This window comes from Plectropomus leopardus, chromosome 10 (genome assembly GCF_008729295.1).
Source record: "Plectropomus leopardus isolate mb chromosome 10, YSFRI_Pleo_2.0, whole genome shotgun sequence".
Taxonomy (NCBI): Eukaryota; Metazoa; Chordata; class Actinopteri; order Perciformes; family Serranidae; genus Plectropomus; species Plectropomus leopardus.
The window spans coordinates 23,036,674-23,158,569 of NC_056472.1; the positions used below are offsets into that span (position 1 = coordinate 23,036,674).

Genomic DNA, 121,896 nt, shown 5'->3' on the forward strand with positions numbered 1-121,896 from the left:
AGGTACTCTTTTATATCTGTAATCATTCGCAGGAGTAGATCAAGTGTAGTCACACAAAAGTGTTACCAAAAAAGATTCTTATTTTTTTAATTCTAATTCTTCAGTCAGTATCCTCATGTAGCTACAGACACATACTGGAGAACAGAAGAGGAACATGTTCAATGTGAGAAAATATAAAGCATGAGCCGAGCTGGCAATGAATGCCAAGTATGGTGAGTGCAGTGCAGTCCTGGAGCCAGTAGCATGGATACAGGGTGGCACATTTGGTTACATTGATAAACATTCGAACTCTACAGGATATCAGAGGTCTCCCCTATTGCATTAATGCTCCCCTTGTTGCCTTTTAGAAATATTACAGGAAGTATTGTACCAGATTATTACTAATCACTACTACTAATGACTGGGCCTGCGGACTGGAGACAGAAACGATCTGAAAAGTGACAGAAGACACAAATTCAAAAGGGAAGAGAAATCATGTAGAGGAATGATGGAAATCAGGAGAAAAAGGCAAAAGAGTGATTCTGGTCACTTTGTGAAGTCACTGTATGAAAGAGCAATGATTCAAACCTCAAGAGAGGAATTTAAATTATCTTTAAAAAACAAAAGTTAACTCAGGAACATGCTTATTTTTTTAAAAATAAACAAACAAAATAAAGCAATGGCCAGAAATTTTACAGGTAAGGTCCCTCAGAGGTTTGCATCCTCTTTGAAGTGTTAAATGTCTGTCTTCCTGCGTGGATTAAGAGCAATGGTGTAACCTACAATGTGCGTGGTAGTAAATGACCATTATACATGACATCAGAAGGACAGCTCGACCCCCAACAAGGCCTCAGGCGTTCTGTTAGCAGCAGATGTGGTCACTGCACAAGTTAGCGTACCCAAGAGACAGAGGCTTATTGTGCACTGTGCTGTACATGAAGGATGTAGCTGGGTATTTGCTGACACAGTGCTCGCCGTCTTGCTCGGTTGCGGAGCTAGAAAGAGTTTCACCTGACCGCCACTGGAGGGCGACAGATCAAACTGGATGTAGTACAGACGCCACAGCGAGAGGGTCCAGAGCTAAGGCTTGAGTTAAGACAGTTAGGGGGTGGCATTAGTATAATGCGTGTATGAAGAGAGCGTGTTTGTGTGTGTGAAATCCAGTGTAGGTGTGAGGATGTGTGAATCACAGCAGCGCTTTCACCAGGTACAGCTTCTCTCCATGTTCGCTTGTGAAGATGGGGGCTTTCTTGTAGTGCTCAACTAATTCATCGATGGATGTGAACTTGCGCTGGCCGATGCAGTACACTCCTTCTAACTGCTGCACTTTAAAGTGCTTGTTCTTACCGGCCGCCTTCAGAGACACAGAGAAATCATTGGGCTGAAAGTAAAAAGGGAGACAGTTATTGATGTGATCAGAAATTGAGAGGAAGACAGAAAAACACATGCAACAGAAATTACAGACAGACTGCTTTGCTCCAGCAGGTGGCAGTATTCTCACATTTAAAGATCTGGACCGAACATTTATTAAACTGCAGCATGTGATATTTTGGGCTTGGAAGATAAAAGCTTAAAATCCTTTATTACTTCTGTTCCAAAACTTTAAAATTACAGCAGCTTATAGACACATGTCTAACTTAAAAATACTAAATTTGGAGAGCTCAAGCTCCAGATTCTCATAAAGGTTCCCTTTTGAGTCTAAGATCTTATAGCAGGTTTTCTACGGGCAGATCCCCGTTTTGTTAATCACATGATGTACATGTGGATGACGCAAAGTCCAACCAGTGGCTTCACAGTATTCAACTGGTCAACAGGTGCCAGCAACATATGCAGCGATTTTTGTCTCCACTAGGGTTTAGAAATAAGATGGTATAAACTGTGCGACGTTAGAAATGTGCCCGCCAGTAGAGATTTGGCAATATTGTTTCTACTGTAGAAGCTTTTTTGGGCAGGGTGTGTAAAAACTTAGGGCTAGATTCTTGTATGATTGCATGATTACATGATTGCATGAGTTCATGATTGTGTGATTTTTGCATGATCTTGTGACTCCAGCAGCCTCAAGAGATAATATTATTTGGAAAGACATGGAGGAGAGTTGCAAATATAGAAACCTAAATCACTTAGAAATGATTTTTTTTGGGAAACTTGAAGCTTTCATTTTTAAATAACTTTAGTTCTGTTGTTTCATTTTTTTTAACTTGTGTTGTCTACAGTTTATATATATTTTCATTATATTGCTGTTTTGCAAATTAATAACTGAAGAAAAATGAAAGCCAGACATGTTTTGGTAGAACAGAATCACAAAGAAAATGTAAGGATTTTTTAAAGAGTGGTCTGTAAGGCAGATGTAGATTTAATTCTTGAGTCTGATTGGTTCTTTCTGCTCTGGACATATATGCAAATACTAAAAATATAATCACTTAAAAGCTGCTTTAAAAGGTTACTGTCACACTCTGTTGTACAATGAGTCGCATGATAATGTGTCAAACCTTCGACTTTCAGTAAAAAACATTTTTACTATAAGTTATTATTAACTACATTTTCAAATGCAGATCTCTCAGCTTCTACAATAATAAATTAACCCTCCTCTTCTGACTCATTTGAGTTTCTCTCAGCTTTCCGCATGCATATCTACCTTGACATCACCCCACAGACTCACCGATGACTCGCTGTCTCGTACCAGGAAGTCACCCTCCTCTCCTCTTTCATTAAGTATACACTCAGCCTGGTGTCTGGTGATGTTGCCGTAGTACCAATCCCTCCCAGCGAACTTCCCAGAGCGTGCCGGTGCCAAGAAGCGGTTCTGCGGGGAGCTCGACATAGAGGAGGGCAGGCCGGGCCGCTCATCCAGCACCACCACATAGTTTTTAGGCACAAGGCCTACCATGCCACGTGAGTTCTTACACCTCCACCACTCCGGGTCGTTCTCAGGCTTCTCCACCACTTCCATGACCTCTCCCTTCTCAAAGTTCAGCTCCTCCTCTGTAACAGAGCTGAAGGGGTAGAGCGTTTGAACCAAGTGAAGCACTGCGCCACGGCCACCTGCACGCCCGTTGGCCAACAAAGTCCCTTGAGATCCTCCGTGGTAGCCCTGTGAGGAATCTCCATCCTCTCTGTCATCGGCCCCACTGAGCTCCTCCAGGACGTAATTGGAAGGAAACCAGCCCACGCGGCCCGCCTGACTGCCCCTCCACCAGCCGTCACTGCACTTCTCCATCACGACGACCCTTGAGCCCTTGACCAGGGTCAGCTCGTCATCCCTCTCTGCTGTGTAGGCAAACTTGACCACGGCGGGGATGTTGAGGTCATAGATCCTTTCAGCAGCTCCTCCTCCGCCCCCGCTGCCATTGGAGGGGTACTCTGTGTCTGAGCTTGGCGTTGGGGAAGCATCACGAGCACTTGTCTTCCTCTTAGTTTTTCCCAAACCTGTAGCATTAACAGAAACATTTTTTTCTTCTCATCTGCTTTAAGTTTACTTTAAAGCTGCATTCATTGATTTATAAACAAAACGTTGACATATCATCACCATGTAACTTGATACAGCAAAAGTGTTTGTTAACAGCTGCTTATTTACATGTTCAACAGACTAGGAGCAACATTTGCATTCATTTGGGATCATGTTTGTGAATGTTAAGTCCAACACTCTCTCTCTTTAGGTCTGTTTTGCTCTCCTAAATGCTTCACTATGACCACCAGCTGGACACTAACATTGTCTGCCCTTTGGTGCTAGAAGCATAGTAGTAAACAGTAGGATTATCAAAGATTTTGAAAACAGCTGCCTGATGAAAATGTAGAGTGAAACAACAATGTTGCAGGCCCTTAAAGTATAGTTCTGTTTTTTCTGAAGGGGGCTGTGTGAGGTATTAATCCATTGTCAGTGTACTTCCTACAGTAGATGGCGGTCAGCATGCCTCCAGTTTGGAAGAGCAGGTTATGGATGAGTACCCCATACATTCAGTCTGAACTATCCCTTTAAACTTTAAACGTACGATCCAAACACATTAAGGCAGTGGTGAGAGGCTGTGAAGACTGAAAGCAGGGAGAGGCCGGAGCTCCGCGGGGAGAGGAGGCAGTTGAGGTCAGCAGGAAACTAATTGAGGCTGCAAGTTGCACTCATGGGCCCTAAGAAGCACGAAAACTACTTTAGAAATAGAGGATACAGGATATCCTATGAGAAGCCTCAGCGGTGAAGGACAGATCAATACTCCTGATAATAGAATTAACACAAAGGTGCAAACACTCACTCGCACTGAGCGCCCCGTGTCCTTTTTCTCGTACACAATGAAAATGAAAGCTTGTTATCTAGTTGGTATTCTGTCGACACCATCTTCACGCAGTATACACATCTATACTAATCAAAAGGCTGAAAATAGGTGGTGTAGACAGGGAATGAAAAGTGGAGCAGGCACCATGGGCTTGATAATGACAAGCATATCCAGGATCAAAGTCTGCTCCTGTCTTACCTGTCTCTGACTTTCTCATCCGTGTACTTTCAAAGACGTCTTTAAACACGTGTTTGCACACTTCAATAAGACCTTAAGTTTCTAAAGTCTCTCAGCTGAACATAACCAAGGAGGTCTCCTCTTCAAATTCAAGTTGAAATCATAATGATTCACTATGTGCTCAACAACATTTAAACCATTCACTTCACAGCTGAGGCTCATGTGTGGCGCTAATAACTGGAGTGAGTTTCTTGACAGCTAATCACCCAGTTCCCCCCACCGAGCCTGCTGAAATGCCATAGAAATGTCATTGCCGAATACAACATTTACATTGTTTGGGAAAACTGCAAGGTTCACACAGAGTAGCATGAAACTTGTTGGCAGAGGGGGAGAGGGAGAGGAGGAGAGCTGTGAAGAAAGACGAGGAGTCCCTTGGCAGCTGTTTCTCACACAAACAGTAGACCGAGCACATCAGAGGCCACAGCTGACAAAAACGCAAAGAAGAAGGATGAGGCAGGAATATCAAGCAGATCATGTTTATGGATAGTGTGTATCCTACATATCCGATAGCTGTGTGTATATATGTGCGAGTGATTCTCTATCTCCTGCCTGTGCATCAAAGACAAAGGTTGACTTTTGGGCCTACTTCAGGTGTTCCCTTGGGAAAAGTAAAACAGAGTGTCGCTGCCACGGGGAAAAGAAAAGAGACACACAAGAAGGCAGCAAACTCACACTCACTCAAGCAAAGCGAAAACACTTTAACACGCACACACACACGCACACCTTTCTTCTTCTTCACTCATTTCCACTTCAAGGCACTGGCCTGCTGGTTAGAGCAGCAGCAGGCTATATTCCCTCCTCCCACACATTCACTCCCAACCTGCACCTACCACTTCATCTTGTGGAGGGAGACTGGATTTTCAAGCCCGGAGGACTTCAACTCAGAGGGAAGTGAGTTGATGAAAGCCTCGATGACTGCATGTTGCAGCATATTGCTTCACTACGTCGCTTACAGTGGAGGGGAGTTGTGTAAGTTATTGTAATAAATGAGTCCATATGATACCAAACCACCCATCAGGCGCATTTAAGTGTGTAGAGTAATGAAAAAGCACAACCATGCCTCTAAATGAAGAGTCAGCACTGTGTCAGCGAGTGCTGTGACTGTGCTTTGAGTGAATTAGAGAGAGCTGTGTGACCCGTTGAATAACTCCGGCAGTGTTGCTCTGATCTCAATATTCCACAAGTGCCACAGGGTGATAATCTAATGTGCAAAACCGGTAAAACTGGCCAAAAGGCTTGAGGAAACAAATAACATTAAACTGGAACTAGAGACCATGCTGTGATAAGTCAACACAACCATAATAGAGCAGTGTGCAACTTGAAATGAATGTGGGCCTGTGGGGGGGGGGGGCTAACAGGGATGTATTAAGAGAACTAGACACATTGTTGAGTGCGATGTGGGTGATCTGATGATGAAGCCGGGTGAAAGGTGACCAAAGATATGTGAACCAGATTTAATGGCTATGAGCGCAGAGTCAAAGAGAATGAAATCAGAACAACACCTTCTGGGTTGTCAAAAAAAGCTCCTGTGCAGCTTAAAGTAAGATTTCTCTCAGTAGGGTTACGATAATTTTAATCTGTATATATGACAATATATCAAGCCTTGGACGGTTAATTAGACTGATAAAAGAGCTGTTTTGAAATAACGAATGCTAGTCATTACAATTTGGATTCATAGGTATTAACATTTTTTTTCCATAGAGTCCACATGTATAAAGGCACTGATGTAAGTACTCTAGGACAACTTGTTTAATGTTACTAATGTTTCCCTTTGCTGATGATCACAACGTAAATTGAGCTCTTCAGCCAAAGTGCCTACTAACTCCACGTTACCATTAATCTCCGATGGTTCTATTTTCTTCCTGCTAAGATAAAATTAGTAAAGGTAATACTGTCATAACCACGGTTTAATTAAAACTAAAAATACCGCCATGCACAAGTCAAGCTGCACTTACAGTTAACATCCATGTCTGTGAAAACATGGATGCTTCACTCACATCTCCCCGGCAGCACAGAAGGTCTATACAATCAGCACAGTTTCACTGTGGACACCCAAGATTAGTGTCACCAGTTCAGTATCTGACCAAATGTCTCCCCTTCTGTTCCTGACTTATGACGCTGAGTAATGGCCAACAAAGTGTTTTTGGCAGAATATAATGGTGTCAGAGTTGGATATAAAATGTCAGAACTTCATCATGTTATCCTATAAGACATTTGTGTAAAATTTTAGCATATGAATTCTTGAGTTTATGACCAAAAACATGTTAACATTAACCTTTGACCTTCGACCACAAGATTACAATCAGTTCGTTCTTGAGTCCAAGTGGACGTTTGTGCCAAATTTAAGACAATTCCCCCTGAGGCTGTATTCAGATATTGTGTTCACGAAAATGAAACGAAAGCAAGATCACAGTAACTTTGACCTTTAAATACCAACTTCTAATCAGATCATCCTTGAGTCCACTCAAAAGTTTGTACCAAATTTGAAAATAAATCCCTGAAGCTGTTCTTGGGATATTGCTTTCGTAAGAATAAGACTGGATTTGTTTTGGAAAATGAGACTGGTTATATAGCAATATCATTGTGACAAAATTTGGTAGGTAAATGCAAGATGGGTGCAGCGTTTGTGATATTTGACTTAACTTTAACCCCAGCATGTGACTTAAATGTTAGTTATTTATTTATTTTAAATCTATTTTGGTCAATTCCTTGAGGGAATTAATTACAGATGCCCAGCCCTACTCATGTATGAATATCAACAATGAAACCCTAAAACCTGCCAGGGCCTCAGCTCTGTAGAGACCATGTATAGTGAGAGGATTTAAAGGCTCCAACAGAAATCTGAGCTCTTGTTGAGAGCTTTCTGACTGAGCTACTGTAGACCACATATTGTGCTTTACACAGCTGTGCAGTATTGCCTCCTTCGCAGCTTGTTTGAGCAGGAAATGGTGCTATTTCACTCTACACTTGCAATAACTATACTCATTAGAAAGCACTGAGTAAAATGGACTGCAGCGATATAATGCTTTCTGACCTGAGGACAGGACAAAGTGCTTTCAAGCGCCTCACACTCACCCACGCACACTCACACTGCGACTGCATGTAAAAACTCGAGTGGACAGAAATCTAACTTGCCAGTTTGTTGTACTGATAAGTACTGGCCCAGATTCAGCAATACGTGGGACCTTTGCTGAATTTTTTCACCCATTACTGTCTTTATTTCCTGTGAGAGGAAACTGGGGCACAAAGCAGCATGGAACCATTTACGATTCAACTCTGCCTGGGTGAATGTCGATAACACAACCACATTAAAACAGTGTAAATAAGGAGGAAAAGCTGGAGACAAAAGAGTATCAGACTAACCAGTTTTTGCCCTTATTTCAAAAAAGACAACATTGCTACTAAGCTGTTAACAATTCTAATAAAAGTGAATATACTACTAACACAAGAACACCTGGAGTCGCCTGTCATGTTGCTTCTTTGCATGAAAACACGATTTTTTTTGGTTTCCAACCAGTGGCAGACTTGTTGGACTCCCTCTTTCCTTCCTTCAAATTCCTGAAAAGGTCAGCGCTATATTTGCGCATATCTCAAAACCCATTAATATCATAAAAGCTAAGTTTAAGGGTAGATGTGTTTCTCCTTCTGACCAGAAATGTGTAATTTTCTTTAGCATGCTTCTGTGCCACACCTTTGCAAAGTCTTAAGTATAGTAACACTCAGTGCAACGCTCAGTGCAGACCATAAACAGAGGAGGAGCCATGCGACTTGGCTATATACATGCCAAAATAATGCTCCTAAAACCGGAGTAATACCAGCATATCATAAATGTCTTAGTCAGAAAATGCTAAACTCCGAACAAAGCCTGATTGGAAATATTTTAATGGAATATGCTTTTTATATGATCCACATTGCATTCTGAATATTGTCATAGTCTGAATAATGAGAATAATACTGGTGTGCATTTAACCGTAGCCATTGTGGACTTAGTGAAGAGGAAAAAGAGCCAGAGACTGTAGACGGGATGAAGTAATCATGCTCTCAGCCAATCAGATTCTCTATTCAAGTGTGTGAGTACTTCCATTAGCCCCTGACCTCACCTATTGCTCATCAGCTCATCATGAAAATGTTCTCGCCTATTGGATTTGATCAGGCTTTTAACACTGAAGAGCTACTGGCTGGAAGCACACTACTTAGACTCAAATGGAACTAGGCCATAATGTTGAAGTCGATATATAACAATGTCATGGGCACAGAGGTAATCCATCTTTTCAGCACGACCATTAAGCTGCTGATTTCTCCACTAATCAATCTACTGATCATAGAAAAGCAGAGACCTGCAGTGACACAGAATAGGGCTGATGGGAACAGCGTGGCAAGTGAGGGGGAGATGCATGTTGTCTTTGCACACAATGAGCCCTGGTGAGGCTGACAGTGGCAGGCTGTGCCACGCTGGCCCACATAAAGCCGCAGAGTTTCCCCGAGGGCTGGTGTCCACAGAGAGAGGAATCAGACCCCCCTCATCTTTCTCTACTCTCTCCTCCCCCCTGACTCTAAATGAGTCGCCTTTCAGGGCCACACTGTTACTATTTTTACTACAATTGAACTTCTTGATCATTCTGTCTCGTTACAATTTCTACCACGTGTTTCTATTTTCTTCCCCATCTCCGTCTCTCTCTTTTACTCCCTCTTCTACCAGCCTGATGAAAAAGTCAAAACTGATGCTAGAAATGTCAAAACATGCATTTCTGTGCGCCGCTCCATCCTGCTCTTTTCCTCTTACAAGAAAGTAGAACAAGCTGTTCATTTTTGCCTGATTACTTTACTTGAGCTATAGGCCAACACTTAGCAATTTTACTCAATCTATAGTCCCCTTTATACTGCCTGTTCAAGGTAAGTATCGTTGTTATGCCACCTCGTCGTTTTGTATAAAAAGTACAAGCACAAAACTGGGGGACAGAGTTGTTTCTAGGGATGCACGATAATATCAGCACGTCATCAGTATCAGCAAATATTGGCTTTAAAATTCAATATTGGAATCAGCCAACATGCTGTGTAAAAAGGGATTAAAAGTAACGCTATCTCACTCTGTCAAGGCTGCCTTTTGGGCGTCACATCTGTAGCATCTGTATTCTCGAGGTGATAATTTTGTGCCCCTACCTCCAAATTCAAAATCATTGAAATGAACAAGATCATATGCTGTTGGAGAGCCTTATGAGATAATTTGTCTCACTATCAGTCAGAGTAAATTAAACCAATTTCTTGATGCCTGAGTGACATAAACAGAGATGTTTTGAAGTTGCGGCTGAATGCTCAGAGGCGACAGCTGCACCAGAAAGCTCACCGGTAAACATCAAAATAACAACACACGGGATAATTGTGTTGGGAAACAGTTAACGGCACAGCATATTGGCATGTGAGGGAGCTATGTGCACCACACACACACACACACACAGTATGTACAGCTGATTTATTTTAACACACACTATGCTGTAATGCTTAAGTGTGTGTACATATTCTTATCACACTGGAATGAAATGTTTGTATTAATAAACAGATAATGTTAGTAAATTCTTAAACAAAGAAAAACCAGTCGATTCTTTTTTCAATTAATTGATTGCTTGGATTGTCTGACCCAACACAAATCAATTCAACTACTACAACTACAAACAGAAAAAAAGGAGCTCATCATCATGTTTTCGAAGTGTTCAGACTGATCATGTATAGTAAAAAAACAAACAAAAAAAAAAACTGTGTTATTTTGACTGATCATACAGTCAAAATAAAAAAAAAACAACAGAAAACATCTGATCAACAATGAGGAATGCTAGACTTTTAATTTTACCAAACATCTGAATCATAGTTACAATGCTTGTTTCCATGTTTTGTTTTTTTGAAGAGTTTTTGATACTTGATGCCATGTATACAGTTCTGACATCACTCAAAATTAAGTGTCTTAATTTGACAAACTGCATAATTATCTAATCTTTATTGTTTTTTTAATTATTATTTTGTAACAAGGCAACCTATTTTTAAACATGTGTATTCTGTGTTTCTCTGAAATTACATGCTGGTCCTGTTTTACCGGCCTTTGTGACAGGGAAAAAAAAAAGCTTGGACACAAAGTCAGGTTTGCTGCAACGTGAAGAGGAGACCTTTACAAATGTCACTGGGTGCATATGACATCCTTCTCTTCTATGTAATTTCTTTCTAAAATTTCCTTTGATCCTAAATATTTTTAAGCTGGCTATTAAGTGAAAGGCCCCTTTATTGTTTTAGTATCTTATAATAGCCTCTTTAACTTTTCCTGCCTAATTCCATAAAAGTTAAAATAATCTTCAAACTATATACATTCATACTATATGCACTGAGAGCCCCTCTCGTAAATTGGCAGCTATGACTACATACACAGTCTAATGTATTCAAGTCATGACTGGGCAATGAGACAGTGTGCTGACAGCTAAGAGCAATGGCCAACTCAACAGGATCCCTGGAGTGCACAGTGACAGCTCCCTGCAGAGACACAGTGAGGGAATCATTTTACTTCTGAGAAGATTCACACATGCATGCACACAATCTTACTGCTGTTTACGACCACATCTCCTCGACCAGGAAGAGCAGAGGCTGTAGTGGTTCGTGTAGTACATGTACCCGAAATGTTGTGGTGCAAGGGTCACGGTCCACTGCAAGCAGCCACACGCGGTATACACGTGTTTAGATTGAGGCGGGCAATGTGGAACCAAGTTCACAAGCGTGAACGTTTCCGCCTTCAAACTTTTAACTTTACGACGCTGGCGACATGTTCTGAAATTGGCCGAACAAGCTGATTGGCGTCAGTCACACACGCACCTTTCTTTGTGGGTTTTATGGTGATGGAGAAGGTTGGATGTTGTTGTGGTGATGTCTTTGATTTTTGTGCTGCATGGTGCTGTTCTCTATGTACTACCGTCACTGACATCATAATCCTTAAACCCAATTTTTATTATTTTTGGACTAGCCCCCTCCATGACAGCTGCTTTGCGCATTGGCCTTTGGTCTGCCGTGTCCGAGTTGGTTTCCCAGTTTACGTGCATTGCACTAGCAATCACCCAATCATGTGCCAAGAACAAAACTTTTCATTAACCAAAAAAATGCAAATAATAGATTTAAAAAAGCCATGTTCTTCAAGTCATCTGTCTAAAGTCTAAGTCAAGTCTCAAGTAATTAATACCAAGTCAGAGTCAAGTTGAATCTTTTATCATTTTTAATTAATTCAAGTCTCCAAGTCTTAAAATTTGTGACATGAGTCAAGTCTTGTAATTTAAGTCCCCCAACTTTGGTGAGCACAAACAAAATGCTGGAGCTGGAAGACCCGCCTGCAGGTCCTCAGTCAGCTACATTTACTGAAAGAGACTTATGTATAAGACGAGGAAGGTGTATCTGACTGTTGTAGGATATATAAATGAAACACGTCCACCGAACTAAAGCACATTTAACAGAATCACCCAGATGTGTCGATCCCGCGGATGATAAATGTTTGGGAACTGTGAATGCTTAAATATAGCCCAGGTAGAACTATTTGTAACACCTCTTCTAATGTACAAGTTTTATTTTTTATTAATTTATGTATTTTTGTATTCTAAACTGAAAAACATAACAGATGATTATCAATTTAATGGCCTGTTGTGACCTGTTGCCTTTTGGGAGTGTTTATTCGGTGTTCATACAGTGTACAACAGAGGACTTTAACATCTTACTATAGACTTACTAAATATTTTATTTTAATGATGAAATTGCCATTGGGCAGTATGTTATTAGTAAACAGCAAAAGGATTTTGTCCGTCTTTTGCATTTCTGTCTGTCTGTTCAGAATTACGGTTACACCCCTACTACTGACAGTAAACTCAAACACACAGGGGACCTTTTAACCTCTAAGCAGAGAGAAAATCAAAATTCGTCTTACCCAGTGTGTCTTTGATGTTCTTCACCAGTGAGCCTTTCTTCAGGCTGTTTTTGCGCTCCACATAGTTCGATGGCACATACCCTGTTTGGTTGGCAGTGTTGCGGACACGCCACCAAGTCTTTGAGTCGTCCAGGAGGAAGAGACGCTCGTTTTTACGGATGTCAAGTTCCTGGTCCTGCTGGGCCGTGTAGTCCCACTTGGCTACAACAATCACCTCCTCTGTCATCTTTCATGGAGTCCTCCTGTAGAGACAAGGAGAACTGGGGTGAGCCAAGAAGTTACATACTTTACAAACCGCCACATAAAAGTATACAGCAGCTTTAGAGTGATTATTAGCAATGGAACAACTTATCACAAGGTAAAGATTAAACTAGTATGACCTCCTCACAGTGTACCTTCACCTTCATTTGTGCCAAATTTAAAGAAATTCCCTCAACATGTTCTTAAGATATCCCATTCACGAGTATGAGACAGATGCAACTCCAACGTGACCTTGACTCCAGACCACCAAAATCTAATCCATTAATTGTTAAATCCAAGTGAAAGATTGAGCCAGATTTGAAAAAATGACCTTTAGCTGTTGTTGAGATATCGCTTTCACAAGCATGAGATGAATGCAAGATCACTGTGACCTTGACCTTTGACCACCAAAATCTAATCAATTCATCCTTGAGTCTACTTGAACGTTTGTGCCAAATTCGCATAAATTTCCTCAAGGGGTCCTTCAAATATTGTGATCATAACAATGAGATGTACAGATGTACGGACGACCCAAAAACATAATGCCTCAAACCTCTGCTATTACTTGTGCAGAGGCATAAATACAAGTTACTGATCCTAATACACAAAGAGCCTTTTAAACATTGTCACATCCTCATAATATCCACTAGGGGGCAGGTATGTTGCTATTAGGTACTTGAATGAATTAATGATTAATTCATTAAGAAACACTGTGTGTGAATGAGTTACTGAGTGGAAGTTACACTGGTCCATCCTGGATTATATTAGTGCATAAACAACTCTTAAAATCAGAGGGTGACGGGAAATGCCTAATTTTAGAAATAAACTCTGTTGGAAGAAGCAGGATATGACAGCCAGGCTCTTAGCATGTGGTTTGATGTGGGTGGAAAGGTGACTGAGATTCTAGGCAATAACAGCGGCATGGTGTAAAGGGCCAAAAAGAGGGATCAATGTCGTTTTCTCTTTTAACTGTAGAAAATTATGAGCCCATCAGTCTTATTTCTAATGTGCAGGGTAATTTCAAGGTGTGTGTGCAAGGCTCAGTTTTGCTGTGACAAGTGACAAGTCATTACAAATTAATCCATAGCCATCCGTGCACACAATTTTTAAACCGCTTATCCCAGCTCACATTGAGCATTAGACAAGTCGCCAGTCTATCACAAGGCTAAATTACATAACCTAGACCTAAATATGAGTTAAAAGTTCAGGATAATATGCAGTGCCCCTAAACTGGCACTAAAATGGATAAATCCTCACATCAAGATTATGTCAAAATCTCACATTGCTGCACACATGATCATCCCTTTGTGCAACGAATATAAAAAAAAAGGAAGGAGTCACACAGCGCAAAAGAAAACCAAGAAAAACCAACTGTTGCAAACATGATAAGGCCGTCAGGTTTTAGGACAGAAACAGTCACTCTAAAATTCAACATTCAGGCCAAAAAAAGTCCTTCTGAAAAGGTTTCTTTGGTCAGGAGCAGCACAAACACACAAAATCAATTTATGTGCTCATTCAGCATGCTCTCTCTCTCTCTCACACACACACACACACACACACACACACACACACACACACACACACACACACACACACACAAACACACATTCGGAAAGCCTCGCCTATTAGTTTTTGAGACAGACAGTGAGCGATTACATGCTCTATTTCACCGGGCCTTAGGTGAGGTGATTTGACATGGGTTTGTTGGACCACCTCAGCTGCCGAAGAATTACACATAATCTGTTCACAGGACAGCCATACGGAAAAATGGTCTATTTGGGAACATGCATGAAGGGACGGGGAAAGTTTGATGCAATTTTAGTTTCTGTGAAAAACCTTGTCTGTGATAAAAGGTGTCTCATGGTATGAGAACTATCCGAGCAATCCGGTTTATATTTAGCTCACCGCCGAGTTAACTGTCTGCAGCTGGAAACAAGATCACTGGAATAAATAAAGAAACGATGCAGATGAAAAGAGGCTTTCTCTGAAGATAAGGGAAAATTTAGAAATACAGAATGAATAGTCATGTTTTAAAGCCTTTGCGTCTGCAATTGCTCAGCCTGAATGATCAAATAAAACAGTCCATTTCATATCTAATCTCGTGTGAGGATATCAGTAGCTATTGTGGGATGCTGTGATTTATGGCAACACCCTTCAGGAGTCTGACAGTTAAACATCCCCTGCAACACAATTACATGTTACACATACCTTTTATAGAGCTGTTTAATAACGTGCCAGGTTAGGACAAGGGATGCACAATGAGGCCGTTTTTTAGCCTATACCAGCAATTCATAATAAGATGACTGATAATTTCACTTTTTTTATAGTAAAATTAAGTTTGTAGCATGTAGTTTATGCACACCTGTGGCCAAGAAAGGCTCAAATGTAGTGAGAAAATATGGATGATTTAATATTTCATTGCTCTGGCCTAACCAAGTCTAACTGGCAACACCATTGTTAACTCAATAAAAAGAAAAAACTGCTCTCACTCTTCAAATGTTCTTTTTTTTTGCAAAATACATCAAAAACTTCACAAACATACTATGGCTTATATAAAATTGTTTGCATAAGATTTTAAATGAAATGCTTTGACCATCTGTCAAATCAGAATTAATAATTTATGTAAAGTAATTTAAGTAAAAAATTAAAGTGAAGAAGTAAAGTAGAAAAAAACATGTTTCCCATTCATGTATGTGTATTTATTTCTGATGGCCTGCGACAATATCAACACAAACCTGACAATTTCTTTCTTTTCCAATTCTTTTTCACTATTTAAAATGGGTATACTCTTTATTGTAGACCTGCACGCAGTGTATCGATCCGCTCATCACCTCCTTGTTCTGCTCGCACTCCCTCTCTGTTTATCATGAAACAGTAACATGCCCCGCAGTCCGCCTGAAAACACACACACACACAGTAAAAGGACTAACTGTTAGGATCATGCGGTGAACGTTGCTGTTATTAATGTGTTCAACAACAGAGTCGAGCCTTTTTGTTGTTCGTGTGGTTTGTTGGGACCGTTTAACAGCTCAGTGTTGGATGTTGGATGCCGCTGTGTTAGCTAGAGGCTTACTGGGCAGATTTTGAACTGACTATTCGTGAGGAAGGCAGCAGCTCCAGCTACGGGCTCCCTGCGCTGCATCTAAACAGTGAAATGGCTGCAAAAGAAAGGGATCAGACCCCCGTCACGACTAAGTTGTCTTCCTCTAAAACGGTTTGGCTCTCTAGTAAGCAGGCGTCTTCTTTTTTCTCCATGTTTATTGAAGATCTAGATGTTTTATCAGATGAGTCCATCGTAGCCACTTTGGCTTTGCATTATAGGCTCTATTTATCAGAATAATAAATAACATAAATTTCCAATAATCTATCAGTCCAATATATATTGTGCATCCCTAGTAATGACATTTATAACAAATATTAAGTTTCTGCAGCAAACATTGTTGAATGAAAAAAAGCAATACTTATGGTGGTCTAAAAAAAAGCAGGTGGGCGAGTCTATTCTTATTCTGTATATGTGCCCACAAATAGAGATTTTTCCACAGGCTAGACACAATAAAAAAAAACACATTTACGATGCATGGGGATTGTATATTCCCTTACTCATGTTGTCATTTCCATTTTATTCTTTAATGAGAGGGCAGAGCACAGATAAAGCATAACCACAGAAGAGAATAATGACTCATGAGAAGTGTAGCTGCACAAATTAGACCATATAAAAAGATTCCATTACTGGTGGAAAGATTGATATCTTCTGTGTAGGCTACATTTTATGAAATGCAAATGGGAGCACTCTGAAGCGCTGCCTGTTTTTTCAACCCAAGATATTCAATCCCACTTCAATTAGGCCACAACCACAGAGACAGCGCAGCCATCACTGAATACATTCTTACAGTTACAGTCACAACCAAAAGCAGGGTTGTGTGTCACTGCATGAGAGTGTCTAATAACTGCTTTCTATATCTATGACAAGCGGTAAAAAATTCAAGTGCAATAGCTTGCATAGCACAACGCTGCACTTGTGAATATGCCTCTGCTTGCCGTCACTAAAGCTGTCAAACTGGATTTCTTTACAGGCCGGGACAGGGACAGCAGAGGAGGCCGGGGAGGAGGGAGTTGTGCAACGCCACCACAGAGAGAGTTTATGTCAAGTTCACTGTAAGTTTCTTAACTTTCTATTTTGTGGCAACTTTTACTGCAGCAACTAAGGCAGCAGAGTGAAGATGGTGGTAGGGTCAGTTCAACATGCAGGACAAGACAAGAAACAAAGCAGCTGTGATTCTTTGGAGAGCACCGAAAATAAAAGTGGAAGGGCAGATTTATGACAAGAAGAGGGACGGTGACGTCAACTCTTCCAGGAGACAGGAGGTATGTGAACGTGCTGCAGCCTCTATCCGCCTCAGGCTACAGCTGCTGGATTAGACCAGGCTATTACTTTCCTTCCCCTTTATTGCATTTATTCCTCCTGGTGAGGATGGATGGATGAGCAAACCTGATGATGTCTGTTAGGAAAATGTGCCGTGTTATTTAACTGTCACTACATTGAAATACAATGCAGAGCAGAATTGTCAGTGGCATTCAGTCCTGGCTTTGTTTGGTTTTCTTGTTGTGTTTTGGGGTCTTTTAGTGATTTAAAAGATTCCTCCAGTATAAGGTCACTTTCACACCTGCAGTTCAATTCATTTGTTCCAGACCAAGTTAGAAAAAAAAGCATTTTTGCCTCTTTAGATCTGATCTGGTTTGTGATCACACTGGCTTTTAATAAATGAATGAAAGCTGCAAACATGATGTCATACAGCATATGAAGTCATCTGACAGGTAGATTATTTAGTGGCCGGTTTTGATGACGTCATCCTTTATCATCAGTGCTACATTCATACCCCATATTGAGACAATTCTGATGACTAACAGCAAGCCATGCTGAACTTAAAGCCACAATTGGTAACTTTATAAAAATAACTTCAGCACATCAGCCAAGCATGTCAGGGATTTGTAGCAAATATCCAAAGCAAAAACAGAGAGGCAGGAGAGAAACCAAACTCCAAACCAGAGATTCAGTTAGAAGCCACTAAAGTATTAAAAACTGAACACACAAAGACTTTACATTGCCTTTTTCTCGAGTTTACCAACACACATGCTGGTCTCAGGAGGAGAAGGGGGGTCATCGGAGGTTGGCTGCAGTCAGGGTCAGCTGCCGTTGGCAAGACCTCACCACTACCTGCTTGGCGTGTCTTAACTGATAATGGAAAGATTAATCAGCGCAGCATGACTTGATTCTGCACGGTCAAAAGTGATGATGGAAAAAGGGTACAAGACCTTAGATCCTAGTACTATTGTTTATACCAGCATAATGAAGCCGACAAAACAGGCGAACTTACTGGAGTTAGTTAAACCAAACAGGTTTGGTGTGAAATCACCCTATTAAGTGATCACAAAGCACAATAAAGGCTTCCACAATTATTCTAGTTTAATGTAATTCCTCTCCACTTGTGACTTAATGTAAATTGGCAGAATAACACATGATATTCCCCCATCCTAGCATGGGTACTTTGCCTCCCTACGCCCATAATCAGATTTCTCTGTCTCCTTGACAACCTTGCTCATTAGGCAGCAATGTGAACGCCACTCCAAATCAAGACCATCCTCCTCTATGGATAATCATATATGTCAAAGTGGCAGCTATACCATTTCTCATTCTGATGCCAGGCAACATGCCATGCCAATGAAATCCACAAGCGACAGAAATCAAACCGAAAGTCTCTTATTATACCATATGTGCTTCACTTAACTGTGGGTGAAAACTGGATCCACTAATGAGAGCATTTTATGACATTCCTCATTTAATCAGAGCCACTAACTCAGTTTCCTTGATACAGTTAACAAACAGGTGGTTCAACAAGAAAACGCTTTTCCTGTGGGAGAGCACACAAACACACGCAAAGGAAAACAAACAGATTTGAGGCCGACAGGGTTTAAAAAAAGAGAAAAGCCTGAGAGCTCATGCTCCTCGTGACCCCCCATTCCTTTGCTGAGAGAGTTAAAAGAGGAAAGATGAGCGACAGACTGCTGAGCTGGGCTTCACCAGCACTTCACAACACCCTTCACTGAGGGGGGAACGCTCACAGGCTCTTTCAACACCACACAAAGAGAGAGGGAAAGTAAAAGAGGATTATAAAAAAGAGGCGATGTTTAAAGAAAAAAAAACGTCTGGCAGAGCTTTCTGTGTTTGGCATTCAGGTCAAAGACGGACACAATTCAGCCAATGGGGGGACATTTCCACCACCTCCCCCCTTCCACTTCAGGCTGTTTGCAGCAGTTGCTTCTCACAGGAAGGAGGACTGCTTTACTCCCTACTGGCAATCAGTCTGAAGCATTTGGAGTGGACTGAACAGCCTGAAACACGAGGAAGCCAGGCTCACTCTGTTGCAGCCACTGTGGACACATCTTTGTGATTTAAAGAGGACTAATTGTCTTCTTCATTGATTTGTCTCCATCAACAAGAAAACAGTGCATAATTATATGCTTCTCACATGCAGTCAATGTTAACGATGTTTTCAACATGTTCGGCTGCTGCCGCTAAATGATCCTTGTAATAAACAAAGCCAAAAAACATGGAGTGGCATCTATACTGTGAAAAACTCACCGCAACACACTCTCAATCTGTCACTCACACACATATGGTACATCTGCTGCCTCCGTCACACTATCACAGGCCCTAAACTGAGGGTGTGGTATATGACATAAGCTTTCTCTGTGATGAGGTTGGTGGTTGCTCTTCTTCAGCTCCAGGGGAGTAAATGGGTGTCATATAAGTGGGCGTCATAAAAAAAGCCCAAAAACCACCTCAAATACTACAGGGTTTCTCGCTGTCAGTTCAAAATAGGTCTGAAAAGAAGGCAGACCACACAGATCGAGCCGGGGTTGCTATCTCCACCACAGCATGACTGCAAACACAAGAGGCTTCTTTATCAACTATTCCAAAAACGTGGTAAGAAGCACAATCTGAACCAGAGAGCAAACACAACCTCGAAAAGGAAATGAAATACATAAGAAGTCCAGTTCCGTATCGATTAAAGAAATCTGATCATCAGATATTTACAGATATTTATATGAGTATGCTTACCCGCGTTTTTTAAACATGGTAAACCCTGCTGAAACAGGAGAGAGATTTATTTCCCATTGTCTTTAGACCAGACCTCTGCAAAAGACAAATTTGGCTTTCTGCATGTTTTTTTGTACTGGTGTGCTACTTTCGCCGCCACAGATGGGCTGGAGAACAGGTTTGTAAACAAAGAAAGCAGCATGAAGGCTTTTGAAAATGTTACTTCACATCTCTTACTTATTCAATCTCACTTCATTGGTGCTGACTACATTTCAAACAATATGAAGGCCACTCTTGGGTGGAGAACAATGGTATTTTGTGGCAGTTCATTATTGCATTGCTCCGACAAAGAAATTATCACATCCACCCGGGGTTGTATTTCCACCAGTGCTGACAGAAGCCGATCAGAGCTGGAGCCAATAAATACAAGAGTCGTTGATTATAACATTTTCCATTTAAAAAAAAAGCCAGATGTTAGTTGGTGTTTTTTGTACAGTGGTTAAGGAGCTATATTGCCAAAAACTGACAAAATATTTTTATTGCACATTTACATTTGAAGAAACAGAGCAGTGCTTTCACTTCCATGCTGTGTTACATTCCTGCTAATGTCTAAATATGTGCATTAAAATAAGACTGGTCCTCATTCCTAAATACAAAATATAAATACATTTCTAAAAACTGTTTACCCAAATTTAGATCAACAAAGCACTACTTTAACTTCATGCTGTGCTACATTCCTGCTAATCAAGAAATCTTTTGAAGACTCCCATAAGACTTAAAATAAGGTTCTTGTCCAACTGAATTCAGTACATCTCCTAAAAGCAGAGTACAATCTGCAGTGTTAATTGGATCTCGGGGTAAAAAGATTGCCTTCGTTGCACCGCAGTTTGTGGTGTTTTTTCAAGTGGTTGAACAAGTTAGTTGTGTTTCATTTCGGCACAAAGTCTCGAGCATTCTTTGTTTTCTCTTAACATCACTTGCCCTAAATCCAAAACACTTCCAAACAACAGATGATGATCTGTTTTAAGGGACTAGATCCTCACCATCTGTGCCAGACATTTAATTTTCGTTTTGCCTGTCTGCTCCCGGTTGTATATAACTCTACCCTGGATTGCAGCCGCAAGATTCAAGAAAGTCATCCACAGGCTGCCGCTGCAGGGTGCGAAACACAGCAGCACCACAGTTTCCGTGGCTTAAGTTTAGTAAACATGTGCTTTGATATGCAGCAGAGTTTTCTAAGAGTGGAGCGTACATTTCAGATGTCAACATCACAATCTGTATGTTCATTTAACTGTAGGAAACCAGTGATCACGATTAATAGTCAATTCATTACGCAGCCCTACTTTAACCTGAAATTACTAAATGCGAATTATGTTGTGCACACGAGTTATTATGCTGTGCAAATTAAACTGGTGTTGTATCCGATTTCACATTTAAGTTTCACTCAGTCATCTAAAAACAGAGAGCGTTTAGTCAAAGTTATATTTTCGCCTCAGTTAAATTCTTGCTTCTCTGGCACAAAAACACCTGATTGTTCTCATGAGTCTCATGAGCTGAGCCGGATCCCGACGCTCAGCACACAGATGGCACTGACTTCACGAAAGAATAGCAATACTTTAAAGCACCAAACAATATCCAGCATGTTTACACATAATTTAAGCTTACAATGTGGGTATTAGTAAGTATACTGATCACTAAAATTATTACAGTTATCTATTTTCTAGAATTGCTATGTTATAAAAGTGGTGGGTTGGGACACTAATACTTTTAAGGTCTTTAAAGACAGAAATGTGACCATCTCACTCAAAATCTAAATCTGTAAAGTTCTGAAAGCTTGCATTAAATGCCTGGTCAGATTTAAATCTTGTTTTCTTATTCTGTGATCACGTAAATATAATTTATTTTAGTGAATTATTAGTACAGCTGCTTGTATTTGAATAACATTTTACAGTTGAAAACTCTGGCTTCTCTTTTGTAGAAAAACATGTTTGTATTTTGAAAAGCACTGGGGGAAAAAGTGTCATTTGGTGCCACAAGTCTGTATTGGCAAAAAATCTTGGACACTACAAGGCTTTAGTGTTAAGCAGCCAACCCAAACTTGTGCTTGCTTTTGAAAAAAAAAAAAAATGATAATAGACAAAGTGTTCAAGTCATTTCTCACAACACACCTCTCCTCCAACGTCTGAATAGTGAGGATCTGTAGCTTTTCTTTGTGATACTAAATTGAATAATTTGGGGGGTTGGATCGTTTTTCTAACAAAACAAGCAATTTGAGGACGTCAGTGCTCCAAAATGGTGTCCATTATTTTCTAACATTTAATACATCAAAATTTAATAAAAATTGAAAAGCAATTAAATCAAAAAGAAAAAATGATTGTTAGTTGCAGCCCTATTGTACTGTATGTGTTTTTCCCCATTTAATACAAATATATAAAAGAATCTAGACAGATCAGGTAGCAGTTTTACTAGTTGTTGCTATGTTGCACTTTGACACACTTCCAGAGACAAATGCCCTAAATCTTAACCTGCCTAAATGGATGATGACAGAAACGTGGAATTTCCGTCTTTCTTTAACCGGCCCTTCCTTCCCCCAACTGCTCTTTACAAGCAATTTTTCACATGTCACTTTCATTTTCGGTCATTGCTTCAGCCCTCCTCTCCTGAGGAAAGCCAACATTGTTGAGTGAGTCTCCATGACAACAGTCACTGGGTGGTCCCATTTTCTCTGACAGGGGCGTTCCCAAAAGAATCTGACTTTATCCCTTCACTCTTCGATTTTCGATATTTCTTTACAAAGGATCAACTTTCATTCTCCAAAAAAGATATATGTAGGCTCTGCACCGACAAGGTGGTGGTTCCACAAAGGTTTTCTTTCCACTATTAAAGCCAACAAATAAAAGAGGGAACAACATCGACAGGGGTGTCCCGAAAACTGACCCATAATAATGGATATCATTTTTTAAAAAGTGTTACCAACGTATTTTGTGGTATTTAAGTGACTGTTATACCATGCACATTTTGTCATCTATGGTATTGAAATCAACTGTATAAGGCTCCAACTATTATTTTCATTGTCGATTAATGTGACATTTTTTCTCAATTAATAGATTAGTTGTTTGGTCTATAACATGTCAGAAAATGTTGAAAAATGTTAATCAGTGTTTCCAAAAGCCCAAAATGATGTCCTCAAATGTCTTGTTTTTTACACAACCCGGAGAAAAGAGACAGAGAAATATGCACATTTAAGACGCTGGAGTCAGAGAATTTTGACTTGTGTTTTTAAATTTCTATAAACAATTAATTGATTGTCAATTTAGTTGGCAATTAATGTTACGGTTGATGGACAATTGAATAACCGATCAATCACTGCAGCTCTACAATCACATTAGTGTGATTAGAAAAACATATTTTAAAGTATTTATCAAGTTTCATGAGAAACAAGGTTTGTCCAAACAAACAAAAATTGACAACCCCTGTCTGTTTCCATTGCTTTAAGGCTCATTTTAATGACAGATAATAATTGTGTAAAAATTTCATACCCTTGCAACCCTAACTGCATGTTAAAATTACACAGTAATATGCATTTAACAGCCTATTCTAATAGCAGCACTACAGTGGGATATGACTGTGCATCACCACTGTTATTTAATCCCTGCATCACACATTATCTGTGCAGGCAGATGGTAGGTATTGATGTTTTTTTTCTAACAAAGCATCAACCTCCACTCCGTAATCTGTCAGAGATCACATTATGTGAGTTGCTGTTTTAATTAGTATCTGCTTCGTTCAGGCACAGAGTAGTGCATCATGTTAATTTGATATTATTATTCCATCTTAATGATTGCACTGAAAGATGATAAACAACGCTGAATCTCTACTGCACTGCACTGCAGCTCTTTCTATATTCCTCTCCTTCTGCACAGCCATATATAGCTGACTTGAAACTTGTTGGTTGTTTTCTCTACTCCTTGATGGCCACTTTACCTCGTTCCACAACAGTACGGTGCTTGTTCGCTCTGCACACCTCCCTGCACTCTAAACACACGATGAGACGTCTCTTTGGGCAGCTTGTACTCTGTAAGGTCTATAAACACAATCCTCTCTATACAACCTCTCTCTGCTGCAAGGCATCATCTATTAACATACTTTTCCTCTTGCCCTTTTCATCCCTTTTTTAAGCATTGGTTCATGAGTAAAGAGGGAAGGACTCTATTTTTAACTCTGTATGTGACAGTCTGGTATCCATGTCTCCTGGCACAACAACAAAAGGCAAGCACTGTAAAGCACAGCGGGGCAAATGTAGTGAACACAGCTTTGATGTACAACGCTGCTTGTTTCCCTCGACTGGAGGAAAAAAAAGAAAAACCCGGGGTGATGCTGTGTTTGTGTCTGAGACACACACACACATACACACACACACACACACACACACACAGAAAGGAGGAGTTCAGAGAGAAATAAAGTATGTGTGCGAAAAACGGGTCACTTCCAGGTCAAACAACAAAGACGAAGCAGTGGCTAAAAGCTACACTTTACTTTTCAAATCAACTGTGCTACAGTCTGTAAATATGTATTTATTTTTCTATCCTGTCATCATAAAGCACAGGACCTTCTCTTTGTGTGTGTTCAGATTCAACTGACTAAACTTAATGTTTTCTCTCTCGCCAAGCTTCGCAAATCTGTGTCCTGTCAAAATATGGACAGAGACGTGACAGTAAGCTGGTAGTTTTCCTGAACGCTCACCTGAAGCGGGGGTGAATTCAACAAGACCTTCCAAAAAAAAAGTGCTACAGGCTGCGCAGAGAACAAGAGATGCTCTGTTCCATATCGAGCATTTTGGGACTGGAGGCAACAAACTGCAGTGTCTTATTGGCTCGGAAACTTTACTTTGTTGAATATGAGCAGCTTGTGGAATCAAATAAAACAAAATGCCCTCAGCAAAAGAAGCCCTTGTATCATCTTTTCTTACAACCCCCATATAATCAATAAAGTCAATTAGGCAACCCACAGGCAATGTAACAGGAGCACTCAGCAGTAAGAAGAAGATACACTTTCTATGAATGCACAGAGTGATCAGATATTATATCCGGAGTAAAAAGATGCTGTACGCTCTTCATGAATGAATGAATAACCATGAGAGTCAGGCAAGTGAGGAGGAGCAAGACTATAGTCATTTTGCATCTGCAAGCAGCTTTATAAAGAGAAATACAGAAATATCGTGACCAACCGGGTGCATCTCTACAGCTGTCCAAAACACTTCTTGATGAATCTGACAGTAATCATGGATTTTTAATATGGAAATGAGTTAATTAATGTCAACATAATTTCTTCCTCATTTTCTTTGTTTCTCCAAAAGAAGATGGGATTCTGAAGTGGTCACATGAAATTAGGAGCAGATAATAAGTCACAATATAAACAAACAATGTGGTAATTATGCATGTTCTCTGTGAGAACCATGTTGCTCCCTCTGGTACACCACAAATGCTGGTTTAAGAGGGGCTAGGTATTACACTGTATTTTATCACAGCAAAGTTAATGTCCGGCTCCTTTTCATGTTAAGACTAAATTAAGCACATCCATTTGAGAAGAATTTCTTATTTTATCTAAGGAAGACTCAGCCCCCAAAATGACAATTGGTGTATCAATTATTCACCCTGTTACATTAAATTTACAGTGACAACTTTGTTTTTCTCATATGCATTCAGTAAACAAAAGAATCCAAAAATTGAGAAAAATTCTTGATGTGTTGAAGTTATCGGGATCCCGGATCAAAAACAGCACAATTATTACAAAACATTTGTTTACAAACTCTCACACAATTTATACACTGTAATCCAAGTCTCATTTATCCATCGTATACTCAGTAGTTCCCAGAAAGACAACCCTTTCCTACAGGACTGAACTGAGAGTGAAACTTAACCCATGCTCTCTTCAAAGCCAGGGTCCATTGACAAAAAGTGACTTTACCTCACTGAACACGGGAGCTGCTCGTCTACCACTGCCTTGATTCATAGTTTGTTTGTTAGTATTATTATGTGTCTAAGGGCTATTTCAGAGCCAGCAAAGTCACACAATAGTAAGAAACTACTGATCGGGGCAGCAATAGACCACCAGCTCCTGTGTTCAGCAAGTTAAAATTACTGTTTTTATCTATGGAGTCTGGCTTTGGAGAGAGCATAGAAAAGTTTCACTTTTAGTTCATTTCCCTGGCAGAAAGGGGAGGCACCAAGCAACATCACTTGGTAAATAAGACTTGGGAGTACACTGCATGTGTTGTGTAAAAATTTCTGAGCAGATATCATTATCCTGTTAAACCACTGCTATGATTTTTTTTCCCCATTTAAAGAGTCTATGTTCAATACAGGAATGGAAGAAAAATAGTTTTCTTCCCAATAAAAGAAGCCAAACTTCTCAAATGCACGTGTTTATTTTTTCATAACATTAAGGAGCCATTTAAGCAGGAAAAAGGGATTTGAAATGGTAGCAATGTATCCTATTGGTTAAGTCACCGTGGCATACCATCTCAATAGTGATGAAAAAAGATTTTCACACCTGGTGGCACGTGCTATATGGGAACTCTGAACCCTAACCACAGCATCACCTTGGCTGGGTCGAAACATTTCCTGTTTAGTCAGTTTGAGACCTATAAGGGTGCAGATTGTCTTTGTCTTTTCTTGTACATAAACTGTTGTCTTGCACCTTTCTTAAGATTTGTACTCCATTCACGTTGCCAATCCATCAAATGCCACCATGTCTGACCAAATCAGAGAGTAAAGTGTTTCTGCACTCTCATGTAACAAACTCACAAACACTGCAAAAATAGAGGAACACTATTAAATCACTTCACCTTCAACTCAACAGGATGTTGCCTCATTATAAGGAAATAAAGATAAAGAATGTGGTTTCTTATTATGCAACCCAAAATATCAGTGGAAAAAGTTTGCAGAACTATTTTGCTATTAACAAAGGAAGTCAATGATAAGATACTTCTTACACTCCTATATGTTACGCTGAAAATATCTGATGAGTATTTCCCTGTTACCTACAGCTTCCTCTCCTGCAAACACTTAGCCTCCAATCCACTGCAGAATACACCATTAACCCTGTGCTTTCGTAAAGAGTGCGCCTGTCAAATCGGAGTTTGAAAAAGGGGTGCAACGCTTCAATGAAGGAGTACATAACTTTTTGTCATTTCACTCTGCAAGGAAGCAATCTAGGCTACTACAATCACATTCTTCAACACACAAAAACACAAGGGTTTCACTGTGAGCCAGTTAATGCTGTTTGCTTGTGTTCATGAAATGGTGCTTTGTTTACAACTCTCATCAACAGATGCAGAACCGGCAGCATCGGTGTGTGTTTTTACTTATAAATTGTCTTGTAGTCCTACAAGCCTCCCATTACTCTCTTTCTCTCTCTATACAGCCCTGACAGCTCCTTTCCAAACTGATGGATCCTGCATTTTTCGTGGAAAGTAAATACACAGACAGTGCATAAACCGTAAAAACAAAGTCACCCTAATTATATTTAAGGGTCAGTTCACTAAAACCATAAAAAACATATTTCCCCAACTACGCCTTGTGAAACCCATCCACTCATAAAGTTTGGGTTCAACTTGTTCATGTTTTAAAATATCTGCCACCACCACAACACAGTGGAGGTAATGGAGTAAAATGTAGTTTGTGGTGCTCACAGCAGCGAAAAATTACCCTAAAAAAACTCAACAGCGATGTCTCTTTCCAGAAACGATGCCCCAATTACTTTGGATAATCCACAGACCTCAGTTTGGGTCCTTTTTTGGAATATTCATGGATTAAAAAGAGGACTGAAATAGGAAAAACAAAGCATTAGTGCAGAAAAAAAAACTTTCCTTAAGGAACAGACTAAGGGGGGGTTCTCTCAAACATCTAACTCCACACTCCCATGAAGGTTATCATATACATCACTATGCATCTGTGAGGATCCCTGCAAGCAATAAATGCCAGAAGGAGATATTTTCTCTTAATGAGGTAACTTGGGAGGGAAACTAAACAAGCTGTCTACGGTGTGCAATTGTGTTGTGTGCACAATTTGCATATTTGAGTTAATGCTTCATTTGTGATGAGTATGCAGGCAGCATCACCACTGATGACCCTGCACTGTATGAGGAAATACTTGCTGCCAACTTCATTTTAAAACTACCTGCTCTTGGGATAAGTTGCGAAAGAATATGTTGCAAAATGAGGTTAGCTCATGCAGCAACTCAGTTACAGGAATAGTCCTCTGAAACTCTCTTACCCCCTTTCTTCTTCTCTGTATAACACAAACCACTGTTGACTCTATACCAGCTTGAGCTTTACCTTTTCTTTGTACCTTCTGCTCCATCGGTCCTCTCTCTACTCCTCCCTTGGCTATGGACCTGAATTATTCTCTTTGATCAGGTGAGGCTCCCAAGAGAGAGCAGACTGATGTAGCATGAGCAATGCAGAAAGACTGGTGCAGAGCAATGCAGACCTGTTGAACACCTCTAACTGCCATCACTCAAACAGAGAATCAGATGATTTAGAGTCAGTGGATAGTCACAGTGATTAATTCAATAGTCTGTGTCACAAGCAAGAAAAAATGCTTAAAGTGGATTATACAAACTGAATCGTGTAAATCATTTCCTACCAAGGGGTCCAGATATGCAACAGTTGCACGTCTTAATCCTGACTCGAAGGGCAGTCATTCATTTTATTCTTTTTCTCGGTTCAGTTTTTACTCATACCTATGAAGGGCTTACATAAAAACAGTCAGACAAAAAGTCCAAAGTCTCAAACCATTAGCTCCTTTTACACTGCCTGTGCAGGCCAGGAATGTCTCACCATTCTGTGCAGAAGGTACTAACGTGGAATCAGGGGACAGAGCTGCCTGGCCTTTAATCCGCAACAGGAGGTAGTAACAGCCCCAAAACAATGTCTGTGTAAAAGGAAGAGTCAGCAGGATGGGAGAATGGGCAGGATGGGTGACGTTTAAATGATGTGTTTTGCGTGCAACCCACCGCAGGAGATTTAAAAAGCAGCTGGTAGCAGTTAGCAACTAACTCAAAGAAGACATACAACCGCCATAGAGGTCCGCCAATTGGGAAAACAATTTTATCTGGGAGCTCTTTACCCTCCAAGCAGAGGATGAGATCCGCCACAGGAGAAGGTAAATTCTTGTTATTGCCATGTTATGCCGTTGTTGTTTAGAAAGGGCTGCCGACATGTGTCATATATGTCACACTAGAGGCTGATGTTATTGTGTTAAATGTCTTTTTTTCCACAATGTCAGCATGCTATCTAAAATCCCACACTGGAGCGGCATGATGCCACCATTGTTTGGCTCTGCGTCAAAATGCAAAGGCGACACAAAAAAAAAATTAGTAGCAGCCATAAAGAGCGATTTCTGTGTAATGAGGGCTAATAACGAAAGTTGCATTAAGTGACTTAAAGGTGCAGTGTGTGATCTATTGGCAGAAATGGAATATAATAGTCAGAACTATGTTTTCGTTAGTTTATAGTCACCTGAATATAATAATCATTGTGTTTTTGTTGCCTTAGAGTGAGCCGTTAAATCTATATACAGAGCTGGTCCCCCCACATGCAGTCTACCATGTTGTTCTACAGTAGACAGGGTCATTCACATTTTTGTGTTGGCTACCGCAATTCTCCTACAAGCTTCCTCACCATAAGATGCCACTAAATCCTATACACTGGACCCTTAAAGTGGAAATAGACAAGCATTTTGCTTAAATCTATCATCATAAGGCAAGTGTTGATTGCAGAATTTAATGGCATAATGACACTATCAGCATTTAAATTGGTTCTTGGTTCATCTACAACAGACTACAATCTCCCAGGAAAATAAAGGCTTGATTAGCAGTACAACGGAAGCAAAACAGCAAAGGAAGAGTGTATTGCACAACCAAAACGGGAAGAGGATCACTTTTGTTTGTCCCATTAGCTATCATTAGCTATCTCCAGTTACCAAAGAGTATTATTGTAAATTCTTTGCAGTTACTATCCCCAGTAGCAGAAATGGCTGACAGTGGAACAACCAAAGTAACTGTGGAAAACAAAATACAGTTTGATCCTGTGTTGTTGGTTGATGCTTGGCTCTGAAGAAAACAGAAAGTGATCTGGTTTTCTTTGCCACAGTAGCATCAACAATATCACTTGAAAATGGTAGTGATGGGGGAAATGTTTGTGAATAGAAAAAAGGGAAAATGCCCAGTTTATTCCCAAGAAGCAAACACACCATAATCAAATTACTGTTTTTTCTGTTAAAAGTCAGGAACCAAGAGATATTTTGTTTATAAAATCATGACAAAGAGAGGCATCATTTGTTGTTATATGATGCAGATGTCTAAATATGTGTCAATCAGTGTGACAAAACACCAGTAAACCAAACTTGACTTGTTTTTAACTGTCACGGGGAGATTACAGAGGCTTGTTTTCAGCAAATGGAAAAGATGAGAATTATTCAAATATTTTCACAGAAGAAAAACATTTTTGGGGACAATTTCACCATGCTATTTATTTTCAATGAGTGACTGTTATTTTCCACAACTAACTGAAAACACAGACTAAATTTATCCAAGTTTTCCAAGACATGTGGGAACTCTCTCCAAGAAGCAGGGAGTTTTTACTGGTATCCTGTTTGGTGTTCCTCATGTTTGTTTGTCTCCGTTACATAACTTTGTGTCGATGTCAGAGCCAAAAAAAGAGAGACCCAAATTGTATGTTGGAAGCAGAAATGGAATACATGTCTTTTTCATGTACGCATGGACCACATACATGTCAGGTCTTGTGAGACATGTTTCAATATCAGCAAAACAAAACACTGCATAAGATGCTTCTTTCACATAATAAGAATTCGCTTTGTGTTGAAGAAGAAATTCACCACTGGCGGGTGAAAAAAGATATGGATTGAGTATAGGAAATAACCAATAAAAGAATGAGGGCAAGTTTATTCTTACTTGCTGTCTTTACTTTCTTTACTTTTCTTCAAATAGAAAATGACATATGGTGAATGCACAAGTTAATATAGGTGATCTATTTAGGTGATATATCACTCTGTTATTTTTAACGTGTCAGCTGCACATTTTGCAGCTCTGTAACTTTAAACTTGATGTAGCAGATTTAAATATTATAATCAAGAACTATATTTAGGTCCGACAATGAACGTGAATGTCCTGTAATGAAGGAGACGTATAAATCACTTCAGTTTTTAGACAAATCAAAGTCAAATTAATTTTATGGATTGAATAATATTTGTGGTAAAAATTAACAGACTGATCTACCTGCTGTAATGTAACAGCAGTGTTAAAACAGATTTCAGCAAATCAGAACTAACGTATGAACATAAGCGGTAATGGTATGGTATGATTTGAAGGAATTAAATCACATTTACTGTGAAATAAACATTATCCTGATTAAAAAATGTATAGTGAACTGTTAATGTATAATGTGATCTGTGGTTATAAAGAAACCAATGTGGAGCCAATGTGGACAAATTGAACAGCAAACACCAAGAGACATTCAATAACCAAAAAAACATATGAATAGGGTAAAAAATATTCTGCATCACTGATAAACTGCAGCCTCCCGTAGGGAAAAATAAAGCTTTGCAATGCATATAGCTATACTCTAAATGCCCAACGTTGTTAGCGGACATTTACGTAACATTACTCAACAAGTCGTAAGAAATGTATTATTAACATTTTCGGTTCATATGCTGACACTGATTATCGAGTGACGCTTCTCAAAGAAGCTGTAAAAGACGCTTTTCAGCTGATTTCAAGCTGAAAGTCAGAACAGAACCTGCTCCCGACCTGTTTAAGTTTGACACCTAAATTACCACGGTGATCCAGCCAGGTCAAAAGAGAGTCACCTTCATAGTACAGGAAACCCTGGCTTTATACTCCACAGACCTCGCTAAGGCATTAATCTCACTTTGTTAATTAATTAATTAATTAGTTAATTAATCTCATTAATCTCACCCCCCAGCTAATCACTAAGAAAAGGCCATGTTTGGTGTTGGTCTGATGTACAGAACTGCAGATTCAGTTAATAATCCTAAAAATTCAAAACAAAAAATTATCACATTGCTTTCACATCATTTGATAAACAGAGTTGATTATAGCAGTTTTTCAGTCCCACTTGTAAACATGTTTTAAGGTCGTGTTTTGATTTCACCTTTAAAATGCTGAATATCTGTTTTTTCAATTTAGCTTCTGGCGTTAACTGCCAAAATTCCAACAGCAAGTCCAACACGAGGAATGTAACACCTGGCTAAATGCTCTCTGTCAACATGAACATCTTTCTGAAACCTTTAAATCATATCAACAACTTATGTTTTGCCCTTCAGCTGAGGGCCAAAAAAATGTTGCAGATGATGTTATCTCTGTGCCATCGTGGTTATCTGTGGTCAGTAGGATTTCCTCGCTTGACATTTTAAGATACACTTAAATGCCTCTACAGTGATTTAGCGTGACCTGAGCATAGGATGGCATTTCTGCTTCTCTGACATGCAGATGATATCACTTCACTTCCACTGAACTGCCGCCACATAAAACACCAAAGCACCACATTAAGCATCTGCCCGCAGCTCTCCCTGCGCTGCCGAGGACGACCGAGGTCGCACTCAAATAACTGTAGTTCTGCCAAGCCAAAACAGCCGATAAGGTAAATAGATGTCCTGCAGCAAGTGTGTATGATTGTGTGTGTGAGAGAGCAAGAGAGAAGAGACTCCACAGGCCAAATACTGTTTGTGTGCAGTCTTGAATTCTCTGGAGAACCCTGTGGCACTCAGAGCTATACATCTCATAAATAAAGCAGGATTTCCTTCAGCTGCAGCCATGTGTGTGCGAGTGTGTGTGTGTGTGTGTGTGTGTGTGTGTGTGTGTGTGTGTGTGTGTGTGTTAGTGTGTGAGGGGGGGGGAGAGAGAATAAGAGAAAGTGTACAGAAGGATTAGAGAGGACCTATCATATTGCTCCATTCAGCGACTGAATCAGCTACCAAGCACGCAGCAGCACATTTCAGAACAAATAAATGAAGACATAATATCTTCATAGCCTACATGCTCAAAAATACATGAACTGGTGATAATCTGTTTTAAAATATTAAAGATATTTGGAGCAGAAATATCAAAAATTGAGCTGTTGTTTCCAGAACATTAATGTGTCCTCATACAGATTTCATGAGCACTGAATTACCAGCCACGACTAACCAGATTCGTGTCATTCAGAGAGGCTGTCACATGACTTTTGCTTATTTTTGAAAAAACCTCTATATGCACAGTTACTGGGGTTCTCTCAGAAGCCACACTAAGACATGATATGAGCTAAGATATGAGCTGGACTTTTACATTTAAGACAACAAAACTAAGAGCGGCAGCTGTAACCTAAATATTTTAAATATTTTAAAATTCCTTTCTTTCTCTACTAGAAGCGTGTGATCACCAGAAAAAAGGTTGACAATGGCCATTTCTGCAAACCACAGATACATTACATTTGCACATTTTTAAGTAGTCGATAAGTAAAAACTTCACATTTCAGCTGGTTAGCATTTAGTCAAATTTAGGCAGAAAAAAACACTCGGTTATGGTTAGGAAAGGATCATTTTGGCTTAAAATACCCAGTTTTAGGGGCACGATCTGGGCAGGGAAAGCTGCAATGTCTTTGTAAAAAAAAAAACAAAAAAAAAAAAAAACACTTTTCAGGCTACAATTCTGGCAGGAAAAGTGGTGATGACTGTAAAAAAAATAATCTTTTGGTGGCACTATCGCCGCAAACCAGTTTCTACAAATCCCCCACTACTGAACCCTAAAAAGCTAACAGAAGCACAGCAATGACTTGCTAAAGCACAACCGGTTTTGTTGTTTGTTGGTCTCAAAAAGTGGCCTGTGGTTTAGCAGCCGTCTCTCCTAGATGACACGCCATCTACCATCCCCTCTACCTTCCAATGAAAACTACACTCACATATCACTTCACTTCAAAAACATTGTTATGATCCGTATATCAAGTGCAAATGTAACATGTTTATCGTTTGCAGGAACGTACAGTACCAACATTTTCTCCTGGTAACTGGGCTGATAGAAAAGCCATATGCTCAAACAATTTGATGCTATCTAGGCACATTGAATATCGTCAAATACATCACGCTTGACTTCCCTAAACCACAGACTGTATGGGTTTTAGGTGCTGCAATAATGAACTACAAGCAATATCACTTAAACAGCCTTTTTTCTAAATCTGGGTATACGAATGCAAGTATTGTTTGGCTGGGGAAGTTTCATTACTTCTTGGTACTGACTTATTAAATATTATGTTACAAGCAAATTGAGAATCATAACATGACAGCAAGACAGCAGATAATCAGAAAAAAAGATAAAAAGCATAATTCCAATAAAAGTACTGTTTCATTCTGAGGATCCAGAATGTGGGACACGTCAGGTGAGAGACTCATCAAAATTTTAAAAGCAATTCATCTGGGGACTTCTTTGTAAAGGCACTACAGCTGCAGATTAAAGACAAAAACACTACTCCTCCTTTACTGAGCATTCAGACAGAAAAAAGCCCTGTGTTTAAAAGATGAAAGGGGCGTTGGTGGAGAGTGCGTTACTTTAGGTACTGCTGAGAAGACAATGAAATGTGACCTGGGGGGCCAAGTTTTAGTAATATACCCATGAGTGTGAACGCTTATCAGACAGTGACATCTCATTTTATGACCTTATGAGACAGATTTGACAAGTCCAGAAGTTATCACTGGAAAAAATATCGTATCTTTTGTCAATGCAGCCGCATGGTAAATTGTACATATATGAAGTTCACGTTACAAAACAACATAGCAGGAATGTGTGCTTATATATGTGTTAAGCGGGGTTAAACCTTTGCAGGATGACCCTGCGTGAACACAATGGAGGGGCCTCGTTAAAATCAATGACAGGGTTTTTTCAAACAGAGATAATGTTGGTCTGAAAGCTGTCAGTCCTGCATGGAAATAGATCAAATATTACCAGCTATTCATCAGATATGTAGATCACTTTGCTGTTCTGTGTTGTGTCTCGTCTTGCTCATTGTGCAATTCTAACAACACAGTTTAGCTCCTGCATTGTAGCAGCAGCAGAGCTGATGGCAGGTTTTCACTAGAGTTAAATTCCATCCATTTAATCCCTCCCATAGTGCATGTCCCAGCAAACACACACACACACACACACACACACTCACACACATATTGATGCGCCCTCTGAAGCTCTCACTTTCTTATTCTCTGTGTGTATTTGTGGGCTCGTCCCTTAATCACACACATTTCTCAATTATCTTGTGGTTATTTAGAAAAGCATTCCTGATTCCCTCCGAAGGTTTAAGTCGCATGAGTCATCGATGTCGTTATGAGGAAAATTCTATACTTTTAATTGAAAATAAGCAACCGGCTATTCGGTGCATGCTTATAGATCCTGTAACCCAGAGGTTTCCACACTCTGTGGCACAGAGAGCTGAGAGTGTGCATTATTTTAAATCCAACAAATTGCAAAACAAGCTTATTTCACGGATCCATGTCTGGTTGAAGATGTGTTAACTGGGAAATCAGAGGCTGAAAATCAGGAGCGTTCTCACCAACAACAATGGCACGGACACAACTCCAGTCTCAAGTCACTAGTAATCGTCAAAATGTTTCTTCAGTTTCATACTTCAAAGCTGAAGATTTTTTAAATTGCTTAATTGTTCAAAATGTCACTAAAATATACTGCTCTGTTGAACACATAGCACAACGTTATCTGGTACTACACGTACACAGACGCTTTGTAACATTACAAGGACCCACCTTTATTTGTTTATTTGAAAAGGATTTTTTTTGCAAGCTTGTGAAGAATTGGGATTCAATAGTAATTTTGAGTTTTGGCCTGTGGCTAAAATCTGAAAATGTAATGGGAGTCAGAAGATGAAATATGTGACTGACAAATTGAAATAACAAGTGCAGCCTGAAGTTGATGTAATGCAAATACTAAGATTGTTTCGACTGAGACGACTCATCACACCATTGGTCTTGTTGGACGGCAAAAACAGACACCAACATAAAGCACCCCGAAAACATTTAAAATTTTGATCAAATGAACATTAAAGGGGACCTGTTATGCTAATTTTCAGGTACATATTTGAATTTTGGGTTTCTACGTGTTTCTTTCGTGCATCTAAACCCCCTTCTGAAAAAGCCCAGTCTGCTCTGATTGGTCAGGTCAAGCACACTCAGCCACCGATTCACTGTGTCTGACGTATTTTTGTAGGCCGACCAGGAAGTTGGCATCGCACTGGTTTCCTCATCAATAACCTTATGAGATTTTTAAATGGGATTTTGGGACACATTTTGTTCAGCATGATAATCTTCACAGATGAACGCCACTTTTGTGTGTTTTGGAGCTTAAATTAAATTGCCAGAAGCAAAAAGCTATTGTTAGGCTATACACAAACTACATCGCGGTCGCACGACTTAAATGTCACAACTACAAACACTGTAAAAACAAGTTAAAACACAACTGAAAAATATTATAAACAGATAAATCAACAAGTTCGACTCTGTTAAGCTGTAAAGGAGGACAAGTGGGTTTAATGAGTTTCTGTGTCCGGTGTGATGACGTCTAACGTCCCCGAAAAACAATGTAGTCTGATTTAGCCACTTGTTAACAACCACCTTTTTTAAGACGTTATGTTGCAGAACAAAATGGCTAAATATCTTTAGCCTGTGTTAACCACAGACTCTATTTAAGGCATTTTACCAAAAACCCATTCAAAAAATCCATAGACTTTAAGACTAGGGAACCAGATGTGCTAAAAGGCTAACGGACCGTGTTTTAGGACTTCACCACTCTATTGCAGTTGGTGTAATGACTGTAAGAGAGTATAGCAGCTCTTTCTACTGTGAAAAATCACCTAATGAAAGGTTCTAAACCAAAATCTTCCTAATGGGACATGTTCCAGCAGAAATGCAATCCAAAAATCAAGGAGAAATTAACAAAACTGGCAACCAATACTAGGCCTCCATGGTTCCCTAATGTTAGCACATAGCTACATGTAGCAGGGTAGGCTACATAATGAAGTCACTTGCATTGTTTCTGGGGAAAATGGTCATAAAAAGACATTAATGCAAGTGTTCAGAATGGTCAAACCTGGGGTTTTTGCTCAGAGAAATTACTTTTATACAAGTTTACCTCAATATTTGAAACTTTGGCCACATTTAACATTAACATCCAACAATGTCACATTATATATATGCCAATAAAACGAGGAAATGCTCAATAGGTTCCCTTTAAGATAGAGCTGATATAACTTGCTGTCAGAAATGTTGCTGGATGATTAGGGCACCTGCATACTGAGAATGGAACTAGGAGAAACTCGTACGTACTACTTTTTTTAATGAAGTTCATCGCTGGCAGGTGAAAAGAACAGCTGCAAACACGAGTCATGGAGGAGGCACAAGTCTATGTGCAGCCGTCCTCAGGCCAACATTAAAGTTAACATGGCATGGGTAATTGGGCACTCCAAATTTGGAGTAAACAGGGAATATAAAAAACATTTTTTTCCAAAAGATTTCTTAGGCTCTAGAACAGCAGAATTATCTCATTTTTGCAGGGACACATGGTTTGTTTAAAATGAAATTATTATTCAAATGATCAAAACTGAAGTGACAACCTTGTAGAAATCAAGAAAACCAGCATATATGTGTCAGTCCATCACAAAATGTGAGCAGCGCGTGAAACGATTCATCGCTGGATAGGGACAACGCTTAACAAATGTGTATCACAGTGTTTACTAGAGCGTCGGCGCCTTTTGAAGAGTCCACAGGAATGGTGAGAGATTGTTAATGAGGCTGAACCTCAGAGGGATGTATGTAACGTGGGCTGTGATGCTCTTCGGGGAACTTGGAACGTGGATCATTCTGTGAAATGCAGATAAGCAAAGCTTGTGCTCTGGGTGAGATAACTCAATGTTTGTCTGCATACTGCCGGTTTGTGCATCTGCACAGCCAAAGGGGAAAACGTCCACTTAATTAAATCAATTAGAGCATGAAGGGCCTGCTGAAGCCTTCGCTGAAAACAACACGATGGAACAAATTCAAACAATAGATTAACTCATTTCATGAATCACAGAAACTCCAATGATGGATGAGCTACTGCCTTCTCTTCATTTCACAACTTCTATCATTATTAGACAATGCACGTCATCTCAGTAAGTGAATGCTCTGGTAAGTTTTTGTTAATAAAACAAAAACTTGATAAGCGAGCACTGAGGGGCGCAGGATATGTTTTCGTCTGTTCCTACTTGTACTTCTGAGGAAAGCAACTAATGATTATTTATGATTCATCTGCAAGTCATTTTCTAGGGATGTACCCATACTGGTCTTATTAAAATAGGCCAGGTTCATTTGATAAGTTTCCTTTTTACCACTTTCATCTACAGTTAGGGCTTCAGCTAACAACTGTTTTCATCGTAGATTAATCTGTAGATTATTTTCCTGATTTATCGATTAGTTGTTTGGTTTGTAAAATGTCAGAAAATTGTAAAAAATTTTGATCGGTGTTTTCCCATTTGATGTCCTTAAATATCCTTTATTGTCCACATCCCATAGATGTTTAGTTCACTGTTACAGGGGGATAAAGAAAATAGAGACATTCACTTTTAAGATGCGGGAATCAGAGAAATTAATTTTTTTCTTTAAAAAATAAATAAATACGCCAACCGATTATCAAATTGTCTTGTTGAAACTTGATTAATAGTTGCAGCTCTATTTACAGTGCAGAAGTTATCGACACTTTCTTCCTGCCTGAGTTTCAAAATAGGTCCAGTTTAGTGTGAAAGCCTAGGTCTTTTCTGCAACCAGAGGTGTTGACAATGACTCTTACAGTTACCTAACACTACCTAGGATTTTTTACTGTAGGTTTTTAACTGAAGTTTTAGACATGTTCTGCATCTATTGTCTGGATATCATGTTGAAACTTTGCATGAACAGAATCCATTTTATTACAAGTTTAACAAATCTTTTTAAATGAGAGCAACTTAGTAAAACAAGGTCTGATGTTGCATCTCATCAACTACAAAGTTTAGTCAACTGGAGTGAAAAACACAGCTGAAGGAGCTGTGTTGTTAAGCAAGTTGGTTTTGGTTTAAACACGGTGCCATGCAAAGTGTGGACTGGTTAAAAGATGTAGTAACACGTAATCAACATGAATAATTGAATGAGTGCAGCAATGGCTCTTATCATTTGAATAACAATATCCTGGAGCATAATTTGTCAAATTCAAATTATTTGCAAATTTTTGCTTTTTGAAAGCTGGAACTGGTCAACTTTTACTTGGCAAATTAATTAATAGTCAAATTGTTTTTGATTCATTTCCAATTAATTTTCTGTTTTAATCATTTCAACTTTTGCATTTTTGTTTAGTGACAGTTAAGATCCTACACTCGTGTCCAAAGTTTGCATTCTCCAGCTGAGAAGTGTTGGGGTTTGCCCCCTTACTCCGTCTCTCTTCATGGCCCAAAGTACCAATTTTCTGCCATGTAATACAAACCCCGGACACATACATTGCAGGAAAGTGTGGGGGAGCTGGTGACCCTTGATTATAATATAACGAGCAGTTCTCTGCCTGTTTATGAATTTATGATCAGATTTCTCTGTTGAGGGAGTAGGAATCATTTAAAATCCCAAAGTAATCTCCCTGAAGACTGTCCCCCGCCGGCTCCCTAAATCTCATTTCTTTTGTATCGTCCTATCAATAAAGAAACACTGCCAGCATTAAAGACCATGCCTCACATTTCTTTGCTGGTATCTGCTGCAATGGGTTTTTTTTAAATATAAAATATTCCCAAATTCTTATGTTTCCATCAACATCACACCATCACAGGCCTTTACATCATCATGCACCATCCACAGATTACAAAGTCTGTACTACAACCAGCTTCACTCGCTTCTTCTCTCATTCACGCTCTTTCCCTTCCCTTCATTGTCGCCCCCTCGGTGTCCCAGAGTAGGATTAGGCCCAGTGCCCAGTGGTGACACAAGGACACTGGAGCCAGCAGCCTGTTAGTTCAGTTGTTGGGCATGAATTAGGAACTCAAGCCGGGTGGCAGAGGAGAGAGGTGATGACAGATACGAAGGGCGAGGAGGAGAGAGTGGGCAAACTGAAGGAACAAAAGACAACACTCAGGAGAGACAACTGAAACCCGAAACTACTGATAAGAAGCAGTAATAAAGTCACGGAAAATATGGTGTGAATTAGGGGCAACGAAGACAGATACTCATGTTCGGAAAATACTGACTTTTAAAAAGATTTTAACAAGTCTACAGCTCACTAGATTTTCTGATAACACTGTGGTGCTTTGAGCTAAATGCTTACAGCTGCATTTTCACAATGAAAATGTGTGCATACTGATGCAAAGCAGGTGATGTTTGCGATGCCCACAATCTTACATGAGTATGCGGTTTAGCTAAGTATCGGCTAAAATGTAGACCTGTTGATGACACTAGATCTAATTTCAGAGGATCACATAACCATCCATGCTGAAAGGAACATGATTAGCCGTGTCACCATAAACTTATTTTCATGCAGATTTGGAGAATTACATTAGAAAAGCTGTATGGACACGACACAATTCAATAAAATTGCACAAAAAAACATTATTAGGCTCACTTGAAACGGGATTTGCCTTTGACAAAAAAAGATGATGCTGTATATGGGGCTTGGAAACACATTTGCAAAATAAATTCTGACGTAGCAAACGTTTAACTTACATGACATTTAACTCACACCTGTTTTCTCTGTCAGCGTCTCCCGACACATTTAAATCATACTAATAATTTGTCTAGTCTCCAAACGCCATGCAACATGGCAAATATAAGGTGACAAGAAAGAACATTTAAGCCATGTGTAAAACCGTAGCCTGTGCTGCAAACTTCTGACGAAAGTACACTTTGTAGAACCTAGTTCATTCACCCCAAATCTTTTGATGGATATGCGCCTGATTTGGTTTACTTAAAACTACCTGACAATGACATCAACACATGGCTATAGTCTGCATCAAATTTCATGACAAAAATGAGATATTTCACTCAAAACCACCAATGTCAACCTGATGATGATACAGAAAAGCCAAAGAATCTCGAAAGTCACTTGAATACATCATGTGGAAACCATGAATGTCAGTTCAAAATGATGTAAAAATTCATCACATAGATGTTGAGGTATTTCACAGAACTCGTGAAACCTTCAATATGCAGAAAAGGGGAATCCCTATTAACATCACAATTCACCCTCACCATAAATATCTGTTCCAAATGTAATGACAATTCATGCAGAAAACAAAATGTCAACCTTATAGTGGTGCTATATAAAAAATCAAGGGATCACAGAGTCATTGAGATTCATCCACTGAGGACTTTGAATGTCATTATAAACTTTCACAGCAATCAACCTCAGTGCCCAGTCTGGACCAGTACTGCTAAAAATCATGACAACTAAGTTATTCTTCATTGGGCTGCAACAACAGGGTGTGAAGGAAAATATCAATATTACCAGAAAGACATTTGTCAATTCTGACAACAAACGCTCAAAAAAAGAATTATTTCTCTAAAAAGGACACACATAGATCACTGTGTCCCTTTCTGCTTAACAGTAGCACAAATCCTCTTTCTCTTGCTGGATCAAGGGGTCATGGAAACGGGGTCCATTGTCATGACTGCATGTACTGTCAGTTTAATGACTACCCATTCCCCAGATTACAAATGATTACAATGACAATAGAGTGACCTTTATCTCGCTATCAACATGACGCTCTGCATGTGTCTCCTGACCGCCCATCTGTGCCTGCACTTATTAATTCCTTCTCCTCTCCTACAAAGATTAGGATTTCCTGAGGGAGGCAAACATCACACTCTCCACAAAGCCAAAATACCAATTTTGACAATGATCTCTATTCCCTGCATGGTTTCCTCTGCTGCACTGTAGCTTCCTGAAGGACTACTGGAAGTGTAGGGTTAACTACAAAACAAAACAATGGAGCTGAAAACTATGCTTTCAAAAACACAGAGAGACCGCTTGCCATAGTCTTCAAATGTAAAAAGGTATGTTATCTTGTCTGGGATATCCAGACAAAAATGGAAAATATGCAGCTGAGGGTACAAACATGATGAAGTCAGAAGTCTCGGGATATATATGAAAAAAAGGCAATGTAATTATGTGAATCTATTTTGACTTCACTTTCTATTTAGTGTGGATAATAAAATGTAATAGGATGATGCAATTAACTTTAAACCCCCTTCCTCACAGCATGCACATTAAAATAAAAGGAAGGATATTTCACCTGGTCTTGAAATTACTATCTTAAATTATTTATCTACCAATTACATGATTAAAGTATGAATTTTTCATTGTTAAGTTATCATAGACTAATAAATTTATAATTATTATACTTCATGTGCAGCACATAAGCTAGATTCATAGTGCCTTTCACATACAGTAATAAGTCCATTTACATTTTACAAAAATGAGTTCACATTACACAAAGTTAAGCCACAAAAATAAAAAAGTAAAATATTTCCTCTTAATAACAGTCATTTTCCACCAACTCATACTCAAAAAAATAAATGAACAGAACACTGTGTGACATCTAATCACTTACTGCACGTGAGGACATTTTAGGCCCATTAAGCATCATATGAGAGAGACGGCCAGAGTAATTGCTCTCAGCTCATAACTGTGCAATCACATCTAAAAAATAAAGAGGATTTGGCTTATCATCTCATTTGTAAAAATGTGGCTCAAATGACAAATTAACAGTAGAGCTTCTTAAAACTACAAAAAAAATTGTGCTATCTGGTGAAGGGCATGAACAAATTACAAAAAAACAGGAAGGAACCAAGGCACTCATCTTGAGAAAGAAAGTTAAAATGCCTTTATTTCACTAGCAGGTTCTAAAAGAACATGATTACAAAACAACTGATTCTTCAACGTGTTTCGGCATCCAGCCTTCTTAAGGAATTTACAAACACAAATTGATACACAAACGGTAAATCCATCAAACAGGTTTAAGCTTTCAGAAATCAGACATCAATACTATTTCAGACCGGTGGCCTCTTATTTCTGATGGATTTACCCTTTGTGTTAAGTTATCGGACCCAGGGAACAAAATAGCAGTATCGATAAACCGAAAAAAAAAAAATTTCCAGGGTTTTGGAAAAAGTGGAACTAGGCCCTCAATAGAGCGGTGAAGAAATGAGTCCTAAAACGCGGAAGTCCGTTTGCCTTTTAGCACTTGCGGTTCCCTCGTCTAGTCTATAGGTTTTTTGAATGATTTTAGGTAAAATGCCTTTAATACGGTCTCTGGTTAACACAGGCTAAAGATATTGAGACATTTTGTTCTGCAACTTAAACTACGTCCGCTTACACCCAATTAATCAACTTTTACAGTTTAACTCGTCTTAAAAAAGGCAGTTGATACCAAATGGCTAAATGGGACTACCGTGTTTGTTGGGGATGTCAGACATCATCACAGCAGACACAGAAACTCATTAAAACCACTTGTCCAACTTTAAAGCTTTACAGAGTCGCATTCTAACTTGTAGATTTATCCAAAATTTTCGATTGTGTTTTAACGTGTTTTTACAGTGTTTGTAGTTGTGACGTTTAAATCGTGCGATCGCGATGTAGTTCATGTATAGCCTAACAATAGCTTTTTACTTCTGGCGATTTCATTTACGCTTCAAAACACACAAAAGTGGTGTTCATCTGTGGAGATTATCATGCTGAACAAAACCTGTAAGTCTCATAAATTTGTGTTCGCCAGAGAGCTTATTTTTGGCGACAATCGCAAATCCCATTCATAAATCCCATAAGGTTTTTGACGAGGGAACCAGTACGATGCCAATTTCCTGGTTGGCCTACAAAAGTACATCATCCCTTCACCACTCTATAGAACCGCGTTTCAATCCCCATCCCTAATCCCGCATTGATTATGTAGTGATGCAAAAGACGCATCAGGGCGCATTTAAGCTTACACTACAATAGATATGAGGTCAAATGCATCCCTGACCACCTCGGCAAGTGGGTGATCATGGTGCATCATGGTGGTCGTTTACATTTGTATTTATCTTTGTCTACTAGTGATCAGATCACCCAGGGCGCATGTTAATACCAGCTATGAACAGGCTCTATTTGTGGCAATGAAAATGGCACTGCAAGGTGTAACAATAAAAGTCAAGCATTAACGCCTCTGTTTGTTCTTTTTATCAGCCTGGATATGATGTTAATCATTACATGTAGGTGGCAACAATTAGATGCATTACTGCAGAGATTGCAGGCAACAATTTAGGAACAAATAATCTTTCATTTTAATTTTTAAACATCAAACTGAAGAGTTTTTAAGTAAGCTGTACTTTGAGGAGTAAATGTAACTGAACCGACATGCAGCAGCAAGGACATTTCAAAGAGAAGCGCTTTTGTCCTATTCAAAAAATGTTGCCTCCATGAATGGGAATGTGTTCAAAACCTCTTTTCTTCTTTGATCTGATTTCAAGAACCAGGAAAAGATTCATGCTTTCACCTGTACTTGACTCCCGGGATTCTCAGTTTTTACAAGCAGTAACTGGTTAATGTTTGACAGCTCAGCTCACTCTGTGAGAGTAGAAGGCCCATGTGCTGAGTCTTGACCTCAAATATGTTATGGCCAAACCTTACTGTGAGGCCAAATAAATGCAACAGAACAGGGTAGGGCTACAAGTAACAGATATTTTTTATTTTATTTTTATTAATTTACTGGCTACTTCTTTTGGTTAATCTGGTAATTGAGTGTTGGTCAGACAATATGAATATTACAGCTTCGGCTTTAGAAACTATTTTTTCAGCTATATTTTTCTAAATTCCAAAACCAAAGTATTGCAATTATTCCACTTATTATTATAGAAGGAGCACACATGAATTGCCGACCTGCTTGGCAGGGGCCAGCACAAAAGCCCCACATGGGTAAGATGTACGCAAGGGATTTTCTAAAAATTAAGGACTTTTTTTTAATATAAAGGCTTGATTTTTATCCTTTTTTATTGCACTCTTGCACTGTATTTATTTCGATAGTACAAAAAAATCCATGTGTGAATCAGTGCATATTCACTATGAATTAAAAAATAGTTTTGGGGCCACCTGGCACCCTATCAGGGGTCAGATTTGGCTATTGCTATCACAGAGGATTAAGAAAACCAGCAAATAATCCATTTTGGGGACCAGATAACTATGTTTGCTTAAGATTATCTAAACTATTATAAACAATCACTGCAGCTTAATTTTCTGCCAACGAATCAGAGTTTAAGTGACTCGGTCTCATCATTAAATCTACTTTATCAGTCAGTGGTGGAGGAAGCGCTCGTGCATTTCAGTTAAAGCTAGAGTTGGTAACTTTAATGAAAATGGCATTGTGTCCTATTTGCTGAAGAAATCACCATATTCTGAAAGAATGTGAGACAATCTGTGAAAAAATTGTTTCCCTCCACCTCTTCCTACTGTTTCTAACAGCATTTTCTAGAATCTACTGCAGTGCATCAAAAGCAACCGATGTAAAATAAGTAACACACTGCCATGTTGTAGTACCGCCCACTAGCAAGACCAAACTTTCTCAGTTTACAGCCAAACAGTGCACTAAAATATGATTCTTTAAAAAAAATAAGGTGAGAAATAGGCAATGCAGTAACAGAAACTGGATTCATATTTGATCAGATCTTCCTAGTTTGACAGTTTGACCACAGTTCACACGCAGTGATGGACCTGACTGACATCTGCGATAGAGATTTTCTGACTCGGATTGGTTGTTTTCTTTCATGCCCTGTAAGTATGGAGAGGAGAATGATTTTTTTCCCCCAGATTATCGGTCTCATTTACTACACCTGTGTGAATATAGTGACAGTTTACGCAAATAACGTTACTTTTTTAAAATAAAAGTTACTAACCAAAACTTAAAGTAAAAGAAGAAAATTCACTCTGTAAAAGTGCTCTTCCAAATTCCAAATTGTTCTTAAAATGTAAACTCAAAATTTGCAAACTAACTACTAACTTAAGCTTTCAGATAAATGCAGCGGAGTGAAAAGTACAGCTAAAAAACTACAAACTAAAAGCAGCTCTAGATTTTACTCAACTACAGTAATTAAGTAAACATACTTAGTCATGTTCCACAACTGATGCCAAATACTTCAGCTCAGTGTTCCTTCTACTAGGGTTACTACTCACTCAGTAGTGAGTAGTGAATAGTAACCGTTATTGTGTTTTGTTTTAGCCTTTTAATTAGCATTATGACATGCCCGACCACACTGCTTGACACTACCTGTATTTTATTTTGTTTGTTCGATGCTATTTTGGTGTTATGATTTTGTCATGATATTGTATGCTCTTTTTAATTTTCATTACTCTCTTCTGTTTATGGCTCTTTTTTAATTGATCATTTCCTGTGTTTTTATTTGATCCTGCCTGACAAGCAAGTCAAAGTCAAAGTTTGTTGTTTTCAAACATGCTCTTTACATAAATGTGACTTGACTAGTTTTAGTGTGGTTTTTAAATTGCTGAAAAAGTTAAATTTGAAAAGTATTCACATTTTCTCTGCTTCAAGATTTCTTACCTTGAGATGTCAGACAGGAAGTTTCTGTAATACAGGCTGAGCAGTCTATTATTGCACTTGCCTTCCACATACCTGTCATTGCTGAGCAAACCTTGTCCCACTCTCTGCCTTAACATGGTGTCTTTAACAGAAGGTGTGTCTGCAGAATAGGTGTGCCATGAAAGTATCTGCACCCATATCTGCTACTTGTAATTTGAAATATCCTGAATAATCATATTGAAAACACATTACACAAGGGGAAAAAAACATTCATCATTTAAAGAAAAAAAAACACCAATTTATAAATTAATGACAAACTACTCTAGGCAAGCAAGAAAGACAGTGCACTCCATCATCCATGGGGACTGATGCAAGGATACATGGTGTAGTTACCCCGAAGAGCCACTAGAAACACTGACAAGCTCGGCATGTGGCAACAGTCGCCAATCTATGGTGTTATGGCAAATGTGGTTCATTGTGTAAGCTACAGCGTTTCCCACAATCAGCACTGACACACAGCGTGCACGCTGATGATGAAAAAAAATGACTAGACGTGTTTTTAAAATAAGTAAATAAACAAGAAAAATATAGAAAATAAGTCAAACAAAACAGATGTATTGGACAACAGAGATGACTAAAGACCTGCTGTAGTCGCCTGCGCTTACAGGCCTTTTTAAGAAGTGCCCTCGTCCAAATACTGCAAAAAGGATAAAATGACAAATATACACTACCTTATTTAGTTCTAAGAATTAAAAAATAAGTTATCCAAAGTGTCTCATTTAATTGTAACAAACGCAAATGCAAAGCAAACCGCGGCACAATGTCTAGTTAAAGCAGCTCTGAGTGGACAAAGACCCCGCGTCAAATGTAGAAAGTGAGACGCGTAAGCTACCATTTTCAGCCCAAACTTTTACAACTGTTTGTGACTTAAATTTCCGTGGTGGGTTAAAACACAAAAGACGTTTTAAAAAGCGCGTAAGTGGGCAAAGTAGCCCGTCCAACTTGCACAGTTCATTTGCGGTTGCTGGCTTACCTTAGTGCTCACTCCAGTGAGAATGGGCAAACACACTCCGCCGAAATGAGAACCAAACAATAAGTAACTAAGCCCGCGTGAAAGCCACACAAATAACGTTTAAATCCACATATCCTCGGGTTTCACTCTTTCTTTTTCTTTTAAAACATAGACTGACTGTGTACTGCTCGACCTATCCTCGTTTGTTTTTCTGTCGCAGGCTGGCTGCCTCCACCTCAAACACTCGCATCAAGCTAGCCCGGATGTACAATCCACTTCAGTTTTAGAGTTTCAAAATAAAACAATTTAAAAAAAAAAATCTGAGCTCTAACGAGTGCTTATACTCCACCAAGCAGAAATACCACTGTGTTAAAATACTCGTCTTTAAATTCAAAATGTTACTTGAGTAAAAGTTCAGAGGTATTGAATGTTGTATTAAAAGTGTACTCATTATGCAGAATGGCGCCTTTCAAAGTGTTATATTATTATTACAATAAGACTGATTAACTTCTGAGCACATTGACTAACTTCACTTTTACCATTTTTCTCTGCTGCAAACCAATAGGTTTGTTAAATAACAATGACATAAAAGAAAAAAACAAGAGTACAAATTAGTCTAAGAATTATCGTAGCCAAGTTTCTAATAAATAAATGTGCTTTCTCCGGCAAAAAGACCTTTTTCGGTTTTCTGTAAAACCTTAAACTAGAACTTTACTGTAATTGAGTGTGCTGCTCAATGTCTTTATATGTTATCTATTATTTTTGTTTTCTTCTTAGCATTCATACCTTGGTACACCTTGGTATTCAACTGTTAAGGAGAAAAAGCAACTATTATTTTGAAGGAGCATCACTTGATTTCCGGCGCTGTCTTTGTTCAGCTTGATTGCCGGTTCCGTTGGTGACGTCACCAACGCCGGGACTGGCACAGGACAACGAAAGAGGAAAAGGGCCAAACTCCGGGGTACTATGTCGCCCCTTGGTGATGAGAATGGGAAGTTTGCCTTACATTTCACTTTTCCTCATGTTCATATTATCTGACATTTTAAATCATCTCATATTCATACTATTTCATAAAATGTATTAATTCAGACACTAAACGGACCCCAGATGTTGCTGTTTCGTGGGCTGAGAATGACCTTTAAACCTCAGAAAAATTGAGGCCTGTGCTATTTCCAAAACTTTGAAACAGCTTGACGTACTGTATGACCAAGCCACAACTTCAGCCTACACAAAACAGTCAACTAGATACACCAGCGCACATAAAGGCCTACAATTATGAGACTATGTTTGTTTAAGATGAGAATGATGAGCTCACCTTTATTGTGCCCACACAGAAAAAAATCCAAGTGTCACGGCCGCAAAAAGTTTATTGCAACCTACGTGAAGGAAGTAAGACTAAAATACCATATAAGCTCATCCGCTGAAACCACAAGCATTGACCATAAATGGAGAATAAACCAAAAGTTTTTATACATCATACATTACGTGGAAGTCGTATCTATAAACCAGTACAGTTATATAAAGCAAATGCTATACCTTTTTACAAGAAAATGGGATTTTTCTCCAGATAGCAGTGTTAAGAGGTATTAAAAAGGATGTGATTCATGTGATGCTTGTTCACTATATAGGCTATGATTGGCCACTTGAGTGAATAATATTCTAACCTTGAAATGTTCAAATAAAATGTATACAGTGTGTTTCAATAGTAGCTCCTGTTGAGCAGTGAAGACATGTTAAATGAGCAGATCTGACATTTAACAATACTGAAGATCTATCATCAAAGTGAACAGGGGTGTCAAACTAATTTTAGATCATAGGTTACTGACAGCCCAATTTCATCTCAAGTGGGCTGGACCAGTAAAACCTTTGTATAATATCCTTAATAACAACACCTCCAGTTTTCCATCTCTTTTCATGCGAAGAACTACATCCCTAAAATGCATTTTCATAAGAGATGATAACCAGCCTGAGATGTTGTGAGAAAAATAACTGCAATTTTAACAATATGTCTCAGTTTATCTGAATTCAGTCACTCTACTGCTCACTGTCATTACATGTACATATGGATGGATTACTCAACAGGCCTGCAAGGCACAGGCCCAGGGGCCCAAAGTGTCAGCGCCTAATCCAGAGTGAGTGTGTGTGTGGGTGTTTCCAGTTCTGTGCTGGGGCCTTTACATGTCTGTGTTCAGGGGCCCATTTTCTCATAATCCGCCCATGCGTTTGCATTTTTCCATACATTTCCACTCCTGTGTGTTAATGTTGGCATCACTACACCAAACTAAAGTGGAAACTATTGACAAAGCAGATACAGTTCTCCCCTCTCTTACAAACCATCTACAAATGTAAAGTTTTGCCAGTACATTAGCAGTAGGGTTCCTCCAATACTGTTTAAAGATAGAAGTCTGATTCAGATTCTTTTGTACTGAAACTGCTGATTGACCATTTTTGGCACTTTCAATATCTTAAATATGATTACAGTCATTGTTTTTTTTTCAGTTAACTTCATTCTGGTCAGGCTGGAAAAGCCTCTGAAGCAGCATTTTACACGAAGTAGGCTACTCGCTGTTTAACTTGCGCCTGAAACATGGCACCTCACAAGTGAATTAGTACCAGGTGGGCAAAGTCATCCAGTGGGCTGGTTCTGGTCCATGGGCCGTATGTTTGACACCCCTGTTGTCAAATACAGTGTTATCATTTATTAGCTCTGCATGTATCCTGGAAACACAAGTGCTGAATGAGTAAACTTTGAGCTTGTAGATAGTGATTGACAAAATGAGTCAGTGCTATTTTGATATCACAGGAAGGATGACATTTTCTGATAAGATCGAGCTTCATCGTACGGATAAATTATACTGAATCATAAAATAATGTTGGCTGACTGCTGACTCAGAAGGGGAATCCCTGTAACTATTATCCAGATGTGCCAGTTTTGGTTTTTTTTTGCTACAGCTTATATAATACTTTTAATTCTTATATTTTTTTTACATAATGTAAAATAAAATAAAATCTTAAATATAAGTCCTTTATAAACCCAAATGCTAAAAACTCAACACACAACACATTAGTGAAAAATGATCAGAGTTAAGACAATGTAGCTAGTGTAAGGTTTTGGCCGTGTTTTATGTCTAAGTGTGTGTATTTTATTTTATTTTTAATTTAACTGTTTCTTTTTATCAGTTTTTTGTTTGTTTGTTTTTGTCCAGTCATCATGGTGTTTTATCCAAATCAAGTACACAAGTGTCCAAATCAATGGAGCAAATAAAAGTGTTTGCTTTTCATATAATCCTTAGACTTAACAGAATCAACTCAAGTGACCTAAAAAAAACATCACAATGGGTGAGGTCATGTTTTTTTTTTTTATACAATCCAGCACAGTTTTAAAACTGCTATTTACTACCACCTAAATATTGTAGCTGAACTTGTGCTGAATACAAAAAAAAAGTCACAGGACTCTGAAATACTCTTTACATATGTTCAGATTTAAAATGATCATAGCACTCTGAGACCCCTTAGTGCCCAGAGGGTTAAAGATGACAAAAAGGTGGAGGGGGGGTACTCAAAAACGTTAAGTTATTATTGTCTCATTTTCCACAGTGACGTAAAAGTTAACGTGAAATAAGACTGAGTATACATCTAAACATAAACAGTAAATCACTGGTTTACGTCACTTCCTGACCTACAGTGCACAGAATATGTCGGCTTCACCACTGACTGCACCGCCTGAACAGTGAGTCAAAACAACTGGATTTGTCCCAAAACAAACAGCAACCACAGCCAAAACCTCCCTTTTCACTAATCTCTCTCATCATGTCCAATAAACTGATCACTATAACAGTTGAGACAGATACACTGATTCATTTGCTCCTTGTCCCACAGCGCCTCCACGTGTCTAATCTGCTTTACTGCACTGAAAGGGGAGTAAATCTTTGCTACTCATCCGAGATTTTGATGTGAAACTTAAGAAAACGACAGACCTGAAGAAAAAAAAACAATAGTTTTATTTCTGATATAAAATAATATGAGCAAAATCATATCAAACAAAAGCAAAAAAGTGTCTGACACAGATTTGGCTCTCCTATCACAAGGGGGCAGGACATCCCTGACAGAAAAGCTCCCTCATCATCATCTGTGTTCGTCACACATACCGACCTTTACCAGGTCATCACTGTTAGTGCCAGGATATTAAAATAACCAAACCCTTAGTGAATGGTTCATACAACTCCCCAGTCTCGTTCAGCACTGACAATGGTTTTCATACCGAAACAAATCAATCTGATCAGGAAGCAATTAGCAGGATAAGTAAAAGCATGTGTTTATTACTTAAGTTAAGCTTCTTTTTAACACAGCTGACTTGAGGATAACTGGAAAGAGCTGAGGTGCATGTTTGCATAACTAGACGGAGTGCATTAGATTTCACGATTTAAAGGGGAGCCACACCCAAATTCATACGTTCTTCCTATATGGTCTGAGATAATCCAAAAATATCAGCAAACAAGAACAACAAATCCAAAAACTAGACTACTAAAACTGAATCCTGTGATTTCAACAAGTTTTAAGTCTGTAGCTGCTCAATGGACAATAAATAATGAAAAATTAGCACCCAGGGTAATGTTCTGAGTGTATTTGTACATTTACTGATTTTGTTAAGCTCCTATCCATCATCCATGGACCAGTTCCACACTTATAGTTGATTAAATCACCAAATGGGTCCCAATTTAATATTGTGATTTAAAATGTGTTGCAATCTGCAGTATTGCAATAACAGATATAGCAATATGTTGCAATAACTCAACTTTTTTTTTAAAGTGAAAATTATGTCTCAAAAGGAAAAACTTTGTCAACATCTGTTTGATCTCATTAAGTTTTTAGTCTGTCTCACTTCGATTATTTTAATACCAGCAAACTGTATCTGGTGGACTGAACAAGTGATTGAGTTTACTATTCTAGAAAGCCACCAAATAATATTGTGTATTTGTATATTAATATTTATGATTAAAAAAAAAAAAAACACTGACACTTGGTGTCCATGTAGTGATACAATATTGACAGTTGCACACAGTCCTGTCCAGCGTCTATCCGTGGACACGTTGCTACAGTGTTTGTATGTGTAAAGCACAGTGTAATGCAGTGTTATTAACTAATTTTGCTACAGCGACTAACCTGGCTGAAACTGGTAATGCAAAAACATTTTGGTTTTCCAACTTGTACTTGAATGTGGTCAACTCGGGAGTGACGTGACTCCCAGATCCGACTTCTGACTTACAAGGTGACTCAGGTTGGAATACAGCATTACTTCTCTGGTTTCTGATTTTATTTTAACGAAAAAGTAGCTCATGTTCACAAATATTGATTTAACTGTCCTCAGCTAAGGAAATAACTTATTGGAATAATTAATTAGGTGGTTTTCCCCTTTGACATACAATTATTAGACATCTGGTGGTCTTTGACTGCTGTAAAAGTGCAACATTTTTGGAATGGTCTGCCTTTCATGCCCCTCCTCTCTTAAGCCCCAGGAGAGCTCGACTTATTAATCGAGGCTGAGTAACACTTGTCAACACTTTATGTGCTACTGCTATAAGCAGGATGTCTTCCATTTTAGATCCACGCCCCTCATATTCTCACCAAGTCATCTCACTGAGTGACGGCTGAGAGCCCTGCAGCTCAGCACAGCTACAGTTACAACGCTGATGAAACTACTTGTTTACTTTGGCAGAAAGGCGTCCATGTTTAGGGCCACCTGACTTGAAGTGATGAAGTACGTGATGAACCAGTGGCTCCCGTGCTATGTTTGCTATTCTGTGGCCTCCAGGCTGAGCGAAATATGAATCATATAAAATGTATACCATGAAGTTTGTGGTTATGTGTGTTTTTTGTTCTGGCTGTGTTAGCATGCATGAAATCTCCATATCACTATGTAAAAAATGTATTTCAGAGGACGCAACACTGCAATGTGCCAATGAAACGTTATCATCGGGACATGTCTACCATAATACAGAGATATGATTCAGTTAACTGATTGAATGTGGTAATTTAGTTGTGTGTTAACATCCACTGTTTCCAGGTGTATTATACATCAAGGTGAGACTAATGCAATGTAATAAAACAGGCCTGCAATAAATGTTGTGTAGGTAAAATGTTAGAAACACCTCTAAGTTTAAAAGCAGGTAGGTATTTTACACATTATAAACATACACACACACGCACACACACACACGCACGCAGACACACACACACAGAGGCCCAAAATAAGCACACATGCACAAACAAAACCTATACATATGCATTAACGTAGAGATGTCAGAGTGAGGAGGCTGTCCATACCCACTATAATATCATATTAAGATCTTCTGAATTTTCAATATGTCAATGATGCAACATCTGATCAAATATTCACTGATTTGCAAACATCTCTAAAACAGAAATCTGAACACTGAATCACATCGGAAGCCAGGTTCAAAGTTTTTGTATGATTTTGTCATGATAGATAACAAGGGAATTCTGGATATCTCGTTTTATCTGTAAATCAGAAAATACAGTAAACAGCCATAAAAAAAGATATGAGCAACCTTCAAGTACACTGCAGTCAACTTCCCCACACTACAGATTGTATAGGTTGTGGCTGCTGCTGCTGCGGGAGTGTGAGCTCCGCACGGGGGACAGTTGGTGAGAGTCCACCCAGCAGCACACACACAGTGACAGGGCTAACTGTAAATACTTAACTTTGTCTGTGTTAGTTTGTTGAGACCGTCTCTTGGATTTTAGTTGTTGCTGTGGTTTTAGCTTGTCCTAACTGCTCAGATATTGAACCGACTGTTCACCAGAAACACAGCGCCTCTGCAGACGGCAGCAACAGAAAGTTTGCTAATCTTTTCCTAGAATGAGTCCGGTTCAGAAAAAGAGAAACATTGCCGTTGTTCATATTATCATGAAAGCTGTAGGTCGACAGTTATAAAATAATTTTCATACTACACACACACACACACACACACACACACACACACACACACACACAGAAATACATCTGCAAAGTCCATGCACACAAACTTTCATACTGTCCTTGTTGTACAATATAATATACTGTTGCTAAAGACCATTATTGTTTACCTATAATAAAAAGCATTCAAAACTACTTTTTGCACATTTCTTCTACTGTATTAGACTACAAAAGTGATAAATCTGTAAAATATAAAACCTAGATATTCACAAAGGTCTGTGATATCAGGTTGTTCCTTAATGCAAAGTAGATTTGGGGTTTAAAATTCAATCCAGCTGTTTTATTTTAAAGGTTTAGTGAAGTTGGGTCATGTTTTGTTCCCTTTGGAAGTAGAATACACAAAAAGTTAAGACAAGGGTTAAAAATTAAGAAATTAGTGGCTTTTTACGAATCCTTGAGCTGAAATGAAAGAAATGATTCAAATCACCAAAGTCATGTAATATCAACCTCTGGTGCTATGGCGTGTAACACACTTAGAAACCAAACTAATCCCTTTTGAGGGGGCAAAGCAAAACACCTTTTTCACCAAAATTATCAGCCTTTGCTTTCTGAGCAGCTAAGTAATAAAAGCCTAGCAGCATTACAAAGTGGGGACCGCTACGCAGTCAGCCCCCAGCTGCCACCACACCACGACCCTCGATCCTCCAGCAGCCCCCAGATCTTTCGGATCTGTATTCTGGGACACGATACGAGTTGCCAGAGTGCCACCATGACAGCTGCCATTGCTTTGCGCAGACAGAATTAGTAAGATAAACGAAGCCAGAGACAGAGGGACCCAGTTGTTGTCCAGATATGTGAGATCAGAAGAGACTGCAGCACCCTCTCAGTGAACGGGAACACGAAGGGAAAAAAACAGAGCTAGAAGTAACTTACAAGTTACAGAGACTGGGATTTCCCTGAAATTAATTCAGAAGAGCTGGATTTTATAGTGATGCATCATCAGAAGGGCAGAAGATGGTAATTAAACGTTAGGAAAGAGAGAAATCCCCAAAATGCCCATGATTTCCTAACCAGGCCAGAAAATAAAATATTTTAATATAAAAAGAAAAAAACACTGATCATTAACTTCCTTGAACGGAGTAACATGATCATGCCCTAAACAGAAAATTCGTTTTCCACATTAAAAAAAAATGTAATGAGGTGTAATGAGGATCAGAGGAAAGCAGATTGAAGTAATTTTGTACATGTTGGTGTCAGTTTGGCCATTCGTGTGACTGTATACGTAAAAGGCAAACGGAACAAAGAGAAAAGACAAACTTCAGCATCTAAATAAAGTGTCTGGTGACTGCTGGGGTCGAAACATCCCACTAATCTCTGCAGGGATTTAGCGGTCTAGGAACACAACACCCGGCTAAATGACTGAAGATTTGCCATGTCATATATAGACCCACATCACTGCTTTGGCACCGAGCGGAGAAAGAGTGAAAACGAGCACAGGAGGCTTTTAATCATTGTCGTGAATTTGAAATGTCACGGAACAAAGCGATGACAATGACCAGAAATCCTCACAGAAAAAAGGATGTTTTAATGTGGGAAAAAGTAATTCTGTGTCTAAAAAAAAAATTTTTTTGGCTATTACAAGAGTTTAACCCTTTGAAACCTGAACAAACTGACATGATCTCTTTCAAAAACATTGGAAGAAGGCAATGGGCAACAAAAGAAGAAATTACTCAAAAATTAGCACAAAAAAGTTAAAAGTACAAGAAATTTACCTGCAAATTAGTCATTACTACTACTAATACTACTACTACTAATAATAATAACAATAATAATAATAATAATAATAATAATGATGATGATAATGAATTTTGATTTTTAAAAAAGAAAAACAAAGAAAAAAACCTGGAAGACCTGGAAAAGGTGCTTAAAATTATAATAATTTTGTAACATAGTTTAAAGTAATTTTTTTTAATTTTTATTTTAGATTTCACATTTTTTAAATTTCTAGCAGTTTATGGATATGGATTGTTAACTGCCTTTTTTCTCAAGGTTTTTGAAAGAAATCGCACCAATTTGTTCACAGTTTAAAGGTTGTGAAAGGCATCTAAAAGCAGCACAAGAAAAGTGATGTTGCTCCAGGTTTCAAAGGGTAAATTGCTCTTCTTTTATTCTGGTTTGGTGTTTGGGTCGTCCTATCTGCCTTGATGCATGTTGGGATATATTGAGGAATGTAAAATAAAGAGGTATGTATGGGGGGTTCATACATGTATTTACAGGCATATCAGCTTATTTCTTTAAATCTAAAGTATCTTAAGACAAATGTCCATAATGGGTTTTTCCATAATTTTGTTTTTATTGCTTGTTTTGCTTTAAGAGATCTGAAAATAATCAGTTTCAAATAAACCTGTTGCAAGTTATCTCACTCATCTCTGTCTGGCTGCACAATAAAAGATGGGAGCTCAGGCTGTACCGTCCGCCTACATGCATAAATATATAACTAGACAGTCTAAAGATACACCTCTGAGTTACATCCTAAGCATGATATCTATTTACTTTTACTTTGACATTCATGCAAAAATTAAGTTTTGTGAAAGGATTTTTGTTTATGATTCTGTATACTTTTATTCTGTCTGCCACATAACCATACCTCATGATGTAAAAACCCTGCATAAAAAAAAACATCTGTTAAATCTTTTAAATATGATACAATAAAATATTTGGGGCAAGTTAAAGTAGCAAGTCGAGGCCAGATGAGGCACATTTTTACGCTACAAATCATTTAATCAGGAAAAATCTTATTATATACCATAGAAGAGGTTTTTGTTTTAGATGGAGGGGCTGTGAGTCTGTAGCTGCAAATGGAGGAAGCATCTCTTTTTTTCTCAGCCCAATCTTAGAACATTTCCAAGAAACACGGGCCAATATTTCCTCGAATCTTATTGAATCAATAAAGTTGTTAGTGTTTGGTGAAGGCCTTCCAGTTGACAGCAGAATTTGATTACTCAAGAAAAATCTATTTTACTTTAGCAATAACACAAGATAACATTATTCCAAAAAAGTAAAATAGCAAGTAAATAAATAAATTAGTATATTATGAAATACAGAAGTCTTGACCATTTCTTGGCTGGGAGCAAAATACTTAAGTTTTAAACATATTTTGGTAATTAGTGAGCTTTGTAGATGGTGGATTTTGTTACCGTTGAAGAGAGCTAAGTTAAGCTGCTGGCTTTAACCTTATATTGAATCATACAGCATGCATGTTATAATTAAATTTCATGACAATCTATCCAATAGTTGGACATTGTACTCATAACCACATATGTGACCCACAGACTGTATAAAATAGTGGACATAGCAATGGTGTTATCAAAAAACAGGTTTATAGCCACTAAAACAAAATGTAATCACTGGAAAAAACTGACTATTTAGATATATATGACTACTTAGAGGTGGGATCCCCATCTAGCTCTGCCCAGGGGCCACTTTTGCATAATAACAGAAGGTCAAGGGCCAGTTAAAGAACACACATTAATCGCCATATAACTAAATCATTTATATATTTGCTTGAAAGCAATCTCCATCGACTGAGGCTCTCCGACTGATGATTCAAGCCTCCAACTTTAGAGGGGCAGCTCTAGTAAACCTTTTATATCTGACGTAAAATGAAGCGTTTTAACATTTGGGCGTATGTGAATGGAGTCGCTTTTAGAGCCAGCCTCAAGCGGCCATTAGAGGAGGTTGCTACTTGTATTGAACAGACACATATACTGTAAGTGTGGAAACTATCTTCTCTAATTCTCCGCAAGAGTATTTCCCAAAGTGTCAAATGATTTTTTTTGCCTGTAATCTAATGTAGTCTTCAACATCAAATCAAGGCTATGGCAATTTTACACTTGCTAAGCTGCACATATGCCCTATTCCCACAGTAGCAGTCCAAAATGATTCTGTCCCTCTTCATCAGCTCTAATTGTCCATTGGAGACCTTCATTATGAAGCTGCACGTTCTCTAAAGTCAGTTGCTGGGATCCATTTCAACCAGTTTGACGGGCAGTGCAGTGAAGTTCTTCCAGAGGATCATATTGAATCTTGGGTGACCCAGAGAAATTCCAGTCCAATTGGTTGCTGTGGCATTAATGATTAACGGTGCACTAGTGATGACGGGGTCTGCCTGGCTTGACCTTTCCACATGGCTGTATTTGCAGCAGAAGTAAGCGCCAGGCTTTAGCATCACGATAGCCTTGCAGTGCCCAGACAGCTGCACCTTTATCCCCTGGCCCAGCAGCTGAGTTGGAGGCCCAAAGTGGGGGATGGATATCTGTGAGCCAGCTGAAGACAGGCAAGAAGCAAAGGCCGAGAGCTGGAGGGCGAGGACTGAGGGCACATAAGGGCAGCCTGGGCAACATGTGCATAAAATAGATTGGCCCTTGAGATATCAATTAAACCACATGCCTCAAATTAAGCGAACAGAAATAATTGCTTTTCCACGCCTGGGTTAAATACCTAAGTATTATTATCAAATGTCTCTAATGTATACATTGGCATTATGAGAGGAATGTGGTGATGATTTATATTGCTGCTCAAGTTTTATGAGGGATATCTGTCTAGTTTTTAGCTAGAAGTACATTGAGTGCATGAAAGAAAACTTGCCACATGTTCTTAAAGCGGGGTAATCCAATCAATTCTATTCCCAGTCTTGTCCTCTAAACTTGCACAACATCATCTTTTGTCTGGAAAAACTGTCATCTGCCTTCAATTCTGTCCCCTAGTCCAAATGACACAGAGTCCTTTTTGTCCCTGCTGCCCCTTTCAAACTTGTCTGGAGTAACATTAACTGTGACTGTCTCCTTGGGGATAAATAAAGTATCTAATTATCATGACAGCACTGCTGAGCCTTTATCTACATTTAACTTGAAATCGGAAAAATTCCTTTGGACGATATTTTAATTTCAGTTGGCATTCAGAGAGCAGAGCAGAGCCGCTGTTCCGCTCCCTATTAAATGAGACGCCATGTGCATTTATTCAAGAGGAGCAGCTTAACTTCATTTATTATTTCATTATTTCATTATTTTATAATCTTTATTTATGTTTCATCTGTCGAGTTCATATCGTAACAAAAACTTTTAGTTTTGCTGCAGTGATATTATTGCTCTTACAGAATTATTCTCAGAATATTGCTTGCACATCAAATTAGCCGAATTCTCCATGTAAACAGCAGTGCAGTGCACGATGTGCAGGTGCACCTGGCTTGTAAAGGAAATGGGAGATAACAGTCTGATTGATGAAATTCATATTACATTCAAAATACATCTATGAGTAATTAAGGGACGAAATATAACCAATTCGCTCCTTACTTCATGCCCAGTTTATGCACCATGCAAAAGTGGTTGGAAACGTCCGAAATGCATTTGTGCCCATTGAGTTTACAACCATGCTGTTGCCTGTGTGAGGCTGTACTTCATCACAGCAGTGCTTTGAGCTATATGCTAATATCAACATGATAACATGCTGATGTTTAGCAGGTATATCACCATGTTTATCATCTTAGTTTGCATGTTATCATTCTAACATGTACCTGCTTAACACAAAGTTCAGCTGAAACTGATGGGAATGTCACTAGTTTTTTAGGTATTTCCTTATGAACTAAAGTACTGGACAAATTAAAAAATTGAATCTGATAATGGCGGTAAATAAAAATTCCTCTGGGGACTGTACAAAACACCAGTACAAAATTTTGTGGCAGTCCATCAAATGAATAATTCATACTTCTGCAGGTTTGTGCCAATGCATTCTAATGCGGGCACCTGTTGCATACGGCAGGCATATATAGTGCTGCAGGGATTACGCACAGCTTGTAATTTCACACATGCTTGTTGGGATCAGAACTGTCCAGAACTCCCAGTCCTGGCTGATGTCAAATCAAACTTCTGTGGCATCTGCAGTGTCTGTGCTGCGTGGGGCGAAGTCACATTGTGATGTGCAGTGTGTCTCTGGGGCTCTCTGTGACTCTGCATAAGTTTTTCCTCTTTAGTATAAATCAGGTGTAATACTTATGTAGATATTTCAGTCTGATCCAAAGCGACAGAACCACTGACATCCACTAATGTTGCTAAAAAGAGCTCTTTTTTTCCCTTTTTTTTTTTTTTACACAATGCAACATATATGACCATAAACACATGCAAAGCACACACAGAAACTGACACACTTTGTGAAGCACCAGCTTCTCTAAGGGGGACTATAAATAGAGCACTTGAATCTAGTGACGCATTTTCTCACTGGAGGGTTTCCAGGGACCACCGGGTCAGACAAACCTGTCTCAGACAGGGAGAGGACAGACAAAGAGAGACAGACAGACATATATAGAGACAGATAGACAAACAGGTAGAGAAAGAGAAAGAGGTGGGATGAGGGAGGAAAGAGTTGAAAGAGCATAGGGTTGATGCAGGGTTGATGTAGAGGTGTGAACAAAGAGAGTGTGGTGGCTGCAGAAAATAGAGCTACAATTTTCTAAGAAACCACACAGGCATCTGTCAGTGCCCAGCCTGGACACTGTACCCGACACGTTGGAGGTCTGGGATTGAATGCGTATTCCCCTGTGAGGGAAAATATAGGTAGGTAAAGACAGATGAGACACATGAGTAGGGACAAATCTCACGGGACAACCATCTTTGACGTTTGACCCTAAGTGTCCTTTCCATTAACAGCCATAGGAAGACTATGGCGTTATGTAACAGTGTGTGTGTGTGTGTGTGTGTTCGTGTAATATTATGATAACGATAAGCACAGATAGTTATCTGATGTAAAGAAAACAGCCGTTGAGCAGAATGTTTTTCCACAGGAAGTGGGATGATATGATAAGAAACCCAAATACTAGAAAAATGAAATTTAACCCTTTGAAACCTGAGCAGATTGGCTCAATGTATTTCAAAACACGGGAAGTAGGCGACAAGCAAGAAGAAGAAATTCCAAAAATAATCAGCAAGAAATCTGTAAAAAGTTACAAGAAAATGACTTGAAAGTAAATACATACATATATATATAGTTTTTTTTCTTTTTTTCTGTAAAATAATAAGAAATGTAAACCTATACGAATCATAAATGTAGTTTTCTGGACATTTTTCGACAATCACTGGGTGAGTATGTGAGAGAGTGAACTACTGAGTGACCTTAAAAGGCCACACGTGCTCGCTGGTGACTAAATGAGCAAGTGAAAGGGGTCCTCGGGGTTATCTCTGTGAAGCGCCGCTGTATTTATAGATCATCTCAAAAAAGATCCCCTGCCCCCCCCTTTACTCGCCCTTCCCCTGTTTTCAATTAGCCCCTGATGGGTGGAGTAATGCAATCAGGAGTAACTACAGCTCGCTCGCAGCCTCCTCCCTCAGTCTGCCCCAGACTCCACACAGGCACACACTCCTCAGACAGGAAGGTAAGACCCAGCTCTGTTCAACTGCTCCACTATCCATCCATCCACTCGTCCCATCTTTCCACTCATTCATCCTTTCACTGGTCGTCATTCTTCCATTCTGCGGGACACAGGCGCTCACTGTGATCTCCGGCATCCCCACCCACCTGCTCATGTTCTCCCTCTCTCCACCTGCACAGCACCTTCACTATTTAACCACCTCCTCTTTCTCCCCACTCTCTGTCCTCATGTCTGTCTCTGAGACAGCATGACTCCTTCATTTTATCATTCATCTCCAAAAAAGAAATGCACAACCCCTGTTGACCCCTGTTAGTGGAGTTCATTTCCACCCTTCTTTCCTCCCTTCTCATCAAGCTCACACTTCCCTTCAGCGAAACTGTGTTCGTAAAGCTGTTAGCTCCTCACTTGTTATTGCCTAGATAGTGGTGACTTCAAGTTAGACAAACTGGTCGTTAGAACTTTATTCGTATTTCAGAACTTTAGTAGCACTTTACAGCTTTTGGGTGAGATGCAATTCAGTTTAAAATCTTTTTAAAACCACTTATCATGTGCACAAAAAAGTACCTGTTAATTCATTACAAAAAATAATGGATTTTGAAGGTTCCTGAAAACATCTAGATGAGGAACAGGGGCGTTTCTAGGTTTTGAGGGGACTTAGCCCAGGGCCAGGAGGATCCCATCTCTGGGATTTTCTTTTTTTTTTCTAATGAACAAGCTCTATTTTTATGCTTTTTTAAATGCACTCTAGAACCTTATTTACCTTTTAAAATGGTCATTTTTTACTTTCCAGATTAATTATGAATTTGTTTAGAAAAAATAGTTTTTAGTACTTAGTACTGAGTATAGAATAATTTATAAATTCTGTCATTAAAATGTATTGAATAGAGTTGGAAAACTTGTTAAATTTGATATGAACGGAATGACGCATTATTCGATTGTGGGATTTTTTTAAAGTTATGATTAGCCCCCTTCTTAATTTTGAAAAATTCTGAATAGTGTATATATTTAGATCCAGGTCTATTTATAAAACAGTCGAGGCTGTAACCTTGGACACCCAGGCCTAATGACACAGCTGATAAGTAGTATAGTATATACAGTATGTATACAGATGCTTGTAATTTTGCAGTTGGTGGAAGGGTTTAGGTTGAACTGCAAACTTTTATCTACATTGCATTTACTGTCAGTGCGAACTGAGATCAATTTAGAGTTTAATTCAGTTTAACATTTTATTTAATTATTCACTTACACGGCTATTATAAGTGGCTGCTGTCTGTACTGATGTAATCGATTTCTTCCAAAATTGTTGCTCTGAGGAGTAGAAAACAGTTTAGAGGTCTCACTGTCAAAGACAGTACGTATTTATGTTTTGCTTATTGTTTTGTTTTCACGGTTGGATGAAATTTGAAGACTTAAGACACCTGAAAACATCTGGAATCAAGGATAAAAAAATTGTAGGGTTACTTAAATTTGTCATGATACATTCATCTACGAGAATTCTTTGGAAAAACTGGAAAATAACTGAAAACACAAGAGGCTTCTTAACAAAATGCAGTAAAAGTTGATTGTCCAGATGAAAACAGTGACTTGAATTAAGCACTGGAGCTTTCTGGGGATAGACCAGGCTGCACGGTGGTCAAACTTGGTGTTGAGCTATTTGTACTGGGAGACTCCCAGCATCAAAGACACCCCAGAAGCTGGGAAACAGCTGCATGACGTGTCTGAATAGCTGAAGGTTTTTCTGGGGGTGGTTGAGATTATCCTTTTTGTATTTTTAGGAGTCAGATAAATCCATATATAAGCTAGGTGAGTCATGCTGGGAGCAATAGACAATGAAGGAATGTAGGGAGGGGTTCAGAATAACTCGAGCAGAAAGGACGAGCAGATTACACGTCTCAACTTCAGCCATATAAAAGATACTAACCTCAACAAGAGGTCACGGAGCTCATTTTGGACCACTGAGGAATACCCACTGATATAAATAGATGAAGGGGAAGAGGTTCTGACAGTCTAAGAAAAATAAAATGGCAAGGTATGGCGAGGTAGGGAGGTCTAATGAAAAACAGGAATGTGAGAAATAAAAAAAAGAAGGAGATTGTATAGTAATGTTTAAAAGAAAATTTTAGTAATTTTAGGTTTTATAGCTTGCTAAAATGTCTGAATCTTTGTGGAGGAATCACTGGACATATAGGCATATGAATAGTGCAAACAAAAAGTCTGGGGTCGTATTAGCCTTTGAAAGTTGAGCAAATTGATTTGATTATGTTCAAAAAGATGGGAAGAAGGCAATGAGCAGCAAATGAGCAGCAAAAGAAGAAATGAACCAAAACTTAGCAAGAAATTAGCATTTACCTGAAAAAATTGCTTTAAAAAAAAAAAACAAGGAAAAAAGTATTTAAAAAAAAGGAAATGGCCAGGATAGAGTGCTTAGAATTATAATAATATATACATAATAATTTCTTAACACAATTTTAAATATGTAATCATCATCATTATAAATGGTTTCCCCTTGATTCTTTTCTTTTTTCCCCTTGACATTTTTCTTTTGATATTTTTCCCAGCTTCTTTCCCTAAACATTTTTTCCCTAACTTTTTTCTGTTTTCTCCTACACATTTTCCCTTTTTTCTTTCCCTATATATTTTTCCCAAGCTTTTTTGCCTGGACTTTTTTTCCATATCTTTCTAAAAATAATTCTCTAAATGTACAAATTTCTTGCAATTTGCGGAAGATTTTTTACCAAGTTGCTCATTGCCTTTTTCCCCATATTTTTGTATGAAATCGCACCAATTTGCTTAGAGTTCAGAGTGCTTGAGAAAAGCATCTGAAAGCAGCACAAGTAAAGTGATGTTGCTCCAGGCTTCAAAGGAGTAAACGCTGTATGTACTGGGACACTGGACACCTTTATATCCTCTTTCTTCATACCTTGTATCATCCATACCATTCATAAAGACGCACACAGTGTACTCAGATATAAAGCCTACACTGTCCCCGGTCTACAGAGAGTAAGAGTATTTAGCCACAGGTGGGATAACCAGAGGGCTTAAAAGGCCGACCACAAACAGCTGCATATTGTGAGCAGCCATTATTACAAGTGCCATTCAAACCCACTTATGCACCGACGTGTGCACACACACAGACACACACATGCATGATGACAAGGGATACAGTGATCTGGTGCTGACAGCTGGACGTGAGGTGATGGATGGATCAGTGTACAGCAGCGGCATGGTGAGCGTTGGTATGCAACAGGGCGAAAGTTGACTGTCTCTAAGCAGGACTGATAGGGGTTATTTATATCCTCCTCATCTGTCACCTTCTGGTTCTGACACCGAGAACAAAATGAAATACTGCTGAGAGATAGGAGGAAGAGATGAAAGGAGGAAATATGCAAGACAGAAAAAAACTGTAATGTGAAGGATTTTAATACTGAACATGTCCCAGAAAACATTAATTGCTTGGAATTTAAGATCTTTAAGAAATTGCTATCTGCTAAGTGTCGATGTCACTGAACGGATGTGTTTGAGTAGCAAAAAGACAAAAACTGTTATAGAAGCTTTTGTAAAATATGTTTTTTTTGTCGTATTTACTTTAATTTGTAGAAAAATAAGGTTCCTCTGGCTCCTTCTAGTGCTTCTTAAGGGTTGGCAATAATCTGCCATCCATAACAGATAAGTAAACAGAGGAGGCCCATCAATGAAACGCTTGCTTTCACTTCCACTCCTCCTGACTCTGATTTTTTTTTTTTTTTGCTCAGGCATAGCGGACAGATGTTTAAAGAGCACCGAGAGGAGCCAGAGGAACATGTTTCTATTTTAACATGGAGGTCTATGGGGATTAACTCAATTTTGGAGCCAGCTTCAAGTGGTCATTAGAGGAAGGGCAGTTGGCACTTTTGCATCAGCATCATTTTTCAGCTTTAGAGGTTACCACTTGGTTTTAATATTACTTTAAATGACATTTAAGACAATTTTTTCTTGGAAATAGACACTTAAAGTGACTATTTCCAAGTCGACACATGGATGTCAGTTCAAATTGTACAGTAAAATGAAATTACACTGTGCTTACCGCTGTACACAGAAAATGAACTAACTAGCAGGGTGGCTATCAAGTCCTTTGCTAAACGATGTAGACTCATTGCATGATTTTTGTGTAGAGAAGTCAATCACTGGAGAAGACGAAGCTGTTTCATTATTTGAAACTAACCAGATGTGGGAGTCCATCACACATAAGTCACATACTTCAGACAGAATACTTTCTCTCCTCTCACTTCCTGTGTCTTTTTATGTGTCCCTTTGTCTCACAGGTGAGTGACTCCAGGTCAAAATGACCGAGCGCTACGATTGCCACTACTGCAAGGAGTCCCTGTTTGGGAAAAAGTACGTTCTGAGAGAGGAGAATCCCTACTGTGTGAAATGTTACGAGAGCCTGTACTCCAACACCTGCGAGGAGTGCAAGAAGCCCATTGGCTGCAACACCAGGGTCAGAGATGTCCCGATACAGACTGCACATATGAGCTGATAATTATCACCAAAGTCGGCTCATCTAACTGTCCATGTTATGCTCTTCTAGGATCTGTCGTACAAGGACCGCCACTGGCACGAGGAATGCTTCATGTGCTTCCAGTGCAAGCGCTCGCTGGTGGACAAGCCGTTCTCCACCAAGGATGAAAAGCTCCTCTGCACTGAGTGCTACTCCAACGAGTACTCCTCCAAGTGCCACCAGTGCAAGAAAACCATCATGCCGGGTAGGAAAAAAGCCACAAAGACAACATGTTTGTGTTAAGCTGATACCAACAAAACAGACAGCAAAATCCAATTTCTGACATGAAAACATCTGTTAAACTGTAAGTATATATCTACAGCTAGTCACAATAATGCATCTGTGATTGGTTTACACAACTGTCTTCAATATAAAAGCTGCCGACTGAGTCTCTTACATTATTTGTCACAATAAATCAGTGAACTTATTGTAGGGCAGGTGTGTACAGCAGCGGGTCAGGACGTGTCTGTTGGAGCACCATGTAAATATAAAGCCTTTCTGTCTGTTTTAAAGCCAACAACAAGAGTTTCACTGTTTTTTAACTGCTTGACAACACCGCCTGTTCCTCTGAGCCAGGGCTTCACAAAGCTGTGATTGAGGGCCACACAGGAATACTGCACACATAAAACAAAATATATTTTCTCACTTCCACACTAAACTGCCAAGTTGTTCATCGAAATCAGTAACTTTAGACATCACAAACACTGATGACTGAAAGTAACTCCAGCTGTCATTCCTAATATGACAAAACACAGGCCAGAGATATAATTGCTTTTTAACCACGTTTGCAAAGACAACCAGCTGCGCTGTGAACAGAGACGTTCACTACGTGTGTTACTGGAATATTCCAGTTGAGAGCAGACCAGAAAACTCAGACTGCATTGAACTTCCAGATTTGCATAGGCGCCATCACAGATCATATGTAAGGCCTCTGAATCAAGCACATTGTGACAATAATGAGTACGCACTTTACGCTGACCCCACTGTAAGGCTGCCTCCTTCCAGCCTTAACTTAAAGGTTAAAATAACTAAGGGCTATGGGTAATAAAAGCACGGGGACGTCTTCTCTGTTTCACAGCATCTCTGATATCACTCCACAGAAGGTGCACCACATTATTAAGATTATCGACCAAATAAAATAAAACTTCCCAAAAACAAATCTCCATTTGTTGCATCTTGTGTACACTTAGTTAATTTCTGAGGAGGTGCACAACCAACGCTCCAAATGAACATGAGATACCCAAGGTGGCCATCATGCCCGTGCAAATGCATTTAAATCAGGTTTCTCTCTTTCACTAACTACATTCAATCCTTTACTTTGTGTTCCTCTGAAGGCTCCAGGAAGATGGAGCACAAGGGGAACAGCTGGCACGAGACCTGTTTCACCTGCCAGAGATGCCAGCAGCCCATCGGCACCAAGAGCTTCATCCCTAAGGACAATCATAACTTCTGTGTGCCCTGCTATGAGAAGCAATTCGCCATGCAGTGTGTGCACTGCAAGAAGGTGGGACACTCCATGGGAACTGATTTTCAGAATCGCACTCAATTATTCCCCATTTTTAATCAAAGAACCACCATTACACCTGTGTAGGCAACAAAAATGTTCGAAAATCTTTGTTTTGTGTTATCAGCCAATCACCACCGGCGGGGTGACCTACCGTGACCAGCCCTGGCACAAGGACTGCTTCCTGTGCACCAGCTGCAAGCAGCAGCTGTCTGGCCAGAGGTTCACCTCTAGAGATGACTTTGCCTACTGTCTCAACTGCTTCTGCAACCTTTACGCCAAGAAGTGTGCCTCCTGCACCACCCCCATTAGCGGTAATCACAATTTCTCATCTTATGGGTCTCCCTGAATGTAAGATGAATTGTTGATAGGATGTTTCTCAGTTATTTCGACTTCACTTTCAGGCCTCGGAGGCAGCAAGTACATTTCCTTTGAGGAGCGCCAGTGGCACAATGACTGCTTCAACTGCAAGAAGTGCTCCGTGTCCCTGGTTGGCCGTGGCTTCCTCACTGAGCGTGATGACATCCTGTGCCCAGAGTGCGGAAAGGACATCTAAGTCGGTCTAAAGGACGACGGATACTTCTGATTGGATGACGACGATATGATAGAGATAAATACTATGAGAGCACAGAGCGTAGCATCCATAGCATCTTTACAGCCTAGCATTACAATGAAATGTACATTGATTTATGCCATAATACAAACTACTAACAGTGTTATCTGAATTTAGGAATTTTATTTAATTAAGTTAAATATTCACTCTGAGAAAAAAAGTTATCACTAATAAAACTGTAAAGATCTTTGCTTATGAAATGCAACATACTGCAGATAAACACTCTATGAAGCATTTTAAAAGACTATCTTCTTTGAAGTGTAACATTAATTACCGCTTCGTGCATGGACTTGCTTGTTGCTGTTATTAGTGGAGATTTTGTGAATGAGTTCTGCTGTTACCAATTAAATATTTCAAGACTGCGTCTCGACTCTTATAATTGCTAACTGTAGCTGTGCATGAAATCACAAATTTTACTTTGGCTGGCCATTTAGTTTACAAACGGTAAGCGACAGTTCCTGCACAGTGCTCCTGTAAACGTCATCACAGCCAACACAAACAGGTGGTGATGCTAAAGTCATGCTACCGTTGTGTAGTTCATTTATAGCCTAATTTTAGCTATTCTGGGGATTAGATTTAAGCTAAAAATCTTGAAAATAGTATGTATTTATGAAGATTATCTCAATTAACAAAACATGCAAAAATCATAAACTTGAAATCACATTAATTTAATAATTATTCATACAAAAAAACCCAACAGAAAACCCCAAGTAGTAAATAATTTCGACTGGCAACTTTCAAGCAAGAAAATATCAAAAAATTCAATACAAATCTGCATTTGCATTACGCAGCTTTATGTTCAATTCTGATTTTGTTCCCCCCCAGATCTGACCTTTCTACCTAAACTTTTCACATTCTTTAACGAATTCATATCTGATATTGGCACGAATGAATCTCAGCCCTAAAATACCTCATATGCCACCAGTGATGTCACACCTACGCGTTTTAACAAACATCACATTTGTGAAACAGTCATTTGGTGGAAAAATGAATGACAGTGCTGCAAGCCTTACGTCCCAAATTATCACCACAGCAGTGAAGTCCAGTGACTTTAATCTGCTTATTAAAGCCAGTGAATATTTGCATATTTATCTGATTTATGACCCAACATGAAAGCAGCCCAGATCTGTTTGGAAAAAATCTATTGTCTGTGTCGATACTACACTAAAAGAGTCAGAGCAAAAAAACAAAAACAGTTTTTGTCATTTGTCATAATGTGAACATAAGCCAAGGACCTCTTCAGAGGAATTTATATTTCCTTAATTTTTACCACAATTTCATTTAAGAGTACATAAAGTACTGAATAAGTCACAATACAGACATATCAGACACGGGTCACAAAGCTGCTGAATTTTCTACTGTAATCAAAATCAACGAGATGATTCATTATATTGAGACAATTTATTTTAAAAAATTGCTGGTACAAACATGACACTGGATTTGAGAATGGATTCAAAAATGCTCTGTGAATCTCTATTCTGTGTGTTTTTGATGAACTCTCCATCTGTTTCAGAGACAAAGGCCGCTGCAAAGTCCAAATGTATCCATAACTTCAGAATAAATATACTTCAAAAAGACAATATTCCTGGTTTAGTTCATATTCCTTCTCTTTTGTCTGAGTTATGAAAGATGATATTCAACCGTCTGAATGTTATTTAGCAGTGGGTTATTGTTTCTGATCCAGCTGTGGAAGAAAATCATTTAATCTTCATGTTTTATGGAAAATACGTACAATACCACACTACACTAATGTTTAAAAACCCTGAACAACTTGTGAAACAGCACCGAGGCCAAACCTCAGTGGAATGGAGCTGATGAGAAGAAGAATTACAGCTATTACTGGCTCGAACACACACACAGCTTCTAAAACGCCACGATCATCATCACAGATCGTCATCTGACTTTGACACAAATGCTGGAGACAACCAAAGTTTAGGATGGTGACTGATGGACATATCCGTCTCTTCATTCAAGTTAGGGTCACGCTAACAGAGCGCATCAGGAATGAGTCCCAAAACCCGGACGTGAGTTAGCACAGAATTCACCGTTCACTCGTCCTGCAGTCAATCATTTTTTTGGTTAGTTGTCTATAGTTAACACAAGAGTGAGAGATTTTTACGTTTTGTTCTACAACATGAAGTACGTCAGTAAATACCAAACTCATTCATTTTGAAGCTGTTACATGTCTTAGGGTGTTTTTACAATGGGTCAGTTTCAGCCCTACAAGCGGACTCAGACCGATGGCAGCACTTTTTGCGTATGTCTTAACACCTCTGGAGGTGATTTGCTTTATTTGTGCATCCTAAACACACAGTGCTTTGGGCTTGTTTTGTTCTTTGCCATCATTTTTCTTTCAGCCCTAAATCACGTTACTGTGCTAGGACGCTCGAAAAAAACACACAGACGGAACCATTTCGGTTGGTACGGCTAGCAAGAAGGAGGATAAGGAGGAGATTGATTCGCGGAAGACACTGCAGATATAATGGCAAACACATCAAACGCCAACAGTCTGCAAAGCACAGAAACATGACGGTTTTCCTCCAGTTTTCAATATGAAAACAAGGTTTTGTGAGCACACAAGTGCAAAAAACTACAGCAAAAGTACTTTACGACATGCGATTTTCCACTTTTCTCCTTCTCCCTCAGTTTAATAATACATACTATATCTGCTGTCACTGCAGACTTTACTCCAGTGGTTCAAACTGGTTCAGTGTGAACAGAAAGGAGACTGAGAGACAACTGAGTCCTCTTTCAAATGACCTGAAAATGTGAACACAAAAAGAACTGAGTTACTTTTCTGTTAGCCCACTTTTTGGTCCACTTTAAGAGGACTGAGTACAAGAGGGGAATATGTGAAAACAGACTTTAAGAGGGCGGTTGCTATTTGCTAAATAAGACTACAGAGGTTGCGTTGTTTATTACGGAATATTATGCAGGATCTTCTTTCACAAATGTATGGACTCGTACAAATCACTCTTAATGATCACTTATACGCCACCAGTAGGTGTGTGGTGATGTAAGTATCTGCAGATACTCTGCACACTGTATTTGCTTATATTGCTGTGTTGTGATGTTCCTGCAGACAGTGTGCAGATGAGGGCAGGACTTTAGAAAAAGGTAGCGACCAAGTGCCAGACCGTACGTAACATGCATACAAAGTGAAAATGAAAATCAATCAAAATTTGCAAACGTAGCGAACGAGAGTGAATCTAGGGTTGGCTTTCACTTCCACTGGTGATAGTGTTTACAAACAGTGACTGACGATTCCTGCATAGTTGACCTTTAAACCTCATTACGCCGAACACAAACACCTGGTGGTGTTAATGGTAAAGTGCGACCATTGTGTAGTTTGTTTTTAGCTTTTCACTTCTGGCAAGAACATTTATGCTTTAAAAACCATAAGCATTGTGTTCATTTGTGAATATTATCTTGCCGAACAAAGTTTTATAAATGTTTGTTTACCACAGTTTATTGTTTTAAATAATCCAAATTTCCAATGGAAAAATCCCATAGCCTTTTTGACGAGGGAACCAGGGGGATGTTAACTTCCAGGCTGGCCTACAAAAAAAGTTTCATCCCTGCAGCACTTTATTACAAAAATTTTAACAAAAACCTGGGAATAAACTCACTCTTTCACCTTCAGAAACCAGTACTGGAGGCCCTTTGACCTAAAAATGATTGGTGCTCAGAAATAGAATATCAACAACTGTATTTCCGTAAATGGCAATTCAGAAAATAAAAGCAGTGTTACTTGTTTTTGTCCGTGTGGGACTTGAGGAGTGTTGCTGATCATCGATGGTAAGGGCACTTGAGGTTGCGGAAGCTCGTGACTTCAGCAGCAGGACGATCCTCGGAGCACCGCCTCGTCTTGTCAGAGCTCAGAGCTGAGCGAGAGCTGTGAAGCGGCCTGGACACACAGCTAACAGGGTTTTCACCCCTTTTGTCATGTAATTATTGGGAGAAAAGTGATGAGGAGAGCACAGATACTGGGCAACAACATTTGGTTGGAGGGGGCGTGGTCCTTCAGAACCTGAGTTCCCATCAGGTCTGTGTGAATCGGGGTCAGAGGTCAAGGCCATGTGACATGCTGGATCTTTTTCTTCACCTCTGGAGACTTCATGGCACCCTGAGGAGACGGAGGACGAGACACCGACAGATATTACAAACAGCGGTCAGACAAATCAGTGCCACATGTAATGTAGTGTCTTGAGTTTTCTGTTTTGCACAGAAACATATTTCAGTTACAAAGAAATTATTTTCCTTTCTGACAGATTTGGACTCCCATGATTTGATTTGTGGAAATTTGGAGCCGATCCGAATCACCGGCCTGATAAACAAATTATTTTCACTGTGGTCAGAGCTTTGCGCTCTGTGTGTGCTCTTCTAATAAACCAGTGGATTTAGAAGAATTTTCTATTTTTAGTTGGTTTTTTTTTGCACAGAAAATGTTTGACATACAAGAACACATTTTTTCCGTACAGTTTTGCCCCTTCATGATTTGATCTGTGTTTTAATTCTTTGAAACTGAAAGAACAGTTGTTTTCATCTTCATTTACATCGTTATAATTATCTGTATCTTTCTATATGTGTGGTTATTTCCTTTAGTTAAATTTGAAATCAATTTAAATGAAATTATTTATTATTATCATTATTATTGTTATTATTGGTGACTGCAGTTGTCTTTTCGGTATATAGCATATCAAAGAATCATCTGTATTGTAAAAGTACAGTAAAAACACTGACTATTTTACACATTTTCCTTTAGTGACGCAGTAAAAAAACGTGTAACGCATAACCGAGGTGACATAAGAAAAAGTTCTTACCGAGCTGTTTGCTTCTCGTTTGAGGTTTGCCATGTCCTGATGAATGGATGAGGACGAGGAAGACGTGTTTCCAGAAAGCTTGCGGATTGGGTTGGACAGGTTTGCAGCAGGAGGAGGTTTTAACCTGTCAGTGAGTCCTGCTGACACACCAGTTCCCTCTGGTTTCTTTACTTTTAACGGGCCAGAGTGAGACGAACTGCCATCAAATATAATTAGAGGCCTTTTCCTATTGTGGTCGTTACTGGAACTGGAAGTTACCAAACAACAACAATCAATCAGTGACACTAAAATGGATGAAACTCACGCTGATGGCTCTGTTTTCAAACAGGTGCACACGGAGAAGCACTGCTAGGCGCTGCACTTTTTCTGAGGCACACTGGGATTATTCCATCGCCTGTGCCTGTTCTGTATTTCGGTGACTCGCACCGTGTTGCCGTGGGAGGAGGCAGACAACAGAAATGACTGTGTTTTGTGCTGCCCACCTGCTCGGAGCAGGTCAACTGCACAGGCAACAAAGCGCACCTGTGCTCTGTGAAGCCTTTGAATTGTTGAAGGAACGTCACACAAACACCTTTAGTCATGTTCGAGTTTCTGTTTCACACAGAAAAAGAGGTTGGTGATTAAGTTGTCAATGCCTTCGAGGCAGAATAAAGAGCAGAGTGATTCTTCTGAGCAACTGTGAGCCACAACAGCAACCTGTACCTCTTCACACAGCCGTCTGATTACTCACATGTGATTCACCGGTTAGATTTTAGGGATTTATAAAACCAAGAAAAACACAACACAAAATCCCAACCTGTGGGATGACATACCCACCTTTTTTAAAAGATATTTTTTAGGGCTTATTTGCCTTTAATTTACAGGACAGCACAAGTGTGAAAGAGGGAGAGAGAGGAGGAAACATTCAGCAAAGGGCCGAGGCTGGAATCGAACCGGCGGTCGCTGCAGCGAGGACACAGCCTCTACACATGCTGCACATATGTTGCACATACTGAGCCACCGGGCGTCCGATGGCCAGTTTTTAGACTTGCAAAGAAGAGGAGTGCACCGGTTTAGGTGTGCTACTTGTATTGACATGTACCCCGAGTATCTGAAGTAGTATTATGTGGCAATTCAGACTTCACAAATTCAAATTTGAGAAGGCCTACTAATAAAAAAAATGTAAATCAAGGCATTTTAAGGACCCACAGGCACCCTGCACTGGGTAGTTTGTGAATTTCCTAGCAGGGATCAATAAGTTTAAGCCTTTTTTTATTTCTTGGCAATATTCTTACTGTATATGCAAATATATGCAGGGGAGTGAAAAGTGCTGTATATTTCTCTCTGAGGTAGAAAGTGGCAGAAATTTAAAAAAAAAACTACAAAGCTCACAAATTTGTACTTACGTACTCGAGTAAAAGCACTTAGTTGCTTTCCAGCACTCACTAACTGCCCGTTAAATCACAGCACTGTCCCCCACAGTGTCCCCCACAGTGTCCCCCGGTACCTGTCTGTCCGGTGTCCGGCCGGCGTCTGCCTCCCCCGGCTCCTCTCCATCCTCCGGCCCCAGCGGCTGTCCGGTAAGGTCCTCTGCGGCAGCGGGATGACATGTCGGAGGTAGAGCTCTGTAAGCCGGTCCCGGCTGTCACAGCCTCCGGTGCTGACGTGTTTCTGGTTCACAAAGAAACAACTTTTAGTTTGTTGGTGACAAACATGAATCTGATGCTACAGATGACCGATCACACACGCAGTTAGCCGGCATGCTAACACAGCGCTGTTCTCCTCTAAGCAACTCATTAAACGACACTTTCTGCACTCATTTCTTCACATTAACCCACCTCGCTTAAGATTAGGTGCATAAAATCCTGAGACAGCAGCTCTGGGTGCAGTAAAACATCCACATCCGAGGTACCGACAGCGTTTCCATCCTGCCCCGTGAAAGTCGCCATATTGGATGCTAATCTCTTCCCAGGATGCACCGCGTCACAACAACACGGCATGTTTCAGAGCTGATGCCGGCACGTTTTTGCGATTATTTAGGCAAAAACATCACTTTTTTTTCTTTTTTAAATCAGAGATGAACAATGGTGGGTTGACACTTTAAAATTCCTTTAAAATGATGTGGAAAATATGAGCTGCGGGATCAGCGGTGTTCGTAATTATGGTAATTGATCATAAAACATAATAAAATTCCTTTTAAATAATGTGGAATGATTTGTTGGACCAAATTAATTTTTTCACTAGTAAAAAACGTGTGTTCATAATAATGGTAGCTGCATACAACACTTTAAAACTCCTTTTAAGAAATGTGTAAAACTTGTTTTTTATGAGGAATCTATTTTTTTTTTTAAAAAAGTGTGTTAATAAATATGGTATTTAAATACTTAGTTACCATAATTCTGAACACAAGTTTTTAAGTTGATAACCCATACAACTTCATTTGGTCCAACTAAGGTTTTCCACATTATCTAAAAGAAATTCTAAAGTGTTATATAGGCCTACTTAATTACCATATTTCTGAACACACATTTTAAAGTTAATTAGGCCTACTCATGAAAATAAAGTTGTTCCAACATTTTTTTTTCACATTATGTAAAAGAAATTTGAAAGTGTTAACTATTCAAAACATTTACTTAGACTAAGGCGCTGGTATATAACACACTGTAAAAAATACTCCAATACCAGTAACTTGTCCTGCATTTATACCTCACTAAACGCGTTCAGAGCCACAAAAAATATCGTAATGTTGGATTTCTACCCCAAATGTGATTTTGTGTTTTTTCCACTGTCTATTTTTAATGAACAAAGAATCTTAAGAAACCCCCTAATGGTAAATATCACAATAAATAATCTCAACAGACCCTTTTTTCAACTTTTATGAATGGTAAACTCATATCACTGACTATACTGATGCTTCAAAACTAGGGATGCACAAAAATATTGGCACATTTAAAATGAGACATCAGAATCAACCAACATGGTGATTTCTGACAATATGACAAACCATTATTTTTATTTATTTATTCTTATTGATTAAGTGAAAATGTTCAAAACATCAACCTTATGCTGAAGCATCTTATTTTGCACAATGAATGAACTGAAAAGCATCGTATTTTATGTCTCCATCTGCTGGTGTGCCATCACGGTAAGAGAATGCATAATATATATTCTAAAGAGGAGACTTGATGATCATTAAAATTAGGTGGGAAAAAAAGTGGACATATCGATATCCGCATCGGTTATCAGCCAAATGAGTACTTATATATTGGTGTATCGGATATCGGCAGAAAAATAAAAAATCTTGCATATCTATTAAAAATACTTTTAAGGGAAGTAAATGTCTGATCTGCCGGCACTAAAATTAAAAATCTGCCCCTGCCAGCTGGACTGAAAAAACTAGAGGACCTTGTGTTTCTTGTCCTGTCAGATCCTGCAGTGCTCTCGCATCTCAGTAAATTAGCATTTTTTTTGGTTAGTTTACAGCAGTTTGTACTAAAAAAAAATTAGACCCAAATAGAATTATCTTATAACGTCATATCAGGCTGATGCTTTCTGGTGGTAAATCATCTTTCTGTAATAGTTCAGTCCTAACTGGAGTCATGCTTCAGCAGTTCAAAGTTATAACAAAACATATCAGAATAGCTGACTGTACTTAATGATTTAAGAGCCGCAATAAAAAGAAGCCCTTCAGTTTTCCTCCATCAGTCACATGTTTCTTTGTTTCCATCATGTCCTGTTTGTGATGAAAACAGAGCCTGAGGATCACATGCTGATTTAACATCAGTCATATGTGGGTGTTGCCACCACATGGAGATGAATATCCATATAAATCATCACAGCAGTGAGAGCCAGTGGTGGAAGAAGTATTCAGTATTAAATAAAAATACTAATTCCGCACTGTAAAAATACTATTACAAGTAAAAGTCCTGCACTGAAAATGTTACTTAAGAAAAAAGTATTACTTATGTACTCAAAAGTAAAAGCACACAATGTGGAAAAACCTTTAAAAAATAAAACAAACCCCCACAAAAAGACCACAGAAAAAATGACATCCCAAAACTCAACATTTAAAAAAAATAAATAAATAAAAACAGAAGCACACCCTGAAACTCACAAAAATGTTATTAAAAATAGAAAAAACAAACCCCAAAACTCAGAATTATTTAAAAAAAAAAGACACCTCCAACTTAACATCATCAAAGAAAGTTGCCCCCCCAAACAACCTTTAAATTATTGTTTAAAAAAAAAAATGAAAAGAAAACGTCACCTAAAACTCAAAATTATTAAAAAGAAAAATAGTTCAATTGTTTATGAAAATAGCTGGCAATTAATTTTCTGTCAATAAACTGATTGATTAATCAACTAATTGTTTCAGCCGTACTTGTATAAAGGTGGTAAACCGTAAATGTAACTCAGTCATGGAAATGTAGACCAACACACACAGTTTGAATCATATGACGGCCTTTTTTCAAATCAAAGCCATGAGCTTGTTCCGGTTGACCCTTACATGGGAAACTAAAGCAGCAAAAATGTCCCTTTTTCCTGTTATCATTGTGGTTTAGCGACTGGTTACATCAAGCTCTGAGTTAAGTAATTGGGTTAGGACAGTAATGTGCTGTAGAGGAAACCATGAGCTCTAAATTAAGAGGGAGAGAGCGTGCATTGGTTGTCACGTGTTGGCACGAGTTAATGCATTGAGCCTAAATTCACATATTAAGGTTGTGTTTGCCATGATTCATCTTTTTCTTTAAATCAAGCGTGTTCGTGTCATGTTAATGCATTAATAAATACCACTCCCCTTTTTTCCTTACACATTAAAGAAAAAAGTTAAGTAAAGTTAAGTTAGCAGCTGAGTGATTTACATGTAAATAACGGCACCTTTGATATTGAACATGAAATGATTATTATTTGATATCTCCCCCTGAAGTTGAAAAAAATGTCATTCTACACAGAAAATCACCCAACTGAATGGTTTATAACTTCATCGGATCGTGTGAGTCAAAACCATTAACCCTTTGAAACCTGAGAAAATTGGTTTGATTATTTCAAAAACATGGGGAGAATGCAACAAGCAACCTAACAAAACATCACCCAAAACTTTGCAAATCATCTGTAAAAAAAAAGTTACGAGAAATCTACCTAAAATTAAGCCAAAACAAAAGTACAAAACTTAAACAAGAAAATGACCTAAAAGGGTGCTGAAAAATGAATTTATCTTATTTTATTTTCTGTAACATAAATGAAAATAGAAAAATATAATCATAAATATAGTTTTCTGAAAATGTATCCCTATTTTTTGGATGGTTTTCTAATAATGAACTTAATACTTGTAATTTATAGTACATTCATGGCCATGTTGGTCATTGCCTTTTTCCCTCTATTTTCCCCCAGTTTTTAAAAGAAATCGAACCAATTTGCTCAGGTTTCAAAGGTCAGATATCTCTTGAAAAGCGTCTAAACGCAGCACGAGAAAACTGATGTCAATCCGGATTTCAGAGGGTTAACGAGCACCAGTTACAGTGGTTTAAAGGAGCAACGTGTAGGATTTGGTGGCATTTCATGGTGAAAATTTCAGGTTGCAAACAGCTGAAACTTCTCAGCATGAACTCCCACTGAGGACTTATTTTTCACATCAACAGCTTTGCTTGTATATCTCATAAATTAAGATAAATTAAGAGCATGTGTAACATCCACTTCAAGTTGTCACTCTGGATGACCCCTAATTTGTTAATTATTTAAAATAGAATTAATGACGTGAAACAAAACTGTAATTCAGTCTGATAATGAGGCTGAAAACTCAGCAGGAAATGGATCTAACTTAATTTGCAGTGAAAGAACAGCACCATCTTCCTGTTTCATGCTGTACAGCAACACCACCTCTGTTAACCCTTTAAAACCTGTAACATCATCACTTTTCTTGAGCTGCATTCGCACGTCTTTCACAAGTTTTTAAACCTGTGAGGTTTGATTTCTTTCAGAAACATGGAGGGAAATGCCATGAGCAATGTGGCAAGAAATGTCCCGCAAATTTCAAGAATTTCTTTTAGATTTTTGATTATTATCATTTGATAAGGGTAAAATGTCTAGAGAACTACATTTAGAATTATCAAAAATAAATATTTAAAATTATTTTACAGGATTATTTGAATTTCTATGCACCTTTTTTTCAGGTAATTTCCTTGCTTTTTTGTTCTTGCTTTTGTTTTTTTTGACTTTCCCGTTTTGTTGTTTTTATGTTTGTTTGGAGTTTTTTAGGTAATTTTCTTGCACTTTTTTTTAAAATGCCAGTTTCTTGCTTATTTGATTTATTCTTAAATTGCTCATTGCCTTCTTTCAATGTTCAATGTATGATATTAAAATTATACACAGATTTAAAAGGTTGAATCACAAGCATAGCGCATTCACTTCATTTGTTCATTACAGAAAAATGAGTTACAGTTCACCTGATATAACTCCACACAAACATCTGTTGCTGTCAGTGAATTAGATGTACTTCCAGTATCCCGGCAACTCGTTTCCATCATGTACACTGTAAAAGCGTCTTGCACCCAGCAGTCGGTCAATGCAACGTCTTTTAAAAACTGTATTTATTTACCTGGTTTCGTTATATAATCAAAAGATAATACATTCAAGTAAACATTCACAGCTCAACAACAGACGCACCTTCGTGTTGACACACTCGTGTTTTAAAATAACAGTTTCAGGGTTGTGTTTTTGCACAAATCTTATCACCTTTTTTTTTTTTAAGATGTCGGTTGAATGTTTACAGACTTTCCTCTGAGAACATCACTGAACATTAATACCTTGTTTGCTTTTTTTGTGAAACTCATCACATAACTGACAAAAGAATTATTACTATCACAACTACTACTCAAAGTCTGAAGATTGACAGTTCGACAGTCTACAGTCTGAGGAAACAGAATACCATGAAACACCTCAGGGATGAATTATGAAACAGAGAAGTAAATTGACAAAAGAGGGTTTGAATTTGTTTGGATGGCAGTAATTTTCACAAACCTTAATGGCGACAAAGTTAAAGGGAAACTTTGGTATTTTCCAGCTTGGCCTCTATTCTCTCATGTTTTTGTGCCAAAGCAATTCATTAACACAAAACATTTTGAAATTGATCTAATACTGAGAGAGCTGCAGCAGTGAAACAATGTAATCCCCGTGGATCAAGGATTCATCCATTAGAAGTGCTCAGATTATTATTAAAACAGTCTGGCAACAAAACAGAGAGGACATTTTTCTTCACCTCTCACTGATCCAGCCTGTTTGTCGATGTCAATCTCAAAACTTTGTGCACCATTTTGCTACAGTATCTGGATTGAAATGGTGCGCAATAGGCTTTGATGTAAGTTTTTCTTGTTTGGTGGCTGTGAAAGGCGTCACCCAGTTAGCAGCAACGTATATAAATAAATGTCGAGTAGATCTTTACTTTGTACTTGCATTTTTTTGTTTACATTTCACCTTTGCTTTGGTAATGTGAACATATGTTTCCCATGCCAATAAAGCCCTTTGAGCTGAACAGAATTAAATCCCACCGTATTAAAAGGCAGTGTGCAGAAATGTTTTTGTCGGGGGACGAGGCTGAATGCAGCCCAAGACTCGCTCAGCGAGAAGTTTTGTTCTGAAATCTCCTGAGAGGTGACATGTTGCAGGAAAAAAAGGGCTGAAGCATTAGTGGGATTAGGAGAGAGGAGTGCTGGAAAGAGTTTATTGTGTCAGAGTACAGAAAGTGTAACTAAGTCTTCAGTGGGAGATTTTCAATGTCATAGCTGAATATTTAGCTGATTTCGACAATGAGGAAAAGTCAGTGAGGTGACTTCTCCTCAAGCGAGACTTAGTTACACATAATAACACTAAGACTGGATCAGCAAAATGTATAGAAAACATTTCATTTCTTGTAGGGATTCTTTCCATAACGTTGTCTGACACTTTTAAAAACAATATGAGCCTGTCAGCGGCAAAACAAGTACTTTTATTGGAAGTAAACTGACGGTGCACGATTGCCCCATTAACATTACATTGCACCCTTATTTGTTGCTGCAGCTGCAGTGGTCTCTCTCAATACTGGATCAGTTTGAAAAATCATTATCTCCATTAGCCACTTAGACACTTAAACATGGGAAGATGAGGTCCAGCTTGAAAAATACTTGAGTTTCCCTTTAAATCAACCGGTGCACTTTGAGACTGAGAGCAGCAAACATTATAGTCTCACCACAAGATCCATTCAGTAGCTGTTCTGGAGCTCTTTGTCAACAACCAGTGTGTTCTTTAGAGCTTTAGTCGCCTCTGATTGCTTTTTATGAGGAGAAGTAACAGCTGAAAACAGCTGATAGTTGTCAACAGCTGCTGGTTTGTGCACTGACAAACTCCCAGTTTCACACAGCTGACTGAGTCTCGCTGCACACGTAGATGTTGCTGGGCCTCACTCTCCTGCGGCTCCGGCCCGGCACTCTGGGACACAGTCTGCAGCTCTTGGGAATGAACTCCTGACAAGCCTCCCTGAACTTCCTGATCCTCCAGCAGTAGATGACGGGGTTAAAAACCGTCTTCAGGTAGCTGAGCCACAGGGCGCCTATGCTGATTGGATAAAAGACTGAGCTGTAGTAGAACTGCCGACTGAAGACCGCCAGCAAGCTGACCACCGTGTGCGGCAACCAGCACACAGAGAAGCCGACAAAGAGGATGAGGATGGTGGTGAAGGCTCGGGTCTTGAAGCTCATGTCCACTTTGATCTGAGGGGGGCGCTGCAGCCTGGTGAGCCTCATTTTGCTGACTTGGTTGAGGGCAGGCAGGCAGGAGTGCTCGCTGGTGTGGTTGTGGATACGCAGCGTGTTGCGTCGCACTGTGTTGAGGATGCACATGTAAGAATACAGCATGACAGTGAATGGTACAAAGAATACCGCTACTGCCAGCAGCACTGTGTATCCGCGGTCTGCAAGAGAATCGCTGTATCCCAGCACACACTGCGGCGCCCAGGCGCCCCCAACACCTGCTGCACCTGTCCTCCACCCGACTACAGACGGCAGAGACACACACAAGCTCAGCACCCATGACCCTGCGATCAAAAGTTTAGCTCTGTGTGGTGTCAGCTTGTCCTGCCGCTGCACGATGATCAGGAAACGATCCACGCTGATTATGAGGAGTATGGACACCCCCTCTAGGACGAACAGCCAGTACAGCATGATGGACGCCCGGCAGAAGCCGCTCCCAAAGCTCCAGTCGGCAGTGGCCACGGTGACTGCAGTAAAGGGCATGCAGAGCAGGGAAAGCATAATATCCGAGAAGGCCAACGTGGCGAGGAGGAGATTGATAGCGGAGCGCATGGCAGGTTTCTGGTAAACAATTAGACACACAATGGCGTTGCCGAGGAAACCAATGGTAATCATGAAGATCATAATGGCTGCCAGGGTCACACGCAGAGTGACTGATATGAGGGGAGTCGCAGCTTCTGACGGGAGACTTTCCGCTGCTTCCTCTGCATTGTCCGGCCCCATGAAGCCGCACTCGTCCAGCAGGCTTTCATTACAAAAAGCCATGGCAGCTACTGTCAAGTGACGTCAGCCCAGAAGACAGTGCACGCTGGAATATTGTTGTGGTATACACATTAGGTTGTCCTCCAGCACTTCCATGGTAATATCTGAGATAGAAAGATGAGAACAGATATATGGCATTTTAAAACTAGAATTATTACTTTGTGGGTTTTATGCCTCGTGAAACCTTCTAAGAAATTTCCTACAGGTGTTCATGAGATTTTGTATTCATGTGAAAAGACAGATGCAAGGTCACTGCGACCTTGACCTTTGACCAGCAAAACATAACCAGTCCACTGCTGACTCCAAGGGGACGTTTTTGCCAATTTTGAAAGAATTCCCTGGATGTGTTCTTGTGATACTGTGTTTACGAGAATGAGATGGAGGCAAGGTCATACTGGCCTTGACTTTTGAGCACCAAAATAAAATCAAATTATCCACGACTCAAATTGGATGTTTGCGCCAACTTTGAAAAAATTCCCTTGAGGTTTTCCTGAAATACCACATTCATGAGAATGAGACAGATGGGGTCAGAGTGACCTTGACATTTGACCTATGACCACTAAAATCTAATCAATCGTTCTTGACTCCAAGTTGATGTTTGCGCAAAATTATAAGAAATCCCATCGAGGTGTTCTTGAGATATCGCGTTCATAAGAATGGATGGACAAACATATGTACTGATGGGAAACCTGAAAACACAATAGTCAGCTATATCTGGTGCGGAGGCATAAAAATACTTGTGACAACAGTGAAATACAGAAGAGTTTCGGCCTGACATTCAGCTGTAAACATGGCATCAACATGGAGTTCAGCTGCTCTGTGATCTATTACTCATTGATGATTGTAAATTTTAAACAGTGAGAGGAAGACTGACGTCCCCACGATGCTGAGGGAGTTATATAAGCCACACGCTACATTCAGGGATGTAGTCACACATGACAAGGTGTTGCACTGGCTTCACTCAGGTTGATGATTAACAGCTGTACAGCCGAACATGAGTGAGTATACAAACATTCACACCCGCGCCCCTCCAGAGCACACAGAATGTGTAATGTTTCACACATGAATAGAAATGCACACATTTACACATGTACAGTACACACCCACGGTACAGCCTGACGTCCTTCCACTCAGCAGAAGTTCATTCTTGGATAAAGCTTCTGATGCAGCCTTGATAAAACAGAGAGGCATCCTCAGGACACACAACCGTTGCTATGGTTTCCACCTCCTGCTCCTGATGGTGGAGTAGTGTTCAGGTTTCAGGTGTGGAGCTCTTAGGTGGACCGGCTCGTAGGAGTTGGGACTGGAAAACAACAAGACCGGTTAGGGGTTCATAACCTTCATGTTTCTTTCCGTGTGAACTTGCGTTAGCATCTAAATAAAATGGGCATTTTTTACAGCAGATATTTTGAAAAAGGGTCTAGCAGCAGAGCTCCAGGCTCAGGTCCTCCGACAGGCATTTTCCAGTCACAAGGTCGGAAAAGTAAGTCTGACATTGTTGCTGCAGTCAAATGCGGTTGTGTTTACCATGTTCTTGAGAAGAGTCCATATGAACGCACCCCTCTTGTCATAGTAAACGACTTCCCAAGCTGTAAACACAAGCTCATAAGCACCCTTTGACTGTAGCAATTAAAATAGTTTGCTTGTGTCATTAGCGAATTCCTAAAATTAGCAAAAGTTTTTGGCTAATTAACATTACCTGACTATGTTTCAGTTATATTGAAATATTAGGTTGTACTGTTTATCTATGAGTTGCTGATGTAAGGCATGTGGCTTATTGAATGAATGAATGTGTTCTATTGTATCCTGATGATTGTCTTCTAAACATATAATACACCTATTAATGATAAGCATGTCAAACAATTCATAAACTATAAAGCCTAAACGTGAAACCAAATGTGATCAGCCTATAATAGGGCTACTTATACAGTAACATGAACATGACACAATCTATAAAATAAACACTCACCAGGCTATATAATTCATTAAGTGTGATAAAACAATAGGCTATGTTGTGTGATACAATACAGTAATATAATAAACTTTATTCAGAAGTACAATAAAAACACATGATTTTCCACCATGAGTCCTGGCAATGGAGAAGAGTCCCAGCACCTGTGATGTACCTGGAGCTCTGCAGTGAGACTGTGTTGGATATTTTCACTCGTCATAGAGGTGGGTGTTACTAATAATCCTTAGCTTTGTTCTATTCGAGTGTCCCAACAAGTCATGACAGTGCGACAGTGAAGCAGCATGACCCTGAAACTGAAGCAGCTAAATGAAATTCACCCATTTTAATTAATTCCTTACATCTGTGATTTTTATACTGTGACATGTCTAAATATCTACTGTAAAAAAAAAAATTAAAAAAAAAATGCCAGTAGATTCAGTAATTGTTTTACTGTCATAGTACAGAATCACTCTAACTTACTTATTGTAAATACTCACAAAAAACATATCAAGAAAATCTAAATTCAATTGAATTTAAAAATAGTGTTATCTCATAATGGTTAACCCAAACAGGTGAGAGGAACTGATCCCTCCAATGACTGTAGCTACATTCTTGCAACACAAAAAAACCCTTACAGGCCACTGCATAGTGTTGCTGGCTGTTGCCATGGCAACAAGGTCACCAGTTCCATGGCAACAAGCAGCCCATACTCTCATCCCTGATGACAAAATATTTTCTGTATCACACAGTTTGCAATTTACGATTTTTTTTAGGACATGGGAATTGAACTCACAGTCGCCACCATGTAAAAAAAAATGTTTTTGTGAAACATACAGCAAAGAAAGCCTCTCTGTCAGACATGTAGGTGATAAACATGTCTGTGTTATGGTCTTGTTAAGTCATTATCTTTTAGTATAATCAATAAAGCCTTGCATTTATTGAATGAAATGCAGGGGATAAATTTGCCTGCAAGAGAGAAATAAAATACAACAAAGGCATGTGTTAGCGAATAATAAACAGTGGGATCATGTAGCCCATGCAACAATAAATGCTTTATAATTTGAATTTTAATACATTGATTTTAGAAGAAAATGACTAGGTGCAAATTATGCCATGACCATAATGGGCTGACTTGCCCTGCAGGGGGATCCTAGCTGCTTATTTGAACAAAAACAGGTGGTTTTACTCATCTTCTCAGCTCAAGGTCTGATTCAGGAGGTAATAAAAGCCTAGTGTGACATTACAAACATCAAACATTACAGCCGAAATAAAATAAAATCATTGCAAAAGGCTTCTTTATTTTCTCATTTTCATGTCAGATTTGATGAGAAAAAAAGTCTATTGTGGTTATTAATTTTAGAGGATTATTGTGGCATACCTTTGTAATACAAATATATTTTTCCCTGTATTGATAATCTATTGCTTACCTCCAGAGACATTAAATTTGCATAGTGCCACGGCTGAGCCTCGTACAGTGTGTCCTCACATTTACATACGAGTCTGTTTGTCTCCATCACCTGTTTGTCTGTCAATCATCACTCAGCCTGTCTGCATCACCACCGGAGGACCAGTCAGAGCAAATCTCCACATACATCACCAAAGGCATCAAGGAGCATTTTCCCCTTTAAGGATTAAAACAATAAATCGATACATTTTATGCATTAATCAGACAAAAATAGGCTTACCTTGACGTTTCATGCTTGTCTCTGCTCGACACAGCCAGCTCGGTGATCGCGTGTCTCTCCCCGTGCATGACGAGCTTTTCCTAAAATATCCTACTTTGAACATTTTACTGTCGTATCGATCGCCGCCGTGCCGCCGCCTGCGGAGGATGCTGCTGACGCCAGAGAGCAGGTGGTCTCTGATTTAAAGGAGCAGTGCAGCGAATATTTATTTAAAGACGGAATATTTAATAGGCTAAGGGTGCAGTGCTTCTGGTATATTTTATCTTCTCATACAAGTGGAACATTTGGCATATGGTTATTGCTAATTAATGAATGATGTTTGCGACTCTTTTTTTTTCACGCTATACCATCAATTTTGTTTTCCAGAAAGTAGGCTTGAACACAACACAACAGATAATAAGAATGATAATATTAAAGGTCCGGTGAGTTAAAGGAATATATTATCTGAGATTGAATATAATATTCATCTCTATGTTTTTATTAGTGTAGAATCACCAAAACGCATGGATGAAATACTGAACGGGCCCTCTGAGCATGGGCCCAGGGCCCCAAAGAGACTCAAAATGCCAATAAAAACCCACAAAATTATTAGCATATTAAATGTCACGTGTGTAGGATTTAATAATAATAATATTTCAATTCAGTATTTTCTCTAATGTTCCACCCATGCAAGTAGTGATTTAATAAACTATAGTAGCCCAGAACAAACCAAACACTGGCCACTTAATGCTACACACTTGACCTTTAATAATAAGTGGTTCCATTAACTACAAAAAAATTAAGATTGCACATTAGTTTTTTTTTCTCTCTTAACTGAACAGGAATATTAAGAATCCATATATGAAGTTAATTGTAGTTTTGGGGTGTGAGTTGATAAATGCCATCAACAGTAAATAATAAAACAAAAACATCTCATCTCATAGGCCTGTTATGGAATCTTACACAAAATAGAAATATTTAAATTAAGCATTTTCTAATAATTAACCCATGCAAGTAGTAAAATGAATGGCAGGCCAGTTAAGCTTTTGATATGCTGCAAAGTACCTACAGAAAGGGACAGTTTGGAAGGGATATACCAGTTCAAAAATTGCAAAAATTATTATGTATATATATATATATATATATATATATATATTATAAGATAATGACTCATAATGTGCAGGTGTCAATCAGTAATTTCAGTGACACACTATCAGATCCATTGCCTCAAACATTCAAGCTTGTATTTCTCCCCTTGAATTCGTAAATTTTTTACAGACTATTCTATTAAATTATTCAAATAATCTCATATTTAAAAATATACTAATCAATTTTTTGTTAAAGATTATTTAAAAAAAACAATAATCATAATTTGCCATACAATCACTGTAACTCTTGCATTGTGAAAATTCTGAAACATGCATCGACTATTTTGTCCAGGCGATGGCAGCATTGCATTACATGCAACTGGCTTTTTGTTACTGAAGCATTTTAAGCCATTGATGTGTTGGTATGTTTAGGTTTTTAGGTATGTATAGAGTTTTGGGTTTGTTTGTTTTTTTTAATTCAAACTTATTTAAAGTTGCAGCACCTCTTTCTAGAGTATAAATTCCATATTAATTTATAGTAACAGCTTTACATAATGGTAAAATTAATATAAAGTAGGCCTATTGTATTCTGAGGAGGTATATCACACATCAGTGATAGATTGCTGGCTGAATCCAGATGTGCAGAATAACATCTGTAGTCACAGGTTTTCTAAAGATAATTAAATTGAATTTAATTTAGATTTTTCTACATTAGAAAAAAATGGTGAATTCTTAATTGTCACACACACAGATACGTTCACACACTTAGCATGCAGGCGGAGATTCTTTTCATGGGCATGCTTGTCTAAATTGGCATCGTGCCCATGTGTTGAACATGCCCATCAAACGAGTTCCACTCCACCGGTCTGGCACATGCATGCTCGTCACGTTCAGTGGCACCCACACAACAAGCTTGCTAGTGAGAGAATTCATTTCCCTGTCCATTATTCCACAGATGTTTGCTTTAATTTCTTCTTGATGGAGAGACTTTGGTGCTCCATCATTCACCAAAAAAAGCAAACAAAGTGAGAAATGTTCACCAATAAATCTGAATATTTACGAGTGGAGAAACCCCATCTTGTACAGACAAGTGTAATACATACACACACAATTATGCCATTTTTGACATTAAACCACATAAAATTTATATTTTGGGGTTTTTTTTATTCATGTATGTCCCTGCCTCTGACTAGAAGTCATGTGTCGTGAGCTCTGAGTCACAGTGAGGGAGCCGCAGTGTGTTAATCAGTGTTAGACCTTAGTGGTAAACCAGTCTCTGCAATGTGAGAATAATTAACACCAAACAGTGGGGACTGATAATGTGCAACCCACAGTGAAATAGTTGGTTTAAAACTTTTCTGTTCTTTGAAAAGGTTCAGGTTTGTGTCTGCTGTATGTGACTGAGTGACAAACAACAAGCATTAAAGACGGGATTATCATGCAATAATTGCTTTATGTAAAGTACCTCTGAACGAGGCTTTAAGAGCAATTATGAGCCATTATGTTTGAATTGGAGAAGGTAATAACATCCTTAACCGCAAACAGTGATGCAAGAAACAAGAGTGCAATGATGATTTAAGTAGCACATATATGCACGAGCACTGACTACACATTCTGCTGTCATCACCAGGACAGATTCATGCGAGCTGAGCTGCTTCTGTTGGGTTGAGGTTACTGTATCATCATCAGCTCGTACCTTCAGATCCCAGCATTAATATTCAGAGTAGACACCTAGCGTCTTGTGATGACAAAACCCTTTAAAGGGCTTTTTATCCCTCAATTCCAGCCTTATCTCCCATCTTTACATCGCTAAGCTTTGAGGGGATCACACTGCAATCCCGCCAGCTTAGATTCTGCCTCCGTTTTTTATCAGAGAACTCTGGCTTTTGCAGCTTGGCGGGAATACATCATGTTAAGAGGCATCGAGAGATGATTACAGGGAGCGGCCGTCTTTCAGCCTCCGTGTGATGTTGCTGTGGTAGACGAGAACGTGCAGAGGTTTCCCTTTGCGCTAACATTGTGTATTCAACATGTTGTTTTAATGAAAGAACGCTGTGTGTCTTTTAGCTATTTGAAATTCAAGTTACTTCCTGCTGACAAACTCTGTACGTCACTCCAATGCCAAAACTGTCTTCTAGAAATTACCTTTGTAGGCTATGTTACCAAGCTGATTCTTAAAGTCTGGGTAAAGCAAAAATAAATATGTACAATTAGTCTGACACACCACAAAAAAATGAGTTATTAACCACCAAATTTGAAATTGCCAATTATATAAAATTCTGTTTAAAAATTTTGAATAAAATTTGCAGTATTCTCTGCCATGAGACACTGGGGTGTGTCCACTGATGGGGCTGAAACTACGTTACGGTTACTACTAACATTTGAGCTCTTAGCATTACATTACATTGGCTCACTAGTTCTTTGGCTCAGGGTGTGTATGCTACTGTGTGTGTGCTAGTTTAGCTGCTAATAACTGTAGCTGCAAGGCGGCTCGCTCTTCTGCTCCAGGGATGTGTGTGTTTTGTGCTACTGTGGTTGCTGCTAGTAAGAGTCTGTTGCTTTGCAGCAGCTCCATCTTGTTTCATATAGAGGCGGGGAGGAATTATGTTAAGGACGACTCTAGTGAGTCACCGAACATGCTTTTAGACCCGCCCAAAAATATCTTGGACACAGAAATGGTGATGAAATACTAGTTCCCAATCATTTCTTATGTTTTTAACATTTTTTTTTCTTATATTTATGATGTGTTTATAAAGAAATAACAGATTTTGCTTTACCCGGACTATTAATTAAATTGTTGTGGCAACATAATCGCTGCTTGGATTATGTTCAGAGACCGCACAGGCTTCACAAGAAAGTGGTCGGGGAGGATGGCAGGTGTACTAAGAGCAGCACCTTGGCACTAGATTTTTTGGTTCACATTCAGACTCTTGTCTTAGGTGTAGGCAACAAACACACGTTGGTTAAGGTTAGGGATAATCGTGATTTCTTTTAATTATTAATAAAAATGGTAATAAAATGATAACTCTGTAGCCACGACGAGTGGATGTTATATTGTAACATTGGCTATTTTGGTGAAAAACAACTGAAACACATTGTCAGTTAATGGTTTGCTGATACGTTCAGTGTCAACATTTTTGCGACTCGCCAGATAAGCAACATAACTAGATAATGTTGACACAAAGCGTCATTTGGTCAGCATAGTGCTGCATTTTGTGCAGTAAGATTACATACAGTCAATGCAAAGATGCAAAGGCCACAAATTTGCGCTAAGCGACACGTATGACGCAACACGAATGAGTCGAAATTCACCCAATTCATGCAAGTTGAAATTTTCAAACTTGAACGCGAAATTTGCGCATGGCTTTGTTGATAAGCCAACCAGCATCGAGATCTAGTTGAGATGCTCCTGATCTTACTGAGATAAAGGACAAATATTGTGGCTGTTTGTGTGCACCCAAACCTCAACCACTGAATGTGAGCGCTGAACAGAGACAGACTAAAAACGAAGAGGGCCCTGAGATTAGTGAGCAAGGCCACAGGAGCAACTGGTAAGTTCTAAAAACATATATTTTTGACTTGTGTAAGCTTTTTTATTGAGCTGCCTCTTAGCAAAATTTTATGAGTAATCTGCCTTTTATTGTGGAAAGTGCTGCTGTAACAATATAAAAATAAAAAAAGAGTGTAGCCGTTTTGGATCACACTGGTTCAAAGCACGGCGCCTCTGTGTTTACCGTTCTCATATCACTTTATTTCAACTATTGGTTGTACTTAACCACAAACCCAGTCAGCCATTACCCACCTCCCACAAGTAGTAAGCTAAACTGTTAGCACAGTTGTGAAGGGTGGATATTTGTCAGTTGCAAAATATTTAAAAAAAAAAACAAAAAAAAACACTCCAGCAACCACATACACTCAAATAACTCAATGTGAAAATTCACTTCTTGTTCGGGGTGAACGAGCCATTACCTTTCCCTCAAAACGCATTTGCTGTTTCAAATAAATTGTAGGTAACAAGTTAGAAAGAAGTGTTTTTTCTAACATTTTTCATCATTTCTGTCTGGTGAAAATGTTTCTTTTTTTATGTCGATTTGTCTGAAGCTGAGAGAAACAACTCAGTTATCAGCGGGAACATTTGAGTTCCCCCAAATGAATTTGGCAGGGTTTTATCTGCCCAATAATAGCAGAATCCTTTCAAATTTTTTACAGCACATTTTGAAAACTTTGTTCCCATGTTAAATGTATCTGCTTCCTTAGCAGCATTATACATTAAGCAGATGACGTATCATCAACATGTCTTCTTCTTTCATACTTGTCTCCCGTCAGCCTATTAAGGGGCTGAAAATTGACCTGGGATGGCTGCAATGGCTGACGTGTAAAAACCCATTCAAGCCACCCATTCATGCAGGGAGGCTGCTATTAATAACCCACAAGGCCAGAGTTTCCCCTAAATCCTGCCAATGTTCAGCGAAAGTATACACACACACCATGCACACTTTTTGACATATTTGCGTCCTTGTCTGCATGCGTTTTTTAAAAGTAAAAGTAAGACTAATTTGGCATTTTTATTGCCCCAAAAGGGACAGAAATTCATAAAAATGATTTCATTGTGAATTGCTAAGTGCAAAGGAGTTACAAAAAATGTGTGTGTCAGTCACATGTGTGTTTTCCACGTAAACGTGGAAGCTTCTGGAAGATATCCAGTAAGAAAATACTCAAACTACAATCAAAAGTCTAACATTTGCAGTAATCAATTAACCTCCAGCTCTGTTTGTGTTTCTCAGTGTTCTGTGTTTGTGGGCAGCTACTGTACAAGCTGACCATTGACCCCTCTCCAGGTTTCATCAGAGGTGGGACCAAGTTACTGTTTTGCAAGTCCCAAGAATGTCTCAAGTCTTTGCACTCAAATCCAAAGTCAAGATCGACAAGACTCAAATCTGAGGCTATTCAATGAAGGCTTGAACACACACTCTTTGACCCTGTGGGAGCTATAAGATATCAGTGTGAACACCACAAGCAGGACAGACGCTGCAGTTCAGCGAGGTTGCTATCATGCACACGTGCAGTACGTTCCAGGCGTAACACATGTACAGCGCACCTGGAAATGCAATGTTGGAGGTTTACAGCAGACGGCGCTGGAAATGTAAGGATGGTTTCTGCTGATGTACTCTTAGGATGCGGCCCGACGGAACTTTTTGAGCATATTATATTAGTTTTTAATGGATGGTGTCTGATATTCAATAGTATGTTTTCATATAGAAAGCATGTTTTATTATCTTTAATTTAGGACATTTTTAATATTTGCAAAATTGTAATTCTCATTTTTTTATTTTTTAAATAAAATATATTATAACTCGAGGCCAACTGCGAATGGGTCCATGGAACAAATCGATCACCCACATGTCCTATGAAAGTGCACAGACTTTTGAGACGTACGGCTAGTGCAAACCAGATTTTGATGCATGTGTGTTGTACCCCAATGATAAAATGTGATATGACGCTGTGCAGTCCCATGTCAAGTCCTGAGACCTAGACTTTGGTTTTCAAGTCCTAAACACATCAAAATTCAGTTATAATGTACTAAATTTACAACAAAAAAAAACATTATTACTTTTAAAAATTTGTATTAATATCTGCTTTCTTAGTTATTTACTGCACTTCTTTTTTTGGTTGACCACCGTGTAGTTTTTGTACATAACTAAAATTATCTTTTGTACATTTTTTTTAAGAAATGATGCTTGAGAAAATAGATTTGTTTTTTTAGTTTATTCCTGCAACTTGGTTCAAACAAAGTGGATCTGAAGAACTTAGTGTTGACTTACTGGGAATTAGTGGTATTAATGTTTGATTCACAAAATTAAGGGAAATCAGTTTTTTCATGGCACACTTTTTAAGAAATGTACTTTTCTTTTTTGGGATTTGTGGAAGGCCTCAAGTCAAAAGGCTCAAGTCCAAGTGAAGTCACGAGTCATTGGTGCAAAATTCAGTCTTTTTTTGGATTTGTTTTTTACTTCGTCAAGTATTAAGTCATCAAATTTGTGACTTGAGTCTAACTCGAGTCCAAGTCATCTGAGTCACACCTCTGAGTTTCACCACAGCCACTGCTTCTTTTGGCCTTTTCCACGACTCATCTTTAACAGCAGTAAGATATTTGATTTGAAACGTCAGCTCATGTTTGTGTATGTTTCTGCGTGTACGTGTTATCGTGTGTCATGTTTTTGTGGCTCACATACAGAGAGAAAAAGCACTTATTGTTTCTCACAGCCAGCGTCCTGTAGCTTCTTGCTGCCTATCTGCCAAACCCATCATGTGTGGCAAAAGATCCACTGCCTCATGTCCCTCCATCTCGCTGTCACCTTGGCAACCGCTGCCGAGGTGAACTGCCAGCTGGGATAGCCGACCTCTGTTGGCTGCGTTCCACAGAGCTGCAGTCCAAAGCAGTGCCACAGGACGTATGTGGCTGGACTGATACGCAGTATATCACACGAAAATGTGGAGGCAAGAAGAGACTTACGAGATGAGTTCAGTCATTTTCAACAGTGTCAACACAAATAGACGGCAGAACGACTGGAGAATGGCGACAGATTATTTTGATTTATGTCACAGTATAAATGGTGAGAGCTTAATGAAGCTGATAGGGCTGCAACTAATGACTATTTTAATTATTGATGAATCTTAACTTCTCAATTAATCGTCTTGTCCATAAACTGGAAAAAAAAAGAATTAAAAAAAGTAGAAACTGTGAAAAATACCTGTTATAATTCCCCACAGTGTAAGAGGATGTATTCCAATAGTTTGTTTAATTCGACCAACAGTCCGAAACTCAAAGATAACCAAACTGAAAAATGATCACATCAAATGTTAGAGCATTGGTATAGATTTCGGGAGGGACACCTCATCCTCAGTATTCAGAACATGTGTATTTGATATAAGTGTTTGATGCTTCAAATTTTCTGGCCAAGGAGCCCAAAACTCCTGTTTTGTTTCTCACTGAATGTTGAAATGAAGCCAACGCCCTTGTCTAAGAGGCTGGAACCAGCAAAGCCATGATGTTTAAAAAAAAAAAAAAATCCATTACCAAACTTTAATCTTGATTAATCGACTAGTCACTGCAGCACCATAGGCTGCTATAAACACGACAGCCCAGACAACATGAATATTTAGTCTTTATAACTTTGTTATGCAACTTATGGGATCATGTTTCAATTCATGAGATTTGATTCTAATGAACGATTATATAAACTGCCATTTGACACGAATTTTTATTTGACAGTAACCATTGAAAAGCAGCAGGCCACATTAATAAATTAATGTTAACAGTTGTAGGACTTGTATGAATATTGGTGGGGGGGCACTTGTAAAATTTTGAGCATCAAACACTTAATTTTCTGCTTTCGGGTGAATTTTTATGCACCAGTTTGTGCATTTTTTGTATCAGTTTATGGTATAAATGTCTTTGATTCTGTCAAAATAAAAGCCCAACTTCTTATTGACAAAGACAAATGCAAAATATTGAGGGAGACGTTTCTTTGTCCCCCCCCGAAATCTACACCTATGTCAATGTTAATATTTCACTGCAAAGGTGTGAACAAACAGATTATGATGTGTGTGTATGTGAGAAAAAGAGTCTGTGTGTGTGTGTGTGTGTGTGTGTGTGTGTGTGTGTGTGTCAGGAAGAACCTAATAAGCACAACTCTTTCCTTATGTCAAATTTATTAAATAATTAGTCTATTCCATGAAAATAAACACAGTGGAAAAAAATAAATAGTCCAAATCATCACACAGGAATACACAGCAGACGTCTGTACATAAACTTAAAGGAAAGTTTGCTAATTTTCAAAAAAGGAGTTTCCTGTTAAGGAAAACACAATACTGGTATAGTTTTAGAGTCGCTCTTTGACCATCTCTTTATCTCACAACAGAAATCCACTGACACACAACACAAAATTGAGAAACACATCTGAAGGAAGATAAATTATTGCTCATTAAAAACAACTTAATGCTGAATAAAGCGCATTAAATCAATGTCTTTCATAGAAAAGAAACATATAGGCCTGTGGGACATCAAACTCTGCAGCATTACAAGGGAAGTTTTATTTTTGACCGTACAGAAACAGGGAAATAAGTTTTTTGTTTGAGCTTCCTGGCATCAGATTGATCAAATGTTCATCCTGTAGGCTCTTTTGGTAGACTTTGAATTATTTTCTGTTCAGAATTTAGTTACGTTTTTTTTCTGTCCCAAAGGCTGACTCTTAGTGCAGGAAAATACCGAAGGATGCATAAAAGTAGACGTTTGTCCTGCTCTGAAATGAATACACACTGTATAACATCATTATTGTGGGTCAAAGAACAAGGGGAGCTGTAAGAAAAGTTCCTATCATTTAGGGAAACTTGAATATTTTCTCTAAAAATGTATTCAAACATTTCATTTGTCCTGCGTGTTATTTTCACGTGTCGCTGTACATCCGCTTGCAGTCTATCGAGGGTGACGGTGTGTCAGGACCCATGCTGCCCACCTGTGAGTACGCGTCCTCCGGGGTGCGCGGCAGTCCAGGCGGCGTCATGCGCTTCTCTTTCTGCCTGCGGTTGCAGAACCAGACCCTGACCACCTCCTTCTCCAGCTGCAGAGTGTCCGCCAGAGAGTTGATCTCCTGCGCGGATGGTTTGGGACACTTTAAGAAGTGGCTCTCCAGCGCGCCTTTTACGCTCACCTCGATGGATGTGCGTTTTTTCCTCTTCCTGCCCTGGGTGGCGATCTTATCGATGCTGGTGGGGCTCCCGGTGGTGGAGTCGGCCTCCTCCAGCCATTTGTTGAGCAGAGGCTTCAGCTTGCACATGTTCTTAAAGCTCAGCTGAAGCGCCTCGAACCTGCAGATGGTGGTCTGCGAGAACACGTTCCCGTACAGGGTGCCCAGGGCTAAACCCACGTCTGCCTGGGTAAAGCCCAGCTTGATGCGCCGCTGTTTGAACTGTTTGGCGAAATGCTCCAAGTCATCGGACGTCGGGGTGTCCTCGTCTGAGTGCGGCTCGTGGCTCACGCCGTGATGCTGGTGATGGTGCGTGTGGTGATTGTGGTGGTGATGGTGATGATGGTGGTTGCCGTGGTCCAGCTCCGGGGAGTCCCCGCGCACCAGTCCCTGGTGCATGAGGCTCTGCGAGCTGAGCATCCCGTTGACTGTGAACCCGCCGGGCTGAGAGTAAATGAGAGACTGCTGTTGCTGCTGCTGCTGTTGCCCTTCAGTGATGTGCGCCGCGGAGCTGCCTCCCCAACTCCCGGGGTGCGTCTGATGGGGGCCCAGATGTGGAGACCGGTGATGTAGGGCCGTGCCAGTGTGCAGGCTTTCCCTGCCTCTCTTCACGTCCTGCGGCTGCGAGCTGGGCGACCACGGGGAGCCCGCCTCGGCTGCTGCCACCGCGGCTGCGGCTGCTGCGGCTGCTGCGTGAGGCAAAGATGTCACCCACTGGTGGGCATGGCTTAGCATGTGGCCCCCGTTGCTCGCCACCATGGCTCCCTGCATGAAGTCACTCTGCACCATCTTCACTGAAGGGTCCCCTCTGTATCCGCTAGACACCGTGGTCACAGCGGTGCTGCCCGGCTGCATGCCACCGACCCTCCGGTCAGAGTGAAGCACCGGGCCGGATAAAATCCTGCTGCTGGCGAGGTATGGACTAGAGGTGGCTGTTGCCATCCCCCAAAGCATAAATCTTCAAATAGATCTCTGTCTTCTGATATTTTGTGAAAGTCCAAGTTTATTCTAATCCATGAATAATTTCAGTCTGTCTCAGCATGGGTGAAAATGAGGTTGAAATGTGGTAAAAAAGGGGATGGAAATCACTCCATAGAGGCTCAAATGATAAGTTATGTAGCAGTTTGTGCGTGCAGAGATCGTCTTATCATTCCGGTGCAACAAAACAATGGTCAAAACTTTTCTCTGTCCCGGGAGCTCCGCCGTGCGTAATCCACAGATCTGATGATATGTAAAAACACCTTCTCTGATCCAAGATGAGGAATTGACTCACTTATAAATTGTGTCTCTCTTATTAACGGGATTAAATGATAATGACAAAAACTTTAAAGCCTCTTCGGTTTGATCTGCTCTATTCGGCGCGTCCTCTACGGAGCGAAGAAGACGAGCTTGTGTTTACGTTGTGCCAAGGTTGCGTATTCCTCTTCCATCTCCATCCAATTACAACAGGAAGGCTCTGCAGAGCTCCCGCTGATTGGACGCGCAGTCAGCGAGGAGCTGGTGTGTGTCAGGCGAGCCTCGGGTGCACAAAGTTCTTGCTGCAGAAATAAAAGCAACAATATGCAAAAAAAAAGTACGATAGAAAAAAACACATAATAATCCGACTGTGTCTTTAAAGTCGCGCAAAGGAAGCACGATTTTTTTGGAGAAACGGAGAGAAAAGTATTTGTCATAAAGATTATTATTACTGTTATTATTACACGTTTTTAAGCAGAGTCTAGGGTAATTAAGGCTCAAAAATCAGTGATGCCAGACAAATTATGCCGTATATATCTCTTCCATTATAACGGAAAGCAACTGAGGCCTGTGTCAAGGCTACTTAAGTCGGCTTTGGGTACATAGGGGGTTTGTACGCCTCTTGCATCTTAATGCGCCCTCCTTTTCATATGGTAAAGGAAAGGCCACAGTGGCGTGACGCACCGCACTGGTGAGCGCTGAAGGTGCACAAAACCAGCCAACAGTTTGATTTTTCCATCCTCAAAAAAGGCAAGCCGATTCTGGTGGGATGTTTCCATGCTGGGTCAGTTTATGGATGGCCTGTTAAACAAACGTGTCGTGGGGGAGTTCGCCTCAGTTTTTTAGGGCCTTGAGAGAGTGAAGCATCGACTGAAGTCGTGAGACTGGAGGAGAGAGAGCCAGGTGCAGCCCAATAAATGTGCTAATTTATGTTTTTCTGCTCTCAGGATTTGTCTTGGATCTCATCCAAAAGGTAAAAGATAAATGGACACAGAAAAATGTATTTTTTCCAACCTGCAACATAAACGGAGACTTTTATCATAACACTGAAATCCACTTATCCGCCATTATGCTCATTTATCATGTGCCAAATTACATTTAGATTTATCTGATTTTAGGATGTGGTTAAGTTTGAAAAAAGTTACACTTTGCGGCCAATAGAAATATACTATATGATTTATCATTAGAGTATATCCTATAATATTATCATTAGCCTGTAGATTCAGTTGCATTAAAGCACTATAAGGTCACAATAGACAAATGCAGATACATGTATCGTTACTGTCAATAATAAACAGTGGGCAGATCAGAAAACGACTTTTTTTTTAAGGGAAAGTTTCACTGAACTGTATACAATTATTCCTAAAATCACAATGGAAAGCGGCCAGAGTGTTCTGCAACATCCCTTCAATAGTGCAGCGACCTTAGAGATTCATCCCTGATGGAGCAGCACAATAACTGACTCACTCAAACAGACTCAACTAAAGGTAGCACCACATGCTGCAGGACACTTTGAACTACACAACAAAATACTTTGCACTTATAATCTGATACATTTAAATGCTGGAATTCAGCTGCTTTAACCTTATGGCACAGCTAATCTCTTAATGTTAGATACTGGCTTGGAGAACAGCCAAAGTGACAATTTCCAATAAGACAATTTATAAAGGATGTGAAACTTTTGCCTTTATTAATTATAAATTGTTCACTGACGCTTTATTAGGCCAGTTTTTAAGCATGAGCACAATGTGAGTTAAAAGTCTGTAATACTTAGTCGTAAATGTTAACAAGCCATAAAAAAAGGGGTTTTTAAAGTCTGTAGTTGTAATGTTAATAACTTGACCTGCTTTTAGTCCACCTGCTCGGTAGCCCGTTTAAAGATGATTTGTGATCACACTGTCAGACTGTTTATATGTGGTCTCCCTGATGCAGGTCCGTAATCGTCCACTTAACACTGGGGGTAAACATTTTCTAATGACCCCCTCTGTGACCCTCCAGGAGGTCGTGAGGAATTCCCATCAGGAGAAATGTTTAGAAACCGAACGGTTAAACTAAGCATTATAGAGCAATTTGAAACAATAATCTTATATCAGGGTTCTCCAAGTTTTGATGACTGAGCCAGCATATGAGTGATGCACTTAACACTGACTTTTTTTTATAAGATACTATATGACTATTTTATGAAATACTATACTATGACTTTTTTAAAATGTACTATGATGACTTTTTTATAATACACCGACTTTTTCATGACGTTTGTATGACTAACATTTTACAAAAAACTAACAGTTGATAGTGATGCAACCTATGTAACATTCATATTACATTGTAGTTTTTCACTTTCTAATACATTTCAAAGTAAAGAAAGGGAGAGACAGATCAGTGTTTGACTTTGACTGTAACCACAGCGGTTCATAGCCACAGCTTCAGCTCAGGCACGACAACACCCCTTCTAAAAAACCATATACAGAGCTGCGCTGCACTGTAATATTAGAACGATAGTAATATTAATAACAAGTTGTAAGTTTATTTATGAAAATGATTACTTGCTTATAATTATCACAAACAAAGGTGTCTTGCCTTTCTTAGCGTAGCATTTTTTATTTATATTTTTTATCAATATATGGGGATTGGGGAGGGGGTGGGGGGCATTTTGAGCATATATGAATATTTGGGTGTGTGTGTCACCCCAAAGCACATTCATTATATGTAATTAAATCTGAAAAATAAATGTAGCTAATCAGTTATAGTTGGTGAGAAAAAGAAGTTATTAAATTACAGTTGATCAAAATATTAGTGATTACAAAAGGGGGAAATATATTCGTTGAGGTAAAACGTTTATATGTAGAGTATAACATTTATTCTGTTGCTTTGCATCTTTTCGCAGTGCAGGGATGCCTTCTTTTGGCAGAGCCTGTCCAGACATTTTTCAGCTTAACTGCCCAGTTTAAAACATTTGTTAGAAAAATGATCAAAAGTAATCAAATTTAATAAGCTTCACTACTTTGATAAAGTAATTAAAATAGTTACATTATTTATTACATTCTCAACAGGACAGGACAACTAGTAATCAGCAAGCTCTGACTGTTCAAAAGTAATTCTTTTAAAATTGTACATATTATAATTACTGCCTGGTCCTGTGAACTTAAAAACACAGTTTTCAAGCACTAAAAAAGTCAATTTCAAAAAATGTAATATATGAATGCTCAAAATGTTTAGGTTAATTTTAAATTGTATTAATGTTTTTTTTAATCACAACTTTATTTCCAACATGGTGTTACATTGTATATGTTTTAGAAGTTTTCATATAATCAAATGATATAGATCATACACACAGATCAATACAAAACAAACTTCAGAAGTGCATCAGCACAGTTTGTCTGTGAATTTGTATCATGACACATATATTATGTCACTAAATATGGCAATGTTTATCATGAAAATTAGGTTTTTGCTGTCTTGAGTGAACCCATTAATTCGACAGATAACTTGTGTTATTGTCAATATTTTTTAAAAATTGCAGTTTTTTAATGCAATTAATGGCTTGGAACTGGTCTTAAAGGTATCAGTGAATAATTTATTAAAAATATTCTGGCCATGTTTTTAAAATTTATAAACCTCAAATTCACAACTGATTATTGTAATAACCCTTTAATAATGACTTATTAACATTTATAAGCATGAGTATCAAGCATGTGGAGATTATACCAGCAAAGAGGGATTTTTTCAGACTCAAATTCTAAAAGTTACCAACAGCCTTTAACTGAGCTACAAGGCATTAGTAAATGATTCATTAATCATTAATTAAACTGTTTACAACCCAAAAATATAAATGTATATAAAAATTTGTTCCACAGTCTATGAAAGCTGTTTACTGTCGAGCCGCATTCAGTGAAACGCAGTTTTAAAAAAAGAGACGCTGTACAAAAGCACCACCGCATTTCACATCTTTCAGCCTACCAGCACAATGTAGAGAAAACCAGACGACTCAGGGAATGCACTAATGTTTTTCATGTGTTGTGCTGGCTGGTCACAGCACTGGGTCCTCTATTTGTTATTCATGAAGGAAGCTGGGTGAAGAGGCCTTCTTATGATGCACATTTTTCCCTCCGCTCTCGCTCTCTCTACCCGTGAAACCGCTTCACAACTAAGCAAATGATGTGTTTTAGTTGTAGTGGATACTGCAATTACTCCATCATAATAAGCTCAACACTGTCAGCTAATTTATATTATTGTTGCTTTTAGATCTTCTTCAAATCATTTACACAGAGACTTTCTCTCTCTCTCCCTCTCTTTCTCTCTTCTACTCTTCGCCCTCTGTTGAGTCTTCAATATGCAGATCGGCCATTTCTGCCCCTGGGCTATTTTCTTTGGTAGACTTTTGAAATATGCAAATGCTTCCAACAAAAATTGCAAAGGAGAAAAAGGAAAAACCTTCATCTGGGCTCCAGGAGTTTTCCATTCAAAGAAACAGATGATTTTCTCTTGTTTCGTGCTCTTGTACTTCTTCTGTTTGCTTTGTCGGTCAAGGGTCTGTCTAATTAAGACAAGAGAGAGAAAAACGAACCAGGCAGACAAAACAAAAATTAAGTTGCACGGATGACAGTGCTGTTGTTGATTTCTCCACTTTTTCAGCAGAAACTATAAAAAGATCTCACTCTTTGTGGGTTTTATCAGGCAACATAGAACTGCTGGAATCTTGCTTTTTGCTTTCACTGATTAAATTGTATGTGTTGTAGGAGCTTTAAGGCACATCGTCTCTCGGTTCCTCCGCTGTGAACCGTACTATGTTGTGTTTACAGAATACTGAACCGCACTAAAAACACACTGCTGAGACGAGAACTTATCTCTGTGGCTTTCATCCCTGCACTCTTTATATTCCACCTCTTCAGTGTCATCCCGTGGTTCTGATCATGAGTGTGTTTGACCTTCAGCTCTCCCTGAGTCAGAGAGATCCTTCACAGTGGGAGTCTCTACCCACAACCCCCTGCTGCGTGTTTAAATCAGAAGCAGAGGCAGCCACGGAGAGGGAAGGAGACAAGGAGAGACAAAATGTGGTAGTCGGGGTATGGAAGGAGTGGGAAACAGAGGATGTGGAGGGGAAATGATCAAAGTATATCCATTTCCAAAGTCCTCATTCACAGATGGAGAAATGTAAGACAAACATTACCAATAATACTCAAATTTATATGTCTATATGCTCTGTGATGGATGCTTGTCCATTAATACCTGACCATTTCTTAACTTGCACCTGATGTAGGCACAAAAACCACTTGGTTATGGTTAGGAAAGATCCTGTTTGGGCTTAAAATCTTAAAATACCCTGTTTAGAGGGCACAATTACAGCCAGTAAAGCAGCCGCTTTTTGTGCCACTATCCTGTCAGAAAAAGCAAAGACGTCAAAGCAAAAAGCAAATGTTCTTTGTGCCACTATTCAGGTTGGAAAAGCAGCGATATATCAGTCAAAAACAACTACTTTTTGTGGTGGTATTCTGGCAGGAAGCAGCGATATCTTGGTATAAAACAGACGCTATTCATGCCATTATCACGGCAGAAAAAGTGAGCGATGTGCGGCTTTAGACATTACTATCCTGACAGGAAAGCAGCAATTTCTCAGCAAAAAACAAATGCTTTTCATGCCACTATCCCACTTGGAAAAGCAGTGATATCTCAGTTAAGAAAAACAGCTTTTCTTGGTACTATCTTGGCAGGAAAGCATAATGTTGTTGAAAAACAACCGATTTTTACTGTTCCAGCCAGAAAGGCAGTGGTGTGTCTATCAAAACAACCACTTTTAATGCGACTATCCCTGCAGGAAAAGCAGTGACATCTCACCAAAAAACAATCACTTTTTTGACACTATCCTGGCAGAGCAAGCAGCAATGTCTATAAAAACAGCAACAACAAAAAAATGTATAACCAGGAAAACAGCAATGTCTTCAAAAACAACTACAATGCAAACAATTTTTGTGTCACTTTTCTGGCCAGAAAAACAGCAACATCTCTGCAAAAAACAATCACTTTTATATTTTTTTAATGCTTAAAGAAAGACTTGAAAAACAGCAACAGGTCCCTAAAAACATAACCACTGGTACCGAAAAAGCTTGAAAAACAGAAATAACTGGCTAAATCAAAACTGGTTTTGTTGTTTGTTGGTCTAAACAGTGTTCTGCAGCTGCAGGCATCTTGCAAAGGAGACAAACCATTCACCACCTCCCGTACCTCCCAATCACAAAGTCAGCTTATTTGTTACTACACTTTACAAATGCTACTAATACAAATGATACTGTGTGAACGTAACATATTTATAGTTTGAAGAAATGTACAATGCCAGCATTTTCTCCTGGTAATTGGGGAACAGGAGAGCAAAAAGAAAGGAAAAGAAGGAGCTGTGTTCACCACACTGGAGCAACAGTCAATTACCAACTCCTGCTGTGACTTAAATGATGACACCCGATGGACAGATGCACTGGTTAAACACTGTTGTGGTTTGGCCCATTATGTATGAATAGGGGGAATTAATTTGTGAAAATTACATTCATTAATCCCAGTGGATCATTTGAAAGGGGCCAAAGTGACACGCAACAGCACAGTGAGAATACAGCCGGGAAATGATACAAAGACATCACTCATCTCTCTTTTTCTGTGAGTGTGTGTGTACACAGGTGCTTGCAGGTGTGTGTGCACGGCCTGAAATGTGCCTGTTTCTAAGTGTCTATATGCATTAACATAATGGTGAAAGGTGTTCTTGGGAATGATGGCCCGTTGCAGGCAGACGTCTTTGCTGAATATTTATGCTAAACTAAAACAAAATGCACGGAGAGAAGAGAAACATCTGGGCTGTCGTGGAAGAAAAACAGAGGAAATTGAGAAAAGATGAGACTCCTGGGGTTTAGTGCATTTAGATTAAGTCACGGCCTATACGGAAAATATAGTGCTCATATGGATGCAAAAAAAAAAAAGAAGATATGGAAGTTGGGTTAAAGGAAAGTAAGCCTATGAGATTTTAATTTCCTTTTAGCTTTCGCCAAACCTCATGAACTGAAATAAAAATATGACAACATATTTGGTTGTATTTGTGTCTTCTCACTGTGGCGTCTAATGAGTTTGTATCCATGTTCTCACTCTAAAGTTCCCTCACCGTCCCTTCGAATACGACTGCAAACAGTATGACAGAGAAATTTAGTCAGGAAATACCTTCAGCTCTGCAGCCTGTGGCTATGGACAACTGTAGCCCTGTACCCAGGCCCGGTCCTGAGCCAAGTCAAACAGCGGGTGTCCCTGAAGGGCCGGTCTGGCTGAGTCTGGCTGGCCCTGCGCCTTTCATGAATGGACAGATTTCTCTCTGAAGCTCCCACCAAGGTCTGCGTGGTTATAAAGACTCTCTGTAGTTAAGATGATTTCTCAGGTGGGGTTTTGAAGGGAAAGAAGGAAGTATCAGATACTGAAATATTAACTGACTTCTGCTACAAGTGGCAGAATAGTTTGTGGCATTTTGATTCATGGTGCCGTTACACTGCGTTCCAGTGAATCACTACAGCATAGTAGGTATTTAAAGGGATAGTTCAGACTTTTTGAAGTGGGGTTGTGCGAGCTGATTATGCATGGTTAGTATATTATTTACAGTAGATGTCAGACAGCATGCCCTCAGATTGGAGAAGCAAACTGGAGTCTGACACAGAAGCTAAGCAAAGTACTGCTATAAAGAGGTAAGCAACAAAACATATTTCAGCCACATAAAAATCAGTCAATGTCAGTTTAAATGTGCGCTATATTTAGACTACTTTCACTGCATTACTTTATTGTAAAACAGTGAATTCCGATGGGAAAATGAAGCCATTATATTGCTCCTTTTAGAGCCAGACTCCATTGAGAAAAACAGTGATTTAACGTTGCTGAGCAAAGGAGCTACTGATCTACCACTGACCTAAACAGTTAGTTAGTTTGTGTTATTGTGTGACTTTGGCATATAAAGGGTTTAGGTTGGAATTACAAAATAACACAAACTAACAAACTGACTAAAAAAGCAGTAAACCAGCAGCTCCCTTGTTAAGCGAGCTAAGACTACTGTTTTTGTCAATGGTGTCTGGTAAGTTTGATGAGCGCACAGATGGGGAACTGAAGCTGTTAATGGCAGGTAAAATGATGAAAATACTCTAAATGTAGCGTAAGCTAGCCCGCTCTTATTCTAAACCCATAAAATAACTCTGCTTTGTCAGTGCTTTTGTTGCAAGTGCATGACACCAAAAAACACCCTTGCATGCACGTGAAACCCTGTTGGACGGCATCAAGTGAAACCCAAGCCGGACAAAACCAGTTGTGCTGTTATTACGTGCCAGTGGATGGCAAGACAACACCTGTTGCGTCCACATGATTTGCGCACACACAGCATCACTTGAGAACGCAGCCAGAGGGAACCTGTCCAGTGTGCATTAAACGCGGCAGGACAGTATCGAGCTGAAATCCTGCAGGTAACGACATGATACAAGGAGCATGAGGGAACTCATAAGGCTGGCAGGAAGGGAGGTGAATGGGTCAAACAAACCCTGGACAGTCCTGTGTCCGCTTCCCATCTGAAAGTGACCTTAACATGTACCTCCTCCCATACACCTAACCATACGTGCCAGCATGTGTGTTTGTTGACGGTCAGCGTCAGTGCCATGTGCTGCTGTTATCTAAACATAATGATGTGCTGCGTCATCACACCATGTGCATTTGTTGCCATCACGACAGCCGCATCCCAGAGTGCAAATAGCACATGCAGAAGGATACTTAAATCATAATAAATGGATGCAGAAGTTCACTGACAAAGCCCTAACATGACGAGTTGGGATAAGAACATGTTGCGTACACCAAAACTGAAAAATATTTTTTAGATGGCTAAAATTCAAATTGCTGCTGCCCCATCAACAGCAGCACATTCCTTTGCTTCTGTGTGGGACTCCTGCCTGCTTCTCCACACTGGGGGCAAGCTGACTGAAATCTACTGCAGAAATTCACTAACTATGGATAAGTACCTCATACAACACCACTTCAAAAAAGGCAAACTATCCCTTCCAGTATTTTTAATTTACTACTTACATCGAATCATGGATGATCTAAGTATCAATTACCTTTTGTGTCTTGTAGTACCTTCAGGGACAAAGTGACTCACAGTCTCTACACACACATTATAAACCCCAGGTTCAAATAAAAAACAACTTGTGATTACTCAGCAGGGTGAGAGCAAGTGGCTGAATTTATAATCACGTTTTTTGTTCAACTGTGTTTGAATGATCTGAACAATTTGAGAGGAGCATAACAAAAGAACACTCTTGAACATGTTAAAGTTTTTGTAAATCTATCAGCACTAAGTAGCGCCGTGCGAATCAGCTGAGACATCGATCAAGACACCTTACAGTGGAATCTAATTAAATAAATACAGTGGATACCTTTAAACACAGCAGGTTAACGATGTCATGCAGCTTTGGTATTAACACTTATTCACTGCACAGTAAGGAGACTTTCACATTAACACTGCACAATACCCTCACATACTTCAAAAAGGCTATTTCTAGTATCTCGCAACAATATTAACTTATTGTCAAAGTGACACTTCTAGTGTTTTACTGAAGGACAACATGCAGACTGACTGATTAAGTTCAGTGCTGATGAAGGTTTTAAATATGAAAGATACTGCCACTTCTCTTTATGCATTTGTGAAAAGTGCCATTCTCCACTATGAGTGCATTTTTTTTCAGTATGGTCTGCCAAAGTACTGTTGTAAAAGAACCATTCACCCTGACACACACTCTCCACTATGAATTCAGTCTTCTTTGTTCAGGCTGCTCTCATGTACTGTTTGCACGTATACCTAAGAAAACTAATGCAACAGAGCTTGTATATAACCCAAGTGACCATGAGCCAACAATTCAAGTATAACCAGGGTGACTGGGAAGGCTGTGACCACGTGATCAATGCGCAGATCGATTGAAAGAATAAAGTAGTATAAAGCTTGAAAATCCATGTAAGAAAGAAAACAAACACAACTTTCCCCTAGGAGACTGCTGTTTGTGTCCCATGTGAAACCAAGTAAACTTGGAGATATTTTAAAGTATATCGTCACCATGTTTCTTTTCCTAAACTTAACATTAATAACTTTATTTGCCTAAACCTACAAAACTTCACTTTCCTATACCTAACCTACGTAACTGTATGTTAAAAACATAAGGTGGCGATGCCCAACCATGTTTCTTTTCCTAAACCTAACCCACATAACTTTACTTTTGAAAACTATAACCAGTGTCATTTTATGTTAAGTTTGTAACATGAGTTTTGATGCTGCACTTTACAGAGAACTTCAATGGAAACTCTACACCCCAATTTCAGCAGTTCCCTCAGCCCTGGTCTGCAAAAAAGTCCTGAGGCCTGCTGCAGTTAATACAAGTTTCACATTGTGTTGAGATTTAGTTTTACTCATAGTTCTTGTTTTCTTTTTACCTAACTACAGACATTTCTAGATTACAAGACTCTAAAAGGACAGTTCACCCCTAAATCAAAAATACATATCTTTCTGCTTACTTTTGGATGTTATTTATGAATCTAGTCTGTTTTGGTGTTGCTGAGTGTTGGAGATATTGGCCATAGAGATGTCTGCCTTCTCTCCAATATATTGGAACTCAGCTTGTTGCTCAAAGTGCTTAAAAATACATTTGAAAAACTCAACAACAGTCTCACTCCTCAGAAATCATTAAGTAGTTACTCAAGATAATCCATGGACCATGGTGAGCAGTTTCATGTAGGAACTATTTTCTTTCTACTAAACTACACACTGCCTTTTAGTTCCATTATATTGGAGAAAAGGCAAACATCTCTCCATCAATGTCTCTGACCGTCAGTAACTCACACCAAAATAATCTAGATTGATAAATAGCACTACAGGTAAGTGGAAAAATATGGATTTTTTTCAATTTTGGGTTGAACTATCCCTTTAAAACACACATAGGCACTCTCACATGTATACGCTGACAGAGAAGGGATATCAGTGTCAATGGAGGGCCACACCTTCAACCTATGACGAGCCTTTGTTGGTTGCAATGTTTGACTTTCCATCCTTGAGAGGATGTCCTGCAGACCCAGCAGCTCACCTTGTGCCATCCGACTGGCCCCAAGCGCTAACACCGCACGGGCAGGATCAGAGACGACCTTGGCATGCACGCAATGAAAACACAGCCTACTTCAGCGTCTCTCTTTGATGTACATTATCAAAGACCTTTCTCCTCCTCTCCTCCCTGGACCAAAGGCTACTATTGTTTTTGTTGTTGTTATTGATATTGTTTTCCACCCTTATAACACAAAGCAGTCTGACCATGACTCTGATGCTAATGCGGAGGTGGAGAGGGTGTTTTAATGAGCTGCAGAGTAGATCAGAGGGGCTCGGGGGGGTTAGAGAGAGGGAATAGGTAGTGCTGAACATCAAAACACAGCTAGTTCTCCAGCTTCTGCTTTTCACCAGTCGTGACCTTTCAGTGCAGCACTGGGCTAGAGGATGTAATACGGAAATTATGAATTTTTTGATGCAACATAAGCAAAATAGAAATAAACCAACTGAAGTTGTGTTAAAAAATTAAAGAATAAATGTAGGACAGATTATTTGGCCACCAGTAATATCTATTATGCCTGGTGGTGACTGAGAAATAGTATAAAGGCCCAGTCAGACCAGCATTTAAACCAGTTCATTTAATAGTTCCTGCCAATACCTCTCCCAACTTGTCAAATACTGACACTTGGTCAGTGGCCCTATGCATCAAACTATGACACTCTGCTTACCTCTCTAGCAACAGTTTCAGATGATCAGGGACCTTGTGTCAATTTCAAATTATTGGTGTCTTTTCAAAATAATCTCCCAGTTTAGGTATAATTCATTTTTAGGTTTACTTTGTTAGTTTTAGGTAACAAAAGTACTTGGTTAGGTTTATTAAAATATCATGGTTAGATTAAATAAGTACATTCATTACTTACATAACCTAGTGTGATGTATCTCCTGAACATCGGCTTCCAACAGCGGACCTCCCTACGTGGACTTTCTTTATAATACGTTGGTTGCTCTGAGCATCTAAAAATAATGCAGCCTGGTGCCTCAATGCATTGGTATGATATGTGAAGGGCCACTGACAACAGGGCAGAATTTGACAAGTTGGGAGTGAAAACTGGTTGTTACTGCCACAAGCTGTGAATTCAGCTGCACCGGCAGGATTCTACTTCATTGTACACATTTTTTCAACTAATGTTACCAATACACCATTACCACACTCTGATTAGCCTACCACACACATTTCAAATACCGGCCAACCAGCCGGATTTACACAATCATCATTGCAGCTCCCTTACAGCATCTCATTTTTGCAAAAGAGTCATGCAGAAGGTCTAATACACCACACACAGCCAATCACACACAGAAACCAACACGCACACATTTTCACACAATATTCATACTTTCAGACATGGTCAAAATAATGTAGTCATGTTTGTAGTAACTCTGAACAAAAAATATACGGAAATAAACCACTGAAATGTCGAATGGGTAAACAGTGCACACATACTCACTGTTGTGCTCTACTACAAGTTGGAGACATGAGTAAAATTGTTGCATTCGTTATGAACAGTTTACTAAACCGTTCATAACAGCGCTGAAAAAACAACAACAACAGAGATTAAGTAACCAGCAGCTCTGACCTGCCCCATGCATGTGCTGCATGCTTATTAACTGTGCCGCACTATCCACTTTTATCTAACCTCAGCTGTCGAAGTAGAAACTGCTCTACAAGAGAAAATTGGTTCACTGACAGTTGGTACAAATATACATTTCAAATAAACAGTTAAAATATCTGTGCATGAAATGTTTTGTGCTACTTTAATTGAAAAAATGTTTGGATATATGCTCTAGTAATGCACAATATCAACTGACATGGTAGTGGCTTAAGGAGGGTCCTACTTTAGCGCTTAATCTTCACAGCCTGATTTAAAGTTGGTCCCTGTGTCAAAATCCAGTTGTAAGACATTCATTCATTTGGTTCTGTGAATATATATTTCATAATCTGAATTAATCACATTAAATCAAATCACCACAAAGCAAATTTGGGACCAGGTAGTATTCCAAAACAGGAAAAAGTGCACATTGTACAGAGAGTGGGGATGAATGGGGAATTATAAAGGGCCCAGAAGCACATTTTCGGCCAAGGACCCCCCCCCAACAGGTTTATCCGGCCATGCACTGACCGCAGTTTTAGCTGACCTGTCTGTGGTACATATCAGTGTATTCCAAAATGGCAATTAAAGTAAACAAGAAGCACTCTTTCCTCACATGAAAACTGTTGCAGAAGTAAGAAAGTTAACTAATGGTCCTCCGAGAAGAGAAGAAGAACAAGTGTGCAGTAAAACATAACAGAACAAAATGACGTCTAAAGTTATTCTTCAACCCGACTCACACTGTCTGCACAGATTGTTTTACTACCTACGACCAAAGCTTTCAGGAATCATTTCAACACAGACTGTGACAGTTATGCAAAGATGGACAAAAGCTTTGCAGGAGACGACAATAGGTAAATCTAAAATGATGAGGGAAAGAAATGCTGTCTGAACATTTAGAGCTCCACATTACATCAGAGCTTTTTGTTGTTGCTTTGTTTCGTTAAAGAAAGTTACTTTCTTCTGATAATTGTCAAAGTTAGAAGAGATCTTTGTCTGATGGGTAACAATTATTGCCTTCTGGATGCAAAACTTCAAAGTCTGCAACATCTAATAAATTTCTGTCCACAAGTTCCAGCACGGCTTCCAACTTTCTAAAGCAGTTTTCCATGTATAGTAAATATAAGCAAGAATCAGACAGAAGATCCACACACTGTGTTAAAGATCCCAGTAATGTCTAGTTGTGCAATGTTTCAATGTAACAGAGATCTTTGTCAGGCATTTTCAAATCTTCATTACAAAACAGCCAGTACAGTAAAAATACACACACCAGATTACTGTAAGTGAGTTCGTCCTCAAGACACAAAACTCATCCTACTGCAGTCTGTGATACTGTGGTAAGAGCATCTCTTGCTTCTCAACTGTGTGTGTAATAAGATAATACAAAACATCTACCAGCACTGATGTGGCGCTTTTCCCTTGTCTGCAATGAGGAGGACTGTTGGTCGAGCCGAGGTACAACACTCTTACAATATCAGAAGTTGACACAAAAATGAACCAGCTTCATGAAGCCATATTAAATGTACACACAGCACATAAACACCCACCTGATATACTAAGAGCAATGGAGAAGTCTGTCCATAAACTGGTTCGTGCTAAGAAATAGATTCTACCTACCTGACTGGGTTGGTGTCCAGCAGCAGCTTTTACAGCTCAGCCATGTTGTCTCTTCAAAATACAGACCTGTAAAAAGGAAAACAGCGTCCTTTAACGTCTATTTAATTTAAAGATTTCCTTGTGAAACACTGAATTTCTAGCAGTTGATTTCAGATCAGATGGTTGATGCTAAATATTTTCTATGAATCTCATCTGGAGACAAATCATGTCACAGTCTGAAAACATACGCTTTCTCAGACAAACACTTGATTCACAGCACAGGAGCCAGAAGAAAATTTTGGTGTTGTTAAGTTTCTGCAATACTTTACATTTGCACATTTCAGACATAATATATAAATTTTTCTTAGGTGACATAGTTTAGTTACTTACAAGACTATAATTAATGTTTTTGATTTTTGTCTTTACACATTTTAAAAGACCAATGGACATGATGTGCCCCTGGGAGCACACCTAGGGTTTCCAGATCTCAGGGTCGAGCACAGCACAGTCCAAAAAAAAATCTCACTATGTAAATCTCACATTATGTTGTCACTCAGAAAAACATCAATGACAGTATCCTTCTCCTTCAGTGTCATGTGTTTCAGCACATCTGTCACAAATCAGATTCTCTGTGGTTACTCTTCAACAGTTATTCGCCTCATCACCTGACGAGCTTTGATTCTCAGCTCTATCATGTTTTCCAGCTGCAGATCTACATGCTGATAATCCACAGATGAATTATTGATGAGGACAGCTAAAGAGACAAGTATACACACAATATGAAACATTCAAATATGTTTATTAAGTATTCATTTTCACTGGGGCCTCTACCGTGACTCTTTATGTATCATCACTACATCAGTGATACACGTGCATCAAAATGCAAAGTACAGCGTGTTTATCTACAACTGCTCATCACATTTACCTTATAAAGTCTCAAAGACCCGTATTCAATTTAAACTCATAAAAATGCTTTCCTCTTGTGGATAAATTCTCCCTAAAAATGTTGCGTTTGTCTCGGTTTAAAACTGAGGAAAGCAATCTGTAAAAGAAATGGGACATTACATGAAGGATTTCAGTGTAGTGAACTGAAAAAAAAGTAGTAGTAGTATAGTATATTTTTTAACCATCGCCAAAAGAAAAAAAGATTAGCAGAGAAACCCTCCACACTGCATTTTTTTCTATGTACCGCGAACATTAGCAATAGAGACAAAGTGGAAATACACTTTGGTCTTGAATAACAGCTTAGCAGGCATATTGCTTACCATCCACAATCCCCTCTGCCTCAGCTCATATACTATGTCACTGTAGAAATTACGATACAATTCGTATAAAACATACAAACGTAAAATATCCATGGTTTGCAGAAATGTAAAATGCCAACATTTTTTTCGGTCAACTGGGCTGTGATGACGCTAAATGAAATGTCAGACAATCATTCATCAACCAAGTTATTATAATTCATCCTGAGTGGGCCATGAATGTGTGTACCAAATGTCATCCCAAGGTCTTCATGTATTTCACCAAATGCTACTATTGTAAGCCTCATCACATCATGGCACTGCAGAGAAAGTCAAAATATTTGCCAAAGCATTCATTGTCTGAAAACCATGAATGACGAGAGTACAAAATTGTGTGCCAATCCATCCAGAAGAAGCTTAGATATTTCACTGGTGAATACTTTGGCCTGCTTTTCGTGGTAGATGAAAAGTCAGAGGATCACCAAGAGAGTAAGATTCATCCTCTGGGGATCATGATTGTTTGTACAAAATGCCATGCCAATCCATTTCATAGTCAGTCCCAATAAATTCTGTGCATGCTTACAATTTTGTCCAGTCACAGCAACTTTACTGCGAATTTGACTGTTTATTTCATTGTAGAGCTGCATGTGGTGAATTGATCCGCTCAGCCCCTCTTTTTTCCACTTTCTATCTCTCTATTTATCATGAGACCACTGCTGCAGGAGTGAAACCTCTAAGCAAAGGACAGAGTCACAGTGACAGGGCTAACTGTTAGCATCACATGCCTAACGTTACCCAGTGGTTGTTAACTGGTTACAGACAGCCACAAGACGGTTCGGTGTTGGTGGTAGATTTTTGGGACCACTGAATGGCACAGTGTCAGATGTTAGCTGCTGCAACTGTGTTAGCATGAGCTAACCATCAGAAAGAGCAAGAGGAGAGCGGGTCACAGAGATAGTACTTAAGCGCAGCGTCGTATGGTAGCAACAACTGCTCACTCCCCACTCCACAAAGTTCACAATTAGAGTCTAATTCTGTGCGAAAAATTAAGAGCTCATAATAAAAGGCTCTGAATCCAGGACAGAATCCCAACTACTTTAGCAATTTTCATTTGACCCTGTTAAAAAACCTTGCAGCATGTTTACAATTTAGCTGCCGTGAAATCGGGCATTTTAGGCCACAACAATCCTAAAAAAAGGCCTTGAAATCCTGGAGGGACTGAATAGTTTTCAGATATTTCAACCTGAACCAGTCTGAAAGTTGTGTACTGACTGACCATATGGGAATTATTTCTAAAGACTATGCAACTGATGTAATTACACAGTATATACAAACACAGTGCAACTTAAACATTGACAAACAAACACTTAATCTGTCTGATTTGGCTGTCCTGTTATCGTAATGGAAAAGCAATAGAAGAGGGGGAATTTATCAAGAGTCTCAGAGTCTCAAAACCAGGTTATAGTTCAATACAGAGAGCAAAGTGTACTTGAACAAGGCAGATGGGAGGAAGGAAAAGAAAGGACTTGTTTACCTTTCCTCCCCTTCTGGGTGGAGGGGGATTCATTAGCTGCTGTGTAAATCAATCTGCTTCTCCTTAAAGGCCTGTCAATTTAGCCCTGATGTCTGGCAGCCTGACATCGCTCACTGGATATTTAACTTGAAAGCCAATTAATCATCATGATTAATTCACTCACAAACCACATGGAACTGTTCGACTTCACCTTATGGAATAAGAGCCCAATTCTCTGGACTTGAAAAGAGAGAGAAATGTGAAGTACTGAAAGTCTCACAGCTCCGGTCACTCTTAATCAACCTCTCAATACAGAGATTCAGCTGTAACTCCATTATATTCTCTGTTGCAACCACAAACCTAAAGCACCATCTTTTCCACCACAAACACTTATACGCACACAGCCATGGTCCGTGACTATAGAGCAATGCTTGTAATTGGCTTTGCTCCTCAAATCTATAATGTTAACACAGGCTTGAACTGTGAGTATAAATTTGCTTGCACATGTAATGAAGTCACTGTGAAGCTATGTGGAGAGAGTGCACTGCTTACTGCATGCTGGCTGGCTAATATTTTCTTAGCTTAACTTGATATTTCCGCCTCTCTCAATGAAAAGGGACGATCGCATGACAGAAAAGTGGAGTGTGAATATGTATTCCATTCGGCACTTTATCATTATCTTCCAAAGTCTCAGCTGAGGTAATGGAAATGACCTAAACTGTGTGCACAGTTACTGAGAAAGACGGTTCTGCTATCAGCAAAAAAAAAAAAAAAGATGATTTCCCTGCTCTTCAATCATCCATCATTATTTCCTCTGCTAATTCGCTGAGGCAAGAGAGAATTCAATCCATACATTTAGCGTGATGGGTTTAGTGAACTTTGGGTGGTCTTATAGCAATAAAACTGGAGATCACACCTTAAAGATTAAAAAATAAATAAATCTCAAAACGTCATTACAAATTCTACACAAAGTGTCTCGTTTGCCCTCTCCTGAGTCTTTCAACGTGATTGGCCGAAGCTGACTCAACAAAGTAATGAAGTCAAAGGTTGAATGATTCATGACACACACTGGCTGACTGATGACTTCCTGTTCCAGCTGCTGTGTTAAAGCTGCGTACTCTGAGAGGACATGAGCAGCAGATCAATCAATCAATCATATCCCCCATGACAATAGCGATCCATTGAGAGAACGTTCTTTAGTTGCAGTCTAATCACTTTTGAAGCAGCAAATGATCACTGTTGTTGTAGAGTCCAAGTGTAAAAGGCTGACACCTCTGCTGCGGCACATTTCACTCTGTCTGTGCACTTATGCCAAAGGCAAAGGATTCTTTGTGTGCCGGAGCATCTGTTAAACACATGTCACAACTTTAAATTATGCCTGAGGTACACATGCAGGCTGGATTGAACACTTTTCTGCACATTCCAGAGAAAGAAAGAGACACAATTACCTTCATGAGATCTTCAGTGGAGAGTGAAAAATAATGTTATCAATGGAATTTAAGGCTTTAAAGCGTCTACAATCATTGTGTTTAGATTAACAATAGATTAACAATGGATCGCATGATATCTCATATGTGAAAGGGATTACTCACAAAGTGACAAACCCAGAGAATTATCACCTGACGCTGCAGTTCCACACGGCTCTATGAAGCTTTATAGCATCTTTTGGCTCATTATTTTGGTTTTTAGCCCTCAACTTAAAAAAAATTCTGCTAAACACAGTGTGCTTCCTGCTCAGCACCAACAATAGATGGACCGAGTTAGCAACTGGCTGGGGTACACATTTCTGCATTTAGCCTAAAAGGAGCTCAATGTTGCATTAAGGCATTGGTGGAGACCAAAACAGAAGAAAAAAGACAGTGAATATTGGACTTGAATTCACCAGGTTGCCAGAAACACCATTCCAAATGAATAATCATCTGCACAGCTGTACAATTCCTCCATTGCACCTTTTGTACATACATTTTGTGTTCTTTATATTATATTTTTCATTTTATATTTTTATATTGCTTCTATATTTTTATCTTATATCATATTCTATATAAAGTTACTATTTTTATTCTTCCTCTATGTTAACTGTTTTGTACCAAAACACCAAGTCAAATTCCTTGGCAATAAAATCCGATTCTGATTCTGATAATAACATTTCTCCAAAACAAAAGTATTCACACCATCATATTGCTGTAAATTAGCTTGACATCGCAAGGCCAATTCACAAATGGATGTAAATGTGACGTAAGATGGCATCTCGCTGTGTCAGTCTAGCATGATGAAGAGCAGTCTTGCTCGACACATCATAACTGGAGCCCTGCAGTGTGCAAGCCATTTTTTGCCTTTTGGCTTTTCACTCATGTTGGGTTAAGCACCTGCCATAAGTTTGGATGTGTGTGCATACTTTTGTTTCGCCATCATCAACAGCCAAAATGCCTCTGGATACAACTAAACAGACCTACAACCGATTAGAGAGACAAAACGTGACCTAGCACTGAGTGATGAACAAATGTGAACAGACTACAGCGTGCAGGGATGAGCTGTGATGGTGTAGCAACAATATGACTGTGTTGCTGATTTTGCCATCAGCATTTGAAAATATTACTTGAACAGAAAGTTTCACATCAGCTGAAGCCATCCTGGTTGTTTTAAAAAATGCCTCAACAGTGCTCCTCTTTCCTGAGCTAGGCTTATGCTCACCATCGTGTCGGCACTGGTCAAGGGTGCTGAAGCCAAAAATGATGTAATCACTTATTTTCATTTGAGCAAGAAGGCTCCACAAGTTGTCAGTCATTGTCTGAAACATGCTATATCAGAGAAACGGTTGTGATGCACTGGACCAGGTCAGCTAGAAATCTGTTTAAACGGGCGGGGGACTATAAACATCTATCAGAGTAAATAAAACATGAGCTCTCAGATTCACCCGGCTAGCTGTAAATTCTCACTTACCCACCAAATGTGTGTTAATCCACGGCCTAAAATATTCACACTTTGATACACCTCTGTCAGTATTTTTATCTCCTCAGTAGGAACAAATGACCTTAAAACTTTTCATGGCAAATAAAAAATGGAATAACATTAGCCTTATTCTTTAATAGATGTTCAGTCGTAACTGACATTAGCAACTGAAGTCGAGAGATGTCTTCAGTCACTGCAAACTTGTGACTAACAGTAAGCAAAAACTCAGCTGTGATCCCAAACTTCCTCCAAGACCTATGACCCTATCAACTACATATATATATATATTTGTTTTAATCTGTAAATCAAGCCTTTTTTACCATTTGCCTGTAATTTTCTTCATCACTACAATGTGGTTTAAATAGGCAATGATTAAAAAGAAAAAAAAAGACATTCAGTAAGTCCAGTTAAGATGCCATAGATTGTGCAGGTGAGAGACATTAAACCAAAATTCAAGAATTACAGGAATTTAGTTCTTCTTCGTCTCATACCCTAAATACAAACTTTTATTGTTTTTTTAATGCTACAATACAAAGTTGAGGTGCGACACAGGACAACTTGTCTTTAGAGTTGATCAATCACATTAGAGCTCTTTTAATTAACTGATCCACCTCTCGATAGACAACAACCACCCCACCACACAGACACAGACACAGACACAGACACAGACACAGACACACACTATACACTACACTACACTACACTACCACTACATGCAACCTCCCGCTGAGCCAAGCTCTGCACCGAACTGTCCGCCACGCGAGCTCAAGCCTCTATTTGAAGAGCAGGACATGAAAGCAACTGCAGACCCTCCACGTGGGCTTGTATCGGATCTTAATTAAAAAGCCTTGCATATTATTTGCTGTAACAAAGGGAAATTTGGGGGTTCATTTAAATCCAATTAGGCCTGTGCTGATGCCTCAGGAGATGAGAGAGTAATTGCTGTTTGAACACGAAGGTCTTTGTTCCGGGCTCCACTAGATTGATAAAGGCAATAAGCACACAATGTGGAGCGACTGGAGATGGGACGGGGGCTGTGAACTTACAGTATGAAGGCTTCAACACACCAGGACTATATAACAAGACAATTAGTAATATGGAAATTGTTCCTTGTTGTGTTCTGAAAAAAGAAATGTGATTGAGCCCCCTGTGCTGCAGGTGTTACTGAAAAGATCAGTTGAGTTAATTGCTTCAGTCATTATTGCCTTATACCACATGCAGCGAGTCTCAGCATAATCAAAGTGCAGACTGTTAGTGTATAATTTCACTAACTGAAAAAAATTCTCTGTTGTAATGTGATTATCATCTATTTTCCCTCGCTGATTCGTACACTGTTAATGACATTACTGATCCATGAGAGGCTTAGGTGTTCCCTCCAATTGGCCAAGGTGGGTGGTGGTAGTGATCAATAACACACTCCCTACCCCCGAAAAATCTCTGTCACTCTCACTCTCACACACACACACACCCACACACACACACACACACACACACACACCATCTGTAAGAGAAAGACATTTCTTTAAAGCAGATATTCACTGAACGAAGAAAGAAACTTTCTTTGTCTTTGGTCCCCTGATTCAACATATATTCTGACCCACTATAGCATCTCTCACACACACACACGCACACGCACACGCACACGCACACGCACACACACACACACACACACACACACACACACACACACACACACAAGAGACATGCAACAACCATGATCTCTCACCTTTAACCTGATGGTCTATTGATTGTGTCTGGCTGAGTCTGGTACCTCCACGCCATAAAGGATGTTTCTTTGGCTCTCGTGATTCCTGTAAAAAATATCACTGTTTCGTTCAAAGCAGAATTAAATTAACAGTTTGACATTTGAACATTATGAACAGAACAACATTTGTGGAAAAAATGTTGTATTAATGTACAGCTAATGCAAACTGAACAATTCCTACAGCTGCAGCTTAACAATAAAAGCATTTAACTGACAAAACATGAGTTGACTTTTGCTATGAAACAGACACAGGAAATGCAACATGTATTTCAGTGAGCATCATTCATCAAAGACAGATCTACAAAACAAGACATTTTTCATTTTCTGCATTTGTTAACGGCAGAGTAGACTGAAATATTGCGGGAAATAATGGAACTAGAAGAAGCAGCCACAGTGAGCTGCTGATGAAGTGTTGCAGGTGATGGGCTGCACAAAGTAACCGACTCCTTTCATTGCGCCCTGTTGTCCACAGACTCATAACATGTGCAAAGTAAAATCAGTTCAGGGTTACCCACTGAATGATTGAAAAAAAAAAAATATTTTATTAAATTATTTCTTTAAAACGATAATATTTATTTTGCTGCTCCAGAACTCTGTGACCTGTAATTCCATCAGTAACTGCTGTTGTGCCAAATCAACCAGGACTGAACATTTCCAGACTGCCACTTTGAAGCCTCAACTTGAATAAGGAAAAAACTAAATTAACCCCCCCCCCAAAAAAAATCCCTTCCACTGGGGAAAAGAAAAATCACAGACATCCTATAGTATCAAAACCTGCACGCTGAATTTGACACAATATTCTGCATTTTCAAACATTTTCAAAAAAAAAAAAAATCTTCTAATGTGGTTTATGAACACAGAAAGCGGCCTGATGCTGTGATCCATCACTGTGTCTGTGCTTGTATTTAATGCATGCTCATGCAATTAAATTACAAGATCAATATCACTGAGCTGCTCGTAACCTTACAACTGCTTCCTAATGGTGTAGAAAACTATCATCCTCCCTCTCTGCTCTCGCTCTCTCAGCTCTTTTTTTGACTGTGGTCACACCTCTTACGTGAAGTGGCATTCAAGTAAAACCTATGGCAAATTTTAACCTCTGCCTTTCTCTTAAGCTCTCAGGAGATGCTCCTTTGACTGGGACAGTTTGGCGAGGAGAAAGGGAGCACAGCCAGGACACTAGAACAAACAGCACAGGTCACATATGGGCCCCCCCTGGAGGTCAGAGGTCACATGATGGAGGTTAAAGGGCAGTTTTCTGGCTTTAGGCCAAGGTCAAGGTAGCAGAGGTCAATGTCTGAGTTGTCAGGCTCATCCTGCCCTTGGCCTTGAGCAGATCAATAGGAGCAGGGTCTCTGCTTGGCTCGGCCAAACGATCAATGAGACATTTACATTTAGTCCAGTCACTCAGACACATATCCCCATAACCCCGACGTTTCACCAACCCCCATCTATCTGTTGACAATGTCGTCCGTCCTCCAGCTTCCCTTCCCTGTCTCTCTTTTAATTGTTCTCCAGAAAGAAGCTCACTCCAATTAGGGCTTGGTAATATTGCTTAAATCATATATCATGATACACAAAATATATGTTGACATTTTGAAATCTCCTTTTAGGTACTGTAGACTACTTAAATACAAAGCTATTAAATGAACTACAGTTATAATCAAGTTAAATAAAGTAGCTACTGCTATAATAAAGTTTTGTTTTTAAAAAAGTTCATAAAATATTGTCATAATGAAGTACAGTTTTAATAAAGTGTGGTTAAAACAAAGTTAAATAAAGACAGTATTATTATAATTAAATACATCAAAGCACAACCACTCATCTCAGGGCGAAAGTTTAGATTTTTTTGCTGTGAACTTGAGCCTTCGAGTCAACAGTTGGATGTCAGTTATCAGAAAGTTAGACTGTTACCAAGGCGCCTTTAAACTTGAGGATTTATTCACTGTGAGCTGGAAACAAACTAACAGGTCTTGAGTTCATATATTCATAGTAGTTGCAAGTCATGCTGGTGCGCCACGGTCGCAAAATGTGACTAAATAGTTGAAAGCAGAGCTCTGCAGGTACAAAAACACACCACTCACGTCCTCACACTATCATTAAACTCATGAGAAGTAAAGCTGTTATGCTGTACAATTAATCGTGAGGATTTATTCACTGTGAGCAGGAAATAAACTAACAGCTCTCCAGTCCATATATCAGTAATATTTGCATTTCGCGCTCATGCTCTATGGTTGCAAAATGTGACAAAAAGTTGCGGTGAGGAGCCATGCAGATACAAAAACACACTTTGCCTGCTAATACAATCTGCACAGGAGAGAGTGGAGTGTGTGATGACTAATGTTTGTAAGCCTTTGTAGTGTTACATGACAATATAGTCATTAGTCAATAGTCATTTTATATCCCACATGGAACAAGCAACGGTACATTGATTATATTTAGTATATCACCCACCTCTAACTAGAATGCAATCTTTTTATATTTCTAAGTGTTAGAGATCAACATTTCTGTACACTGCCTTCCTCAGGACAACGACAGAGTTATGAGTGAGCAGCTCTCTGCTCCTTTTCTTTGATGTCTGCCTGCAAGTCAGACTCATTATAGAAATGGTGCGCCTCTTCTTTCAGTTCTTTACGTACAAGCTTACATTAAATGTTTTTCATT

The 121,896-nt window shown here is 39.2% G+C and overlaps 5 protein-coding genes across 5 annotated transcripts in view; 1 reads left to right on the forward strand and 4 right to left on the reverse strand.

Moving 5' to 3' along the window:
* LOC121949194 (cytoplasmic protein NCK2-like) overlaps positions 1-47,630 on the reverse strand; it is a 49,426-nt gene extending 1,796 nt beyond the window's left edge. The window contains exons 1-4 of the mRNA XM_042494816.1: positions 47,423-47,630; positions 12,424-12,665; positions 2,639-3,405; positions 1-1,360 (exon numbers count right to left, since the gene is read on the reverse strand). The exon at positions 1-1,360 is cut by the window's left edge and continues 1,796 nt beyond it. Coding sequence (XP_042350750.1) covers positions 1,166-1,360; positions 2,639-3,405; positions 12,424-12,649 — 1,188 coding nt within the window. The 5' untranslated portion in view covers positions 12,650-12,665; positions 47,423-47,630 and the 3' untranslated portion in view covers positions 1-1,165. The remainder of the gene's footprint in view (positions 1,361-2,638; positions 3,406-12,423; positions 12,666-47,422) is intronic.
* Positions 47,631-61,687: 14,057 nt separating this feature from the next.
* Positions 61,688-68,774, forward strand: LOC121948934 (four and a half LIM domains protein 2). The gene is made up of 6 exons (XM_042494484.1): positions 61,688-61,761; positions 66,060-66,235; positions 66,326-66,500; positions 67,630-67,799; positions 67,927-68,113; positions 68,204-68,774. Exons 2-6 carry the CDS (start codon positions 66,080-66,082, stop codon positions 68,353-68,355), a joined length of 840 nt encoding a protein of 279 aa, XP_042350418.1. The 5' UTR covers positions 61,688-61,761; positions 66,060-66,079; the 3' UTR covers positions 68,356-68,774.
* A 139-nt stretch (positions 68,775-68,913) lies between these two features.
* On the reverse strand, positions 68,914-75,184 carry c10h2orf49 (chromosome 10 C2orf49 homolog). The gene is made up of 4 exons (XM_042495150.1): positions 75,053-75,184; positions 74,722-74,885; positions 73,236-73,482; positions 68,914-72,538 (listed from the first exon to the last, which is right to left on the reverse strand). Exons 1-4 carry the CDS (start codon positions 75,161-75,163, stop codon positions 72,482-72,484), a joined length of 579 nt encoding a protein of 192 aa, XP_042351084.1. The 5' UTR covers positions 75,164-75,184; the 3' UTR covers positions 68,914-72,481.
* Positions 75,185-81,515: 6,331 nt separating this feature from the next.
* Positions 81,516-83,909, reverse strand: gpr45 (G protein-coupled receptor 45). Its single transcript, XM_042494018.1, has 2 exons — positions 83,860-83,909; positions 81,516-82,860 (listed from the first exon to the last, which is right to left on the reverse strand). Exon 2 carries the CDS (start codon positions 82,757-82,759, stop codon positions 81,599-81,601), a length of 1,161 nt encoding a protein of 386 aa, XP_042349952.1. The 5' UTR covers positions 82,760-82,860; positions 83,860-83,909; the 3' UTR covers positions 81,516-81,598.
* Positions 83,910-95,768: 11,859 nt separating this feature from the next.
* On the reverse strand, positions 95,769-97,160 carry pou3f3a (POU class 3 homeobox 3a). Its single transcript, XM_042495065.1, has one exon. It carries the CDS (start codon positions 97,158-97,160, stop codon positions 95,907-95,909), a length of 1,254 nt encoding a protein of 417 aa, XP_042350999.1. The 3' UTR covers positions 95,769-95,906.
* Positions 97,161-121,896: the final 24,736 nt, after the last annotated feature.

Excerpts from the sequence above, each read along its gene's own strand:
- gpr45 (XM_042494018.1), bottom strand. The coding sequence starts at position 82,759 with ATGGCTTTTTGTAATGAAAGCCTGCTGGACGAGTGCGGCTTCATGGGG.
- pou3f3a (XM_042495065.1), bottom strand. The coding sequence starts at position 97,160 with ATGCTTTGGGGGATGGCAACAGCCACCTCTAGTCCATACCTCGCCAGC.
- LOC121948934 (XM_042494484.1), top strand. The coding sequence starts at position 66,080 with ATGACCGAGCGCTACGATTGCCACTACTGCAAGGAGTCCCTGTTTGGG. Across the intron at positions 66,236-66,325 it reads CCATTGGCTGCAACACCAGG|GATCTGTCGTACAAGGACCG; the intron begins GTCAGAGATGTC and ends ATGCTCTTCTAG. Across the intron at positions 67,800-67,926 it reads AGTGTGTGCACTGCAAGAAG|CCAATCACCACCGGCGGGGT; the intron begins GTGGGACACTCC and ends TTGTGTTATCAG.
- c10h2orf49 (XM_042495150.1), bottom strand. The coding sequence starts at position 75,163 with ATGGCGACTTTCACGGGGCAGGATGGAAACGCTGTCGGTACCTCGGAT. Across the intron at positions 74,886-75,052 it reads TGCACCTAATCTTAAGCGAG|AAACACGTCAGCACCGGAGG; the intron begins GTGGGTTAATGT and ends TTTGTGAACCAG. Across the intron at positions 73,483-74,721 it reads GCCGGACACCGGACAGACAG|TTCCAGTAACGACCACAATA; the intron begins GTACCGGGGGAC and ends GGTAACTTCCAG.